Here is a 144,179-nt window from a genome sequence, read left to right as displayed (position 1 = left end):
CACCAGCATCTTCACAAGGTCCTTTGCTGTTGTTCTGGGATTGATTTGCACTTTTCAACCAAAGTATGTTAATCTCTAGGAGACAGAACGCGTCTCCTTCCTGAGCGGTATGACGGCTGCGTGGTCCCATGGTGTTTATACTTGCATACTATTGTTTGTACAGATGAACGCGGTACCTTCAGGCGTTTGGAAATTGCTCCCAAGGATGAACCAGACTTGTGGAGGTCTACAATTTTTATTCTGAGGTCTTGGCTGATTTCGTTTGATTTTCCCATGATGTCAAGCAAAGAGGCACTGAGTTTGAAGGTAGGCCTTGAAATACATCCACAGGTACACCTCCAATTGACTCAAATTATGTCAATTAGCCGATCAGAAGCTTCTAAAGCCATGAAATCATTTTCTGGAATTTTCCAAGCTGTTTAAAGGCACAGTCAACTTAGTGTATGTAAACTTCTGACCCACTGGAATTGTGATACAGTGAATTATAAGTGAAATAATCTGTCTGTAAACAATTGTTGGAAAAATTACTTGTGTCATGCACAAAGTATAGTTTGTTAACAAGAAATGTGTGGAGTGGTTGAAAAATGAGTTTTAATGACTCCAACCTAAGTGTATGTAAACTTCCGACTTCAACTGTATATATATATGTATATATATATATATATATATATATATATATATATATATATATATATATATATCTATATTATTTTCTTAAGAGAAATGGTGCAACTTCGAAGTAGCCAAAAAACCCGCAAACAATACATTTTCACCCCAACATCGTTTTCAAAGTAGCACAATTTACTAGGAAAACGGCGGGCTTGGCAACCCTGTTTACAGTCACTATTTCATGGAAATTAGGAAGAAATTATGCATTTCCAAAGTATTTGAACAGGGCTATACATAAGCGTACATAGACATTGTGGTTTGTGCAGAGTCCAATAAAGCCCATAACATGGGTGACATCAGCTAAGTTAGCTTTCTTTATCCTCAGTGACCAGTGTGTGTGTGTGTGTTGCTGTGACCCGGACTGCAGCGAAGAACTCGCTCTCTTCATCGGCTATACAGTGGAAACAGTCAGGCACGTCACTAGTTCTACTCTTTCCTTTTCTGATGACTTGGGGTTTGACATGATCAGTGTAATAATTGATCAACGTGTTCGTTCTAGTGGTGATCCATCAGTGAAACTATACATGGCTATGCTCAGGTGCATACATATTTCCAGCAAGAGGTTAACCTAGACATCTTCTGCATACAGTCAACTAACTGTGTGTTTAATAGGCCTTGATATACAGTGCCTTCAGAAAGTATTCACACCCCTTTACTTTTTCCACATTTTGCTGTGGTACAAAATGGGATTGAAATTGATTTTTGTCAACGATCTACCCAAAATACTCTAACGTCAAAGTGGAAGAAAAATAACAATGTTTGTAAAAGAATAATAATAATAATGAAAAATAAAACACTAATAGGCCTATATCTTGATTAGATAAGTATTCAACCCCTTGTGTCAATACATGTTAGAATCACATTTGGCAGCGATTACAGCTGTGAGTCTTTCTGGGTATGTCTCTAAGAGCTTTGCACACCTGGATTGTACAATATTTGCACATTATTCTTTTAAAAGTTATTCAAGCTCTGTCAAGTTGGTTGTTGATCATTGCTATACAGCTGTTTTCAAGTCTTGCCATAGATTTTCAAGCTGATGTTAAGTCAAAACTGTAACTAAGCCACTTAGGAACATTCAATGTTGTCTTGGTAAGCAACTCCAGTGTATATTTGCCCTTGTGTTTTAGGTTATTGTCCTGCTGAAAGGTGAATTTGTCTCCCAGTGTCTGTTGGAAAGAAGACTAAACCAGGTTTTCCTCTAGGATTCCGTTTCTTTTATAGAAAAAAAACTCCCTAGTCCTTGTCGATGACAAGCATACACATAACATGATGCAGCTACTACCATGCCTGAAAATATGAAGAGTGGTAATCAGTGTTGTGTTGGATTTGCCCCAAACAGAACACTTTGTATTCAGGACACGAAGTTAAATTCTTTGCCACATTTTTTGCAGTTTTACTTCAGTGCCTTATTGCAAACAGGATGCATGTTTGGGAATATTTTTATTCTGTACAGGCTTTCTTCTTTTCACTCTGTCATTTAGGTTAGTATTGTGGAGTAACTACAATGTTGTTGATCCATCCTCAGTTTTCTCCTATCACAGCCATTCAACTCTGTAACTGTTTTAAAGTCACCATTGGCCTCATGGTGAAATCACTGAGCGGTTTCCTCTCTCTCCGGCAACTGAGTTAGGAAGGACGCCTGTATCTTTGTAGTGACTGAGTGTATTGATACATCATCCAAAGTGTAATTAATAACTTCACCATGCTCAAAGGGATATTCAATGTCTGTTTTTTTTTTTTACCCATCTACCAATAGAAGCCCTTCTTTGCGAAACAATGGAAAACCTCCCTGGTCTTTGTGGTTGAATCTATGCCAGAAATTCAATGCTCAACTGAGGGACCTTACAGATACAGTGCATTCTGAAAGTATTCAGACCCCTTGACTTTTTCCACATTTTGATATGTTACAGCCTTATTCTAAAATGGATTAAAGAAAAAAAATTCCTCATCAATCAACACACAATACCCCATAATGACAAAGTGAAAACAGGTTTTTAGAAATTTTAGCAAATGTATTACAAATAAAAAACAGAAATACCTTATTTACATAAGTATCCAGACCCTTTGCTATGAGACGCGAAATTGACCTCAGGTGCATCCTGTTTCCATTGATCATCCTTGAGATATTTCTACAACTTGATTAGAGTCCACCTGTGGTAAATTCAATTGATTGGACATGATTTGGAAAGGCACACACCTGTCTATATAAGGTCCCACAGTTGACAGTGCATGTCAGAGCAAAAACCAAGCCATGAGGTCGAAGGAATAGTGCGCCGAGACAGGATTGGGGAGGGTACCAAAACATTTCTGCAGCATTGAAGTTCCCCAAGAACACAGTGGCCTCCATCATTCTTAAATGGAAGAAGTTTGGAACCACCAAGACTCTTCCTAGAGCTGGCCGCCCGGCCAAACTGAGCAATCGGGGGAGAAGGGCCTTGGTCAGGGAGGTGACCAAGAACCCAATGGTCACTCTTACGGAGCTCTAGAGTTCCTCTGTGGAGATGGGAGAACCTTCCAGAAGGACAACCATCTCTGCAGCACTCCACCAATCAGGCCTTTATGGTAGAGTGGCCAGACGGAAGCCACTCCTCAGTAAAAGGCACATGACAACCCGCTTGGAGTTTGCCAAAAGGCACCTAAAGGACTCTCAGACCATGAGAAACAAGATTCTCTGGTCTGATGAAACCAAGATTGAACTCTTTGGCCTGAAAGCCAAGTGTCACGTCTGGAGGAAACCTGGCACCATCCCTATGGTGAAGCATGGTGGTGGCAGCATCATGCTGTGGGGATGTTTTTCAGTGGCAGGGACTGGGAGGGTAGTCAGGATCGAGGGAAAGATTAACGGAGCAAAGTACAGAGAGATCCTTGATGAAAACCTGCTCCAGAGCGCTCAGGACCTCAGACAGGGGCGAAGGTTCACCTTCCAACAGGACAACGACCCTAAGCACACAGCCAAAACAACGTAAGAGTGGCTTTGGGACAAGTCTCTGAACGTCCTTGAGTGGCCCAGCCAGAGCCCGGACTTGAACCTGATCAAACATCTCTGGAGAGACCTGAAAATAGCTGTGCAGCGATGCTCCCCTTCCAAACTTGCAGAGCTTGAGAGGATCTGCAGAGAAGAATGGGGGAAACTCCCCAAATACAGGTTTGCCAAGCTTATAGCATCATACCCAAGAAGACTCGAGGCAGTAATCGCTGCCAAAGGTGTTTCAACAAAGTACTGAGTAAAGGGTCTGAATACTTATGTAAATGTGATATTTCAGTTGTTTTTTATTTTATATAAATTTGCAATAATGTCTAAAAACCTGTTTTTGATTTGTCATTATGGGGTATTGTGTGTAGATTGATGAGGGAAAAAAACAATTTAATCAATTTTAGAATAAGGCTGTAACGTAACAAAATGTGGAAAAAGTCAAGGGGTCTGAATACTTTCTGAAGGCACTGTAATATATATGACCTGATTCTCATGCTCCCTCCACTCGAGTTATTTAACCTCTTCTTTGGTTTACTAGCAGTTTAAGAGTGTAAGTTGACTAATAGCTGACATAAGTACTGATGTAGCCTACACACCTGTTGATATCACTCAAAGAATGTAAAAGTGTGACTCTTGGATTTCAAAACAGCTTAGAACATCATAGATCTATCAGTCTATGATAAGTTGACTGTTTTTTAGGCCTATGTGTTTTATATCTATGTTGAAGATGAGGCAGGGCTGTCCCTTGCCACATCGGAGTGTGGTCGCAGAATTTGGGGTGAGCTGTTGTCATTTCTCAAGGGATATGTTCTGTGTTGGACTGTGATGTTATGCCTTCATGGACTCCTGGTATGTCTGCAGCCTAACACAAGGTCATTGTGTTCTGGAACTGTTGTTTGTATAAAATAACTGTGGTGTAAACAATATGATTGTATTATCACCTCCCACTATACAAGGGACATGTAATCATTTATTCTTTGAGTTCTTCCCTGTGAAATCAGAGGTGGATCTCCCCTGCAGCTGCTTGTATTAAATATATTTCTATTATACAATTAAATAGTCTCTGCCTTAATCATTGGATCTAACTTTCCACAAGATTTGGTGCCGTGACCCGGATGAGAGCGACCTGAATTTTTTATCAGTTTCGCTCGGCTTAGACACAGACATCTCTCTGGCCACAACTTAAAAAGGTAACATACCTTATTCAAAAATCTCTGTGAGGGACTGTCCTTTTTCCAGCCGAGCCTTAATGGTGAAAGATCTCTTGTCCTCCTCATCCACAACATTTTGGGGTTCAATTTGGCAGAGCTATTTTCCTATAGTAATGAATCTGTCCAGTTAACATTGATCAATGGGCGCACAGTGGTGTTTCCAGTAGTGGGAATCGGTTTGCCCACATGTAGGGATCGGTTTACCTACAATCACGTGATAGCAGGAATCGGGTAGCCTGCCAGTAGGAATCGGATAGCCTACAACTAGATAATTATTATAATATATATAGTCAGTTTGCACACATGAGAGGGTTAAGGAAGTGAATTGAAAGATTGAGCATGTTTATTGAAGTTGGTAAAAGTAAGTGAGAAGGTTGAAGGTAATTACAGAAATCTGACTGTAATAGTTTGGTCTGTCATGGCCCACTGCTCTGACCTGAACTCTGCAGGTACCAGAGAACTGTTCACCTTCATATACTGTGAGGGAAAAAAAGTATTTGATCCCCTGCTGATTTTGTACGTTTGCCCACTGACAAAGAAATGATCAGTCTATAATTTTAATGGTAGGTTTATTTGAACAGTGAGAGACAGAATAACAACAAATAAATCCAGAAAAACGCATGTCAAAAATGTTATAAATTGATTTGCATTTTAATGAGGGAAATCATTATTTGACCCCTCTGCAAAACATGACTTAGTATTTGGTGGCAAAACCCTTGTTGGCAATCACAGAGGTCAGACGTTTCTTGTAGTTGGCCATCAGGTTTGCACACATCTCAGGAGGGATTTTGTCCCACTCCTCTTTGCAGATCTTCTCCAAGTCATTAAGGTTTCGAGGCTGATGTTTGGCAACTCGAACCTTCAGCTCCCTCCACAGATTTTCTATGGGATTAAGGTCTGGAGACTGGCTAGGCCACTCCAGGACCTTAATGTGCTTCTTCTTGAGCCACTCCTTTGTTGCCTTGGCCGTGTGTTTTGGGTCACTGTCATGCTGGAATACCCATCCACGACCCATTTTCAATGCCCTGGCTGAGGGAAGGAGGTTCTCACCCGGTATATGGCCCTGTCCATCGTCCCTTTGATGCGGTGAAGTTGTCCTGTCCCCTTAGCAGAAAAACACCCCCAAAGCATAATGTTTCCACCTCCATGTTTGACGGTGGGGATGGTGTTCTTGGGGTAATAGGCAGCATTCCTCCTCCTCCAAACACAGCGAGTTGAGTTGATACCAAAGAGCTCGATTTTGGTCTCATCTGACCACAACACTTTCACCCAGTTCTCCTCTGAATCATGTTCATTGGCAAACTTCAGACGGGCATGTATATGTGCTTTCTTGAGCAGGGGGACCTTGCGGGCGCTGCAGGATTTCAGTCCTTCACGGCGTAGTGTGTTACCAATTGTTTTCTTGGTGACTATGGTCCCAGCTGCCTTGAGATCATTGACAAGATCCTCCCGTGTAGTTCTGGGCTGATTCCTCACCATTCTCATGATCATTGCAACTCCACGAGGTGAGATCTTGCATGGAGCCCCAGGCCGAAGGAGATTGACAGCTCTTTTGTGTTTCTTCCATTTGTGAATAATCGCACCAACTGTTGTCACCTTCTCACCAAGCTGCTTGGCGATGGTCTTGTAGCCCATTCCAGCCTTGTGTAGGTCTACAATCTTGTCCCTGACATCCTTGGAGAGCTCTTTGGTCTTGGCGATGGTGGAGAGTTTGGAATCTGATTGATTGATTGCTTCTGTGGACAGGTGTCTTTTATACAGGTACAAACTGAGATTAGGAGCACACCCTTTAAGAGTGTGCTCCTAATCTCAGCTCGTTACCTGTATAAAAGACACCTGGGAGCCAGAAATCGTTCTCATTGAGAGGGGGTCAAATACTTATTTCCCTCATTAAAATGCAAATCAATTTATAACATTTTTGACATGCGTTTTTCTGGATTTTTTTGTTGTTATTCTGTCTCTCACTGTTCAAATAAACCTACCATTAAAATTATAGACTGATAATTTCTTTGTCAGTGGGCAAACGCACAAAATCAGCAGGGGATCAAATACTTTTTTCCCTCACTGTACATCCACACTGTCAGTATTGGTCCTGTCCCATTTAGGCCCCTAGCCCTCTGTTTTTCACAGATTTGAAGGGACTGTGGATAGGGGTAAGCAGTAATGTGATGGCGCAACGTATAATTCCAATACATGGAGCTTTTCACATTGCTTTCAACTATTTAGTCATTTGTGATTGGTGGAAAACAAAAGAGCTAGGGACCAACATGGAACCAGACCAGGGCTGAATGTTCTCAGTGTTTGAACATGCACAGCTACACTGGCCTCCGCCTCCTATCTGTGAGTTGGTCTCAAAATGTATGTCTCTTAAAGTAACTGTCCAATGAAGATCTCCATTTTAAAAGCTTGTGTTCTGTCAACTCATATCCAACATGTTGTTGGCTCGTCCTTTATTTGTAGTTGTGGTCAGGCATATATTAGAGAAAAAACACTTTAAAACCTCAAACTTGTTTTTGAAACAGGCCAATTCCTTTTGATTTCACAGAAGAAGAGTGAAGCTGCAGGGGTTGAGGCTGTGGAGGTGACCACCACTGTCCTGCATTCTTTGGAAGTGACTCAGACCCAGCTGAACCTCACTGGTGACCTGAGCCTAGACCCTCTTCTGTGGGCCCCTGACTCAGCAGTGTGTGTCAACGTGGTGCTCCAGGTGAGGCTAACAATTACTTTCTTGACTTAAAGGGATAGGCATGTTAGACCTAATTTTCCACTTACTTTTTGTGTTGAAGCATCATTCAGACAGTTGTTTGGTCAGAGTTCCATTCCTGAGATTTCTTTGGCTGGCTTAGTTGCTTGCATGAGCCAGATAGTGGTAGTGGCCAGCCTCACCAAATAAACGTGCTTCAAAACGTCCCCACAAGAAACTCTACAGCCGTCTCACGTCTCTGTGAGCTATACACACATGTCAATATCAAAACACTTGGCTAAATGTGTATAACTCGAACTGTGTTTTCTTCCTGTTTTGCCCTTGTCTTGGAACTCATTTCTACGTCACTACTACATCCGCTCACTGCTGGTCTCGCTTAGCCACACCTCCAAATTCCACGGAGCCTGGTTCTCGAAGCTAGCTCAGTGCAGACACGGCTTTCAAGCGCTACACCGCCCAAAACCATTCAATCAAATTCAAAACAAGCCTGAAGAGGATGCATACTTTGCAGAACCATATTTACAGTGCATTCGGAAAGTATTCAGACCCCTTCCCTTTTTCCACATTTTGTTACATTACAGCCTTATTCTAAAATTGATCAAATATATTTTTTTCTCTACACACAATACCCCATAATGATAAAGCGAAAACAAGGTTTTAGAATTTTTTTGCAAGTTTATAAAAAAAAAAAAACTTATTTACATAAGTATTCAGACCCTTTGCGATGAGACTCGAAATTGAGCCCAGGTGCATCCTGTTTCCATTGATCATCCTTGATGTTTCTACAACTTAATTGGAGTCCACCTGTGGTCAATTCAATTGATTGGACATGATTTGGAAAGTCACACACCTGTATATATAAGGTCCCACAGTTGACAGTGCATGTCAGAGCAAAAACCAAGCCATGAGGTCGAAGGAATTGTCCGTAGAGCTCCGAGACAGGATTGTGTCGAGGCACAGATCTGGAGAAGGGTACCAAAAACTGTCTGCAGCATTGAAGGTCCCCAAGAACACAATAGCCTCCATTATTCTTAAATGGAAGAAGTTTGGAACCACCAAGACTCTTCCTAGAGCTGGCCACCTGGCCAAACTGAGCAATCGGGGGAGAAGGGCCTTGGTCAGGGAGGTGACCAAGAACCCGATGGTCACTCTGACAGAGCTCTAAATCAAATCAAATCAAATTGTATTTGTCACATGCGCTGAATACAGCAGGTGTAGACCTTACAGTGAAATGCTTACTTACAAGCCCTTAACCAACAATGCAGTTTTAAGAGAAATAAGGCTTAAGTAAAAAATAATTAGGTAAAAAATAAAAAACACAAAATAAAAAGAAATAACAAATAATTAAAGAGCAGCAGTAAAATAACAGTAGCGAGACTATATACAGGGGGTACCAATACTGAGTCAATGTGCGGGGGCACAGGTTAGTCGAGGTAATTGAGGTAATAAATGATGTACATGTAGGTAGAGTTAAAGTGACTATGCATAGATGATAAACAGAGAGTGGCAGCGCGTAAAAGAGGGGGTGGGTGGGGGTGGGGGTCAATGCAAATAGTCCGGGTAGCCATTTGATTAACTGTTCAGGAGTCTTATGGCTTGGCGGTAAAAGCTGTTAAGAAACCTTTTGGACCTAGACTTGGCGCTCTGGTACCGCTTGCCATACGGTAGCAGAGAGAACAGTCTATGACTAGGGTGGCTGGAGTCTTTGACAGTTTTTAGGGCCTTCCTCTGACACCGCCTGGTATAGAGGTCATGGATGGCAGGAAGCTTGGCCCCAGTGATGGGGCCGTACACACTACCCTCTGTAGTGCCTTGCGGTCAAAGGCAGAGCATTTGCCATACCAGGCAGTGATGCAACCAGTCAGGATGCTCTCGATGATGCAGCTGTATAACTTTTTGAGGATCTGAAAACCCATGCCAAATATTTTCAGTCTCCTGAGGGGGAATAGGCTTTGTCGTGCCCTCTTCACGACTGTCTTGGTGTGTTTGGACCATGATAGTTTGTTGGTGATGTGGACACCAAGGAACTTGAAGCTCTTAACCTGCTCCACTATAGCCCCGTCGATTAGAGGGAAAAAATGTAATATGATCTTTCCAGGATAACTTTTCATCAATTAGAACTCTGAGGAATCTAGTGGATGTGACTTGTTCCATTTAATTTCCATAAATTGAGATTCTGGCACTTTTATTTTCTTTTTTCTTTTTTACAGTATTTCTTATTCTTACTAGTGAATAGAATGAAGTTGGATTTTTTAACATTTAAAGATAATTTGTTTATTTGGAACCATTCACAAAATGTGTCCATGCCTGAGTTGGATTCATTAATTAGTGAATAAATATTATTGTGTGATAAAAGCAAATTGGTATCATCAGCAAAGAGAATGGGAAGTACGGTAGAAGATATAGATTAGGAATAACAAATGTCCAATTATCAAACCCTGTGGCACGCCACAGGATATCTTGCCCCTGGTAGATGCACATCCATTTGCATAAACAAATTGTTCTCTATCATAAACATAACTACATAACCAATTATATGTATAATCATGAAAACCGTAATAATGCAATTTAGAAAGTAATATTTCATGATCAACTGTGTCAAATGCTTTGGATAAACCTAAAAGGATGCCAAGAGCGTATTCATTATTGTTCAGGGCTGTAAAGATTTTATCCACAAGTTGCAAAAGATCCATATCTGTGGAGTAGTTTTTATGAAAACCATATTGGTGCTCATATAGAATACAGTGTTGATTTACATGTTTCAACATTCTCTTATACACCAATTTGTCTATGATTTTAGAACAACATGGTAGTACAGATACTGGGTGATAATTTGTAGAAGATCTTGGATTCCCAGATTTATAGAGGGGGATAACTTTGGCAATTTTCAAATCTTTAGCAACAATACCAGTTTGCATAGATTTGGTGAAGATATACATTAGAGGCTCAGTAATCGAGGAAGACACTGATTTCACCAAAGAGGCACCAATCTCATCATGACCTGCTCCTGATATTTTTAAGTTACCAATTACCTCCATCACCTCCATTCCATCAGGAGTATCAAACTGAAGCATGGAAGGGAAATGTCCCTTAGTGTAATCCAAGGGATTTCCATCAGTTTTCTATATTTTCTTTGACAGAGAGGAACCCACATTCACAAAAAAGTTATTATATTCTCATGAAGTAACATCAGGATCACTGTAGGTCTTATTTCCAACAATAAATTGAGATGGGACAGTTGTAGGTGCCTTTTTCTTATTCAACAGTTGATTGATGGTTTTCCATGTTGATTTTATATTATTTAAGGCTTCTTGGAATTTAATAGTAAAATATATTTTGGGGGATATCTGAGGTAGGTGAGTAAATTTGTTCTTATACTTTTTGTAATTTGCAGAATTCAGGGGAGAGGGATTTGTGAGGAGCGTTTTATACAAAACTGAGGATTTTTTTTAGACTGGTTGTAAAACAAGGTTTCCAGAACCCTTCTGCTGCTCTGTTATATGATTTAACTAAGGGAAAGCAGTGGTGAAATACAGAATTGAAAGATGTGAGAAAAGTCTGGTAAGCAGACTCCACATCAGCCTGATTATAAACATTTCCCCATGAAATATCATCAATCAACATCTTAAAGCATTCACAATTACTTTTGTTAAATATTCTATTAATCATTCCCATCTGTTCATTTCCAACTGCCAAAGAGAAGTGGAAAATTGGAAAGTGGTCAGAAATGTCAGTATAAAGTATACCTGTATTAGCCACATTATTCAAATAATTTGTAAACATATTATCAATAAGGGTCGCAGATGAACTGGTCACTCTTGTGGGCTTATTGATGAGGGGATACAGATAGCTGTAGTATAAAGTATTCAAAAAGTCAGATGTGAGTGAGTTGTTCTCACTTTTAAATAAGTTGATGTTGTAATCACCCAATAGAAAACAAATGTTATCTTCATTATTAATCAAATCCAAGGTTGATGTAAGGATATCAATGAAACTATCAATGTCAGAATGCATCCAATTACCACTTTTTTACCACCAAGAAATGAACAGGAGGGAATTTCTATGAAAAGAGATTCAACATCAATGTTATCAGATGTAAGTGCAAGGTCCTCTCTTACAAAGAATTGAAAACGTTTATGAACACAAATGGATACTCCTCCACCCACTCTAGATGTTCTACAGTGGGGAACAGCATTATAAGGAGACATGTCATAAAGCATGGCTGACTATTTACTCAATTTAGTTTCTGAAAGGGCAACAATGGAACATTCATGACTGAGAGAAGACAGAAAATGAACAAGGTGGTCGTGATTTTTAGGAAGACTGCGAACGTTCAAATGAAAAGGTAGAAAATAAGCTTGTCTTGGAATTAGATAAACTACTATACAGGTTGTTAAATTGCTTAACATTATAGTAATCACAAGTGATAGACTCATCTCTGGTAAACTACAGGAAATGTGAATCTGGATCAACACAATCATTATATTTATTGTTCGCTTCATTCAAATCTAATGGGTTAACGACCATATTATTAGGGTTGATATCCTGACCAACTAAGAGAGATACACAGTCGGAATCACCCAGAGAGTGGAACGGAAACATAGAAGTGCATGCCTCACATCTCCAATACAACCATACATTTGTGTTAGTTTTATCAATAGGGGTGCACTTCCTATGGAATGCACGTTGATTAGGTTATTATTGTGGAGTAACTACAATGTTGTTGATCCATCCTCAGTTTTCCTCTAATACAGCCATTAAACTCTGTAACTTTTTTAAAGTCACCATTGGCCTCATGGTGAAATCCCTGAGTGGTTTCCTTCCTCTCCGGCAACTGAGTTAGGAAGGACGCTGGTATCTTTCGAGTGACTGGGTGTATTTGATACACCATCCAAAGTGTAATAAATAACTTCACTATGCTCATAGAGATATTCAATGTTGGCTTTTTTTTTTACCCATCTACCAATAATTGCCCTTCTTTGTGAGGCATTGGAAAACCTCCCTTGTCTTTGTGGTTGAATCTGTGCTTGAAATTCACTGCTCGACTGGGGCCGCTTACAGATAATTTTATGTGCGGGGTACAGAGATGAGGTAGTCATTCAAAAATCATGTTAAATACTATTATTGCACTCAGAATGAGTCCATGCAACTTATGTGACGTGTTAAGCACATTTTTACTCCCAAACGTATTTAGGCTTGCCATAACAAAGGGGTTGAATACTTATTGATTCATGACATTTCAGCTTTTCATTTTTTATTAATTTGTAAAAATTTCAATTTAATCCATTTTAAATTCTGTAACACAGCAAAATGTGGAAAAATTAAATGGATGTGAATACTTTCTGAAGACACTGTAGATGTTCCCGTTATCCCATATACAGTGGTTAAATTGTACTTTCTTTGTTTAGAAAGCATAATGGTGACTTGAAAAAGCTTAGGGATTGCCTTGTTTTCAATGGGATACTGAGACAACAACAAGTACATTAAACATACACCAACGATAACACAAAATAGTAGATTAACCCTATCAGTCCCGAGACCCCAGCAAAAATGGGTTTATCTGCATGCCCAGTCCTTATATTTAGCCTCACAAGGAAGTGTTTTACCATTTTATTTTCAGGACATCCAGGGCTACAAGTAGAACACGCAACAATTTGACATAAACAGTTGCATCCATGAGTTTTATTGCTTGGATTTGACATGCCCAATGTAATATTGATCGTACAACATTGTTTGTATAGTGCTCTTTATAGAAACATTTGTCACTAAGTGCTTAAAAACAACCATTAGCAAACACAACAATCTAACTTTATCAGCTTGTATTTGTATAAGATGTTTTACTAGTGCTTAACAGCAACCACAGCCCACATCGTGACAGCACTGCTAAGTGTCTGACTTACTGACTGTAGGTCGCTCTGGATAAGAGTGTTTGCTAAATGACCAAAATGTAATGTAAATGTACATGGAGTCCACTTCCCCAAAGTCATTATCTACCCTGTAATGGAACAATAAACATTCCTTAGAGATTGTTAGATTCCCTCCAATCAACAGTAACTGCATTTGTGTCTTAAACATATTGCCAAGTGATGGCACAATAGAGTTCATCTTCCAGACCTCTGGTCAGTGCCATGACACCTTTATGTAACACCCTGTTTTATTGCTATTTTTCCTTTTCCTCAAGCGTTACTCTCTGGAGGCAGCCGTGTCATGTCCATCACCAGCTCCGTGACCTTCTTACCTGTGTCTGCAGCCGGCCGGCTGGGCTTCAAGACCTCGCCCACTATCGACGCCAGGCTGCCTTATGACTTCTTCTTCCCTTTTGTGTAAACGACCGACAGACGGAAGAGAGGGCAGGCACAGTGCATTCGGAAAGTATTCAGACCCCTTCCCTTTTTCCACATTTTGTTACGTTACAGCCTTATTCGAAAATGGATTATATAAATCAAAATCCTCATAAATCTACACACAAAGTGAAAACAGGTTTTTAGAAATGTTTGCAAATGTATTAAAAATAAAAAACGGAAATACCTTATTTACATAATTATTCAGACCCTTTGCTATGAGACTCGAAATTGAGCTCAGATGCATCCAGTTTCCATTGATCATCCTTGAGATGTTTCTACAACTTGATTGGAGTCCACCTGTGGTAAATTAAATTGATTGGACATGATTTGGAAAGGCACACACCTGTCTATATAAGGTACCACAGTTGACAGTGAATGTCAGAGCAAAAACCAAGCCATGAGGTCGAAGGAATTGTCCGTAGAGCTCAGAGACAGGATTGTGTCGAGGCACAGATCTGGGGAAGGGTACCAAAAAATGTCTGCAGCATTGAAGGTCCCCAAGAACACAGTAGCCTCCATTATTCTTAAATGGAAGAAGTTTGGAACCACCAAGACTCGTCCTAGAGCTGGCTGCCCAGCCAAACTGAGCAATCGGGGGAGAAGGGCCTTGACAGAGCTCCAGAGTTCCTCTGTGGAGATGGGAGAACCTTCCAGAAGGACAACCATCTCTGCAGCACTCCACCAATCAGGCCTTTATGGTAGAGTGGCCAGACGGAAGCCACTCCTCAGTAAAAGGCACATGACAGCCCGCTTGGAGTTTGCTAAAAGGCACCTAAAGGACTCTCAGACCATGAGAAACAAGATTATCTGGTCTGATGAAACCAAGATTGAACTCTTTGGCCTGAATACCAAGCGTCACGTCTGGAGGAAGCCTGGCACCATCCCTACGGTGAAGCATGGTGGTAGCAGCATCATGCTGTGGGGATGTTTTTCAGCGGCAGGGACTGGGAGACTAGTCAGGATCGAGGGAAAGATGAATGGAGCAAAGTACAGAGCGATCCTTGATGAAAACCTGCACCAGAGCTCTCAGGACTTCAGACTAGGGCGAAGGTTCACCTTCCAACAGGACATTGACCCTAAGCACACAGCCAAGACAATGCAGGAGTGGCTTCGGGACAAGTCTCTGAATGTCCTTGAGTAGCCCAGCCAGAGCCCGATCTTGAACCCGATCGAACATCTCTGGAGACCTGAAAATAGCTGTTTAGCGACGCTCCCCATCCAACCTGACAGAGCTTGAGAGGATCTGCAGAGAAGAATGGGAGAAACTCCCCAAATACAGTTGGGCCAAGCTTGTAGCGTCAAAACAAAACTGATATTGCACTGACAGTTGGTTCTCTGGTTGTACTCAAATACTGTTAGCAGGGTCTTATTTACAACATGTTAGCTGACAATTCATTGCTTATTTGAATACAGGCACAGCACATAAATTCATACATTTATATAAAAATATCAAATTAGATTTGTTTATTACAAAGCAGGATACTGGCATATGATATGAATCCTACTAATCAATTAAATATGCAGATAATGGTTGGAAGGTTGACCTAACATTGGCTCATGATGTGGAATCTATCTAGCCTGAGCGCTAGTGTGTTTGTGCTTTCATACCAACTTCTTTTCACTCATTGTCATGCCAAAGGTTTGGCTTGACAATGACAACAATTGAGTTGGCAAGAGTACAAACGGATCTAGGACCAGGCTAGTATCTATCAGTGTAAGCTCCTGTCATGGTGGAATTACTCACACAAATGGTGTATGGATGGTGAACACTTTTTAGAATATACCCTTACTTGTTTATTGAACAATTCCAATGACACTATAAGAGGATAATGAAAACGGCATCATGTTCCTCTTCCTGAATCAGAACTCAATGGCATGCTGTCGGAGGAGAGCTCGTAGTTTATTGTTCTCTTGTTCCTAAAAGGGGGGGGGGGGATTGAAGGGTGGATTAAAACAGGGTTTGTTGACTGATGCTCTTGATAAGATGTATAATATAAATGCCTTAACTTGTCTTGGGCTGCCCAACTCACCATCTTGCCATTGTGCTCTTGTAGGTCGTTAACTTGCTGGACCAGATGATCGTTGCTCTCCTTCAGCTTGTGAACTTTTTGATCGGCCCGTGTCTTCACAGACACCAGGATTCCTGGGTGGTGGAAGAAAACATGCCATGTTGGACACAAACGCATTTTGTGACATTGGTGACCTAGCTAGCTACTGTATGTGACAAAGGTTGTGTTCATTACATTTACATTTTACATTTTAGTCATTTAGCAGACGCTCTTATCTAGAGCGACTTAGTGCATACATGTTTTTTTTTTTTTTTTTCATACTGGCCCCCCGAGGGAATCAAACCCACAACCCTGGCGTTGCAAACGCCGTGCTCTACCAACTGAGCTACACGGGACCATTAGGGCAAGCTTTAAAATGTTTCACAATGGAAAACTTAAAATCTGTGTTTGTTATTGGACATGTCCAGGGAGTGCCTAATGAACACTACCACAGTGGGGAATCTCTCACCGTTGACTATCCTGGCCACCCTCCAGAGCCTGAGGAGGATCAGGAGGCCCATGCCGTCAAAGGCATCTTCACTGGCGATATACACAATGTCCAGGATGAAGGACACAATCACCACCAGCCCGTCAAACACCTCAAACTTGTGATGGAAGAACTCCAGCCGGTAGGCAAAGAGCTTTCCAGCCAGCTCCACCATAAAGAAGGTGAGAAGAGCCAGACTCAGGTAGTGGAAGACCTGGTGAAGAGGGAAAGGACAGAGGACAGAGTTGTTGTAAGAAGGTTTGGGTCACGCATTTCTTGATCTGTGTGCCAAATGGCAACCTATTCCCTATATAGTGCACTATAGGGCTCAGTTAAAAAGTAGTGGACTAAGGAATAGGGTGCCATTTGGGACGCATATAAAGTGTGATCTCGACAGACTAGACTTGGCCATATCTCACCTGAGGGGCAATGTGCCCATGCGCCAACTTGATTATTGATAGGTCGATCAGTAGCTCGCCCAGCACAAAGATGGCATCCAGGATGACCAGGCACACCACAGCTATCTAAACCAGAGGCAAACACTCAACATCAGAGAAGACCAACACCATAGCAATCCAAACCAGAGCGAAACACCCAACATCAGTAAAGACCAACCTTCTGACAACAAAGTACAACACAAAATACAACAAGAGAATGGGAGTTAATTTACTGTCACATTTGCAGCCTAGACTGAGAAACACACATATTCCCCATCCACAGTTGACATTTGATTTGAGCAAAGGTAACACTGACTAACTGTGTTGGATAGATAGTATGAGCATTGCCTACTCCACTCATTCCATACCTGGAATCTGTCGGAGCTGTAGAGTCTCTTCAGGGAGTCTCTGAAGGTGAGTTCCCTGTGGGGCAGCTGTCCTGTGGCTGGTCCCAGCTCCTCTCTAGCCTCATGCAGCCCCTCATCGTGCCAATGGGCTGTGTGGTCATCACCCACCGTGGTGAAATGCCTCAGGTACTTGGACATGGTTCTGTAGGGGGGTGGGGTGGCCCACCACGAAGAGACTGGGGTTTTCCTGGTTAGAAATGAACTGAAATGTTAAATGCTAAAGCTATGAAATGTCACAAGTTTGTCTGAAGTACAATAACTCAATAGCCCTAGTGTTTATCTAAGGTTTTCAACTCATTTCCTAACATTGACATTGTTAGTTTAACCAATTTACTAGCATTAACGAGGTTCATATCTTCCCCAGCACATGTTGATTAGGCATTGGAATACATATTGTAACCATCATATTTTCATATCCACAAAGAATAGACAGCCTATTGCAACTGATGACACAACTGCTCAAACATTCAATCATTGTACTGTACAATACGAGTACACTTCTCCTTTTAAACATTGCAAAAGCATGCAAGATGTTAACAAACCAAACCCTTTGACTCAAGATGCAAGTGAACTGTGTGGCCAACCTATGTTGAATTTCCTAAGAAAATCTAGACCAATAGATTTTATTATTACAATAGATAATTGTTTTATTTATTTTGTAGTCAATAAGCTTGAATACATTTTGTGATAATGGTCAACAAATGGTTTTAACAATGTAACGAGTGTAAAATAGTAGGCTAGTAATAAGCATATGCCAACAATTCTATAGCCTGGTCCAAGATCTGTTTGCGTTATGTCAACTCCTTGTCATGCCAGAGCTCTATACTACGAATCAAATCAAATTGTATTTGTCACATGCGCTGAATACAACTGGTGTAGACTTTACCGTGAAATGCTTGCTTACAAGCTTTTCCCAACGATGCAGTTTACAAATAATAATAAAAAATTGTAACACAAGAGGAATAAAATAAAATACACAAGAATGGAGCTATGTACAGGGAGTACCAGTACCAGGTCAAGGTGTAGGGGTACGAGGTATTTGAGGTAGATATGTATATGAAGGCAGGGTAAAGTGACTAGGCATCATGATAGATAAGAGTCAAATAAAGAACAGAGTAGCAGCAGCAAATGTGTAAAATGTGTGTGTGTGTGTATGTTTGTGTTGTGTCGGTATGTGTGTGTGTGCGTATGTAGTGTATGTGAATGTGTGTGGGTTTTGTGTGAGAGTGTCAATGTGTGTGAGTGAGTGTGGATATAGTGTGTATACACTGAGTGTACAAAACATTAAGGACACTTGCTCTTTCCTTGACAGACTGACCAGGTGAAAGCTATGATCCCTTATTGATGTCACCTGTTAAATCCACTTCAAATCAGTGTAGATGAAGGGGAAGAGACAGGTTAAAGAAGGACTTTTAAGCCTTGAGACAATGATTGTGTGTGTGCATCATTCAGAGGATGAATGGGCAAGACAAAAGATGTAAGTGCCTTTGAATGGGGTATAGTAGTAGGTGCCATGCGCACCGGTTTGTGTCAAGAACTGCAACGCTGCTGGGTTTTTCACGCTCATCCGTTTCCCATGTGTATCAAGAATTGTCCACCAACCAAAGGACATCCAGCCAACTTGACACAACTGTGGGAATCATTGGAGTCAACATGGGCCAGCATCCCTGTGGAACGCTTTAGACACCAACTCAATTTACATTTTTGTCATTTAGCAGACGCTCTTATCCAGAGAGACTTACAGTTAGTGCATTCATCTTAAGATAGCTAGGTGGGACAACCACATATCACAGGCATAGAAAGAAAAATGTTCCTCTAATGTAGCTATCAGTAGAGTCAGAGCTATACTGAACAAAAATAAACGCAACATGCAACAATTTTACTGAGTTACAGTTCTTATAAGGACATCAGTCAATTGAAATAAATTCATTAGGCCCTAAATGACTAAAATGTAAATGTAATCTATGGATTTCACATGACTGGGCAGGGGCACAGCCATGGTTGGGCCTGGGAGGGCATAGGCCCACCCACTGGGGTGCCAGGCCTAGTCAATCAGAATGAGTTTTTCCCCACAAAAGGGCTTTATTACAGACAGAAATACTCCTCAGTTTCGTCAGCTGTCTGGGTGGCTGGTCTCAGGCGATCCCGCAGGTGAAAAAGCCGGATGTGGAGGTCTTGGGCTGGCGTGGTTACATGTGGTCTGCGGTTGTGAGGCCGGTTGGACGTACTGCCAAATTCTCTAAAACGACGTTGGAGGCAGCTTTTGGTAGAGAACTGAACATACAATTATCTAGGCAGCAGCTCTGGTAGACATTTCTGCAGTCAGCATGCCAATTGTATGCTCTCTCAAGACTTGAGACATCTGTGGCATTGTGTTGTGTGACAAAACTGCACATTTTAGAGTGGCCTTTTATTGTCCCCAGCACAAGGTGCACCTGTGTAATGATCATGCTGTTTAATCAGCATTTTGATATGCCACACCTGTCAGGTGGATGGATTATTTTGGCAAAGGAGAAATGCTCACTAACAAGGATGAAAAACCAATTTGTGCACAACATTTGAGAGAAATAAGCTTTTTGTGCGTATGGAAAATGTCTGGGATCTTTTATTTCAGCTCATGAAACATGGGACCAATACTTTACATGTTACGTTTATATTTTTGTTCAGCATAGGAAGGGGGGAGTGCAAGTGCTGGTTCAGGTTTTATGTTGTATTTTATTAGGAAGGTGTTCCTAATGTTTTGTACACTCAGTGTATCATTTAGTGAGTGTGCATAGGGTCTTACAAGAAAGGGTCAGTGCAGACCGTTAATCAATGGTTACCCGGACTATTTAGCAGTCATATGGCTTGGGGGTAGAAGCGGTCTCTGAGCCTGTTGGATCGAAAGCCGATGCTGCGGTACTGTTTTCCGGACAGTAGCACGGTGAACAGTCTATGGCTTAGGTGGCCGGAGTCTTTTTCGGGCCTTCTCTGACACTGCCTGATAAAGAGGTCCTGGGATGGCAGGGAGCTCGGCCGCAGTGATGTACCCCACCAAGGGTTTCTTCACAGCCCCCAAGTCCAGAACAGACTCCGGGAAACACACAGTACTATACAGCGCCATGACTACATTGAACGCCATTCAACATCAAGTAACTCATGCAGTTTTTTTTTTTTACAGATTAAACTACACCTTATGGAACAACGTGGACTGTTAAGAGACACATAGGCACATACTCACACACGCACTCTACACACATAAATATAAATATTGTTTTATGGTGGTATTGTACATTTTGTGCTGTGGATATGTAGTGGTGGGGTGATGTGATGTACTGCTTTATTTTGTTTTTTGTTTGTTTATTTTGTGATGTGCCTTAATGTGACTGGACCCCATGAAGAGGAGCTGCTGCCTTGGCAGCCAGCCTGGTCTTATAGACTAGACATAACATAGTAAATGTAACTCCGGGACACTCAAATCAGTATGATATGTTATGTTTGGTTACATAAGACAGATGGTTACTTAAGGCAAAAACAAAGTATGGCGGCTGGTCGGAGTGGATGGGTGGGCATATAACGTGAATGTCTAGCAAACAAAATGTTGCGAGTTCGAATCTCATCACGGACAACTTTATCATTTTTTGCTAATTAGCAACTTTTCAACTACTTACTACTTTTTAGCTACTTTGCAACTACTTAGCATGTTAGGTAACCCTTCCCCTAACCCTAACCCTTTTAGCTTCCCCTAACTCCTAAACTTAACCCTAACCCCTAGCCTAGCTAACGTTAGCCGCCTAACTAGAATTCGTATCATATCATATGCCGAGAGATGAGTTCGGATTGGTCTGCCATGTAACATGCTTCTGTCTATAATATGAGCTGCTAATTATGTGTGGATAATCCTATCTACCGCAGCTTTTTTGGAAAGATATCATGAAGAACTGAAAAAGTTTTGCTACTGCTCTCAACATTGCTGCCCTGAAGTTAATAGCGCTATCGACAAAGCTCAGTGGGAAAACGTCGTGATGGACTACTTTCTAGAGGATGATCGTGCCATGCTGACTCTCTTTGACTCTGAAAATGAATCAGACAATGAAGAAATCCCTGATTTACGTAAAAACATTTTAATTGTACCAGACATTGTAGAGTCTTCTGATGACAATGGTGGGGAAGAAACGGTGTCGTTGTCACGGAAGAAGTTGACCGAGTTTTGAAATCAGTGCAATGAGATGATTGCCAAATGCGGAGAGAGTCCAAAAAGAGAACACAGAAAGAAAGCTGTTGTATAAAACACCTGTCTCCGGATTACATCTTCAAACTAAGGGCAACCATGGCATCCATGACAGAGGGAGAAGCGTTCATCCATATGTAACCAGTGTGAAATGGCTAGCTAGTTAGCGGTGCGCGCTAGTAGCATTTCAATCGGTGACGTCACTCGCTCTGAGACCTTGAAGTAGTTGTTTCCCTTGCTCTGCAAGGGCCGTGGCTTTTGTGGAGCGACGGGTAACGGTGCTTCTGTGACAGGTTAAAGGACATATTCATAGACTGTTATACACTAAAAAAGTATTAGTAAGTTCATGGTATGTAAGGATCTTAAAATATCTAAGGTTAAAAAGATCATGCATTCAGTACTAGTTCATAGAGATTGATAAAATTCATAATTGTGTTAAAATCCATCAAGTGTACAAAGGGTAAATATTGTAAGAGGAATATGTAAACGTTATATTGACTACTTTATTTTGTGGTGCCTAATTTAAGGGTAAAAGTGTTAATCTGTGATCTACTAAATGCTCTTAATCTATGAGCCTGAGATCGATTGCTCTGGTCTCCACCCAACTTTCTGGGGAAATCATGGTCTTTTTCCTCATTATACTAAAGTTTTCATTGAGGAAACATAACTGCATTGCTCTCATGATTATTTCTCCCCTTTTTCAGGGGCGTAACACTTCGAGGGTGACTGTTGTCGATGTGTGCAGAGGGTCCCTGGTTCAAGCCCAGGTAGGGGCGAGGAGAAGGACGGAAGCAACACTGTTACACATATATACGGGTAAGAGTCTAGCTACGTTTTCATTGCAAGTTAAAGCATACTGTTAGCTAGCTAGCTAACATTAGCTGGCTGGCTCACTAGCTAACGTTACGTGTATGATCTTTGTAGGAGCTCTAGAAAGTGGCCGAGTTCCCGAGTTGGAATTCCGAGTTGGATGACTGTTCAAATAGATTTTCCCAGTCAGTTTTTCTTCTTAGAGTTCCCAGTTGTTTTGAACGCGGCATTAGAGTTGGGATTATGGTTCATTGTTTAGCTAGCTAGTTAGCTACATGTCTAAATAAAAGACACCACTATGAAAGTAACCATTTCACTTGTTCTGTATCCTGTGCATGTGACAAATAAACTTTGATTTGATTTGATAGTATGTTTTCCAGAGACGGTAATGTGAAGAACAACATGACCTGCACCAAAATCAGATTAGGATATAAGCCAAGGACTAGATAAAGTTGATTTTAACTACTACCTTTTGCTACTACTTTCACCACTTTTAGTCTTGAAATCTTTGGTTGTTTACTACACTTTGAATCCTTAAAGAGATGGGTGGGGCTAAGGCTTAAGAGGGTGTGAACGATGCTGAATGGGTGTAGACAAAGAAGAGCTCTCCAGTAGGTGTGCCAAAAACATTGAGGGGCCATTTTCTCAAAAGTGGGGTTACAGGTTTATCAACTTTCAAAGCAGAATTACTTTGTAATTGTTCCTCAACTGCAGTGTATGATATACCATTTTCTAGCTCAGCGTCTCTACTTGTATCCAATGTAAAAAAAAAATATATATATATATATATATATATATATATATATAATTTTGCTACATAGGACCGAATCCAGGTGGTGGGTCACAAATTGTTAATACCTATCACATTACACATTTAGTAATGACAGCATTTTATTTCTAAACTGTAAATTTTTCGCGAGATTGTATTGTAACGACCCTGTATTGTGTTCTGTGTTCATGGGTGTGTTATCGTTCTCATGGGTGCTAGCAGGGGTTAAATATGCCAGGACAGATGGAAAGGTTGGGGGGGTATGATGGGTAATCCCGCGGGGTTTTGGAATGCTTAAATAGGGGTTACGGTCTCATCTCTCTCTCTTCTGTTCGGGACCCTTGATTTGACATGTTATATTTGTGTATGTTCGAGGTTTAGCGGCGTGGGCTGTGGCCTGAACAATAGCCCATTCAGGAATAAACCTTTGTTCTGCCTGTACACCTGGTGCCCGTCTCTCTTTTACTTTATGACCCAGCTGGGTCATTACATTGGTGTCAGAAGTGCTTTCGAACGACGGGATAGATCGAGATTAGGCGAGTTAGCTGTTTCAGTATAGGCCGTGGTTAGCTTTAGCGTGACTCGCATCTACGGTCATGATGATCGGGGCGAGGCGGAAAGTTAAGGAAGAGTCGGACAAAGTGTCCGTTGTGGGCTCGGGTGTACCCGGTCGGGAGGGTCAGGCGATGACGGCTGTAGAAGAGCTGGAGAGCCACATGGCGGAAGTTAAATTGTCAGTCAGCAAGATGGCAGAACGGGCGGGTTTTCCTTCAAACCGCTCGACCAGAACAGACGTCACGGCGACGGAGATATCGACGTCACCGCGTGCGGAAATGGCTGGGCCTCCTTATGTAAACAGAGATGGCAGCGCCCTATTGCCATTAGCCACGGTAGCGGCTAAACTTCCAAAGTTCAATGGACAAGGTAAATGGGAAGTTTTTTTCACTCAATTCGAGTTGTTGGCTAGAGCCGGGAGGTGGTCTGACGAGACGAAAGGGTTACAGCTTGCCCTGAGCCTGGCAGAGGAGGCGTCGGAATGCCTGCTAACGCTAGCCCCGGACGAGAGGGGCGACTATGGTGCGCTAGTGGAGGCATTGGGGGGCCGTTTCGGCAGCGATGCACAGCCCAACATGCTGCGGATTGAACTGAATAACAAAAAGAGACTTCAGGGGGAATCATTAAAGGCGTTGGCAAGTGATATTCTGAGCCTGACCAGGCGGGCTTATGCAACTATGCCGATTGGGGTGCAAGACGAGCTGGCACGGGACAGTTTTATTAGAGCGCTCTCCCCCACCGAACTGGGTAAGCATGTTCAGATGTCGGACCCAGCATCTCTGCGGGCTGCAGTGGAGATAGCCAGGAAGAGGGAGCTGATCTGGGGTGAGGGAGTGAGAGTGGAGGTTGCCAGTCAACCAGAGGTGAGAGCAGCGGCGGCCGGGGTGCCGGGGGTCACCAAACCAGAGTGGGTCGACGAGTTGGGCGGGTTAGTCAAGACCGCTTCGCTTGTCATTGAGAGGGGCTCCAGACAACATTGCAATGTCAGCTCAACTTCCATTGTCTGCTGGGGTTGTGGCCAGCCTGGCCACATTCAGCGGGAGTGTGGCAGATTCTCCAGTCAACAGGGAAACGACAGCGGGTTCTCGCGCAGGGGGCAGCGCGGGCCCACCCCTCCGCCCCCGAACCCACAGTAAGCAGAAGAGGTACCCAGCAGCGCAGGCAAGAGGGTGGGGACCTGCTTCCCCAGGGTGTAGCTGCCACCGTGTTTCCTAGTCCGGTAGTTGTGGTGGGACGTACCACCATTGGGGACTTCTGCAATGTCATCGTCAAGGTAGAGGGGGTGGAATGTTTGGCCCTGGTCGACACGGGCTCTACAGTAACCCTGGTGAGACCAGACATACTACCTGTTGGGGTGCGGGTGGAGCCGACCCTTGTCCAGCTACGGACTGTCACGGGGGAGCTAGCCCCCATGTTAGGGAAGTGTCGGTTGTCTGTGACTGTGGGGGGGAGAACTGTGGGGTGTCCGGTGTGGGTAGCAGCGGTACAGGACCCCTGTATACTGGGAATGGACTTTTTGAAAAACTGTGGGGCTCAGTTGGACTTAGCTTCGGGCACTTTGAGGCTGTCGGGGGGGCCCACAGTGGGAATGTCGCCTTCGGGAGGGCCAGCAGGGGGCAGGGCTGTCCCTCAGTCTTCCTCCAAGCTTGCCGAAACTCCACTGGTCGTCCCGGCTGCTCCCTTGGTCGTTGTACCATCCCAGCAGCTGTCTCCGGCGGCAACGACCTTCACTCCCCATAATGGTGCAAGCACAGGCATCCCAGTAGCCCAAAACACACTGGCTCCTTCACCCCATCAGCCCGACGGGGGGAAGGAGGAAGTTATCGACGCCGTTGAGGCTGTGTGGCTGAAAAACTGTCAAGGTCTGGACGAGAGACAACAGAGACAGTTAAAGCAGCTGCTGTTTGACTTTAAAGATAGCTTCGCTTGGGGGGAAGATGAGGTAGGGCAAACGCACCTGGTTCAGCACGACATCGACACTGGGGAAAACCAACCCATTAAAATTTGGCCCCGTCGCATTCCCCTTGCCAAGAGGGAAGCAGCAGCCACAGCTATTGCTGACATGTTGCGGGCTGATTTCATTGAGCCATCAGATAGCCCATGGTCCGCGCCGGTCGTCATGGTGCCTAAGAAAGGGGGTAAACTTAGGTTTTGTGCGGACTACAGGGGCCTAAATTCTGTCACCACTAAAGACTCTTACCCCATACCGAGGATCGATGAGTCGCTAGACCACGTCAGAGGGTCCTCGTGGTTCTCTTCCCTTGATCTGCGCAGTGGCTACTGGCAGGTGCCCCTCTCGCCTGGGGCACGTGAAAAAACGGCCTTCTCCACGGATAGGGGCCATTGGCAGTTCAAGGTGCTGTGCTTCGGGCTTTGTAATGCTCCTGCCACCTTTGAGAGGCTCATGGACAGAGTGCTGGCGGGGGTTCCGAGAGACGAGTGTGTCGTGTACCTAGACGACATATTGGTACACGGCACGTCGTTTGAGGGGGCACTGGGGGCACTTAGGCGAGTGCTGGAGAGGATCTCGGGGGCGGGCTAAAATTACACCCGGAAAAGTGCCATTTCATGCAAAGGGAGTTGGCGTTCCTGGGTCATCAGCTGGGTGGTGAGGGTATCAGCACGATGCCAGACAAAGTGGAGGCTGTGAGGGGGTGGCCAATTCCAAGGGGAAAAAAAGAGGTTAAGAGCTTCCTGGGTCTGGCATCCTACTATCGTAGGTTTGTGAAAGGGTTTGCGGGGATAGCAGCTCCTTTGAACCACCTTCTCAAGAAGGACACTGTTTTTCAGTGGACCGAAGAGCACCAGCGGGCGTTTGAGGCCCTCAAACGTGCCCTGGTGGAGGCCCCTGTCCTGTCCTCACCAGACCCGAACCGTCCGTTTATCCTGGACACCGACGCAAGCAATGAGGGCTTGGGGGCCGTGCTGGCTCAGCGTGGTTCTGACGGGGAGCACGTAGTAGCTTATTACAGCAGAACTTTTGATAAGGCTGAAAAACGCTACTGCGTGACAAGGAGGGAGCTTTTGGCTGTCGTGGCAGCAGTACGCCATTTCAAGTACTACCTGGGGGGCCTGCCGTTTGTGGTGCGGACGGATCACTCCGCCCTGCAGTGGCTTCTCTCCTTCAAGGAGCCAGAGGGTCAGATCGCCCGCTGGTTGGAGGAGCTGCAACCCTACGACTTCCAGGTGGAGCACAGGGCCGGCCTTCGCCACAGCAATGCAGACGCCTTGTCCCGCCGCCCGTGTGCTGAGGACGGCTGTGGGTACTGCGCCAAACGGGTGGAGCGAGAGAGGGAACTGTGCATGGAGGAGGGAGTCACCGCCACGGTGAGTCAGCTGAGGGTGACAGAGTGCCGGGAGCTTGAGGCTGTGGACGTCGGGGAGTGGAGGCGTCGCCAGGAGGAGGACGCAGAGCTGCGTCCTGTGCTGGGGTGGGTGGAAGAGAGAAGACGACCGCCATGGGGGGAAGTAGCCCCTCTATCACCAGTCACCAAAGGACTCTGGGCTAAATTCTCAGTCCTTAGAGTGGCTGAGGGAGTGCTCCAGAGGGGGTGGAAAAAGCCAGCTACTGGAGAAATGACGTGGCAGGTAGTGGTTCCCAAAAGGCTGCAAGGGAGCGTGTTACAGCAGCTTCACGGGGGAGTAGGCGCAGGGCATTTTGGGGTCTCCAAAACGTTAAAGCGCGTACGTAAAGGCTTCTATTGGGCCAGGCACAGGAGGGATGTGGAGGACTTTTGCAGGCAGTGCGATGAGTGTGCTGCTAAGAAAGGACCTCCAGGTCAGTCACACGCCCTCCTACAACAATTCCCAGTAGGGGAGCCCATGGAGAGACTGGGGGTAGACATAGTTGGACCGTTTCCAACCACAGACAGCGGTAACAGGTGGATTCTAACTGCTATGGACTACTTCACCAAGTGGCCAGAGGCTTACGCTCTCCCAGACCAGGAGGCAGAAACAGTAGCTGATGCATTGGTAGGGGGAATAATCAGTCGGTTTGGGGTGCCACAGTCTATACACAGCGACCAGGGGAGAAACTTTGAGTCACGGGTGTTCTCAGAGTTGTGTAGACGGTTAGGCGCGGAGAAGACGCGCACTACTCCGCTTCACCCCAGAGTGATGGGCTGGTGGAAAGATTTAACAGAACATTAGCACAACAGCTGGCTATCGTTACCTCAAAACACCAGAGAGATTGGGACACCCACTTACCGTTTATTCTTATGGCATGTAGGTCGGCTGTTCAAGAATCGACTGCGTGCTCCCCAGCGCTACTAATGTTAGGTCGTGAGTTGCGCACCCCAGCCGAACTGACGTTTGGCCACCCTCCTGATAACGACAACGGGGTTTTGCCTGGCCCGAACTATGTTCGTCGTCTGCAGAACCGGTTAGAAGCGGCTCACACCTTCGCAAGAGAGCAACTCGAGAACGCAGGGATGCGCCAAAAGCGCCACTATGACTCACGCGCTAGGGGGAGGCACTTTGGAGCGGGAGAACGCGTGTGGCTTCACAACCCCACGCGCAAGAAGGGGCGGTGCCCAAAGCTGGACAGTGCCTGGGTGGGGCCGTGCCTGGTGATAGAGAGAGTGGGGGAGGTGACGTACCGGGTGGAGGTTCCCCCACGGAGCAGGAAGGTGGTGGTCCACCGGGACCGATTGGCACCCTACAGAGGGAGGAAAACGGTAGGGAATGGAAGTGAGGACTCTGATGTGAGCACACGGGGACAGTCTAGCGAGGAGACTCTAGTGCAAGCTGAGCCTGGGACGGGGGCTGCCTCTTCGGAGGGCGCTGGAAATGACATTGGGGCAGATGAGTGTTCTGGGGGTCCACCAGTGAGAGTCAAGGGGAGGCACAAGAGACTGATGCGACCTCCGGGTCGTTTTAAGGATTTAGTTTTGTAACCCTAGGGGCTAGGGTTTAGAAAGGGGGGGGCTATGTAACGACCCTGTATTGTGTTCTGTGTTCATGGGTGTGTTATCGTTCTCATGGGTGCTAGCAGGGGTTAAATATGCCAGGACAGATGGAAAGGTTGGGGGGGTATGATGGGTAATCCCGCAGGGTTTTGGAATGCTTAAATAGGGGTTACGGTCTCATCTCTCTCTCTTCTGTTCGGGACCCTTGATTTGACATGTTATATTTGTGTATGTTCGAGGTTTAGCGGCGTGGGCTGTGGCCTGAACAATAGCCCATTCAGGAATAAACCTGTGTTCTGCCTGTACACCTGGTGCCCGTCTCTCTTTTACTTTATGACCCAGCTGGGTCATTACAGTATTTTGAAATTTGTGAAAGCCAAACCAACCATAGACATACTGTATAATCCATAGATGGCAGTTCTCATTCAAATCAAAACTGGCAGCCATTGCTAGCACATTAGATTAAAGGTTCCAAAACCCTTCTACGGATTATATGTCTATTGCCACAATGCAACAAACTGTTCCACAGATAGAAGAAGGAGCGATAGCAGTGGGAAAAAAAGTGATTGTGCATTGATAAGCACGCCACAGGATGGCATTAACAATAAGTATTAAAATAAAAGACGGCACTTCTAAAAGCCTATTTGCTGCTGAATTTGCAATAACTTTTATTTCATTTTGATTTTGGCACAAATTAAAATGTGGCACTGACTCGTCCCATGTATTGATGTTTCAGCATTGTTGTTGCGTTTATATTTCTGTCCAGTATAGCTCCAACACTGCAGTAATACCTAGCAATACACACAATCCGAAAAGTAAAAAGGAAAGGCTGTTAATCTTTCTCTCGGTCCCAGCTTTAATGACCTGTACGGTCTCTGCCTCCCAGAAGGTAGCGGGGTGGGGTGAACAGGCCGTTGATCAGCGGAGGAGCAATATCTACTGTTGTAGTATGGATGAAGCCTTACCTGGAATGTTAAGCTAACTGAAGCTGGCTAGTATTATAAAAGCCTGAGTAGATCTAGCTTACTTCGTAGTATACCACTCCGGAGTGACAAGGCTTTGACATGATAACACAAACAGATCTGGGACCAGGCTATCAATTCGAGGCCACACGAGAAGTTACACCACTCAGGCCACCGAGGACGGGAGTTGCCACTCACTATTGTAGAACCATACAATTTGTTGGCAACAATGTTTCTGAATGCTGAGCGACACTTGCGGGGCACGTCTGATCCACAGCGCAAACCCAGGCATCTTGAAGACAACTCGTGATTTCCTGCTGGTAAAAAAAACGCCCGCTCTGCACTTTACACTATGTGCAAATGAACTGAATGAACTGCCAAAATAAATCGTTTATCATTCCTGTCATCCTTGAGAACTATTTACTTTAGAGTAGCTTCTCGTCTAAATTATTTTAATGTCCACCGAAGAAATAGCCAGTTCACTAAAATAATACCATCTGAGCAACACCAAATCCTATTGCAGTGTAAAATGACGACCACCTTCAACAAACAAAGTATTGCTTTACCTTAATGTAGCGCTAGTGCTTATTTTAATAGTTTATTGTCCCGTTGAAAAGTTGTTGATGTCCTCCGTTTTTCCCATAAAACCTTTGTCCTCAACTCCGCCTCTGTCTCAGAACCAGCCCATTCCAAGAGGAAGAAGGAGTTCGATTAAACTCCGCGCACGTATAGGCGAAAGTTGACCGCGCTGCCTTCCGGCCGTGAGCCTGGTGTTCTACATCTATGTCGGCTCAAAACAAAAGTTATGTAGCCTAATTAAGCGCGTGTAGGATTCTGTGTTTTCCATGCTAAAGTGATTGCTTTTGATAAACACTTTATCTGCCTTCCCAATGAAAATAAGTTAGAAAATTCTAACATTTATTTTATGGAAAAGAGATGTTGTATGTTTCTGGATGATGCACCATGCTGCCTTTTTGACAAAATGACCGAGCAGGTTTTGAGAAGGGCTCCGGATGACGTGATGGAACATTGTCCAGTTGCATCATTGGGCCTTGGCTTCGAATGCTTCAGCCCAGGATGTTTTCTGATCAAGGCCCGAACCTTTTGATGTTATGCAGTATTTATTAATTCTTTACTGACAAATGTTATTTAGTAGCAGGCTCTGCAAGACACCACTGGTGTGATGCTATGATTGATCAAGATTTCACAATGCAGTGGACTGATCACATCCCTTGACCCCTCCCCCACCCCTACAGCACTGGTCAATGTCATCACTCAGCAAAACGCCTGTCAGTCAGTATGGATATTTGGAACTTCTTCCGAAAGAGTGGCAAAAAAAGCGCCATTGAATGAGGTGGAGAGGGGAGAACAGCCAGAAAGTCAAAGTGCAGCAGCAGCAGAGTTAGCCACAGGTTTGTGCCAATGATGTACACTACCGGTCAAAAGTTTTAGAACACCTACTCATTCAAGGGTTTTATTTATTTTTACTATTTTCTACATTGTAGAATAATAGTGAAGACATCAAAACTATGAAATAACACATATGGAATCATGTAGTAACCAAAAAAGTGTTAAACAAATCAAAATATATTTTATATTTGAGATTCTTCAAAGTAGCCACCCTTTGCCTTGATGACAGCTTTGCACACTCTTGGCATTCTCTCAACCAGCTTCACCTGGAATGCTTTTCCAACAGTCTTGAAGGAGTTCCCACATATGCTGAGCACTTGTTGGCTGCTTTTCCTTCACTCTGCGGTCCGACTTCTCCCAAACCATCTCAATTTAGTTGAGGTCGGGGGATTGTGGAGGCCACGTCATCTGATGCAGCACTCCATCACTCTCCTTCTTGGTAAAATAGCCCTTACATTAGCCTGGAGGTGTGTTGGGTCATTGTCCTGTTGATCTGATTCTAATAATTAGCAGGTTGATAAGATGAATCAGGTTAGTAACACATGGGGTTGGAGCGAAAACCTACAGGAGGGTAGCTCTCCAGGAACAGGGTTGGGCAACCTTGCCATAACACCTCCTCCTCCATGCTTAACGGTGGGAAATACACATGCGGAGATCATCCGTTCACCCACACCGCGTCTCGCAAAGACATCAAATTTCTCAAATTTGGACTCCAGACCAAAGGACAAATTTCCACCGGTCTAATGTCCATTGCTCGTGTTTCTTGGCCCAAGCAAGTCTCTTCTTCTTATTGGTGTCCTTTAGTAGTGGTTTCTTTGCAGCAATTCGACCATGAAGGCCTGATTCACACAGTCTCTTCTGAACAGTTGATGTTGAGATGAGTCTGTTACATGAACTCTTTGAAGCATTTATTTGGGCTGCAATTTCTGAGGCTGGTAACTCTAATGAACTTGTCCTCTGCAGCTGAGGTAACGCTGGATCTTCCATTCCTGTGGCGGTCCTCATGAGAGCCAGTTTCATCATAGCGCTTGATGGTTTTTGCGTCTGCACTTGAAGAAAAGTTATTGAAATGTTCCGTATTGACTGACCTTCATGTCTTAAAGTAATGATGGACTGTCATTTCTCTTTGCTTATTTGAGCTGTTCTTGCCATAAAATGGACTTGGTCTTTTACCAAATAGGGTAATCTTCTGTATTACCCCCCCCCCCCCCCCCCCCACACACACACACACACACACCTTGTCACAACAGCTTTTTCACCTGCGGGATCGTCTGTCTGAGACGAGCCACCCGGACAGCTGATGAAACTGTGGGTTTGTAGAACCGAATAATTTCTGCACAAACTATCAGTAACCGTCTCAGGGAAGCTCATCTGCGTGCTTGTCATCCTCATCAGGGTCTTGACCTGACAGCATTTCGGCATCGTAACTCATTTCAGTGGGCAAATGCTCACCTTCGATGGCCACTGGAACGCTGGAGAAGTGTGCTCTTCACGGATGAATCCCGGTTTCAACTGTACCGGGCAGATGGCAGACATCATGTATGGTGTCATGTGGGCGAGTGGTTTGCTGACGTCAACGTTGTGAATAGAGTGCCCCATGGTGGCGGTGGGGTTATGGGATGGGCAGGCATAAGCTACGGACAACGAACACAATTGCATTTTATCGATGGCAATTTTAATGAGATCCTGAGGCCCATTGTCGTGCCATTCATCCACCGCCATGACCGCATGTTTCAGCATGTTAATGTACGGCTTCATGTTGCAAGGATCTGTAATCAATTCCTGGAAGCTGAAAATGTCCCAGTTCTTCCATGGCCTGCATACTCACCATACCTGTCACCCATTGAGCATGTTTGGGATGCTCTGGATCAACGTGTACGACAGCGTGTTCCAGTTCGCGCCAATATCCAGCAACTTCGCACAGCCATTTGAAGACGGGTGGGACAACATTCCACAGGCCATAATCAACAGCCTGATCAACTCTATGCGAATGAGAAGTGTTGCGCTGCATGAGGTAAATGGTGGTCACACCAGATACTGACTGGTTTTCTGATCCACGCCTCTACCTTTTTTAAAGGTATCTGTGACCAACAGATGCATATCTGTATTCCCAGTCATGTGAAATCCATATATTAGGGCCTAATTAATTTTTCAAAAGACTGATTTCCTTATATATAACTCCTTACAATCTTAGTAAATGTTGCATGTTGCATTTAGAGTTTTGTTCAGTGTATATAAACCCTGGATTGCTAATGCTATGTATTGGCCATTGAAAGGCTTTGAAGCCCCCGGTCGGCCATATTGGCACTCCCCAGTAGGAGCAGTCCATAGGAATGAATGGAATTCTACAGTATTTCAATGAATGTTTCAAGGACAAATTACATGTATTTTTTTGTTGTAGTGGGGACAGTAACATTAGTAAACTCAACAAATTATACTTCAAGGGAAGTTTATATATTGTAAAAAAATATATATATATATTTGTATGTTTAGCTCACATAATATCATTTTAAAGTATGCATTGAGGTGTCTGTAATAGAATAAATGTGTCAAAAACAAATGTATACATTTAATAAATGCATTTCTATACCTTCCAAAATAGGTGCCAAGATGGAGGCACGGGCCTTCAACACAGCGCCCCAAAATTGTCATGTAGTGTGCATATATATAAGTTATTGGTTTGTGCAGGGTTGGTGGTAGCTAACTAGCTAGTCTCTCTCAGCATAAGGATTGGCTAATGCTAATAAACTAGCATTAGCGCTCAGCATCCTTAAGCAGCTATTTGGTGTCAGTCAGAGTTATTTAACAGTATATTTAGTGAATGGGCAAGCTAAGGATGTTGATATAAGTCATGATATTAGGAAAAGTGTTTATTTCCAGCGAGTGTATTTGATGGGTTTCGTTTCTGTGGCTAGCCACTTCGGTAGCTACTGGCTGGCTAGGTAGCTGAGACCGTAGATATGAGAGAACATTTTTCTGACTGAAGCACATATCTTCTGACAGTGACACAGTCCCCCCCTGGGGATTGAAGCTGAACTTTACTACAACATTATATTTCAACCTTAGCAATGTCGATGTGGTAGAACTGACTAAATGAAATGAATCATAGAGGTCTTATAACCTATTCCATTCTACAGGTAAACATGCTTGGGTCATGTCTGTTATTTCCATATAGGCTATGTAACTATTTGTAAAAACGTTCCATTATTAAATTGGTGAAAATATTTCATTGTGCTTTTATTTTTATTACTTTATTTTTTTCACTTGGTTACTTACTTTGTATTGTTGTATTGTCGAGTGGTTAACCTGCAAGTAAGCATTTAATTGCACTGTGTACTCCATGTATATCATGTGTATATAATAAACTTGAACTTAGAAGGTAAGGGGGAGGGCAGCCAGAAAAAGACGGGTTAAGATGGCCAGCTTTTTGGTTAGATTGTAGGTGAACAAAACATTGAAAATACATAGGCCCTTAAATTATGTCTTCACATTAGCTGGTAGAACTGATGATATGAAATGAATCATAGCGGTCTTATAACTTTTTTCCCGCTCATGTCTCTTTATATTCATATAGCCTAGGGGCTATGTAGCTTCTTATCTGTTCTGTTTTGGAGTTGTGTTGCACTGTTATGTGGACACTTGAATTTTTCTTTACGGTTGAGTTGCCCTGGTTGTGTTAGTATACAGTAACTTAAAGCGCAACTGCCCCTAAAAAACAACTTCTCATTTAGAAAGAAGCCTATGTCATTGAAACATTTAATCTACTGTCAAAATTGACTACAAAGTGTACGTAGGATAATTTTGGTCATAAAGTCACTCGTCCAAAACTGAGTTTTGTGAGACTTGTGGTCGTGACTGCATCACAACGTAAATGAAGGTTGGGTTTGTTTCAATCCTGCCCACATGCCCAGAGCTGGCAGCACACAAGTAATCATCAATTTGGAGTGCAGCTGCATGCGGCTCGATTGTAATGCCTGTGGTAAATTTAGGTTGACTTTGCATATCCCTATGGGGCTAGTTAGGGACCATCGGTAAATTGCAAAATGTACATGGGACAATATGTTAAAATTCCAGTAGCTCCAAACTTCAATTACTTAAAAACCTCAAACCAACTATAAATTGTAAAAATTAAGATACAAATATTGAAATCATTTAATGAGGACTAAAAGATGTGCAACATGAAAATATGTCTCATTTACATTGTGTAATTTATTGACAGTCCCTAACTAGCCCCGGACATAGGCTATCCAAATTCAGTCAGGTCGCTCACCAGCCTGCTGAAGCTAATTGGCTAAATCATTTGGCTAACTCTTCTCACATGTGAACAAACACACGAGAAACCCACATCAAACCATACCCAGAAACCAACTCACGTTTGAATTCAATCATGGCCGCTAGCATTTCTTAAATAACCAAATCTAAAATGAGGCCAAATCAGGAAGTGCAGTCGCCCTTTAAAACTAACTAATGACATGTTGCACCTCTACCTTGTTACCTTTCAGATGAGCCAAGGAGGAGGACAGATGAGAACAGCAGACCAGTGGACCACTTAGAACAGCAGCAGCCAGGGTCGAATGGTAGGGTAGAGGATGATTTGGGTGACCCAGACACAGGCCCAAAACAAAATAAGCTACCCCAGTATCCCCTTGACTGTTTTGGATTGCAAAACTAAAGAGACACACCAGACAAGACATAGAGACAGCAACAGAATAATAGGATATGACGGAGAGAGACAGCAGAAGAACAGAACGGGCCATGACAGAAGATGATAGACAAAGGACACAGTAACAAACATGAACCTGAGACGGCAACGGACAAGACAGGAGGGCAGATGGAGATAGAACAGAGGTGGATTGACCACATAGTAGACTGTCACTTCAAGCTTCTCTATAGATTCTAATTAGTTTTATTTGCACAAATTATAAGAGGTGAAATACAGACAGTGAAAAGTAAAACATGGTTTACAAAGAATTTGCCTGGGGCCTGTAGAATTACTATTAAAACAATTGTTTACTTTTACATCCCACAGGAAGGTGAGGCTGGGCCAAGGTGCTGCTCTGCTCTCGCCCTCTCTCTGTGCTGTAGGTAAGGGCAGGTGCTGGAGTGAAAAGCCTACCTTATTCAGGCTAGGGGAGAGAGAGAGAGAGAGAGAGAGAGAGAGAGAGAGAGAGAGAGAGAGAGAGAGAGAGAGAGAGAGAGAGAGAGAGAGAGAGAGAGAGAGAGAGAGAGAGAGAGAGAGAGAGAGAGAGAGAGAGAGAGAGAGAGAGAGAGAGAGAGAGAGAGAGAGAGAGAGAGAGAGAGAGAGAGAGAGAGAGAGAGAGAGAGAGAGAGAGAGAGAGAGAGAGAGAGAGAGAGAGAGAGAGAGAGAGAGAGAGAGAGAGAGAGAGAGAGAGAGAGAGAGATATGTGGAGAGAGAAGAAAGGGAGACAGTGTTTGTGTGAGAAAGAGAAAAGGGGAAGAGGAAAAGGGGGAACTTTCCTGTCAGTCGATGAGCCCTCCCTCTCTAGCTGTGTGTGTTTGTGCGTGTGTGTGTGTGTGCGAGAGAGGAAGAGAGATAGAGAGAGCAAGAGTGAAGGCGGCACTCTCTCAGCAAGGGGAGGGGTGACAAGGGACAGAGGGAGAGAGACAGAGAGTGCTCCAGAGTAGAGAGACCCACAGTATCAGCTATAATTGAGTACTGGCAGTGTCTGCTGTGGAAGGTGGGAAGGTGCAAGTTACCTGAAAAAGCCTTGCCAGATTCTGTGGCATATGCTGCTTTCATAACGAAGTAGGAAGGTGGTAATTACTAGTTGTGAACTCATAAATACCAGTTGGATGCATTCACGTGCTTGGACTTGTTGAGAAACGCAGTTTGGCTAATGGCCAGCGTCATCCATAACTAAAAGTACAGATATCATTCTTTTAAACAAATTATAGTGTTCAAAAACAATATTAATAGTTTGCATTTTATAAATAATATTTTGTTGCTGCATTTAACTGCTGAAAATGCTGTTATTGAGGTCATTTCCTTAGTAGGTGACGTCAGAGGTCAGCATGTGGGAGAAATAGGAGCTCAGGGATGCTTAGTCTCCCGAGTGGCGCAGTGGTCTAAGGCACTGCATCGCAGTGCTAGCTGTGCCACTAGAGATCCTGGTTCGAATCAAGGCTCTGTCGTAGCCGGCCGCGACCGGGAGACCCATGGGGCGGCGCACAATTGGCCCAGCGTCGTCCAGGGTAGGGGAGGGAATGGCCGGCAGGGGATGTAGCTCAGTTGGTAGAGCATGGCGTTTGCAACGCCAGGGTTGTGGGTTCGATAAAATAATGTATGTGCTAACTGTAAGTCGCTCTGGATAAGAGCGTCTGCTAAATGACTAAAATGTAAATAGATGAGTTTCCCACTTGTAATTACCAGTTGGAGGGGCGTTCAAGTTGGTTATGAATGCAGCAATAGACCGTTGCTGCTTATTCTGCACAATGTCGGAAAGTCATTAGAATACATGTACGTTAAAAAGTGAATTGTCCCCCACAATGAAATCGGGGAGGGGACTGTGGATCTGTCTACGTACGTTAGTCACACACGATATCTGTAAGCACTGACCCGACTTTGGTGAATTATGCGTTTTGCCATAGAGATCCGGCATTTACACAATTACACTGATTGGCCAGATGGTGGCGCTATAACACAAGATTGAAAATGAAAACTTTGGAAGGTCACACCCCTCACCCCGTTTGACCTAAAGTCATGAAATTTGGTGCATAGGTCCCTCTCCTCACAAGGAACACATTTGCCTCAGGGACCCATAAGGTCCGCCATTTAGAATTTTTTGTTATAAACACTTAACGCTACTCTTCTGGCACCAAATGACCGATCTGCACAAAACTTGATATGTGGCATCTATGGACAAAGGTCTCCAAATGCAATATTTTTCAGACTAGTACCTAAAACAACATGGCTGCTATTGACCGATAAACATTAATGTGGGTGTGGTCTGGCACAAATCGCTATAAATCAGTCAGGATATTCTTATTGTAACAAAATTTGGTACACAAGTTGCAAACACTGTCATATCGACCACACGGTGGTGCTATAACGGGCACATGTTTATAGCTCTTGATCTGTTTGACTCAGTGATGAAATTTGGCACACTTGCTCAGGGATATGAGTCTAGCTAACCCACGCTATATCTCAGATAGCACTGGCCCGATTTTGACGAAACTTGGGTGAATGATGCGTGTTGGCATAGAGATCCTTCATTTACAAAATTACACTGATTAGCCCAGGGGGGGCACTGCATCATTCGTGGGGGCCAACATGTTTACTGTTGCCTTGTTAGTTACTAATTTAATATTTGGGGTTTTGTAAATGATCTGAGTCAATCACCACCAGTCTGCATGACAAATTAATAATCTATATATTTTTTAAGTGTTGATGATTCTAATAAAACAAATGTGTGCGTTATGTCATGACTCATGTTCCAATACACTCTGAAGACATTAGTGCTTACTCACATCTCAAATCGACAGAAAACTACAAGGTGTACTGTACCTGTTGACTGGATCTGTGTGTGTGTGTGTGTGTGTGTGTGTGTGTGTGTGTGTGTGTGTGTGTGTGTGTGTGTGTGTGTGTGTGTGTGTGTGTGTGTGTGTGTGTGTGTGTGTGTGTGTGTGTGTGTGTGTGTGTGTGTGTGTGTGTGTGTGTGTGTGTGTGTGTGTGTGCGTGCATGCAACATTTCAATGGAATGTCCCATAGTCTACATTAACTTTGTTGGGTGAAAGTGCATCATTTTTATGGTGATAATAAACATGAATGTTTTATTTAGTCTTGGACGTCTCCTAGACACTCGACTCAACTTCCCATGCAAGTTGATGTCTTCTGGTTCCATGTTTCCATCTACTGGTCAGTGTTTTACCCTACAACCATTCTATAGAAGGAGATGTATACTAGCACTTCCAACCAAATATAATTTCTGCTATTGTAGGATGTTGGCACACTAAATAATGTTATTCTAACAATCTCAGATAAGTTTTCATAGCAACTCCGTAAGAGGGCCTGACAAAAACATCCAGTTGGGTCAAACTAAATCAGGGTCAAAGCCTTTATTATTTTCACCCCAGACACATAGGTAAGTCAATGATGGTCACTTCACTTCCGAGTTCGTCGTTTCTTGGTGGCCCTCTGTGACGAGGAGGTGAGACTCGGTGGAGCCCTGGATGGATGGGAGGCCCGGAGTTGGCTTCTTAGGGGGCCTGGGGTCACAGCCACTCTCTTTCAGCTAGTGCCAGCGGCGGCAGGGGGGGCAGGGGGTGGGGGTGTGGGGTTGGGGGCGGGAGTGGGAGTGGGGGTGGGGGTGGGGGCGATGAAGCAGCCTCTCTTGTGCCACTGCATGTCACGCACGCGTCGGACGGACTGGATCTGAGGCGCCGATGCTCCCCAGTCGTTCCAGTGCTTGTAGTCTCCATGCTCAAAGATGTACTGGTGGCCCCTGTAGCCTGGGAACATGTAGCCCACCCACCTAGGGAGGACAGGGGAAGAGGGACATACAGTTATAATGACATTTATGGAACAGAAGTGGTGGAACTTCAGAACCATACTTGCATGAGAGATAACCTTGCAGTAACCTAGCTGTAGACAGATACTGTATGCCTGATCTCAATGATGTGTAAAGGTGTTGAACTTACGCTCCGTTCATAGCCTTGATGCTGGCCACGCGGTCCTGAAAGCCATGGACCCACAGGCTGGGGATGTCGTCGTCCACAATCTCCATCTTCCTCCCGGCGAAGCCTGGGTTCTCGAACAGGTGGAGTTTGTGATCCGCACTGTCCTGGGCAGGAACAAGTCAGAATGGGTGGTGGTTACACTTTGTTTTCATGTCTGCTATTTACTTGGTGTTTACTTTTAAGGAAGGTAGCTATTACTCCAGGGCTGGTAACCCTACTTAGAAAAGTGCAGTTTAAAATAACTAAATAATAATCAAATACTTTTGTTGGCTTGGGAGCACAAATCATTTGGTACAAATAGGTTTCTTATGTAGAATTCTGTTAATTTAGGAAACAGAAAAGGGATTCGCCCTTTAGCTTGACAGGTTAGTCTTATCTCATTGACATGACAGTTGGATGCCTGTCCACTGTGGGTTGCTATGGTCAGTAGGCTACATCCTTATATACTGTACGTAGATTAAGTGTAAAATATTTTGTCTATATTCTCTGTGTATTCTGTTTAGTGTAAGGGGTTGTCAGCACCATTGCACCAGGTCAGATTCCTTGTACATGTAAATATACTCAGTTAATAAAGGTGATTATGATTCTAATTATAGTTAGAGGGATATACTGACCACTCTGAGTGGCCTGAGGGACAGCAGGTAGTTGTTAGTCTGGCTGTTGGTCCAGGTGCTCCAACGAGGATACTCGCCCTTCTCCAGCACAAACTGCTCCCCGCCAAATGCCTGGCGCTCAAATGCCACCCAGCTGAGAACACAAAGGTAATTGCACTTTACCAATTTGTTGTACATAAACACCAGCTGTGAGATAGTAGGGGGGACCGGGGTTGGTTGTCACACTTTTTACTCTTGTGTGTTTTTCTCAGCAGCAGTATATCTTACAAGACTCTTTTCAATATTAGGAGAAAGACCAAGGTCTTGGGTTGAAACGGGACCTTTTTTTAAATCATTATCTTATTACGACATGGAGTTATAAGCCATCAAACACACTCTGTCCACTTGTGACAACAAGCCCCATCACAGGGTTGGTTGTCACACAGTATGTAGTTGGTTGTCACAATGTTTGCTAGTAACTTATTCCTTTTGTAACAGGAAATGAAGCAATATAGCCAACAGTCTTAGAAATAGCCAAGCCTTTCTTTGATCGAACAATATTCCTAACAAAATTCAGCATTTTATGCCTTGAGAATAACATCCCACTGGGCACAGCACGTCATTTCAACATGGAGAATTGGGTAATATTTGGTTGATACGTTGATCAATGTGATTACAACTTTTTTTCACCCACTCAAAAAACAGTTGAAAGTTTGTTGAATTCCCAATGTGTTACCACTATGCTTTCAACCATCTAAAAGCACAACCAAATTCCAATGGGAAATCAATGTCTGATTTTAGGTTTAGTTGTCACCTAAATGTGATATCACTACGCTTTCAACCTTCTAAAACAAAGTTCAAATGGGAAGACAATGTTAGATATTTTATTTATTTATACAACAACTTTATGTGTTATCACTGTGCTTCATCTACTAACACAACCAAATTACCTGGATTGCATTGAGATTATTTAAGTACATGGTGCAAGTGGTCAATGCCGTTTGAGATTCTGCACAGATTATTATAGATTATTGTGAAGATTTCCACAGACCTGCGACATTTCCATGCTATCTTGAACATACACGCGTTCTATAATTACATAAGACATTTATTGTTACAGGAACCTCAGTGTGGCCAGGGATGTGTTATTCATTTTAAAGTAGAATAAATACTGTTACATTAGTTTGTAAAATAGTCTTAACTTTAGGCTTTTTACCGTATTACAAAATAATATTGAATTGTGTTTGGTTGACAATGCAATCAAATATCAACATTTAAAGGAGATTTATCTACTGCTTGGATAGTTCCATCTGAGCCACTGGCTTAATCCTATTATTTAACTTGTATTTTTGGTTGAGGTGGAGACCTGAATCCAACATATCATTTGTTAACTGGTAGGCAAGTTAATAGGCTATTTACTGTATTGCAAAAGTGATCTTGAATTGTGTATGGTTGTCAACACAACCAAATATCAACATTTGAAGGAGATGTATCCTTGGATAGTTCCGTCTGGCTTTAATTCCACTTTGTCTACAAATTCATAATTGATATGGTAGATTCACGTCTCCATTTCAACCAAAAATCTAAGTGAATTAACAGGACTAAATCAAATCAAACTTTAAATGCACTTTAAATGATTTAGTCATATTCTTTCACTTAGATTTTTGGTTGAGATGGAGATGTGAATCCAACATATTGTTTTACTAACTCGTAGATTCCATTTTAAATCAAGCAAAGCTTGAAACCCTAGGCCTATTTGTATTGTCTACTTTTAGTTGTATCCTGGGTTGAATTTAAACAATAGCTGTTGATGACTTCCCAAATGCTATATAGGCCTAAATAGCATCATTGATGATATATGATTGATAAAGTATGGTTACATTTCATTTGCTCTGTTAAATCTACCCTTTGTAATGACTTTGATTGCAACAGTCAATCTATTAAGTGGAGATTTCTCAACAATCATTCTCACAATAGCACACTGGTAACAGACGGTGACAAATCTCAAAGATGAGCATGGCTGGGCCTGTATGGAAAACCAAAAGGGTAGCTGTAGATAGATAAACTCTCCAGTAGGTGGTGCTGCCCAGCCTATTGCTTTTTTCTTTTAGTGGATATTACATTGAAGATCTGGCGTTGTTTCAAAGGTACAAATTCAACATATTTTATACAAGGTTTGTCAATGTTGAAAATTGGTTACCATGATGACATAATCCTGGGGTTGAAATTTCATCCTCAAAACAAAGGTTTACGTTGATGACTTTTTTCAAATCCAATGTATTTTCCACATAGATTCCACGTCACAATACCTTGACAAATTACATTGAAACAACGTTGATTTAACCAGTTTGTGCCCAGTGGGATATTACATTTTGAGTACATTTGTGTGTGTATCCGTGTTTGCACACGCATGTGTGTCTGTGTATGTGTGTGACAGAAAACGGGTGTGTGTGAGAGAGAGGCAACAAAGAGCGCTCTTTATAGCACAAAAGAGCTTGGGATGTATTGTATATTGGCAGTGGCAACTGTGGCATACCGAAGGTTAGCCACCAGGGGTAGAATCGTCGAGGCCTGGTGACAGACAGAGTCTACATCATGCGGCGATGTCTCCCTCTGCTGGACGTGCCAGGTCTCGACGGGCTCTCCGCCAGGACTAATTGGGGCTGATTGAGGTTGGTGAGTAATCAAGGGGCTGATTGCTCACCAGCAGGACGAGTCCCATAAAGCTGCCAGAAGGGCAGCACATGGGAGTGGGGAAGAGAGGTTACTTCCGTATAGTCGTGCGCAGTACCAGAGATAAAGGCGGGAGCGTTGTTTTGTTCCCCACAGGATACAGCAAGACCCCGGAGCCTAGAAGATCCTGGAGGATACCTATTATTTTCTCTTTGTTTAATATTTAAATAAACACCCTTAAAACCGAGCTAATACAATTCTGTCCGTGTCTGATCTGTGTAAACGTCTTGACCAAACCCCCTGGTCTGCCACACAATGTTGATAGTGACAACCAACCACACATTCCATGTGACAACCATCCCCAACCACCCCCCAATGCTAATGAAGATGCTAGTTACCACATGGCTTGGCCTAGGAACTCAGAAATTGGTTTGAAATATTGCGTTCCCTTTCCTCTTTTCAACAAACATAATTGTTAATGGCTACTAACATAATTCAAACATTTACAAAGAACATACCAATATATATTTTTACTTTCAACTGAAAAACACAAATTCCCCTAACCTCAATGTTTTGTCATGCTGACATGAATTGACCAGGTGGATGAGTTCTTTCAAAGAATTCACAGACTTTAACCTTAAAATTACTACACATCAAAATGTATACACAGGTGAATAAGAATGTAATTGAATTGTCTAAAGACTGAAGTTGGATTTATAAATGTTTTAATAAGGGCATTGTTGGAGAGTATTGGAGAGACAGGTAAAGAGGAAGTGGGCAAGAATGAGGCATCATGGAAAATGTAGAAAATCAACATTGGTCACACTTACGGTCCTGATTCCACGATGACAGATCCCACCTTCTCACATCCCTTCTCGATCACATTCTTACACTCTGCAGACAGCTCCACTTTCTTCCCACAGAAGTTCTCAAACTCAAACACCACCACCTACAAGATAAGCCAGGAAGTGGTAAGTAATTACATTAGTATAAAATAGGCTAAACAACAACATTAACATTAGCACAAAGTTATGCAGGTTGCACAGTTGTAATTTAACAATGTGTTATACTATACTGCAGTGTTATTATGCTTTACTTGCTTATGTCATTGTAAATACATATTGGTAGTATCAGTGACACTTCATAAAAAGTTGGACCAAGTGAATCTTAGGCTAGGATATAATAAGATTAAAAGAAGGTCCAACAGATGTCGGGCACCTTGTAGCTCCAGGGTGAATTTTTCCCTATACTCTTAGAAAAGAAGGTGCCCTCCTAGAACCATAATGGGTTCTTCAATTGTCCCCATAGGAGAACCCTCTGAATATAACAATTTTTGGTTCCATGTGGAACCCTTTTACTAATACAAGGTTCTACGTGGAACCCTTTCACCACTAAAAGGTTCTAAGAATAAGCTTTTTCACCACCAAAGGGTTCTATCTGGAACCAAAAAAGGTTCCCATGGGGACAAACGAAGAACCCTTTTTTTCTAAGAGTGTAGGTACAGAACTAAGATCAGCTTTCCCTCCCCAGTCCTAGTGGGGAAAATGCAAAACTGACCCAAGATCAGCATCTAGAGGCAACTTCACCCTACACGCACCTTGTAGGTGGCTCCTGCCCCTCCTTGGCTCTTTCCAGCTGCTAGCTGCTCCGGTGCACCCTGCTGCTCCGACATTTTCCCTCTGCATTCCAAAGAAAAGTTGACAAACCTCCAAACATGTTTGAGAGGCGCTGACTAACGGAATAGTAACTTCATGGTGGAGAAAAAGGCACTGTTTGCCAAAATGTTGGTTTTTACCCATTACATTATTGTGCGACCCTTTACATTCCAAAACATTCCCAAAACACAGTCGCTCAGCACAATGGCAGCATAGCACCCTCCCTCCCTTGAGGTCTGGCCAATGACGATCCAGTCTTGAGCTACACCCTTGAGAGCAGGGGTGCCCAAACCGTAATCTCAGTGGGTTGAAACGTAATCTCAGTAGTGAGCCAGGGGCCAAAAAACCCCAATAGAAAATTGTTCATAAATGCATAAGAACCGGAAGCCTCTGGCGTTGTCCAGTGCCACGTTTGGCTTTTCCTCAAATTCAATGCTTTTCAAGTGTCATCAAATAGTTTTTGCCTGCACAAATACTCCCAACTGAAACATTCACATATTGAAAAAATATATATAATCTTACATATTCTTATTCCACAAATGGACTTTTGCATTTGACACATTGATACATATTCAGTTCCAGGTAAAATAACAGTGCATACAGGGTTATGGAGAGCGATAAATGGGGATAATTGAAAACAGCAAGAGTTGCAGCACAAGACAGACAGACAGACAGAGCGCCAAGGAAAGAGAGGGATCTGTCTGTTTTTACCTGGATGGCTTGTGCTTCAATGCACCACGTACGAGCCACACTCTCTCCGTTTTTCCTTGTTCTTTCTTTTTTCCTTTTCTCTCCCTCTTTCTGTCTCTGTATGAGTGTGGAGGCCTGGCGAGCAGGCACTAGGTGCCGGTGGGGGTATTTATGGTTTATAAATGGCATACTGCAGCAAAAAAACATGGGCGGGTGATGCTGTTGATGCAGCAAGTCTGTCGCTCGCATTGTGTCCATCACATTGCCTCTCAATAGGGTTGTGTGCCCTCGGCCGGGGCATATTGGCACCCGCTGCCACCCGGGCTGACCACGCTCACGCTGCCAACCTGCCAGTGGCCCGATGGTGGGCACACACAGACAGCGAGCCAAGAGGATTGAGAGAGATCAACTCCACTCAGCACTACCAGCCACACCCAACTGCCCATCTGTCTGTCCAGCTTTCCATCCTTCTGCCTGTCCACTGCCCCGCACTTTCTTCTTTCCATTGTTGCTTTCTATTTACTCTCCTTCATCTTCTCCTACCTTCACTCTTCCCTCTGGTATTTTATTACTTATTTTTCATCACTCCTCTTTTACTTTCAGCCCTTTCTGCATCCCTCTATTCACCTCTTTCTGTTTAGCTACTCTTTTAACACGACCCTGTCCTATGCACCAGGTGTTAGTACTATATTAGTAGGATCCCAGTCAAACATCTGTCGTTGCCATGCAAACAACATGCAAATATTCTTACAAGCCTCCCTTGATGCACTGGACATTTTCACAAGCACACTTTCCAGGGGGAATCTGGAGAAGGCCTTCATATTGTTTATTGACAACTGGTGTATGCAACCAACATACTCCTATCACACACTTTTCGGTAACACTTTACTTGACACCTAGTGTCATGACACATTATGATACGGTCATAACCATGTCATAACAGCTGACATAACTTGTCATAACCTGTTATAATATGTTTAGACCTGTTGTGACATATATTGCATTATTTTATGGCTGGTTATGACACCTACATAAGAGTGTCAAAACATTTCATTAGCCTGCGTGTCAACAGTATGTTTATGTTATATATATATATATATATATATATATATATATATATATATATATATATAAACAAACGTATAGACCATATTAAATTATCGTTGTAATTGCGCACACATTGATATCAGACATGCACCTACCCCAATGCTCTGTTGCTGATAACTGGGATGAATGCAGGAGCAGATTTCAGGAAGGAGCAGGACAAGACACCCCCTTTTTGACTAATGACTGATATAAGGGCATGTATGTGATAGGCCTATTTGGCTTATATGATCATGATGGTCATAATGCTTCTTGACAGTTTCATAAAGTTTATTTTCTTAGTCCAAGTAAAGTGACACAGGATGGTCATAATGCGTCTTGACAGTGTCATAAAGTGTATTTTCTTAGTCCAAGTAAAGTGACACAAGATGGTCACAATTCTTCATGACAGAGTCATAACGTTATTTAAAATATGATGAAAAAAAACATGAATGTAAAGAATTAATTACAACAACAACAAAGCATTTAAGAAACAAACTTTAAAACGAAAGAAAACCTCTTGGCAGGGAACATTTTTTTGGAATAAATGTGGGTTTTGCACTCTTATGTAGGTAGGTATCATAACAAGCCAAAAATAACACAATATACTGTATGTCACAACAGGTGTAAATATATATATATTTACACCTGTTGTGACATATATATATGGGTCATGACAGTGTTATGACCATATTGTGACAGGTTATGACAAGTTATGTCAGCTGCTATGACATGGTTATGGCCATATCATAACGTGTTCTGACACTGGGTGTCAAGTAAAGCGTTACCCACTCTTCACACAGTCAATGTAGAAAAGTAGGTGTAGGTGTCAAAAACATTCTATGGTGCCATTCAAAATATGTTTCTTACTGTATATAGGCCTACAGTATTTGCATTTCTGACTGTGTGCATTTTTTGTGTTTTCTATTATTCCAGTGAAGATGAAGATGAAGATGAAGATATGTGTTTGATTCTTTCATATTATGAAGATAATATTAAAGAATCAAACACAAAGATTCCATTGAAAATGTTATGGAAATTTGCACCCTTTCAAAAACCGCTGATATAAAATACTCCTTAACTGACAGAAATACAGATTTATCAGGAGACAGGGTTACTGATCTTAAGGTAAAAAGCAAAGCCTTTACTGATCTGCAGCATTGAGCAATATCAGCTGATCAACACTCAGAAGAAACAAGATCTTATCCTTTGCTGACAGCAATACATTCAGACATATCAGATAAACATGTTTATTATTAATGCAATTACAATAGGCCCTTGCCCAAATATACATGAATCTAAATGTGTAAAATTAGTACTTTTTACTTGATAGACATAATTCTGTCAATGTCAGTCTGCACCTATGGACGGGGAATGGTATAGTACACAATTAATTTATAGGGCACCTGTAAATGTATCACTCTTAATGTGCTTTATGGCACTTTTGCAGGATTTGGGCATCCTGGCAGGCAGAGTATGCACATGTGTATTGGTTTGTTATTGGCTGAGATCAGATGAAGGACCTACTGTACACAGGGGTTGAAACATTGTCTCTTATCAAACCATAACAAGTGTGCAGACAGAGATATTCCTCTCCTTTTCTCGTTTGGACAGAGTAGAGATAATTTCGATGTATCTACCAGATGCTTTTATCAAGAGCAGCTCATCAGAGCAGCAAGTGAGTGCATAACATAACAGAGAAAAGAAACGGACGGGTTAGTTCAAAACAAGAGATCAATTGAGAAAGAAGGAAAGTTCCATGGCTAGGTGCCAAAATATGTACAATTCAAGTATGCATGTGAACATTGTGGCATTGTGGATATCTGTGTGCATGACCTAAACACGTATGGTAATTACGTCAAGCTCCCACACAGAATCTAGCACGCAAATTTGGATGGATGGAAAGATACAGTCTAGAACATACAGTGGCCTGGGATGAGAGGCACTTGTCCAAATGTTGCAAATATTCTGTGTGTGTGTGTGTGTGTGTGTGTGTGTTTGTGTGTTGCAAATAGTCTACATGCTCATAGTTCCTTTGACGAATAGAAAAGTCGAAGAGATGGTCACAACGCAGGGAAGGAAAGTATCCAATGCTTCTCCATTGTCTTGCATAGTTTGTCCATAAAAAAAAGTGAGTTTCTGGAAAGGCACATGATTGGAGGGAGTCCAGCTCACAGCTGTGTTTGTCACAGTGGTGTTTGTCAGCAACAACAGCAGCATCAGTTGGATGATCTCCAAGTCAATGCCCAGCTAGCACATAATGTTCTGAGAACCATATGCTTCTTAGAGCTTGGTGAAAGCATGGTTGTCCTATGGTTATTTTGCATACATCCTTCCCACAACTTTCTGGGAATGGTGCAGGATAGTTGCTTGGCTTTGGAACATTCTCAGCACATTTAAGGAACTTCACAAAAAAACGTTATTTTCTTGGAATTTTGTTACTTTAACAGAACGTTTCCTAAAAGTTCAAACATGGTTACATTTCATTTCAATTTTGTTAATGTTCTAAGAATGTTCTCCAACTGGTTTGACATTGAGAATGTTCTCAAATAGTTCAGAGAACATTAAAAAACAACATTCTTCTGTGGGAATTTTGGTACTTCAGCATAACGTTTCCTACAGGTTCTAGTTAAAGTCATGTTCTCAAACTGTTCAGAGAATGTTAAAAACATTTCCCATAAAAAACACAAAAACTTTAGTAACGTTCAGAGAATGTTCTAAGAATGTTAAAAAACAAACATTCCGTTCTCAGCATCAACAAAACTCTCTCGATCCTCTATCTTGTTAAGTGTGTTGGCTGCGCCCACTAATTGGCCATACCAGATCTAATTAGTGCTTGTTTCCTTTGAAATGGGGTCTATTTGAATAGATGAAAATAAACAGCTTTGTATGAGTAAAAAACAAACATGGCACGCTAGCTCCATTCTAGTGGCACATTGGACTAAATCCATGGATAGAAAACAGAAGATCATAGGTTCAACTCTCACTGACGCCATGCCACAATAAAAAAGAAATGTGTTTGCATGATTAATGCCAAAGTAAATGCATTTCATGTGTCCTATATGTGCTTGGAGTTCAAACTAAGCTATCAGTGTTATTAAAAGTCATATTGAAACACTTTCTCTGAATGTTATTTAATTACCTTTAAATAACCTATCATTTCCGTTCTCAGAACGTTAATAAAACCTCCCAGGAAAGCTTTCAGGGAACCATAGTAAAACGTTCTCAGAATCTCCCTGCAACCTAAAAATGTAAGTTCCCAGAACAGACCACGTTTTCACTTCCGTTCTCAGACCTTTCCGTTTTATCGGTCAAGATACTTATGGCTTCATTCCCAGAACCAATGGGAAACCAAAAACGTACGTTCCTACAAGTTCCAAATGTGCTAGCTGGGTGGTATCTCCTAGAGGTAAACAGGAATAAAAGCTAATTTACATGACACAGATACAGGGCATATTTTAAAGTGATAGTTCACTCCAAAATCAAAGTGTGTCTGACATTGTCAAACTGCAAACTTTTAACAAATTATAGGCTTTATTTGGAGTTAATTAACACTTTAAGGTGTGTATGGAAGGGGATAGTGATCAGGTATGTATTTTGATTGTAATAGCTGGTGTAAATTGGGGTCCATCCACTCAGCTAGTCCTCACTGTTGTATTGACTCAAGCGCTTCTTAGACTTGAGTTCTTGCAGCCATGAAGGAGATGAGTCCCCCCTGAGGGTCACATAAACATAGATCAAAATGTTTGCCTTGTAGCTGACTATTGTAGCAAAATGTTGTAGCTAATAGCTAACGAATGTACCCAGCTAACTATTTCAGTCATTTGCATTGCTAGTTGTTATCTTGATTTTTTTCTTCTCATTCATCACATTTTGTTGATTCATGTTGAATAACATTTTAAAACTACTAAAACAACTGAAAATGCTGAAAATGTGGTTTTATGCTAGTAAGATAAGAGCAGCATGTTGGACTAAACTTACCCTCCATCTTTGTTCCCTACAAGGGGCAGCACCTGTGACGCGCCGGGGAGGAAGGAGGAACAACCGGGAGAGCGGAAGAGCTGAGAGGGGGACGGGGCAAGTGTGTCTGTCGGACCTTCTTTGTCTTCTCCTTTACCTCCTCCCCCTCTTCGCTTCTTTAACTGGGCCTAGGAGAGGCAGTGAAGGTAAGAACGAGTCACGTTCTAAACGTTTTGATAGTAAGGGGTTACCTGCACTAAGACAAATCCTGCAGTAAACAATCACTTATTTATCACCCAAGATGTACTTTTTATGGTGTGGAACTTTGTCATGCAGTATGTCCAGCAGTGCAGGTTTGATTGAATCTAAGATTACGTCCCAAAGGGCACCCTATTCCCTATATAGTGCACTACTTTTGACCAGAACCCTATGGTCCTATGAACCCTAAATAGGAAATAGGTTGCCATTTGGGACGCACCCTTCGCCTCAGTCAGTCTTTCAGGGTGTAACATGCATTGAGAGCATCTACATACTGTACCTTGAGGGCGGACGGGTCCATTCCAGAAAAGAGGGGTATTCTCTGGGGCTGGGAAGGTGGTGAACATACTTCCCTCCCTCTGGGCTGCTCCTCATCAGACTCACAATCTCCCCTTGTCAGAGAGTCCACCTTATCTGCAAAAGGGGTATAACAGATGGTTGGTCTTGTGTGAATTACCTTTAATGAGGGATGGTTGCAATGACCCTTAACCCCTACCTCCTAGCCACTTGTGTATCTAAAAGGATGAGATTGGTGTAAGAAATATATACCTCAAATTCCACTTAGCCTTTCAGAGGGCAAGGTGTAGCTATGATCTCTTCAGGCCTAGCTGCATGGGGGTAGGTCAGTGCTATGGGTTGATTTGGAATTGTCTACTAACCTGAGGAGTCACAGAACCTCCAGTCGTGGTCGCGGTCTTCCTCAAGCGTTGCTGTGGTAGGGTTCTGACGGACAGCACGAGGGGGGCGGGTCCTCCGACTCTTCCTCAGCTCTGCCCTTGCACGCTGAGCACTGGTGTCCAATAGAGGAGGAGAAATCTGTGCACGCACACACCCACACACATGATGTACACCCACACACACAATGTACACCCACACACACGATGTACACCCACGATGTACACCCACACACACGCAGGGGCAAGCAAAGTCAAATATCGTAGCCTACAAATGCGTACGTGCATAGTGAAAAGTACCAGATAGGCCTTCACAAGAGACTTACATCAGGAAAGGCTAATGGCTCCTCTGTTTCTTCTAGTGGATATGTACTGTTAGGCTCATCTGGTGTGACAGGGGAGATCTGTTCCACTGTCGTCTGCGGACTTAGGATGTGGGGAATAAAAAAACAGATCACAACAATTAAAATGTGGGTATAAACACGGAAAACCTTTGTCCACTTAATCTGGTACTGCTCCAATGTGGGTTCACCCAATCAAAGTGTCCCCCCTGCAATATGTTTTATCAACCAGCAGAGGTCAGAAGAAGTATACTACCTTCACTTTCTCTTGCTAGAACAAAATATCTATCTTCTGCGTACAGACCTGGTAGGCTACCTACTTGTAGAATCGCAATGCTCCTCAGTGGCCGACAGCTTGACTTTGAGCCAATCAGAGTGCACAAACCTCCATGTGGGGGAGCCGACAGCAGTGACAACAAAAACGAACGAAAAATATCTTACGCTATCTAGTGAATGACATGCTAACAGTTTAGCTAACATTAGCTAGCTAGCAAAAAAAATGGCTATGGGCTGGCACTGGCAGTATGGGATTATGGAGAGTATATTAAATTGTTATTTGTCATCTTGCTAGCTAGTTATCTAGCTGTGGCCATCTGGCTAGTATCAACAAAGGCTTTCTACAACAATAGCAACATTAGCACAGCTAGCTAGTTAGCTAATGTTGGATACCTAAAAAGCAAAATACACAGGGACTAGCATTGCCAAACTAAGTTTAAGAATGCAACACTACTGCCACCTTCTGGTTTGGAGTATTTTAACCAAGCTGATGGCTTCAAAGTCTGTGTGGTGTGAACACAAAAGTGATTGACTTCTGTGCTAAGAGGTGCTAAGTACTCTAAGCAAGCAAACATTTGACACTCACTGGTGTGTGGGATCCTTAAGATTATTGACATGCACCCATAGTGTAGTTATCAGTATTATAGGGGTATTGTACTGTGGTTCTCCTGTACCCACCTGTTATCCTCAGACAGTCTAGTGTCACAGCCCCCATACTGCTTGTCTGGCTCTCCACCAATCAGAGCCTCTGTGTCATGTCCCTCTCCCAGCCCCACACAGCACTTCAACTGCTCCTGATGAGAGAGAGAGAGAGAGAGAGAATTATCAAAAGTTGAGGTAAGTTTCATGAAGAGGGACACTATGCAGGGAGCAGAACGGATATCGATACTCAGCTGACACTTTTGCCTAGAGGGCCTATATAATGTTAATGTACGGAGCATTCCCCTAAACATGTGGGGCGACTAGGAGAGGGAGATGCAAGAGAACGGTGGTGAAGAGAGCACGCGAAGCCAAGAGCGTTCACTAAAACAGAAAAAGAAAGAGGTCAAACAACCAGCCAAGCATTCATATTTTAATGAGCTGGTCACAGAGGGTACACTGTCCTCAATAAACACCTCACACACGCATACACACACACACACACACACACACACACACACACATAAACAGACACACTGATAGTCACACACAAACACATTCTTTGAACTTCACCTCACTCTACTGTTTGTCAAGGCGCACATGTCAATCTACTGTTGTTTTTATGTTACCCAGCAACAAAACCAACCAGTGGAGGCTGGTGGGAGGAGCTATAGGAGGATGGGCTCATTGTAATGGCTGGAATGGAATTAATGGAACGGAGTCAAACATGTGGTTTCCATATGTTTGATTTGTTTGATACCGTTCCATTCATTCCATTCCAGCCTTTACATTGAGCCCGTCCTCCTATAGCTCCTCCCACCAGCCTCCACTGAAAGCAACCCGGTGTAAATACAGTGGGAGAGGAACAGTTTTTGATTTGGTAAACATCTTTCTTCATAACTCCTTTACTGCCTTGATTGGGTGGGTCAGGCTACACGCACACACACACAGACAGAGAGAGAGAGAGCTCTTTTCTCTGTGTGACTTCATTTGCACAATCGTGCTGCGTCACTCTGGCCTGGCTGGCCTTGTCACTGTGGAGATGAATAAACCTCTATCAGGGGATTTGCCTACAGTACAGCAGGCTATGTCCTCATAGAGGAAGCACAGTGACAGACAGGAGGACTGGGTCTACTTCGGCTCTGTCTCAAATGACACCCTATTCCCTATATAGTGCACTACCTTTGACTGTGTCTTCACAACCCTATCTGATATGTACAGTAGCTGAGTTAAATTGCCGGTGTTGCACTGGCAGCTGTATAGCAGTCCAGAAGGCTGCTAGCCTAGCAGAATCACAAATCTCCACCTGTTTACATAGAAAGCTTACAATGTATAAGGTGGGCATTAATAGGTAATGAAATTAGGAACTTCGTACTACAGTGAGGGAAAAACGTATTTGATCCCCTGCTGATTTTGTACGTTTGCTCACTGACAAAGACATGATCAGTCTATAATTGTAATGATATATTTATTTGAACAGTGAGAGACAGAATAACAACAAAAAATCCAGAAAAACGCATGTCAGAAATTTTATAAATTGATTTTCATTTTAATGAGGGAAATAAGTATTTGACCCCTCTGCAAAATATGACTTAGTACTTGGTGGCAAAACCCTTGTTGGCAATCACAGAGTTCAGACGTTTCTTGTAGTTGGCCACCAGGTTTGCAAACATCTCAGGAGGGATTTTGTCCCACTCCTCTTTGCAGATCTTCTCCAAGTCATTAAGGTTCGAGGCTGACGTTTGGCAACTCGAACCTTCAGCTCCCTCCACAGATTTTCTGTGGGATTAAGGTCTGGAGACTGGCTAGGTCACTCCAGGACCTTAATGTGCTACTTCTTGAGCCACTCCTTTGTTGCCTTGGCCGTGTGTTTTGGGTCATTGTCATACTGGAATACCCATCCACGACCCATTTTCAATGCCCTGGCTGAGGGAAGGAGGTTCTCACCCAAGATATGACGGTACATGGCCCCGTCCATCGTCCCTTTGATGCGGTGAAGTTGTCCTGTCCCCTTAGCAGAAAAACACCCCCAAAGCATAATGTTTCCACCTCCATGTTTGACGGTGGGGATGGTGTTCTTGGGGTCATAGGCAGCATTCCTCCTCCTCCAAACACAGCGAGTTGAGTTGATGCCAAAGAGCTCGATTTTGGTTTCATCTGACCACAACACTTTCACCCAGTTCTCCTCTGAATCATTCAGATGTTCATTGGCAAACTTCAGACGGGCCTGTATATGTGCTTTCTTGAGCAGGGGGACCTTGTGGGCGCTGCAGGATTTCAGTCCTTCACGGCGTGGTGTGTTACCAATTGTTTTCTTGGTGACTATGGTCCCAGCTGCCTTGAGATCATTGACAAGATCCTCCCGTGTAGTTCTGGGCTAATTCCTCACCGTTCTCATGATCATTGCAACTCCACGAGGTGAGATCTTGCATGGAGCCCCAGGCCGAGGGAGATTGACAGTTATTTTGTGTTTCTTCCATTTGCGAATAATCGCACAAACTGTTGTCACCTTCTCACCAAGCTGCTTGGCGATGGTCTTGTAGCCCATTCCAGCCTTGTGTAGGTCTACAATCTTGTCCCTGACATCCTTGGAGAGCTCTTTGGTCTTGGCCATGGTGGAGAGTTTGGAATCTGATTGATTGATTGCTTCTGTGGACAGGTGTCTTTTATACAGGTAACAAACTGAGATTAGGAGCACTCCCTTTAAGAGTGTGCTCCTAATCTCAGCCCGTTACCTGTATAAAAGACACATGGGAGCCAGAAATCTTTCTGATTGAGAGGGGGTCAAATACTTATTTCCCTCATTAAAATGCAAATCAATGTATACAATTTTAGACTTGTTTTTCTGGATTTTTTTGTTGTTATTCTGTCTCTCACTGTTCAAATAAACCTACCATTAAAATTATAGACTGATCATTTCTTTGTCAATGGGCAAACGTACAAAATCAGCAGGGGCTCAATACTTTTTTCCCTCACTGTATATGCTATAGTGAGTAGACCTAACAATGTGGTATGAAAATGGATTCTAAAAAAAGCCACTTTTTACATTAAGGGCAAGTCATCCACGTGTACAGTGATAATATTATAACTATTGTATATCGATTGCAGTAAGTCATTCAAAATAAGGAGTCATTCTCCTACAAAATAAGGAGTCATTCTATAATAATAATAATAATATAATACATTTAGCAGACGCTCCTATTCAAAGCGACTTAAAGTAGTATATGCAAATATTATCGTATGGGAGGCCCCAGTGGGAATAATGTTAACATCTTGGGGAGAGATGTTATGACACAGCCAAACTATTTTAGCGGTGATCAAAACAGCATGAGTGTATTGGGTGGGCGTGGGGGTGGGGCGAGGGGGTGGGGGTGGGGTGAGGGCGTGGGGCGAGGGCGTGGGGCGAGGGGGTGGGGCGAGGGTTACAAGTCAAGACAGAGCAGGATTCCTGCTAGTGCTCTGCAGTCACACCTCATTTGAACATCTGTGCTTTACAGTATAGTATTGGGGGGCTTAAAGCCATCCAGACTGAAAAACAACCTAATGCTAGCTAGCATGACCTCTAAAACATGCAGCGATAAATTACATAGACACAGACACACCAAAATACCCATGCACGTATTGGCATTGAATTTTTTTTGTATCAGGCCTGATAAAAATATACACAAGCAGACACACTCGCTTCTCAGACAGAACACAGAATTTAAAAAATGCACTCACGTCAATTCAGAATCTCACACACTAGTGGTTATGGGAGGTCATTATTGCTGCATCCTGAAACGTTCTACCTTTTGTGCAGGTCTACAGTACAAACCCCACCATCATCTCTATTAGAAAGATAGAAGCAATGAAATACAGGCGTGTGGTTCTGCTAAATGTGTTCTGCAGTGAAAGAGGAATAAAAAGACTATACAGGGACACGTAAACATGGGCCTTGCTGAGGAGTGTAGCTTAAAGCAGTGTTGGGGAGTAGAGAACTACATGTAGATCAACTATACTGAACAAAAATATAAACGCAACATGTAAAGTGTTGGTCCCATGTTTCATGAGCTGAAATAAAAGATCCCCGAAATTTTCCATAGGCACAAAAAGCTTATTTCTCTAAAATGTTGTGCACAAATTTGTTTACAACCCTGTTAGAGAGCATTTCTCCTTTGCCAACATAATCCATCCACCTGACAGGTGTGGTATATCAAGAAGCTGATTAAACAGCATGATCATTACACAGGTGCACCTTGTGCTGGGGATAATAAAAGGCCACTCTAAAATGTACAGTTTTGTCACACAACACAATGTCACAGATGTCTCAAGTTTTGAGGGAGCGTGCAACTGGCATGCTGACTGCAGGAAGGTCCACCAGAGCTGTTGCCAGAGAATTGAATGTTAATTTCTCTACCATAAGCCGCCTCCAATATCGTTTTACAGAATTTGGCAGTACGTCCAACCGGCCTCACAACCGCAGACCACGTGTAACCACACCAGCCCAGGACCTCCATATCTGGCTTCTTCACCTGCGGGATCGTCTGAGACCAGCCACCCGTACAGCTGATGAAACTGAGGAGTATTTCTGTCTGTAATAAAGCCCTTTTGTGGCTGGGCCTTGCTCCACACTGGGTGGGCCAGTCTCCCAAGTGGGTGGGCCTATGCCCTCCCACACCCACCCATGGCTGCGCCCCTGCCCAGTCATGTGAAATCCATAGATTAGGGCCTAATTAATTGATTTCAATTGACTGATTTCCTTATATGAACTGTAACTCTGTAAAATCGTAGAAATTGTTGCATGTTGCGTTTATATTTTTGTTCAGTATAGTAATTTAACTACATTTTGCAGTGTTTTGGTGGTAGTTAAACTAAATTCAAATATTGGTAGTGTTTTCAGTAGTTAATTTGTTTTTTGCCATGTAGCTGTGTAGTTAACTACTGGAAATACACACAACTTTTTTTGCACAAAGAAAATAAAATATGGGTGAAGTAGGCAAGAATTTCCTTTCTTTTGTGGCATCAGACCTTTGAGTTTAATAGGCTAAATTACACATTCTGTTAACATCTGACTCCAGAGTAAACAGTTCTTGCAATTTGTAGTCTATGACATTTCAGATTTAGATATGATAATCATGAAGTAGTTTGGATGTAGTGAACTACTTTTTCAAAGTAACTTTAGTTAAGTAAACTATATTTTTCTTAAGGGTAGGTTTAGTGTAGCTTAACTTTTTCCAGTGTGAAGTAATTGGTTGCTTCAGAGTAGCTTCCCCAACACTGGCTAAAAGTGAGGTTAGCATGAGCAGACACATGAGTAAATTCATAGCAGGGAACAAACACACACACACAGCCGTGCTTCCATGGACCTTATCTATATCCCTCAGGCCTTGTGTCCCCATGTTCACACCCCTGACAGAGGGAAATGCTAACCGTATGCACACTGATAAACAGCACACACACCAGCATATGCCATAGGCCTACACAAGCTTCTGAAGGGTGAGAAGAAGGATAGGAATAAGCAACAATAGGTAGAAAGGTGTTGGAGGGATAGAGGTGGAGAAAGAAGTGTAATTAGTGGCCCTACGGACTATGGAGGGAAATAACCTGTTTGGCTAAGTATCACTTGTATGTCCATGTTCATTCTAAAAAGGGTTTGGTTAAAGAGCAGATAATGACATTGTTCAGACAGGTTCTCTTACAGCGCTGGTGTCTGCTGCCCGTCTACGTAGCGTCATCCGCTGGCGACTCCGGACAGAGAACAACCTCAGGGATTTCCGGCTCCGGGAGGCAAAGCTACGCAGAGGGGACACAGCCCTCTCGAACCTCCTGCCCCCGCCCCCACCTTCTCCCTCATCCTCCTCTTCTTCTTTCACCACCACCACCTCTTCCTCATCTCCCCAGACTAAGTCCAGTGCCCCCTGTAGGGAGCGACGCACGCTGCCCACCCAGCCAGAGACATGGACCTGGGCGGAGGACAGTTTACCACCCAGGTACTGCATGGCTATTGGCTACCACCGTGATGATGCTGACAGGTCACCGTGCTGACCGGGTCACCATGGAAACCAGTGAAACATGGTATCCAACCGTCAATACTTAAAAAATAATTGGATTAAGGTTTGAGGTGTTGAGATAACCCTCTCCCCTGGCAGTGTTTTACTTCCTGGTGCCAAAGGTCAAAGATGGCGGTAGTAGAAAATGTCCACCTCACGGAAAGTCCACAGGAACCAGTACAGGTTGAGTTCATCAAAGTCCGACTTAGTGTGCTGCTGGGGCAGGATCCATCTTATCTCCCCATGTCCTCCTGTATACGCCTCACTCCCACTTCCTGAAACTGTTCTTCTTTAGCCCTGTCAATCATTTGAACTGGCCAACCGTGTGCTCAGAATACAACAAAACCCTCCTCTGACACCACAGGGCTCCCCACAATGGATCTGAGCACACACAGTGACAATTAGACTCTGACAAACACTAAGAAACAGCCTGAAAGTGAAAACGTACTAAGTTATCAATCTATTACTCCTGTTGCAGCTGATAGACTATTTTCCTTATTGTATGTATTGTTCTTGTTCAATGCCCAGCCAGCCTTAAAAATGGACTACATATATCTACTCTACATCTACGTAGAACTACTTTAGCTCTCACTTATGTTCTTTGTCTATTAAGTATTTTTCTCTCTCTCTCTTGCTCTGACACGTTACCTTGTTCACACACACACACACCAAACCTGTCCGTCTCTCCCGCAGTTAAAACCCCCTGAACTCCCAGGTTCTCTCAGACCCTTCCTCCCATTTCTTTTCGGAAAATGGGAACAAATGGGAAAATCCGACGGGAATCTTGACTACTTCGGCTATCCATCCATGCACAGCCAGGTGAGATGAGCTTAACTCTCGACTTTGATCTCCACAGAGCTGAGTGAATGTTCCCAACGTTCCCAGAGAACAACAAACAAAGCTGGGTTCTGTGTTAAGAAGTAAGGTGGAAAATCCCACAGGAAGGTGAGGCTGGGCCAAGGTGCTGCTCTGCTCTCGCCTCCCTCTCGCCCTCTCTCTGTGCTGTAGGTAAGGGCAGGTGCCAGAGTGAAAAGCCTACCTTATTCAGGCTAGGGGAGGGAGAGAGAGAGACGAGAGAGAGACGAGAGAGAGAGAGAGAGAGAGAGAGAGAGAGAGAGAGAGAGAGAGAGAGAGAGAGAGAGAGAGTTATGTGGAGAGAGAAGAAAGGGAGACAGTGTTTGTGTATGTGTGAGAAAGAGGGAAGAGGAAAAGGGGGAACTTTCCTGTCAGTCGATGAGCCCTCCCTCTCTAACTGTGTGTGTTTGTGCGTGTGTGTGTGTGTGCGAGAGAGGTAGAGAGATAGAGAGAGCAAGAGTGAAGGCGGCACTCTCTCAGCAAGGGGAGGGGTGACAAGGGACAGAGGGAGAGAGACAGAGAGCAAGAGCTAGCTTGTGGTACCATGTATGGTATTTATGAATTGCTGTCTTGAGAGAAGTGGGGTTGTTGAGCAGTGTTGATGGATGTAGGGTGGGAGGAGGATTCTAATCTATTATTAAGTTATGCAAGCATGCCTTCCACTACTACATACTGCCCATCTATCTGTCAGTCAGTCAGTGAATCAGTCAGTCTGAACGGGCCTCTCATGGTTGGCTGCTCATCCTGTGTTTGGATAGCAAACACTCAGACTCTTTGACACTTTGCTCTCTCAGCCCACATGAAAAAATATTACAGTTTACTATAGAATACTACAGTACTTACTATAGAATTCTATAGTAAACTGTAGTATACTGTAGAATACTATACTACACACTGTAGTATCCCTCGATCATGTGTAGTACTATAGCGAGTTGCAGTATACTATAGTTAATACTACAGTATTATCCGCAAAAAAAAACAGTAATGTCCACAAAAACACTACAGTCCGCAGTAACACATTACACTACAGTATTTAATGTGCATATACCCTGCTCATTCCCCTCCCCCATATCACAATTTGTGCCACCCATAATTGAGAAACCTACATGCCAAGTATAGACCATATATTGTATCCGTTCAGACCCCAGTCCTACCTAGGTTATGGAAAATGTGCTCTTAGTATTTCTCCAGTAGGTTTCCTGAAGGACAAAGCCCACACTTCTATGTCAAAGATAATTTTTAAAAAATACTATAGTAAATACTACAGTATAATCTGCAAAAATCACAACAGTAAATACTACAGTATAGTACAGTCTACAAAAACACTACAGTAAATACTACAGTATTATACAATCTGCAAAAACACTACATGAATTATTATCGTGTATAAACTACAGTTCCTCTACTACAGTATTTATGATATAGTTAACTGTAAATACTACAGTAAAGTCCGCAAAACACTACAGTGAATATTGTAGTACTGTATGTATGCTATAGTATTTTTTTCATGTGGGAGACCAGAAACAGACTTCCTCTAGCTCTAGTCTATCTCTAGTCTAGTCTACTCTAGCTCTAGTCTAGGTCTAGTCTAGGTCTATCGCTTCCTCTAGCTCTAGTCTAGCCCTAGTCTAGCTCTATCTCTAGTCAAGCTTTATCTCTATCTCGTCTATCTCTATCTCTAGCTCTTCCTCTAGCTCTAGTCTAGCCCTATCTCTAGTTTAGCTCTATCTCTAGCTATATCTCTAGCTCTTCTACTAGCTCTAGTCTAGCCCTATCTATAGTCTATCTCTAGTCAAGCTCTATCTCTAGTCTATCTCTAGCTCTTCCTCTATATCTTCCTCTAGCTCTAGTCTAGCTCTATCTCTAGTTTAGCTCTATCTCTAGCTCTAGTCTATCTCTATCTCTAGTTTAGCTCTATCTCTATATCTTCCTCTAGCTCTAGTCTAGCTCTATCTCTAGCTCTTCCACTAGCTCTAGTCTAGCCCTATTCTAGCTCTATCTCTAGTCTATCTCTAGTCAAGCTCTATCTCTAGTCTATCTCTAGCTCTTCCTCTATATCTTCCTCTAGCTCTAGTCTAGCTCTATCTCTAGTTTAGCTCTATCTCTAGCTCTTCCTCTAGCTCTAGTCTAGCTCTATCTCTAGTTTAGCTCTATCTCTATATCTTCCTCTAGCTCTAGTCTAGCTCTATCTCTAGCTCTTCCTCTAGCTCTAGTCTAGCCCTAGTCTAGCTCTATCTCTAGTTTAGCTCTATCTCTAGCTCTTCCTCTAGCTCTAGTCTAGCTCTATCTCTAGTTTAGCTCTATCTCTAGCTCTTCCTCTAGCTCTAGTCTAGCTCTACCTCTAGCTCTTCCTCTAGCTCTAGTCTAGCCCTAGTCTAGCTCTATCTCTAGCTCTTCCTCTATCTCTAGTCTAGCTCTTCCTCTAGCTCTTCCTCTAGCTCTAGTCTAGCTCTACCTCTAGCTCTTCCTCTAGCTCTAGTCTAGCCCTAGTCTAGCTCTATCTCTAGCTCTTCCTCTATCTCTAGTCTAGCTCTTCCTCTAGCTCTAGTCTAGCTATTCCTCTAGCTCTAGTCTAGCTCTTCCTCTAGTCCAGCTCTATCTCTTACTGGTGAAACCTGACTCACCTACATCCCTAAAGTTATATAGATCATATTAAATATAAAATATTATTTTATCTTCACTGAAGCATTTTTCATTTAGTTTTATATATTAATTACAGCTAATAGCGATTCAGCATTGATAAGGGATTTTCTGTAACTAGTAACGCACTTGCTGTCCTCTTTTGACAAGGTTCATTATGTGCTTTTCAAATCTGCATATGACTGGACTCAATGAAAGGTGACTTCAACTTTTGTTCCAGTAAATGTAGTTTGGTTATTTAGCACCACTTAGTGGACTAAATGGTAACCCACTCATTCAAAGGAAAGTGAAATTAGCTAAATATAAGGATAACATAGACTTGGATAGACTTCTCACATGCCACAAAGCCTATTTCAGCATAGGCAGCGCCATTGAGGGCTTTAAATTGAGAATGCCCTAAATAGCGTTACCTTCCACTGTCACAGAAACCATTATGGTAAAAATGCAAAGCAGAGCCCACGATCCAACTCAATGAATGATAAGTCTGTTTTTCACTCTAAAATTCTCTCTGCACTTTCATGTAAACACGAGAGTGTACTACAATAGAATGAGGAAGTAAGGAAGAAAAAAACGCCCCACAACAACCGAGGAAACAGTTTGAATCACTGTTGAAGGGGAAATACTTAGAACATGACTCATTGAAAATAATAGTTCTGCATTAGTCAGCCTACTAAAAATACAACATAGAAGCAGAACAGCATGTTTGCTACACATAAATGCTGAGGTAATGTCAATACAAAGCAACAGGAGCAGTCTCCATATGTTTGTTCAAAACATTGCATAGCTCTAGAATTGTCTTCATAAACATCTCTCACTCAAACCCTTAATTCAAATTCAAAATGTTTGGTGTTTGCATAATCAAAATACTAACTAGATCATGTGGCTAGTTGATATCTCTCAATCCTGGAATGTGGAATGTCTTAACCTTTTTAGAGGTGACTCTTCCTAGCGGGTAGAACCATTCTTTGTGTTGTGCTTGTATATCAATAGAGATTACCTTCATATTTAACCATGTTACCTGCCCTGAATTCTCTAGTTCTCTTTTACACTGAGAGAAAGTGTGACTGTTTTCAATGTAGCTGTTAGTTCTTCTATGAGAAAAAAGATCACTCACCCATAGAAGCCTCAGGCACGACAGACACATTACTCCTCTCTTCATCCTTCACCAGTTTATCACTCTTAGGTCGGTATTTCCTTCCTGTATCTCTCAGTTTCCTTTTTCATATCTAGTCGCTAGTGAAAGTCTACAAACCCCTTGCACAGTCTTCACATTTTGCTGCCTTAAAAATACATCTAAAAAGGGATTAAGTTAGATTTATCAAAGTTTTTCCTTATCAATCTACACAACATAGTTCACATTTTCAAAGTGGAAAAAGATGTGTAGAACATATTCTAAATGACTAAGAAATGCAGTGGCGATTTTAGCATGTAAATCTTGGTGGGCCAACAACAACAAAAAATGTGTGATGCATGCCAGCAAAGCCACTACACAACACAACACTAAACAATACATTAATTGCACTATAATGGTGACAAACGGTACCCACAAACTGTTGGGCCTACATAAAGCTGTCCCAACATTTTACCACTGCTACACCTGGCTATCAGCGGAGCCTTGTCTGGCAGCGAAATAGTTAATTCAGCCTCATTTACTGCCTTTTTTTAAAACATAGCTGATATGACGGATTTGCTTAAACAAATGTGGTTTCTAATGACAATTGAGATGTACAAACTATGGCATAAGGGGACGACAGGCGTATAAGAGGCATTCATGAGCAATTTCGATTAAGACATTCATGAGCAAGCTAGGACATACGTAGTCAATATAACTATTTGTTTAACACTTTTGAAATGTACAGCGACAGAATTCAGAACATGGGCCGTTCTTACAGTGTTCTCCCTGTACACCAAGTCAGAACCGTAGGATAAATAAAGAGGGCATATAAGCAGACAATGAAAACGCTTACAATATTCGATGATTACATTTCTCAAAAACAGGTAATAGGCTACATGTGCACCACCAAGTCTGAACAGTAGGCGAAATTAAGTGGGGTAAATAGACCAAATTATTAGAGTGAGGCACATGGGCTACTAACAGCTTACTACACAACATACACTTATGTGTATTACTTTCTTAGCTACAGTATGCATATCTCCCTGGCATATTACATAATTTATGCAGCAGCATACAATACATTTTTGGACTCCACTTGTTGTGCTGTGCTCACTTCAACAGGAAGGTGGCGCAGCGGTCCTTCTTGGGCAAATTTTGTCATCAAAGTCTGGCATTCTCTGGATTTATGGGGCTTTCACGACAACTGGGAACTCGAAAAAAAAACAAGGTCGAATCTTGATGACGTCATTGATCTTCAGGTCGTATCTCTAGAAAGAGGCCCGAGTTCCCGATTTACAATTCCGAGTTGGATGACCGCTCAAAACGTATTTCCCAGTCGGAGCTCGTTTTTTACCAACTTCCCAGTTGTCTTGAACTCGCTGAAGTCAAGTTTTCGCAGTTCCGAGTTAACAGTTGTTTTGAGCGTGGCGCAAATCATGCTTCTTTGACAGCATGGCCAATGTTGAACGTTTATCATTTTAAACTTGGAAAAGAGACCCTTAATCCCAGATTTGGACACGTTTGATCTATTTTATCTTCATAATTTCTCTTCATATGACAAGGATTAAAAAGGATTTCCCAGTAGATTGTCAACTTGATTAATGATGATGACTGCAGGCTAAGATTTTGAAAGTATGACGTTATCATGATCAGTCCAATCAAAGCTACTGTAGATATTACGTGATTTGACGTCATTTTATCTGTGGCCAGAGGTCTACCCTTAGACTTTGCGGTGACTACTGTCCCCATGAGTGACAGAACACTGAGCTAAACATGGAGCAACTAGAGAACATTACCAACACCTACGTTCCGTATTTTCCGCTGGCTGCGCCACCACCACAGAAAGCACTAAGCTAGGCTGAAACACCTGCATTTTGGAGCTGCCTTAGTCAAGAAAGCAAAAAAGAGACCATGTTTGTATGCGGCTTTATTAACTCAATGATAAAAAAATAATTTAAAAAAGTACATTGTTTGCAAACTGGTATGTGACGTATTAATGCCAAAATAACATGCAAAATAAGTAAACCCCCCAAAAGAAAAAGAAAATGTGGGGCTCAAAACAGGTGGGCTCTGCCCCACCTGCCCTGAATGATGGGTCGCCACTGAATAAATGCAAAATCAGGATGTATTGATTGTGTATGTCTTCATACCCCAGAGTTATTATTATTATTATTATTATTATTATTATTATTATTATATTTTAGGGGGTAGATCAGCTGGCAAAAGTCGGGAGCGGTTGTCGGGAGAGGTTGTGTTTTCTCTAGCAGGAGGTAAGCTTGGCTTCTTATATGGTGTTGAGTAAAGCTTAAACCATGTATTTAGATTGTAGGTAGGTATTGTAGTTAGGTATTATAGGTAGTTTACTCAGGTAGTTATTGTAGGTTATTGTAGGTAATTATTGTAGGTAAGTATTGTATTCGGCGGACCCCGGCGAAGCACGAGGCTAGCCTACCCACTACTTGGACCAACAAAGCTAGCTAGCTAGCTAGCGGGTAGCTACTGGTAACTTTTAGCAACTGTGGTTAGTTGTTTCCAATGTTATTTCACGCTTAAGAGTACCTGTGATTGAGCCAGCTAGCTGCCACCATTCAGCTGTTTTTCTAACCTCATTATCCGAGGCATTAACGTTAGGTGGTTGGTAGCTGCTGTACTTAATTACAGCTACTGATTGCAGTCTGCCAGTTTGGCTTTATACATAGCTTGGGCTTTGTCGAGTAAGGCTTAAACTATGTATTTAGATTGTAGTTAGGTATTATAGGTAGGCATCGTGGGCTGTATATTATTAAGTAGTATAGGTAGGCATCGTGGGCTGTTGTGGGTAGTTGTTGTGTAGTTATTGTAGGTTACTTTTGTAGTCGGCGGTGCCGGGTGTAGCACGAAGCTAACTAGCTAACTCACCTCCTGGATTAGCTGGCGAGTAGCTATTAGCAACGGTAGCAACTAAAAACAATATCCTTTTAGCCAGCTACATTCGTTCGCAGCGACGCCGTTTTTTTCAAACAAAGTCAACACAGCAGCCATTGCTAGCTAGCCAACACTACCAGCTGGCTGTACTGTAGTAGCTAAATACAATATCTTTGTGCTAGCTAGCCAACGTTTAATCATTGCTGCGTTATGAAAGAACTAGACACGGACACGAATTATCTGTTTAGTGTGTTCACACACTATTGGTAGTTTGTTGTAACCAAGTATTGGTGCTAAACTGTGTGTTATTGGATGCTAGCATGCTAGTTAGCTATGGCGTCATAGTTAGCTAGCTGAATAAAGTAAGTTGAGTCTATTCATTGAAACATTGAACCGCTGTAGTTTACAACAATTCTAATTTCTAAAGTGGAAGTTGGGAGAGTTTTATTCGGGTGGTTCAGTGAAACAATTATAGTTTCTGAGGTGGAAGTTGGGAGAGTTATATTTTTTTGGTGAGGGAGGCCTGCTCTCTCCTTTCCCAGATGTTTAGTTCATTTCATTCCGATCTCCTCTGCATTATTGTAGCCATCTGCTGCAGCCTGTCAACTATGCCTCTGCCTATCCCTGTTCTCTCCTCTCCGCACAGGCTACACAAACGCCTCACACCGCGTGGCTGCTGCCTCTCTAACCTGGTGGTCCCTGCACGCACCACACACCTGGAGTTCCAGGTCTCAGGCAGCCTCTGGAACTGCCGTTCTGCCGCCAACAAGGCTGACTTCATCCCAGCCTATGCTACCCTCCAGTCCCTCGACTTCCTGGCGCTGACGGAAACATGGATTACCACTGAAAACACTGCTACTCCTACTGCTCTCTCCTCGTCTGACCATGTGTTCTCGCATACCCCGAGAGCATCTGGTCAGAGGGGTGGTGGCACAGGAATCCTCATCTCTCCCAAGTGGTCATTCTCAATTTTTCCCCTAACCCATCTGTCTATCTCCTCATTTGAATTCCACGCTGTCACAGTCACTAGCCCATTTAAGCTTAATATCCTTGTCATCTATCGCCCTCCAGGTTCCCTTGGAGAGTTCATCAATGAGCTTGACGCCTTGATAAGTTCCTTTCCTGAGGATGGCTCACCCTTCACAGTTTTGGGGGATTTCAACCTCCCTACGTCTACATTTGACTCATTTCTCTCTGCCTCCTTCTTTCCACTCCTCTCCTCTTTTGACCTCACCCTCTCACCGTCCCCCCCTACTCACAAGGCAGGCAATACGCTTGACTTCATCTTTACTAGATGTTGCTCTTCTACTAATCTCACTGCAACTCCCCTCCATGTCTCCGACCACTACTTTGTATCCTTTTCTCTCTCGCTCTCCTCCAACACTACTCACTCTGCCCCTACACAGATGGTAACGCGCCGCCGCAACCTTCGCTCTCTCTCTCCCACTACTCTCTCCTCTTCCATCCTATCATCTCTTCCCTCTGCTCAATCCTTCTCCCTCCAATCTCCTGACTCTGCCTCCTCAACCCTCCTCTCCTCCCTTTCTGCATCCTTTGACTCCCTGTGTCCCCTATCCTCCCGGCCGGCTCGGTCCTCCCCTCCAGCTCCGTGGCTTGATGACTCATTGCGAGCTCACAGAACAGAGCTCCGGGCAGCGGAGCGGAAATGGAAGAAAACTAAACTCCCTGCCGACCTGGCATCTTTTCACTCCCTCCTCTCTACATTTTCTTCATCTGTTTCTGCTGCTAAGGCCACTTTCTACCACTCTAAATTCCAAGCATCTGCCTCTAACCCTAGGAAGCTCTTTGCCACATTCTCCTCACTGCTGAATCCTCCCCCCCACCCCCCCACCCCCCCCTCCTCCCTCTCTGTGGATGACTTCGTCAACCACTTTGAAAAGAAGGTTGACGACATCCGATCCTCGTTTGTTAAGTCTAATGACACTGCTGGTCCTGCTCACACTGCCCTACCCTATGCTTTGACTTCTTTCTCCCCTCTCTCTCCAGATAAAATCTTGCGACTAGTGACTGCAGGCCGCCCAACAACCTGCCCGCTTGACCCCATCCCCTCCTCTCTTCTCCAGACCATCTCCGGTGACCTTCTCCCCTACCTCACCTCGCTGATCAACTCATCCTTGACTGCTGGCCATGTCCCTTCCGTCTTCAAGAGAGCGAGAGTTGCACCCCTTCTCAAAAAACCAACACTCGATCCCACTGATGTCAACAACTACAGACCAGTATCCCTTCTTTCTTTTCTTTCCAAAACTATTGAGCGTGCCGTCTTTAGCCAACTCTCTTGCTATCTCTCTCAGAATGACCTTCTTGATCCAAACCAGTCAGGTTTCAGGACTGGTCATTCAACTGAGACTGCTCTTCTCTGTGTCACGGAGGCTCTCCGCACTGCTAAAGCTAACTCTCTCTCCTCTGCTCTTGTCCTTCTAGACCTGTCTGCTGCCTTTGATACTGTGAACCATCAGATCCTCCTCTCCACCCTCTCCGAGCTGGGCATCTCCGGCGCGGCTCACTCCTGGATTGCGTCCTACCTGACCGGTCGCTCCTACCAAGTGGCGTGGCGAGAAGCTGTCTCCGCACCACGTGCTCTCACCACTGGTGTCCCCCAGGGCTCAGTTCTAGGCCCTCTCCTTTTCTCCCTATACACCAAGTCACTTGGCTCTGTCATATCCTCACATGGCTTCTCCTATCATTGCTACGCTGACGATACACAACTAATCTTCTCCTTTCCCCCTTCTGATAACCAGGTGGCGAATCGCATCTCTGCATGTCTGGCCGACATATCAGTATGGATGACGGATCACCACCTCAAGCTGAACCCTGGCAAGACGGAGCTGCTCTTCCTCCCGGGGAAGGACTGCCCGTTCCATGATCTCGCCATCACGGTTGACAACTCCGTTGTGTCCTCCTCCCAGAGTGCGAAGAGCCTTGGCGTGACCCTGGACAACACCCTGTCGTTCTCCGCTAACATCAAGGCGGTGACCCGATCCTGCAGGTTCATGCTCTACAACATTCGGAGAGTACGACCCTGCCTTACACAGGAAGCGGCACAGGTCCTAATCCAGGCACTTGTCATCTCCCGTCTGGATTACTGCAACTCGCTGTTGGCTGGGCTCCCTGCCTGTGCCATTAAACCCCTACAACTCATCCAGAATGCCGCAGCCCGTCTGGTGTTCAACCTTCCCAAGTTCTCTCACGTCACCCCCCTCCTCCGCACACTCCACTGGCTTCCAGTCGAAGCTCGCATCCGTTACAAGACCATGGTGCTTGCCTATGGAGCAGTGAGGGGAACGGCACCTCCGTACCTTCAGGCTCTGATCAGTCCCTACACCCAAACGAGGGCATTGCGTTCATCCACCTCTGGCCTGCTGGCTCCCCTTCCTCTGCGGAAGCATAGTTCCCGCTCAGCCCAGTCAAAACTGTTCGCTGCTCTGGCACCGCAATGGTGGAACAAGCTCCCTCACGACGCCAGGACAGCGGAGTCACTCACCACCTTCCGGAGACATTTGAAACCCCACCTCTTTAAGGAATACAGTGGGGAAAAAAAGTATTTAGTCAGCCACCAATTGTGCAAGTTCTCCCACTTAAAAAAAATGAGAGAGGCCTGTAATTTTCATCATAGGTACACGTCAACTATGACAGACAAATTGAGAAAAAAAATCCAGAAAATCACATTGTAGGATTTTTTATGAATTTATTTGCAAATTATGGTGGAAAATAAGTATTTGGTCACCTACAAACAAGCAAGATTTCTGGCTCTCACAGACCTGTAACTTCTTCTTTAAGAGGCTCCTCTGTCCTCCACTCGTTACCTGTATTAATGGCACATGTTTGAACTTGTTATCAGTATAAAAGACACCTGTCCACAACCTCAAACAGTCACACTCCAAACTCCACTATGGCCAAGACCAAAGAGTTGTCAAAGGACACCAGAAACAAAATTGTAGACCTGCACCAGGCTGGGAAGACTGAATCTGCAATAGGTAAGCAGCTTGGTTTGAAGAAATCAACTGTGGGAGCAATTATTAGGAAATGGAAGACATGCAAGACCACTGATAATCTCCCTCGATCTGGGGCTCCACGCAAGATCTCACCCTGTGGGGTCAAAATGATCACAAGAACGGTGAGCAAAACTCCCAGAACCACACGGGGGGACCTAGTGAATGACCTGCAGAGAGCTGGGACCAAAGTAACAAAGCCTACCATCAGTAACACACTATGCCGCCAGGGACTCAAATCCTGCAGTGAGAGACGTGTCCCCCTGCTTAAGCCAGTACATGTCCAGGCCCGTCTGAAGTTTGCTAGAGTGCATTTGGATGATCCAGAAGAGGATTGGGAGAATGTCATATGGTCAGATGAAACCAAAATAGAACTTTTTGGTAAGGAGGACAAAGAATGCTGAGTTGCATCCAAAGAACACCATACCTACTGTGAAGCATGGGGGTGGAAACATCATGCTTTGGGGCTGTTTTTCTGCAAAGGGACCAGGACGACTGATCCGTGTAAAGGAAAGAATGAATGGGGCCATGTATCGTGAGATTTTGAGTGAAAACCTTCCATCAGCAAGGGCATTGAAGATGAAACGTGGCTGGGTCTTTCAGCATGACAATGATCCCAAACACACCGCCCGGGCAACGAAGGAGTGGCTTCGTAAGAAGCATTTCAAGGTCCTGGAGTGGCCTAGCCAGTCTCCAGATCTCAACCCCATAGAAAATCTTTGGAGGGAGTTGAAAGTCTGTGTTGCCCAGCGACAGCCCCAAAACATCACTGCTCTAGAGGAGATCTGCATGGAGGAATGGGCCAAAATACCAGCAACAGTGTGTGAAAACCTTGTGAAGACTTACAGAAAATGTTTGACCTGTGTCATTGCCAACAAAGGGTATATAACAAAGTATTGAGAAACTTTTGTTATTGACCAAATACTTATTTTCCACCATAATTTGCAAATAAATTTATTAAAAATCCTACAATGTGATTTTCTGGATTTTTTTCTCTCAATTTGTCTGTCATAGTTGACGTGTACCTATGATGAAAATTACAGGCCTCTCTCATCTTTTTAAGCGGGAGAACTTGCACAATTGGTGGCTGACTAAATACTTTTTTTCCCCACTGTACCTGGGATAGGATGAAGTAATCCTTCTACCCCCAGCTGTAATGGCTGCCAAAGGTGCTTCCACCAAGGATTAACTCTGGGGTTGCAAAGACATAAGCAATCAAGACATCTTTGATGTTTTATTTGTAATTCATTTGGAAAAGGTTTTATAACTTTCTTTCACTTTGAAATGTGCAGTAGGTTGTGTAGATCTGTAGGGGACAAAATCTAATTGAAACCCTTTTTAGATGTAATTTTAAGGCAGCAAAATGTAAAGACTACAAGGGGTGCGTACACTTTCATTAGGCACTGAGTGTACAAAACATTATGAACAACTGCTTTTTCCATGACTTTACTCTACTGTACAGTAAAGAAAAGTACAATACAGTTTAGTTCAGTAGAGTACATCCGGACGTTGAATTGACTTAATTTACAGATTTTGAAAATATGTATTTCTCGGTCATTGATTCTATGGACAAATTTCAACTGCACATACATTCTCAATTAAGTAAGCGTTACATCACAATAATATAGGAAAGAGGAGCCAGATGAAGATTGCAACAGAATAATTATAATATCTCTCATCTGTCACATGCGTTTATGTTCACTTTTTCAAGCACTTTAAAAACAGGCAACGATGATGTTCATTGCAGTCAAACATATAGAATAAACCACCAGACCACTTCAACTACAATAACATTCTCAGTAACGGTTACAGATTTTCTTTTCTTGCTATGACTGTGATATGTTGTTGTTTATCGACCTTAGTTGAATGCACTGTCATTCACTCTGGATAAGAGCATCTGCTGAATTACCCAAATATAAATGCTTTAAAAAAAACACGCATGCTGGGTATTATTCAAATGAGCTCTTCCCCTAAACAAGTACAAATTTGGTCGGTGTGGACCAGATCCAAATCTGAACGAATCATAGACGTCTAAGCTATGTTTCACAAGTTTGAACATCCCATTACAGTACGGCAGTTTAGTACAGTAGAGTACAGTATAGTTTATTTCAGTACAGTAGAGCACAGCAGAGTACAGTAGAGTTTAATTCAGTAGAGTACAGTAGAGTACAGAACAGTTTAATTCAGTATTGTATAGTATATTACAATCTAGTACACAGTTAAGAAAAGTATAGTACAGTTTAGTTCAGTATATACCATATTAGAGTAAAGTAGGGTACAATACAGTACACTATACTTCTCTTTACTTTATTGTACTTTACTGTGCTCTACTGTATTGTACTTTAATGTACTGTACTGTACTATACTCTATTTTTCTTTACTGTGTACTGTACTGTAATGTAGTGTACTCTACTGAATTAAACTCTACTGTACTGTACTCTGTTGTGCTCTACTGTAATGTACTGTGCTGTCCAAACTTGTGAAACATAGATGTCTATGATTGGTTCAGATTTGGTCCGGACCAAAGACCAATTAGTGGAAAAAATATCAGAATTGAGCTGCCTGTGTAAAGGCAGCCTTGTAGACTTCTATGTTTGGGCCAATCAACACAGGTCCGGACCAAATCTGAACCAATTATAGACGTATATGTTTGAACCGGACCAAGAATCAACACGTTGAAATCATGGCCGGTCCGGACTGCACCAAAAGAACACCCCAAAAAAAGACTGCCAAAAGATGTCGCCATCAGTAAATGCTTAGTTGGAAGTGTAGGCCTATACTAGTTCACATCAGTACTCCCACAAATCTAAAAGCAGGATCAGTGGAATTCTGGGCTAGTAGAAGGAGATTCCACCATACTGCTTCGACTACCAGTCATGATGTTTCACGGTCATGGCTGCCATCCCATTTCTGACACCAACGTAGGGACCGACAAACCCAGGTCGTGGCGTGAAAGGCAAATACCCTACATAGACATCTATATTTGGGCCAAATCAAGGCCAGTCCGGACAGGACCAAATCTGAACCAATCATAGATGTCTATGTTTAGTCTGGACCGGACCAAGAATCAACGTCCAAAAAAAGAAGTTTAAAATCAGTTACGGGTCAACATGTAAATATTGCTCGCAGCGTTGATCAAAGCTCAGATTGCTTATATTCTTGATCTGACGGAGTTCTAATCGTGCCTCTTTGCAAACGAGTGGAATCATAAACAGTGGTTTGTTCTTTATGTTCGCCTGCGTCCCCCGGATATGCCTCCCGGATTTGCCTTTTTAGCAGCACATTCACCACTTTCTCAAACGGCTAACTCCGCCCTCTCGTGGCACAAGCCGAGGGCCTGAGACATGAAACAAACTACTTCAGCTCGGAGTCGGCTCAAGTAGGCAACTAGAGACGCTGCTGACAGGATTGTGTATGCGAGATGCCAGACAAAAGGCAATTTAAAACTGTCCTGTAACTCCTGTCGTGTCTACAGACATCCCACAAACGAACAAAAAACGACTCTCTGAAAATGACTGCACAACTGGTAAATAGTCGCTTATAGATAGTCATTCAGGTGGCTAGCTGCCGGCAGAAACTTATATTGCAGTAACGTTGAAGGGCTCTGGCTAGTATTACTTAGCCAGCTAGAAGGATGAAGTAAGAAGCTAATGTTAAAAGGAGCCTACCTCAGCAGGAGCAAAAAAATAGGCTACTAAGTTCTCATAATAACATTGCTTTACAGAGAGTAGGCTACTGAGGTGAGGCTGAGGCAGGCTGCAATACATGCAGGAGGAGTTTAGTACAGTCATTCCCAAACTTGGGGTCTGGTCCCCATGTGGGGTCCCCTGAGAAAATATGTACTAACCTTATCAAAAAAGTTAAGAACAAAAGAAATGGTATGTTTCAATATGAACATCTCCACATGACTTATCTTCCTTATATGCCTAGTCCTACACTGGAGTTTATTTGCTGAACAAAAATATAAACGCAACATGCAACAATTTCAAAGATTTTACTGAGTTGCAGTTCATATTAGGAAATTGGTCAATTGAAATAAAATCATTAGGCCCTAATCTATGGATTTCACATGACTGGGAATACAGATATGCTTTGGTTGGAGCGTGGATCAGAAAACCAGTCAGTGTCTGGTGTGACCACAATTTGCCTCATGCAGCGCGACACACCTCATTTGCATAGAATTGATCAGGCTGTTGATTGTGGCCTGTGGAATGTTGTCCCACTCCTCTTCAATGGCTGTGCGAAGTTGCTGGATATTGGCAGGAACTGGAACACGCTGTCATACACATGATCCAGAGCATCCCAAACATGCTCAATGGGTGACGTCTGGTGAGTATGCAGAACATGGAAGAACTGGGACATTTTCAGCTTCCAGGAATTGTGTACATAACCTTGCGACATTGGGCCGTGTATTATCATGCTGAAACATGAAGTGATGGCGGCGGATGAATGGCACGACAATAGGCCTCAGGATCTCGTCACGGTATCTCTGTGCATTCAAATTTCCATCGATAAAATGCAATTGTGTTCGTTGTCCGTAGCTTATGCCTGCCCATACCATAACCCCACCGCCACCATGGGGCACTCTGTTCACAAGGTTGACATCAGCAAACCGCTCGCCCACACAACACTATACACGTGGTCTGCGGTTGTGAGGCCGGTTGGACGTACTGCCAAATTCTCTAAAACGACGTTTGAGGCGGCTTATGGTAGAGAAATTAACATTCAATTCTCTGGCAACAGCTCTGGTGGACATTCCTGCAGTCAGCATGCCAATTGCACGCTCCCTCAAAACTTGAGGAATCTGTGGCATTGTGTTGTGTGACAAAACGGCACATTTTAGAGTGGCCTTTCATTGTCCCCAGCATAACGTGCACCTGTGTAATGATCGTGCTGTTTAATCAGCGTTTTGATATGCCACACCTGTCAGGTGGATGGATTATCTTGGCAAAGGATAAAATGCTCACTAACAGGGATGTAAACAAATTTGTGCACAACATTTGAGAGAAATAAGGTTTTTGGAAAATGTCTGGGATCTTTTATTTCAGCTCATGAAACATGGGACAAACACTTTACATGTTGTGTTTATATTGTTGTTCAGTATATACAGTATATACACACACTACATGGCCAAAAGTATGTGGACAGAGCGATTTACAGTTAGTGAGACATCTTCGATTTTTTATTTCTAATTAATTTGGAAAAGGTTTTAGAACTTTCTTTCACTTTGAAAATGTGTAGTAGGTTGTGTAGATCTGTAGGGGTAAAAAAATCTAATTTACATTTTAGTCATTTAGCAGACGCTCTTATCCAGAGCGACTTACAGTTAGTGAGTGCATACATTATTTTTATTTTTTTCATACTGGCCCCCCGTGGGAATCAAACCCACAACCCTGGTGTTGCAAACGCCATGCCCTACCAACTGAGCTACATCCCTGCCAGCCATTCCCTCCCCTGCCCTGGACGACGCTGTTGTGCGCCGCCCCATGGGTCTCCCGGTCGCGGCCGGCTACGACAGAGCCTGGATAATTTAAACCCATTTTTTCAAAGTTCTTGACATTTTCCGGATTGACTGACCTTCATGTCTTAAAGTAATGATGGACTGTCATTTCTCTTTGCTTATTTGAGCTCTTCTTGCCATAATATGGACTTGGTCTTTTACCAGATAGGGCTATCTTCTGTATACCACCCTTACCTTGTCACAACACAACTGATTGGCTCAAACGCATTAAGAAGGAAAGAAATTCCACAAATTAACTTTTAACAAGGCACACCTGTTAATTGAAATGCATTCCAGTTGACTACCTCATGAAGCTGGTTGAGAGGGATACCAAGAGTGTGCAAAGCTGTCATCAAGGCAAAGGGTGGCTACTTTGAAGAATCTAAAATCTAAAATATATTTTGATTTGTTTAGAATGTCTACAATGTAGAAAATAGTAAAAATAAAGAAAAACCCTTAAATGAGTAGGTGTGTCCAAACTTTTGACTGGTACTGTATGCTTAAGGCATTTGCATATTGTAATTGATTATTGCCATTAACAGCTGATTAATTATGTATGTTCATTGCTGTTATTGCCCATTATTATTTGCACCTTTCTGTGTCTCCTTTTAGATCAACCATTCTCCATACAAAGTCAACCAAGTCTCAAGTCAAAAGTCTCATGTCAACAACTCTCAATCATTCCCTTCAATGTATCATCTCCATTACCTGAATCTATAGACTCTTAAACTGAACTGCATCTCTGCCTCTGCCTGCTCTTTAACTGGAGTCCCACAGTAGATGGGCATCACCATAACCCCTCACCTAAACCTCAATCTGTTACAATCTTGTAACTGAAGAATAGCGTGACAGGCTAGGAACTAAAGTTTTGGTCTGTGTTTCCCTGGGTACCCCTAATAGGGGAGACATGCAGGAAATGTATAAAATCACCTCTTGGTCATGAGAATGTTGTACCTGGAAGGTACTTTGTGTGTATAGGCTGTACCTCGGCGTTGCTGTTGGTTTATTTCTGTGAACCATTTTGTGACCATACTGTCTAGAAGAAATGTTTGGGTAGTGGTTGATTGTTCTGAATGGTATGTGTTGAGTTTAACCATCAGTGAGTTTATTCACGTCTGACAATATTCTAGAGGTTCATTATGTAAAGCCACTGCAATAATGTCCTTTTGTTTTCAGTTGGTTTGTTTGGAGAGGCTTTGCTGGTTTGAGGTCCAGACAGTTTATTGGCAGCGCCCTGCAAAAAGGGGACTGTCTTTAAGTAAAGTCATTTGTATTTCAAAAATATTTATTGTTTATATAAATGCAGTTAACTGTTTATATTCTAGTTGGCGAGTGTTACTACAATGTCCTAAAGTCATGTCTGCAAAAATACTACAGTCATGTACTCAAAAACACTACAGTAAATACTACAGTAAAGTCTGCAAAAACACTAGTGACTACTATAGTATACTACAGACATGTCCGTAAAAACACTACACTATACTAGTCATGTCCGCAAAAACACTACAATCATGTCCGCAAAAACAACAGTATACTACAGTCATGTCCGCAAAAATACTACAGTAAAATCTGCAAAAACACTACAGTGAATACTACAGTAAAGTCTGCAAAAACACTACAGTGAATACTATATTATATAAATATAATAGTACTACAGTATTTAGACCATAGTATACTATAGTATTTTTTTCATGTGGGCTGCCTTGAGATCTCATAATAGCTTGTACTGCATAATTAAATAAAGAGCTTGTTGTTTCTGCTTGTCCATAGTGTCAGCCCTAGCTATGGAAACACAATTTCCCTAGTATAACACCAGGTTTTAAGCCCATGGTAAGTCTGTCCATACTAGTGTTGCAAAGGAAAAAGGCCATGAAATACCTTTTTTGTGGAGATAATTTTCAAATTCTCTCCCTCCCCCTCTCACCGTCCCCTTGCTTACCTCCTCTGTGTCCACGTTTTCTTCCGCATCCACCTTCTCGTCCTCCTTCTCCATCCCTTTATCTGGGGTGGGGACTCCCCACTCTATGTCCCCCTCGGCTTGGTGAGGTTTGACGCGGAGTGGCTCCTGGGCGTTAACAACGGTTCTCTGGAGGTCGGTGTCTGAGGGGCCCGGTGACCTTCCAGGGGAAGGTGTCTCAACCTGGGCACGGTCAGCAAGGAGCCTGGCCTGAGACCCCCACCTCCCGAGCTTGACAGAGAAATTATCATAGACCACCTCAATAAGAGGCTTCTCCTCTTTGATAGAAAAGTTGTAGACCACATTGATGTGAGGCTGCTCCTCATCCTTCGGTATGGGTTCTATGATGGGGATGGTAGGGGAACGAGAAGGAGGCTCTGGCTTGGGAGGTTGGTCAGGTTCAAGAGTGATCAACTGTACTGGGGACTCTTCTTTCTCGCTCTCTTCCTCTCTTTGTCTTTCTCTTGCCCGCCCTTCTTCTCTCTGTCTCTCATCTTCCTTCATCCTTTCCTCCTCTCTCTTTCTTTCCCTTTCTCTCTCCTCTTCTATGAGTTTGTCCATTTCCTTCTCTCTCAATCTCCCCTCTTCCACTCTAATCCTCTCCCTCTCTTCTTCCTCTCTCTGTCTAACCCTTTCCCGCTTCACTTCTATCTGTCTTTCTGTCTCCCTCTCCTCTTCTTTCCTCCTCTCCCTCTCTTCCTCCTTTCTCAGTATCTCCTTTTCCCTCTCAAGTTGAATTTGTCTATCTCTCTCCCTCTCCTCTTCCTTCCTCTTTCTCTCCCTCTCTTCCTCCTCTCTTTGACGCTGTCTATCCCTTTCCCTCTCTATTTCTCTTTGCCTTTCTCTCCCCTCTTCTTTCGTCTTTCTCTCTTTTTCCTCTCTCTGTCTCTCCCTTTCCTTTTCTTTCTCCCTCTCCTTCACTGCCTGTCTCTCTTCTAGCTCCAGCTGTTTCACTTTTTCCTCCTCTTGCACCTTGGTCTCCATATCTTTCTCTATTTGATCAATCACTAGCTCCTGTTTCTTCCCTCCATCTTTCATCCGAAGAAGTCTCCCTACTGGTTTGTAGAGTGCCACCTGGGCCCTCTTCTCCTCTCCCTCCTCCTCTTCTCCCTCCTCTTCCTCATCCTCTATCTCCTCCCTATTAACCTTTATCCCAGAATGTCCTGAGCGACATAGGGTATAAGCCTTGTCCTCTTGGGGAGCTAGCTGAACGCTTTCGCTCGTCGCCAACGACCCCCCAGTAACACCCAATGCAGGGTAAACTCTGATAGGGATTGGTTGAGGGGCAACATCCACCCTCTGATTGGATGCCTGAACAGGAGGTGTGTCTAATGCCCAGTCTTTAATTCGCTGTTTCACACCCCCAGAACCGTCTGCTTGTTTAATTGGACCAGGTACTTCCTCCCTCTTGGTCAGAGCCTCTGGCCTCGAGGAGTAGTCCAGCAGCAAACTGATCCTCCGTTGTATGCAGCTCACTTTCTCTTCTCCTTCCTCCTTTACCCCTTCTCCATCCCTCTCTTCCTTCAGCGTTGCTGAGTGCTTGAGTCTGCACTCCGGGTCAAACGGTGTCCCTGGTGAATCTGGTATCTTCTCTTCCTCCTTGGTTCTGAGGACAGACACTTTGAGGACTGCAGTCTCTCTCTTGGTCGCCTGTTCCTGGTTCTGTTTGTTGTCTTTGGCTGGTGGCTGTGAGGGGAGCGAGCGGCCGGCCAACTCAACCCTGGAGGTGAGCTCCATGGACAGCCTCTTCCTGCCTCCTCCCCAGTGGGCTGCCTGATCCTCCCCAGCTTGGTGCCTGACGACCGCAGAGGTGGGCTCGCTCACGATGTCTTCAGACTGGGGTTGAAGGGGAGCTGAGGTAACCGATGGTGATGGTACAGCCTCAGTTCCAGTAGCGGAGTGGCCTGTATCAGAGTCTCCATGTTCATCCAGTTCAGATTCACTGACTTGATTTGCCTCTGAGGTTCCAGTTGGGTCAGATATGGTACTAGCCAGTGGCTCAGATGTTGGGGCAGTAAGGGAGCTGGATGTGGAAAGAGCAGCTTGGTTTTGTTTAGTGGTGTGGGTTGAGTCAGTGTGGGGTGTTATGGCTGAAGGAGCTTTGAGAGCATTAGTCGGTTCAGGTATCATGGTGCTCTCTGCATCGAGTTTCACAGCGCTGCTTGAGTCAGACACAGGGGCACTGATAGGCTGATTAGGCCCTGGTTTGCTGGAGGTCGTGGGTGTAGTGGGTGTGGTCTGAGACGGCTGTGGAGTCGTTGTGAGTGTCTTTGGGGCTAGGATGGAGCGTAAGGTGGTGTTCCTCTGCAGTGAGAAGGGTTTGGGAGTCAGGCGAGGTTTGGGGCCGGGCGCAGGCTTGACGCCAGCCCCTCCTGCTTGGCCCACCTCACCAGAGGCCATTTCCACACGAGCTGCCATGCCCTCACTTCGTTCTTGAGAAGAGAGAAACCAAAGAGGGGAAGAGAGGAGTGGAGAATGGGTGGAAAAGGAGAATGGTGGGGAGAAAGGGAGAGGTGAGCAGGGGAGGAGAAGGGACAGAAAGGGAGGGGGAGGAAGAAGTGAGAAGAGAGACGAGAAGAAGAAGAAAGGCTATTTTAGGCTATTGGTGCTACATGAAGCCAGTTAGAAAACAAATAATATCCTTTACTTCACATTTAGCTGTCACTCTCTGACAAATACTTTCACCATAACGTATCACTTTCACATATTCTGGTGATACTCTGGGTTAAAAGCCAGTCGGTTTGGTTCTCTAAGCCCAAGCTAAAAGAGGCTGGTTGGATTAGATTTTTACAGAGGAAAAATACCTACCTCTAAAACTAAACAAAGTGAGACATACTACAAGCTACCTCTTACAGTGGGGGAAAAAAGTATTTAGTCAGCCACCAATTGTGCAAGTTCTCCCACTTAAAAAGATGAGAGAGGCCTGTAACTTTCATCATAGGTACACGTCAAATATGACAGACAAAATGAGGAAAAAAAATCCAGAAAATCACATTGTAGGATTTGTAATGAATTTATTTGCAAATTATGGTGGAAAATAAGTATTTGGTCACCTACAAACAAGCAAGATTTCTGGCTCTCACAGACCTGTAACTTCTTCTTTAAGAGGCTCCTCTGTCCTCCACTCGTTACCTGTATTAATGGCACCTGTTTGAACTTGTTATCAGTATAAAAGACACCTATCCACAACCTCAAACAGTCACACTCCAAACTCCACTATGGCCAAGACCAAAGAGCTGTCAAAGGACACCAGAAACAAAATTGTAGACCTGCACCAGGCTGGGAAGACTGAATCTGCAATAGGTAAGCAGCTTGGTTTGAAGAAATCAACTGTGGGAGCAATTATTAGGAAATGGAAGACATACAAGACCACTGATAATCTCCCTCGATCTGGGGCTCCACGCAAGATCTCACCCCGTGGGGTCAAAATGATCACAAGAACGGTGAGCAAAAATCCCAGAACCACACGGGGGGACCTAGTGAATGACCTGCAGAGAGCTGGGACCAAAGTAACAAAGCCTACCATCAGTAACACACTACGCCGCCAGGGACTCAAATCCTGCAGTGCCAGACGTGTCCCCCTGCTTAAGCCAGTACATGTCCAGGCCCGTCTGAAGTTTGCTAGAGTTCATTTGGATGATCCAGAAGAGGATTGGGAGAACGTAATATGGTCAGATGAAACCAAAATAGAACTTTTTGGTAAAAACTCAACTCGTCGTGTTTGGAGGACAAAGAATGCTGAGTTGCATCCAAAGAACACCATACCTACTGTGAAGCATGGGGGTGGAAACATCATGCTTTGGGGCTGTTTTTCTGCAAAGGGACCAGGACGACTGATCCGTGTAAAGGAAAGAATGAATGGGGCCATGTATCGTGAGATTTTGAGTGAAAACCTGGCTGGGTCTTTCAGCATGACAATGATTCCAAACACACCGCCCGGGCAACAAAGGAGCGACAGCCCCAAAACATCACTGCTCTAGAGGAGATCTGCATGGAGGAATGGGCCAAAATACCAGCAACAGTGTGTGAAAACCTTGTGAAGACTTACAGAAAACGTTTGACCTGTGTCATTGCCAACAAAGGGTATATAACAAAGTATTGAGTAACTTTTGTTATTGACCAAATACTTATTTTCCACCATAATTTGCAAATAAATTCATTAAACATCCTACAATGTGATTTTCTGGAAAAAAAATTCTCATTTTGTCTGTCATAGTTGACGTGTACCTATGATGAAAATTACAGGCCTCTCATCTTTTTAAGTGGGAGAACTTGCACAATTGGTGGCTGACTAAATACTTTTTTTCCCCACTGTATACCGTAACTGTGCAGTGTTATTGTTATGTCAGCAAAATAAATGTCTGTTGTTTGCATTTTGTTTGACATCCAATTCTACATTATGTATAACAATTCACTTATTTTAGCGAGGGATTTGCAACCAAATGCAAACCTTTAGCACTATAGTCACTTAAAGATGATAAATCGTAAACTTATCATCACTTAAAATATGGGGATTGTCTACAAAAAGTGCTGTTGCTTACACTCAAATAAACAGTGACATCCCACTGGGCAAAAACTGGTTGAATCATTGTTGTTTCCACGTCATTTCAACAACAAAAATAATCAATGTAATGACATTGAATCAACATTGAAAACTGATTGGATTTGCTAAAAGTCATTAATGTAAGGGAATTTAGTATTTTTTTCACCCAACTTTTAACCTAAATACAATGTCATGTTAATTTTGTTGTTGTTGATTTCACGTTGAATTCACGTTAGTTGACAACTCAACCAAATGTAAATAAAAAATAGACGTTGAACTGACGTCTGTGCCCAGTGGGATACTGCTCCTTGGCCTGATATTCATGATCTAGGGCTCTATTCAGTCTGTACGCTAAAGCGTTATAGATTGCGCGCTATACATTTTAATAATTTAATTTCTGAATGAGCTGACATATGCAGCGTTTACCGTGAATGTAGTCTCCGCTAACGTGTGAACATTGCCTTTAAATTTAAATCACACCGTAATGCTGAACTTCCATGATAGGGATTGAATAGAGCCCTTAATCTCAAATCCAAAAAGCTTTTTATCTCTGATTGAAACTAGGATAGCTGATTGCGCAAAATCTCTATACTATAAATTTGTTTGAGTTGTTTGAAGGAAGCTGTTCTTATTTCTAACCATACTTAGATTGACACTAGAGTCAAGCCAGGTTGTTTGGTTGATTTGTGAGGGATGTCATCGAAATTTGAATGGAACAAAACACAAATGTGTCCCAGTTGCATGTTGCACATCCTGTCTGGTTTTTCCTGTCAGCTGTCAGAGTGTAGTATAAACCAGTCCAACCACACACCACTGCTCCATATATGAAGCACTTTAAAATCATGTGAGGAGCCCCAAGGTCTGACTGCGAGGCATAGTGAGGAGCCCCAAGGTCTGACTGCGAGGCATAGTGAGGAGCCCCAAGGTCTGACTGCGAGGCATAGTGAGGAGCCCCAAGGTCTGACTGCGAGGCATAGTGAGGAGCCCCAAGGTCTGACTGCGAGGCATAGTGAGGAGCCCCAAGGTCTGACTGCGAGGCATAGTGAGGAGCCCCAAGGTCTGACTGCGAGGCATAGGTGTGCGTCCCAAATGGCACTCTAGTTCCCTATAAAGTGCACTACTTTTGAGCCCTCTGGGACTACCCCTTTCTAGCCCTGTCATAATAGTAGTGGCACTTAGGGCTCTCATCAATCAACTGGGTTTCCACTTTTAAGGACAGGTTTTGATTGAATAGGACTCTGTCACATAGTTAGATACGATCTATTGGTACATGTTTGCAACATAATCACTTTCTGACAAATACCTAGCAGCCAATTCTGTTATTTGCATTATCTATGATCTATTCCACCCCATGCAATAGATCCCAAAATATGCCTGTGTTAAATGTTGTTTATGCTTCTTGTATTTGCAATTCTAAAACACCTGCAACTCAGCTTCCACTAGTCTCAAATCGTTTTATGTGTGTTTGCAGTCAGTCCACAAAAGAAAATACAAAAATACACTTTACCTTCCGAGTCTATCCTTTGCAGACTGATGTTGAAGACGTATTATTTTATACAGCAACGTGCTAAAAGTTTTGGAAAATAATGGTTGGTTGTAAGAAAAACAAGCGAATCAAACCCCTTGTATGACTCTGTAACCTTCAGTTGGTGTTAATACGTGACCAATAAATGCAGCACACAATGACCTGACTTGAACTCATGTAGTCTAATCTCTCCTTCACCGCAGGTAGAGAGCGGATAAATACAGGCATATCAAAACCATAAAGGCGCTATAATAAAAACCATATTATAAAAGTCCTGGAATGACCTCCTGCTATGTTATGACTCCTGGTAGTGAAACAGTTCAATAGCCCTTTTCCTTGTTGCATATCCCTAGCCTATAGTGACAAATTAAAAGCTTTTTATTATCATATACTTCGAGTCTACCTGTTTTGATAATGATTATGAGTCTTTCACTTTGAAAACAATTCAACCAAAAGGACCATTCTAGCCCGCTTAACGATAACGCAGCTGTTACTTATAGCTGTGACCAACTGACAAGTCAGGTGTTTCATATGAATAGACTTGAGACTTTACGTGTTATCTTCAGGATCTCCAGATTACAATATGTGTGGAACAGAGGCTGTTTGACAAATTTGTCTCTCTCCAAAGTCATTCAACACAGATCCCACACAATAATAATATTGTGCCACAGCGAACGATGGTCCGCGAGTCCCTAGAGTGGCAGTCCGGACAGTCAAGCCTTGTGCACACCAACTGTGCCAAACTGTTTGTGTTTCTTCTTCTTCTTCTTCTTCTTCTTCTTCTTCTTCTTCTTCTTCTTCTTCTTCTTCTTCTTCTTCTTCTTCTTCTTCTTCTTCAGTGATGTTTCAGGGCAGACTTCACTGGAAACAATGTATTGCCACCCACTACTGGATGTGAAAAAAAAAAAAGGAGAAATCCAAAACGGAAAACGGAAATAAACTAAAACATTTAATCCACTCAAACATCCGAAAACAAAATTAAAAACTTCGCCCTAAACACACTCAGAGCCCTACTCAGATATGGTTGACCTGAGATGACAGAACCGCTGTGCCAGTCAATACACCATGCAGCTCCTCACCCATTACATCCTGCATTCCCAAGAAGCGTTCAGCTGCAGATACGATGATATTTATCTTTGAGTTCTTATCTGCTCCTGCAGTGCAGTTTATCACCATAGCAATAAATGCCTAAAAATCTACTTTCTTCACGACAAGGGTATCTGGATCCTGCACCTTGCGAACAGCACCCACAGCGCTGGACTGCGGTTACTCCAAGGCAACAGAACCACTAGAACATTCTTTACCTTTTCTTGCTGTCTCGGCATAGGAGACATGCTGAACAGCTCTTATCTTAGCAATCACGGCCTCCTTCCCCCTTACAGGACATTCAGGGAACTCTTGTGCATGCTTCCCACCACAATTGCAACATTCAACATCAACATCTTCCGGAGCAAAATAATCACTCAAGTCATACTCTTTGCAAACACTTTAATAATAATAATAATAATATGCCATTTAGCAGACGCTTTTATCCAAAGCGACTTACAGTCATGTGTGCATACATTTTTACGTATGCCCAAATGCTTTGCAGTTGGAACACTGCTGTAACCTGGGGACAAATGCCCTCACAGGGTAACTCACATATCCCATCTTGATGTGTGGAGCGACTCCTCATCAAAAAACAGTAACACAGACGTAGTCTCTTTCTTCTTTCAATTGAACATACGCGTCAATCGTCATGCCCCAACTACTCCAGGAATGTTCATCTTGATCTTCTCAGAGACTCCAGAATCATGCCCTTGATTGGTGCCCTGCTCCGAAAATCGAAGGCAGTCACCTCTTTCTCCTTGATTCTGGTGAGGCGAACGTGCTCTCCTTTTGTTCTCCCGACACACAAAAATTCTACAAAATTCCACTTCTGGTCACCCTCACAGATTCCACAGTACCCAACACTTTCTTCACCATCTTGGCAACATCAAATGAATATCCCAAGTGCATCTTCTTATCCTCAAACCCCACTCCTACTACAAACTGTGAAGTAGTTGTGCCATGAGCAGTAGGATTACTAGACAGCGTTTTAAACATTATTTTAGCTCTCTTTATCCATTCTTTAGCAACTGTAGTCCATCCAGTATTCTCATCACCTTCATTCTCACTCTCATCTTTGCTAACTCTGTACCCGTTTTCGTCATTCTCGCTAGCTCTCCTTTAGACGTTCTGGTGGAAGTCCATTCATTTCAGTGAAAGGCAATCCACACTGTTTGTGACTCTGCCGTTCTGCCTGACTAGGTTGTGATGCCTGCAGTGTGTGACATGCATTGGATTTTTCCAATTTGTGCATTGCATTGCTTTGCCTTGTGGTAACAGAAACAGGGTATCGGAAACAGAAGTAGATAAACCACCAAACCACCTAACGCCATATGTCCACCAGATGCACATGTGTTTTTCCATATGTTGTTTTTGCTGGATGTCTAACCCACATTTTCCCATACTTGCACATGTGCCTTACAAGGCTGGAAAACGGTTAACAGCATGGAGAAGATCATTTTCACCCTGTTCGACCTAAATGAATAATTAGAACATATTAAAGTTATACTCCTATCGACCTACTGGTTTCATAGGCTGGCAGAGCACAGGGGCGCATTTCAACAATTAATCTTGTTTGTTTCTGTTCTTCTGTCACATTCATCTCTAGCAACATCAATAAATTGAACTGGTTGTTCCCATATAGAGTAGTGATTTCAAATCACTAGCTTGTCCTGCATGATGGCATACAAAATTATGCACAGAACAGTTCTATATGCATATCCGCGGGAAGCAGGGTTGAGGCGAAAAATATATATATAAAAATAATAATAATATCATATATATATATACAGTGAGGGAAAAAAGTATTTGATCCCCTGCTGATTTTGTACATTTGCCCACTGACAAAGACATGATCAGTCTATAATTTTAATGGTAGGTTTATTTGAACAGTGAGAGACAGAATAACAACAAAAAAATCCAGAAAAACGCATGTCAAAAATGTTATAAATTGATTTGCATTTTAATGATGGTAAATAAGTATTTAGACCCCTCTGCAAAACATGACTTAGTACTTGGTGGCAAATCACAGAGGTCAGACATTTCTTGTAGTTGGCCACCAGGTTTGCACACATCTCAGGAGGGATTTTGTCCCACTCCTCTTTGCAGATCTTCTCCAAGTCATTAAGGTTTCGAGGCTGACGTTTGGCAACTCGAACCTTCAGCTCCCTCCACAGATTTTCAATGAGATTAAGGTCTGGAGACTGGCTAGGCCACTCCAGGACCTTAATGTGCTTCTTCTTGAGCCACTCCTTTGTTGCCTTGGCCGTGTGTTTTGGGTCATTGTCATGCTGGAATACCCATCCACGACCCATTTTCAATGCCCTGGCTGAGGGAAGGAGGTTCTCACCCAAGATTTGACGGTACATATATACACTACCGGTCAAAAGTTTTAGAACACCTACTCATTCAAGGGTTTTTCTTTTTTTTTAAACTATTTTCTACATTGTAGAATAATAGTGAAGACATCAAAACTATGAAATAACATATATGGAATGTAGTAACCAAAAAAGTGTTAAACAAATCAAAATATATTTTATATTTGAGATTCTTCAAATAGCCACCCTTTGCCTTGATGACAGCTTTGCACATTCTTGGCATTCTCTCAACCAGCTTCATGAGGTAGTCACCTGGAATGCATTTCAATCAACAGGTGTCCCTTCTTAAAAGTTAATTTGTGGAATTTCTTTCCTTCTTAATGCGTTTGAGCCAATCAGTTGTGTTGTGACAAGGTAGGGGTGGTATACAGAAGATAGCCCTATTTGGTAAAAGACCAATCCATATTATGGCAAGAACAGCTCAAATAAGCAAAGAGAAACAACAGTCCATCATTACTTTAAGACATGAAGGTCAGTCAATCCGGAAAAGTTCAAGAACTTTGAAAGTTTCTTCAAGTGCAGTCACAAAAACAATGAAGCGCTATGATGAAACTGGCTCTCATGAGGACCGCCACAGGAATGGAAGACCCAGAGTTACCTCTGCTGCAGAGAATAAATTCATTAGAGTTACCAGCCTCAGAAATTGCAGCCCAAATAAATGCTTCACAGAGTTCAAGTAACAGACACATCTCAACTGTTCAGAGGAGACTGTGTGAATCAGGCCTTCATGGTCGAATTGCTGCAAAGAAACCACTACTAGAGGACACCAATAAGAAGAAGAGACTTGCTTGGGCCAAGAAACACGAGCAAAGGACATTAGACCTGTGGAAATGTGTCCTTTGGTCTGGAGTCCAAATTTGAGATTTTTGGTTCCAACCGCCGTGTCTTTGTGAGACGCGGTGTGGGTGAACGGATGATCTCTGTATGTGTATTTCCCCCCGTAAAGCATGGAGGAGGAGGTGTTATGGTGTGGGGGTGCTTTGCTGGTGATGCTGTCTGTAAAACCCTTGAATGAGAAGGTGTTCTAAAACTTTTGACCGGTAGTGTATATACAGTACAAGTCAAAAGTTTGGACACACCTACTCATTCAAGGGTTTTTCTTTATTTGTACTATTTTCTACATTGTAGAATAATAGTGAAGACATCAAAACTATGAAATAACACATATGGAATCATGTAGTAACCAAAAAAGTGTTAAACAAATCAAAATATATTTTATGTTTGAGATTCTTCAAATAGCCACCTTTTGCCTTGATGACAGCTTTGCACACTCTTTTGACTGGTAGTGTATATATATATATATATATTATAAATTATTTATTGAATCAGTGAACTGGGCATTTTTTACTCCCGTATGAGAGAAGAAACACATTCCTTGGCTCTAAAGTTTCTGAAATGGCTCTTTATTACTCCAGGAAATTAGTCCTCTGTGTCTACTAGGGAAAGGGTTAATTTCACAGTTCAAGACACTCAAATCCCGCTGAGTGTTGATGGTGAATTTGATTTACTTCCTCTGCCTCTGGCCATAATGTGCTATTAAGTAGACTAGTAGTTGTGGTTTTGAAAGTTTAATTAGTAGGCTTATGCCTAGGCTAAAATAAAACTTAGGCATGTAGGCTAATAGCCTACAACCTTCGATTTTCAGCTAGGGTAAAACAGTACAGCATCCTAAAACTCATAAAAGGCAAGCTGCATGGTCAATCTGGCATCTGCATTGGCGGTGCAGCATTTATGTTGATATGGCCTCTGCAGAAGTCAGGGCATTCAAGCCTCATGTCCAACAAATGCATTAACTCTTTGTGTTCCAACAGAAGTCATTCATTGTCAATGGAGCAGTCCGCAACGCTGGGTTGGGAATGCCACACTAGGCTGCGGTGCGTTCTGTGTACTGCATGCGTTCAATATTTTTAACTCCTGCATTGCTTTACCTTGCTGTGGTACAAACAGAAGTTCATAAACAGTCAAGCCAGTTAGCTAGCTATCTAACTATAAAGCTAACCACTTTGCTAAGACATTACCAGCGCCTAGCTTCCACTTTCCAACTAATTATTTCACATTCAACTGACCAGGTAATCCAATCATATTGGCAATGTGTCTCCATGCAACATTTTTAGCATGTAGGAATCATCACTTTGGTCAAACATGGCAGGGAACCCAGAGACAGCGAAAATGACCTTCTCCATTTACATTTCAGTCATTTAGCAGACGCTCTTATCCAGAGCGATTTACAGTTAGTGAGTGTATACATTTTCATACTGGCCCCCGTGGGAATCGAACCCACAACCCTGGCATTGCAAACACCATGCTCTACCAACTGAGCTACAGAGGGTGCTGCCAAATATGGAAAATGTGGACTAGACATCTGGCAAAAACAACATACAGCAAAACTATGAGCATTTGGTGGACATATGGCATCGTACTTTTTGGCTTCATGGAGAGCATCATACTTTTTGCGCTTCCTGGAGCAGCGCGGCGCTGTTGAGCAGAGCTGTTGTGATGGAAGTTGTCAATGAAGTGAGTTTATGTTTATACAGGACCTCCTGCCCCACCTACCGTCAATCAATCATGTCAATGCGGAGCTATACTGAGCTATAAGGATCCCTCTGCATTGTTACACAATTCGGGAGGCACATGGGTGATGCGTACTGAATTTGTCCCCTGCATGCCTCTGGAGGCTCCGCAATTGCGTCACCCCCTCCACATTTCGGATCAAGCATAAATTCGTTTTGAGGCTCTTCCTGAATCAATGCTGGTACTGCAGGACATCATACAGATGTAACTTTTAAATATTGAGGGATTGTGAATCAGTGGGGGTTAAAAACAACAACTGTAGGCGCCATGGTTCAATGCCTTTGCCCACCGCATGCGTAAATCAATTTTGGCGCAATCGCTGCAAAATACCTTTGCGCAAAAAAGTCAGAGTGCGCGTTTAAGCAAGCAGGTGTAGCCTATGCCAGGTGTGGTGCACATCCTGACACCTAGTGTTATTCCTTTGAAAGTCCCCCTCTCACCTGCACTTGCGCTCTGATCAGTTGTCATGGCAACTGTACAGCATGTGCGTACAAAAACAAGCGCTTGACCCATCAACAAGAAGCGGAGGTTTGTCAGTCGACAACTACGACGCCATCTTATTACTTTGAGGTAGAGAGAGAGAGAGAGAGAGAGAGAGAGAGAGAGACAGACAGACAGACAAGGTTGTCATCATAGCTGGGAATTATGAGCGGAGCTAAAGCCCGCATCGACCCGCCTGTTGCTGCTGAGAATGTCTCGAGCACCGGGCACAGTTCCGCGGCTGTTGCACGGGAGCGCAAGCCAAGTGGAGGGGTTCTGAAGAGACTCAAGTCTCGGCGAAGCCAGGTTGATAGTAGGCCCGTCACAGAAGATGATCTTCGGACACAAGTTGGCCACATCACCCCTGAAGAGGTCCTAGGATTGCGGGTTGCTACACGGGGTAGGCTATATATTTTCTGAACGATGCATTTACACACAGTGGCATTTACATACAGTGTGACGTTGAGTAGAATTGGCACGCGAATGTCTGTCTATTTACCTGCATAGTCGCTATGATAGATGGATAGATCAGAAGATAGATAATTGTATTGCCCTCTAGATCTTGTAAAACAGCCACTGACTACCCATAATCTGTCTGTCCATCCCAGGGTACCTGTGTAAACCAGAGGACAACATCTTCAACATAGATTTCATCCGCTTTAAAATCAGAGACCTGGAGACAGGGACTGTGTTGTTTGAAATCGCCAAACCACCTCATACAGGTACAGTCCATATTCCCTCTCAGTTTGTGTGTGTGTCTGACCAATATGATCCTGTGTTTGTGTTTGTTGTATCTACTGGAATTCATCACCGTGCCATTGGTGTAAAAATAAATGGTGTGTGTTGTGTCTTTGACCTCAGAGGAAGATGAGGAGAATGGAGAGGGAGACATGAGTGCCGGACGTTTCGTACGCTACCAGTTCACAGCTGCATTCCTACGACTGAGGACAGTGGGAGCCACGTGTGTTAATTCTCTCTTTCTCTCTCTCTCTCTCTCTCTCGCTCACACACACACACACACACACACACACACACACACACACACACACACACACACACACAGAACAGAACAGACAGCATGTTTTTCTATCCACACGTTTACTCACATACAGTACCTACTGCATGTTTACCCCCCCTCTGTCGGTCTGTCTGTCTGCCTGTCTCTCTCTCTCTGTCTGTGTGTCAGAGTGGAGTTTACAGTTGGCACCCGGCCTCTGAACAGCTTCAGGATGATTGAGAGGCACTACTTCAGGGATCACCTCCTGAAGAGCTTTGACTTTGACTTCGGCTTCTGTATCCCAAACAGCCGCAACACCTGCGAACACATCTACGAGTTCCCTCAGCTGTCCGAGAGCTTGGGTGAGTTTTACATCCCACCCAGTAGTCAATGACCCCGGTTGAAGCACTTTGTTACTGATGTTTTTGTGAAAAGTGCTACATAAATAAAATGTAGGAGTAAATAAGTAAAATGTGTACATTACATTTATGTGGAAATGCAATCATTTACTGAAGGAAATGCACATCACCTTTTGAATACATTTTCCAGACTTTGTATTTAGCAGTAGTATATGGATTGGAATAACGTGAAATACAGAATAATAAATGTTCCCTTCCAGTTCGTCAGATGGTGGAGCATCCCTACGAGACGAGATCGGACAGCTACTACTTCGTTGACAACAGACTGGTCATGCACAACAAGGCAGACTACGCTTATAACGGGGGCAGGCATTGAGTGTGTGTGTGTGTGTGTGTGTGTGTGTTGTGTGCCCAAGCCTATACTCACCCAACAGACTCTCCCCTGAATGTTGATTACTAAGTTAAAAAGCATTTATTGTCATGGCATAGCTGTATAGTATGGAACAGTTTAAAAACAGCAGGACAGAGCCGCGTAGAGGCAGTATTCTGCCTATAGTGCTTCATCTCTGTACCACCAAAAGCAGGCAGGTTGAACCACAATGATGTGTCTCAACTAACCAAATGGCTGATTTTAGTGTGTAGTTGGACAGTTGATGTACTGTGCACTCCTTGGCTTTTAGGGGAAAGCATATTCCCCACTTTTGTGAACCTCTAGTTTCCCACCAAATTCAGCTTTTTAGAGTCATACCCTTAAAGGACCTAACAATGACCACAGACACGCAGGAAGGCAGGCAGACAAACAATCTTTCTCTCTCTTTCTCTCCCTCTCTTTCTATTTCTCTCTCACAGTCGTAACCTGCTGTGCTCAGGCCCACACTACACTCTGGATATATTATTAAGACGTGAATGGGGAAGACACCCACACACTCACTGTCAAACACACATGCCAGCTCACTCACATACTCCCAGGGAGACCCCCTGCAGCACATCACCTGCATTTACTTGTATTAAAATAAGGAAATTATTAGACGAACAGAATCAGAACCAGGAACAAAAGTGATCTATACTGTTCCGGAACAGAACCATTATTTTAAAAGCATGGGAACCGGTTAATAAAGTTCTTCTTTGTTCCGGGCATTTTTTTCCATTCCCACAAAAATTGCAACAAAGCGCCTATGCAAAGCCCTCACTCTGTCACTCAGAAACGTATTCCAGTGTCTGCCTGCCAGCTGGAAATCTTTGCCAGTTTGCATGCATGTTTAGGCTACCTGCCCCTCCCCCACCGACGCATAGGTTACTGTAGCCTACTGACAACGTTATAAGCGTGATTCAGAAATTAGGGAGAGAGATTTTTTATTAGAGAAGAATGGATTAACTTTTTCAATGCTAGTTAAGGATACTATAGTTATACCGTTTCACATTGGATTTATTAACTACAAAAAGATAAGAAGTGTTTTTAATTCCAGTACTGTTCTGCACACACAAGCTTGTTAGCTAACGTTAGTTCTCGTCCAACAGTAAACCAACTCTCAGAAGTTCAAAGACATTGAAAGTTCCCCTCCATAGGTATAATTATACCTCCTCCGTAGGTATAATTCTGTGGGCCTAATTCAGATAATGCATGTCATGACAAGATGCCCAGCGCTTCAAGCCAGGCCTCCTCTTCCACCCTCTCTTCCCACCAGCAAAATTTCAGTCGCATCTCGTGCCCTGCACTTGTCCATAGTGACTGGCTGTACAGTGTGTTTGTCTTTCATTATGATTAAACAATGCTGTTACGGCAAAATACTATTTGCTCTTAACGACTTTCCTATGAAGATTAAATAGCTTACCCGCTCCATAGCAAGCTGCTCTATCCACACTAATTGGTGAAGTAATTTGATGTCGAAATAAATGTAAAAAAATCAATATTTTAGAGGTTTAAAAAGAACAGAAAGGAATGATAGAAACCGGTACTTTTGGGTGGTTGGAACCGGTTCAGACCTTATTTTGCTGGTCGGAATAGTGGAACAGACACAAAAAAAGTATGATTCTGTTCAGAATGAAACGATTGGAAAATAATTTTGGTTCCAACCCCTGCTTCACAAACAAGGTGATCAGAAAGTGGACTCGTACGATTACATTCAAATCAAGAAAAAATCTAAAGCAGTGACAAACACAGGTTGTAAAATAACTAGAACTTACATTTTTATGTACACAAATCTGTCCTTTATTTTTTGTGTCTTTGGTTGTTTTGAAAGGCACTTATATATAGCTTTTATTTATATAAACTGAAAAGATAGCTCTGGTCAGAAATGTTTTTCACAGTCAATAATTAGATATGCAGTCATATAGGATACAGTGTATTACTCAACTCTTGATTGTATTAATATGTCAGGTGGATACTTTTACCATGTTTTATCATGTTTTAAAGTAGAAAGTTGTAGTGTTTTCGATTGTTTCCTCTAGAAACACCAAAAGCACATGAGGCATAAAAATATGTGAAATATGTGGAAATTTAAAGGAATTGGTGATTCATCTTTGTTAGATAGAAATCAAATAGTGTATCCTTGTGTATTTTGTTAACTACTGGTGTCCAGGATAAAGTGTGTAATTGTATGAAATAAATATACAAAATATACTGTATGTGCGTTTTCAAATTCGTTTGATCAGGTGCAGCAGTGTTTCAGCAATGTTATTCGTTCATTCAACCTATAAGATGTGTGTTACCAGAATGAGAGTAAGCGCCCTTTTCTAGGGAGAGAACAGTGTAACGGCTGGTGTTGGCCACGAGGGGGAGCCATGGAACAAGAAAGAAACAAGGGAGACGGTCTGTTTTTATGAATGGAAACATACTGTACTACATGAACAATAACTAAATCACAGATGCTGTTAAAGGCATAATCTGTTGAAAGGTAATTTAAATGAATGATACATAACCATTGATAACCATTGAACTGTCTTAAATCAAATCTAATTGTATTTGTCACATGCGCTGAATACAACAGGTGTAGACCTTACCGTGAAAAGCTAACTATCGAAAACCAAAAAAGTAATTAAGAAACATTTGCTAAATAAACTAAAGGAAAAATAGTAACACAATAAAATAACAATATAAAGGCTATATACAAGGTGTACCGTACCGAGCCAATATTCAGAGGTACGGGTTAGTTGAGGTAAAACAGTGGGGAAAAAAAGTATTTAGTCAGCCACCAATTGTGCAAGTTCTCCCACTTAAAAAGATGAGAGAGGCCTGTAATTTTCATCATAGGTACACGTCAACTATGACAGACAAATTGAGAAAAAAAATCCAGAAAATCACATTGTAGGATTTTTAATGAATTTATTTGCAAAATATGGTGGAAAATAAGTATTTGGTCACCTACAAACAAGCAAGATTTCTGGCTCTCACAGACCTGTAACTTATTCTTTAAGAGGCTCCTCTGTCCTCCACTTGTTACCTGTATTAATGGCACCTGTTTGACCTTGTTATCAGTATAAAAGACACCTGTCCACAACCTCAAACAGTCACACTCCAAACTCCACTATGGCCAAGACCAAAGAGCTGTCAAAGGACACCAGAAACAAAATTGTAGACCTGCACCAGGCTGGGAAGACTGAATCTGCAATAGGTAAGCAGCTTGGTTTGAAGAAATCAACTGTGGGAGCAATTATTAGGAAATGGAAGACATACAAGACCACTGATAATCTCCCTCGATCTGGGGCTCCACGCAAGATCTCACCCCGTGGGGTCAAAATGATCACAAGAACGGTGAGCAAAAATCCCAGAACCACACGGGGGGACCTAGTGAATGACCTGCAGAGACCTGGGACCAAAGTAACAAAGCCTACCATCAGTAACACACTACGCCGCCAGGGACTCAAATCCTGCAGTGCCAGATGTGTCCCCCTGCTTAAGCCAGTACATGTCCAGGCCCGTCTGAAGTTTGCTAGAGTGCATTTGGATGATCCAGAAGAGGATTGGGAGAATGTCATATGGTCAGATGAAACCAAAATAGAACTTTTTGGTAAAAACTCAACTCGTCGTGTTTGGAGGACAAAGAATGCTGAGTTGCATCCAAAGAACACCATACCTACTGTGAAGCAGTGAAAACCTCCTTCCATCAGCAAGGGCATTGAAGATGAAACGTGGCTGGGTCTTTCAGCATGACAATGATCCCAAACACACCGCCTGGGCAGCGAAGGAGTGGCTTCGTAAGAAGCATTTCAAGGTCCTGGAGTGGCCTAGCCAGTCTCCAGATCTCAACCCCATAGAAAATCTTTGGAGGGATTTGAAAGTCCGTGTTGCCCAGCGACAGCCCCAAAACATCACTGCTCTAGAGGAGATCTGCATGGAGGAATGGGCCTAAATACCAGCAACAGTGTGTGGAAACCTTGTGAAGACTTACAGAAAACGTTTGACCTGTGTCATTGCCAACAAAGGGTATATAACAAAGTATTGAGAAACTTTTGTTACTGACCAAATACTTATTTTCCACCATAATTTGCAAATAAATTCATTAAAAATCCTACAATGTGATTTTCTGGATTTTCTTTTCTCATTTTGTCTGTCATAGTTGACATGTACCTATGATGAAAATTACAGGCCTCTCTCATCTTTTTAAGTGGGAGAACTTGCACAATTGGTGGCTGACTAAATACTTTTTTTCCCCACTGTATGTACATGTAGGTAGGGGTAAAGTGACTATGCGTAAATAATAAACAGAGTAGCAGCAGCATATGTGAAGAGTGTGAAGGAATGTGTGTGTGTGTGTGTGTTGGAGTGTCAGTGTAGTATGTGTGAGTGTGTGGTTAAAGTCCAGTGAGTGTACATCAAGCCTGTGCAAGAGAGTCAGTGCAAAAAATAAGAATAAAATAAGGGGGTCAATGCAAATAGTCCGGGTGGCCATTTGATTAACTGTTCAGCTGTCTTATGGCTTGGGGGTAGAAGCTGTTAAGAAGCCTTTTGGTCCCAGACTTGGCGCTCCGGGACTGCTTGCAGTAGCAGAGGCTGGAGTCTTTGACAATGTTTAGGGCCTTCTTCCGACACTGCCTGGTATAGAGGTCCTGGATGGCAGGAAGCTCGGCTCCAGTGATGTACTGGGCCGTACACACTACCCTCTGTAGCGCCTTGCGGTCGGATGCCGAGCAATTGCCATACCAAGCGGTGATGCAACCAATCAGGATGCTCTCGATGGTGCAGCTGTAAAACCTTTTAAGGATTTGAGGTCCCATGCCAAATCTTTTCAGCCTCCTGAGGAATAGGCGTTGTCGTGCCCTCTTCACGACTGTGTTGGTGTGTTTTGACCATGATAGGTCCTTAGTTATGTGGATACCAAGGGACTTGAAGCTCTCAACCCACTCCACTACAGCCCCGTCGATGTGAATGGGGGCGTGCTCGGCCCTCCTTTTCCTCTAGTACACAATCAGCTCCTTTGTCTCGCTCACGTTGAGGGAGAGGTTGTTGTCCTGGCACCACACTGCCAGGTCTCTGACCTCCTCTGTGATCAGGCCTACCACCGCCGTGTCATCAGCAAACTTAATGATGGTGTTGGAGACGTGCGTGGCCACGCAGTCGTAGCCACGCACGTACAGGGAGTACAGGAGAGGACTAATCACGCCCCCGTGTTGAGGGTCAGCCTGGCGTATGTGTTGTTGCCTACCCTCAGCATCTGGGGGGCAGCCCGTCTGGAAGTCCAAGATCCAGTTGCGAAGGGAGGTGTTCAGTCCCAGGGTCCTTAGCTTAGTGATGAGCTTGGAGGGCACTATGGTGTCAAACACTGAGCTGTAGTCAATGAACAGCATTCTCATGTAGGTGTTCCTTTTGTCCAGGTGGGAAAGGGCAGTGTGGAGTGCAATAGAGATTGCGTCATCTGTGGATCTGTTGGGGCATTATGCGAATTGGAGTGTTTCCAGGTTTTCTGGGATGATGGTATTGTGAGCCATGACCGCGCATTTCAAAGCATTTCATGGCTACATATGTACAGTGAGGGAAAAAAGTATTTGATCCCCTGCTGAATTTGTACGTTTGCACACTATAATTTTTATGGTAGGTTTATTTGAACAGTGAGAGACAGAACAACAACAACAAAATCCAGAAAAATGCATGTCAAAAATGTTATAAATTGATTTGCATTTTAATGAGGGAAATAAGTATTTGACCCCTCTGCAAAACATGACTTAGTACTTGGTGGCAAAACCCTTGTTGGCAATCACAGAGGTCAGACGTTTCTTGTAGTTGGCCACCAGGTTTGCACACATCTCAGGAGGGATTTTGTCCCACTCCTCTTTGCAGATCTTCACCAAGTCATTAAGGTTTCGAGGCTGACGTTTGGCAACTCGAACCTTCAGCTCCCTCCACATATTTTCTATGGGATTAAGGTCTGGAGACTGGCTAGGCCACTCCAGGACCTTTTAATGTGCTTCTTCTTGAGCCACTCCTTTGTTGCCTTGGCCGTATGTTTTGGGTCATTGTCATGCTGGAATACCCATCCACGACCCATTTTCAATGCCCTGGCTGAGGGAAGGAGGTTCTCACCCAAGATTTGACGATACATGGCCCGTCCATCGTCCCTTGTGTGATGTGATGAAGTTGTCCTGTCCCCTTAGCAGAAAAATACCCCCAAAGCATAATGTTTCCACCTCCATGTTTGACGGTGGGGATGGTGTTCTTGGGGTCATAGGCAGCATTCCTCCTCCTCCAAACACGGCGAGTTGACTTGATGGCAAAGAGCTCGATTTTGGTCTCATCTGACCACAACACTTTCACCCAGTTCTCCTCTGAATCATTCATTGGAAAACTTCAGACGGGCCTGTATAAGTGCTTTCTTGAGCAGGGGGACCTTGCGGGCGCTGCAGGATTTCAGTCCTTCATGGCATAGTGTGTTACCAATTGTTTTCTTGGTGACTATGGTCCCAGTTGCCTTGAGATCATTGACAAGATCCCCCCTCTCACCAAGCTGCTTGGCGATGGTCTTGTAGCCCATTCCTGCCTTGTTTAGGTCTACAATCTTGTCCCTGACATCCTTGGAGAGCTCTTTGGTCTTGGCCATGGTGGAGAGTTTGGAATCTGATTGATTGATTGCTTCTGTGGACAGGTGTCTTTTATACAGGTAACAAGCTGAGATTAGGAGCACTCCCTTTAAGAGTGTGCTCCTAATCTCAGCTCGTTACCTGTATAACAGACACCTGGGAGCCAGAAATCTTTCTGATTGAGAGGGGGTCAAATACATATTTCCCTCATTAAAATGCAAATCAATTTATAACATTTTTGACATGCGTTTTTCTGGATCTTTTTGTTGTTATTCTGTCTCTCTCTGTTCAAATAAACCTACCATTAAAATTATCGACTGATCATGTCTTTGTCAGTGGGCAAACATACAAAATCAGCAGGGGATCAAATACTTTTTTCCCTCACTGTAACTGCTACTGGGCGGTAGTCATATAGGCAGGTTACCTTGGCGTTCTTGGGCACAGGGACTATGGTGGTCTGCTTGAAACATGTAGGTATTACAGACTGGGTCAGGGAGAGGTTGAAAATGTCAGTGAAGACACTTGCCAGCTGGTCAGCGCATGCTCTGAGTACGCGTCTTGGTAATCCGTCTGGCCCTTTGGCCTTGTGAATGTTAACCTGTTTAAAAGTCTTACTCACATCGGCTACGGAGAGTGTGATCACACAGTCGTCCGGAACAGCTGGTGATTAGGAGCCCATAAAACGGCAGCCATTCCAGTGCCATTCTATCATAACCCTATCATAACCCTATCATAACCCAAAATGTATGGTTGTACACATTTTATTTAGATGTAGCTTATTATTATAATAAGATGGCAAATACAGATTGTGTTGTAGATCCGATACAGGGGAATTTCTTAAAGTGACACATTTTGGAATACAAAACGGAGTATCCTATTCTGTGATTTTGTGGAACAATTACCCCCAGCTATGTTAGTCCTGTGGGACTAAACAAAACCTCCCTCTTTCTCCCTCTTTATTTTCTTATCTGTATGTACGGCTCTACATCTCCCCCTTTCCCCATTTCCCTCTCTCTTTCTTTGTATCTCTTTCCACCTCTCTCTAACTCATGTCCAAATCTCTTTCGTGCTCTTCCCCAATCTCCTAGCCATCTCTCCACACCTCTTTGCTCCTCCCTCCCTCCTCCTCTCTCTCTCTCTCGCTCTGTTTTTCCTTTCTTTCTTCCTCTCTCACCTGGTAACCAGACCTCTGGAGAGGAGTGTTGAGTTTCCACTTTCCCAGAGAAGAAGCCTCACAAAATCCCCACACTGGAGCTCTCCCTAGTCTCCCTACCTCCATTTTACATTTACATTTTAGTCATTTAGCAGACGCTCTTATCCAGAGCGACTCACCACCCTCACTCATCTCTCTCTCTTCTGCATCTCTCTCTTTCACTCTCTCCCCTGTCACTCTCTGCTAAATGGTTTTAATTTCATTTTAGTATGTTTATGTGAATTGTCACACGTTCATTCTGTCTGTTTGATAAGTTATCAAACTTCATGTTGCACTTCCGGTTCGGACCACAAGATGGCCCCTACATCTGAACTGCCCCTGTTAATGCTGAAACGTGATCAAAGATATTATTATTGAATTTTACCAAATGAGTGACCAAAACCTAAACTGCAGAAGAGTTTCTGCAAACGTCAGCGATATTATCAGACAGTTTCTGTTCCTGTTGATTTTGTCATCTGATATTTCCTTACTGGTGAGGTCACACAAAAGGCTTTGCCTGAGGGCCACTTGGCCACGTTACCATGGTGAAAGGTGAGAGGGGGTTAGATGTAAATATACAAGCTCATGCTACATGTTGGAATACACAACATGTACAGCATTTGTTACCTCTCTCTCTCTCTGTCTCATACTGTACACACACACACACAATCAATCAAACAGCAAAGCAGGACACGGTCAAACTGTAGGCTTCTGAATCAGATAGCTCAATCTGCCCCTTCCCCATAAATCAATAACCATGGGCTTCTATGCAGGGTTTGTTTATTATGGTTCCTGATAGGCATCCACCATTGCTTTCACCCCTATTCCTTCTGGTTGGGATCAGTGCAGATAAAGGAGAGGAGACAAGGAGAGGAAGCCACTGTTGATTATTGAGATACACCCCCATGTCTTTGCTTTGGCAGGGGAGTAGACGAGGGGACAGTCGTATCCTATAAATAGAAGGGAGGAATGGCGTTGATAGGCCCTGTGGATGGAAGTGGGGGGGAGTGGAAAAAGGATTAAAAGAGATACAGGACCGTATTCCGACTTCACTTGTGTGTGTGTGTGTGTGTGTGTGTGTGTGTGTGTGTGTGTGTGTGTGTGTGTGTGTGTGTGTGTGTGTGTTTGGCAGAGGTGATTTGTAGATGAGTAGTGTGGATTTCACCACTGGGCAAAGTCTTTCCTCTGAAGGTCCCTATGGGAGGAGTTTCTGATCTGACCGATTATTAACATTGTTTGGTGGTTGATCTGTCACTTGTCCATTGGTCAAGACCAATACTCCACAATATTTTAATTTTGAGACTGCATTGACCATGTGACCAATGACCAAAGACATTGTCGTAATGTCAAGTACATAATGATGGGCTAACGTTTAAGCAACATTGTATATGGCTACAACATGGTTACTATGTCTAGAAAACTGACAATTCCTGCCCTAGTACAATGGTTAACCAAAGTTAAATGGTCTGATGTATAATGTTTGCTTAGCCTGAAAATGCCGGTGCTTTAGAGGTAGATGCGTGCCCAGGCCTGAAAGTTATCATGAACCACACAACCCTCACACAACTAAGGATTTGTCGAATCCTTTTTCAACAAGCAAACACCATCTACCAACATTGTCTACTTTTCCAAAGATAGCTGATAGCAAGCGTATTGCTCAAGTGCAAAAGGCTCAAAGGACATCTAATAGTGCAAATGAGGTTGGTCAATGTATAGAAATGACAGCATCAGTTCATTGTGAGTTGGTTGGGAGAGAGTATAATGCAATAAGTAAGACAACGATGGATATAGTTTCCCTAATGGTGCCTTGTTTCCCATAGCCATTGTTTTTGTGGTATGTAGTCAACGTAAATGTTAGGGCTGTGCTGCATTGTAACTGAAAGCCTCTGTTGTGTCTGTTGTGTGGTTGTGTGGGAGTGTGTGTGTGTGTGTGTTTGTGTGTGTCACTCCCAGTCTCTTATTTTGAAAGAATGGGCAACTAAAATAACCACCTAGTTGTAAAATAATGTGTGAACAACCCCTTTCTTTCCCTCCCCATATCAATCCAGTTTATAAATAGTGTACTTCTGAAATTCAACCTTTACCAACTGTTGAAGCTATCTGAAGCCTTCCGCTTAATTTCACCCTTCCTCTGTCTTTCTCTCCTCCCTTTGTCTCGTTCCCTCGCCACACCTTCCCCTGGGAATGGAGTGATAGCAGGAGAACAGAGGTGGAGCTCTTTGCGCTAGCAGCACAGGTGTGCTTGTTTTTTTCACTCCTTCTCCTAAAGCCTTCTCCAGTTCCTCCTCTTGCCACCTGCCAGGTGAAAAATACCCTGAGCAAAGTGAATGGCTTCTTTCCTATTGGTGTCTTATTGGTCTATTGCAGCATTTCCCAAACTCAGTCCTTGGGACCCCAAGGGGTGCACATTTAGTGTTTTGCCCTAACACTACACAGCTGATTCAAATTATCAAAGCTTGATGATTAGGTTATTATTTGAAACAGCTGTGTAGTGCTAAGGCTAAAACCAAAACGTGCAGCCCAAGGGTCCCGAAGACCAAGTTTGGGTAACACTGGTCTATTGGCTTCCTCCCCGATACCCAAAACAGGCAGAGACTTCCTGACGTGCCGTGAACGTACAACGCAGTAGCATTGGCCAAGTGATTTGTGAGGGAAATCGCTCACTCAGCAAACATTTCCATTTCCCTGCTTCTGTTTATTTAAATGGCAAAAGGTGCAAAATCCTGAGAAAGGCTTGCACAGAATATCAGGGCCCGGTTTCCCAAAAGCCTCTTCAAGGCTAAGTTCATTGTTAGAACCTTCGTAAGAGCATCGTTAAATCTCTGAGCTTTTTCCCAAATCCATCGTTATTAATGATGCACTTGAAAACGCTCGTAAAATAACGCCTGCCTCAGACCACAGCTAAGTGCGTCGTTCGATCCTTTTTTTCCCTCCCGCGTCACTTTATACACAGAAGTTCCCTGCTAAACATAGAATCACATGGTTTATCTGTCTCTATATGACTGCCGATAACTTCAGAACACAGTTGACTACAAATACAAAGTTGCCAACGTCTTTGCAATAGATACAAACATGAAATGAAAACCGAGATGACTGCATTAAAATATAAACAGTAGGCTATAGGCCTATTTCAATCACATTTCATGTTCTATCAATTGAGTTCTATGTTTCTACTTGTAGGTTACTGTCTGTAATTTCTCTCAATATATTTCATGATGTAGTGCATTTTATTGCGTAAGCATTATACTATAATAAGCAACCTCAATATTTGCAGCCATAGGTGGTAATATCTCTCGAGAAGCTGATCCGTTGTCAGTATTGTGAAATAATTATAATGTTAAGGAACGATTTGAATGGAGAAAGCTGATCCGAGAGCAGCGCTCCCTTTCTTTCGATCCTATCATGTAAGAAATACGCTCCAACAACGCACTTAGCGACCGTTCTGTCTGCGTGGTGTTTTGGGAAATGCATGTTACCTTTGTAGGAAAGATACATCATAAGCCTAAGTTCTATCGCTATCGGGAAACCGGGCCCAGATCTTTGTAACACCTGGAGAGGAGCCTCTTCAACCTCAGGAAGCTGAAGACATTTTCTCTTGGCCCCTAAGACCCTCACGAACTTCTGCAGATGCACCATTGAGAGCATCCTGTCGGGTTGTATCACCACCTTTTACACAATTGCACCGTCCGCAACCGCAGGGCTCTCCAGAGGGTGGTGCGGTTGGGCCGCATCACCGGGGGCACACTGCCTGCCCTCCAGGACATCTACAGCACCCGGTGTCACAGGAAGGCCAAGAAGATCATCAAGGGTCTCAGCCACCCCGCTACCATCTAGAAGGCGGAGACAGTACAGGTGCATCGAAGCTGGGACCGAGAGACTGAGGTTGTGTCTGAACTTCACACTTACATGCGACTTCTGCTATCAGAATATGAAGATCGCACTGAAAACACGGGTCTAGACGCACAAAAGTCGCTTTGGGGTCTGATTGTGTTCAGATCTGGCTGACCACTTCAGGAGGTGGTCAGGGATGAATTGTGTGCAGATTTATCCTGTCAGGCTACCGAAAGCGCATACAGTGGTCGATGTAAGCAGCACTCCTCCCACAAGTCTCCAGAAAACGTGTGTTTTGGGACAGAGAAGCACCTTTTCATTATAACGTTCATTATATACGTTCCTAGCGTGTGAGGAAATTGTTTGCTGGACTCATAAATGCTAGCCAGCTAGCTAATATTTAGAAAAATAATGTATTTATGCTAACCCGTTTGCAATCCCTTTAGCGTTGTTTGCTAGTGTGCTGGCTAGCTACATAGGTTAGCTGGCTAGTTAGCTACAGTAGTTAGCTACTGCCATCAGTTGTTGTCACCTTTTGCAGAATGCATACTGGCATTTGAATATAGTGCATGAAAAGGGAATCCGGACACACGATAGACACATTTAAATGTAGGTGTAGATGCATGACGCGTTCGGAATTCCATGATCAGAACTCTATGATCTGAATATTAAAGCTGCATGAACTGTCAAGTCCAGACACGGCCTGAAAAACAGCTTCTATCTCCAGGCCATCAGACTGTTAAATAGTCACCACTAGCCGGCCCCCGCCCAGTACCCTGCCCTGAACTTTAGTCACTGTTACTAGCCGGCTACCACCCGGTACTCAACCCATGCACCTTAGAGACTGCTGCCATAGTGCATTCGGAAAGTATTCAGACCCCTTCCTCTTTTCCACATTTTGTTACATTACAGCCTTATTCAAAAATTGATTCAATAAAATTTTTCCCTCATCAATCTACGCACAATAACGCATAATGACAAAGTGAAAACAGGTTTTTAGACATTTTTGCAAATTTATTAAAAATAAAAAACAGAAATACCTTATTTACATAAGTATTCAGACCCTTTGCTATGAGACTCGAAATTGAGCTCAGGTGCATCCTGTTTCCATTGATCATTCTTGAGATGTTTCTACAACTTGATTGGAGTCCACCTGTGGTAAATTCAATTGATTGGACATGATTTGGAGAGGCACACACCTGTCTATATATGGTCCCACAGTTGACAGTGCATGTCAGAGCAAAAACCAAGCCATGAGGTTGAAGGAATTGTCCGTAGAGCTCCGAGACAGGATTGTGTCGAGGCACAGATCTGGGGAAGGGTACCAAAAAATGTCTGCAGCATTGAAGTTCCCCAAAAACACAGTGGCCTCCATCATTCTTAAATGGAAGAAGTTTGGAACCACCAAGACTCTTTCTAGAGCTGGCCACCAGGCCAAACTGAGCAATCGGGGGAGAAGGGCCTTGGTCAGGGAGGTGACCAAGAACCCGGTGGTCACTCTGACAGAGCTCCAGAGTTCCTCTTTGGAGATGGGAGAACCTTCCAGAAGGACAACCATCTCTGCAGCACTCCACCAATCAGGCCTTTATGGTAGAGTGGCCAGACAGAAGCCACTCCTCAGTAAAAGGCACATGACAGCCCGCTTGGAGTTTGACAAAAGGCACCTAAAGGACTCTCAGACCATGAGAAACAAGATTCTCTGGTCTGATGAAACCAAGATTGAACTCTTTGGCCTGAAAGCAAAGCGTCACGTCTGGAGAAAACCAGGCACCGCTCATCACCTGGCCAATACCATCCCTACAATGAAGCATGGTGGTGGCAGCATCATGCTATGGGGATGTTTTTCAGTGACAGGGACTGGGAGACTAGTCAGGATCGAGGGAAAGATGAACGGAGCAAAGTACAGAGAGATCCTTGATGAAAACCTGCTCCAGAGCGCACAGGACCTCAGACTGGGGCGAAGGTTCACCTTCCAACAGGACAACGACCCTAAGTACACAGCCAAGACAACAAAGGAGTGGCTTTGGGACAAGTCTCTGAATGTCCTGGAGTGGCCCAGCCAGAGCCCGGACTTGAACCCAATCGAAGATCTCTGGAGAAACCTGAAAATAGCTGTGCAGCAACGCTCCCCATCCAACCTGACAGAGCTTGAGAGGATCTGCAGAGTAGAATGGGAGAAACTTCCCAAATATAGATGTGCCAAGTTTGTAGCGTCATACCCAAGAAGACTTGAGGATGTAATCGCTGACAAAGGTGCTTCAACAAAGTACTGAGTAAATGGTCTGAATACTTATGTAGAAGTGATTTTCCCGTTTTTTGTATTGTATACTTTTGCAAAAAATTCAAATAATCAGTTTTTGCTTTGTCATTATGGGGTATTGTGTGTAGATTGATGAGGGGGGGAAATGATTTAGTAAATTTTTGAATAAGGCTGTAACGTAACAAAATGTGGAAAAAGTGAAGCGGTCTGAATATTCTCAGAATGCACAGTATATATTTATATTCCGGACTCTGTTGCTCGTCCTGATATTAATTTTTTCCTTTCTTTTTATTTTGTATGTATTGTTGTGTATTGTTTTGTATTACTGCACTGTTGGAGCTAGGAACACAAGCATTTCGCTGCACCTGTGATAACATCTGTAAAATATGTACGCAACCAATAAAATGTTATTTGATTTGAGAAGTTTGGAACATCTCAGTTCAACCACATCAATATTGTAGCGATCTTATCTCAACATCTAACGACCTCGTCAAGAGGTTAAGGTGTTGGCTTGACAGTCGCTGGACCCGGGTTTGAGTCCTGGTCAGGGATACCCCCCGAATTCTCTGTAATATGATAAAATGATCTTGTCATCTGTTCTGGCCTGCGCAGCATTTGTATCGAGGACGCACCCAAAGCCATAGAACTTATAAAACCTATAGCCTAGCCACTACCACTCCCAGTGATTTTTTTCAGATGGCCAGAAGTTGCCACTGCAGCACCCCCAAAATCCCTTGAGGCTCTCTCTGAGCAGGTCCCAGGACCTAAAGGGTCAAAGGTCAAGGTAGAACAATAGGCTTCCCACGCTGGGTCAGTTGTGGTCAAGGAAACAAAGAGAAAGAAAAGGCAGATTGGACAAACTATCCCAGAGAGAGAGAGAGAGAGAGAGAGAGAGAGAGAGAGAGAGAGAGAGAGAGAGAGAGAGAGAGAGAGAGAGAGAGAGAGAGAGAGAGAGAGAGAGAGAGAGAGAGAGGAGACAACAACAACAACACAATTAGACCCAACCAAATCATGAGAAAACAAAAAGAGAATTACTTGACACATTGGAAAGAATTAACGAAAAAACTGAGCAAACTAGAATGCTATTGGGCTCTAAACAGAGAGTACACAGTGGCAGAATACCTGACCACTGTGAATGACCCAAACTTAAGGAAAGCTTTGACTATGTACAGACTCAGTGAGCATAGCCTTGCTATTGAGAAAGGCCGTCGTAGGCAGACCTGGCTCTCAAGAGATGACAGGCTATGTGCACACTGCCCACAAAATGAGGTGGAAACTAAGCTGCACTTCCTAACCTCCTGCCAAATGTATGACCATATTAGAGACACATATTTCCCTCAGATTACAGAGATCCACAAAGAATTCAAAAACAAACCCAATTTTGATAAACTCCCTTATTTACTGGGTGAAAAACCACAGTGTGCCATCACAGCAGCAAGATTTGTGACCTGTTGCCACAAGAAAAGGGCAACCAGTGAAGAACAAACACCCATGTAAATACAACCCATATTTAGGCTTATTTATTTTCCCATTTGTACTTTAACTATTTTCATATTGTTACAACACTGTATATATACATAATATGACATTTGAAATGTCTTTATTCTTTTGGAACTTGTGAGTGTAATGTTTACTGTTAATATTTATTGTTTATTTCACTTTTGTTTACTATCGACTTCACTAGCTTTGGCAATGTTAACATACATTTCCCATGCCAATAAAGCCCTTAAATTGAAATTGAAATTGAATTGAGAGAGAGAGAGAGAGAGAGAGAGAGAGAGAGAGAGAGAGAGAGAGAGAGAGAGAGATCGTAGCTTCTTCAATCAAAGCTGAAGCCATTTTGGTTTGGTGAGGTTAACAAACCAGAGTACATAGAAACGTCCAAATTACTGAATCACACATATCACTAAAGTAACTGATTCAACTGTTCCAAGTCTCTAAGGCCAAAAACTCATTTTCCCCCCTCCCCCTCTCGCTCCCTCTCGCTCTCTCTTTTTATTCATCCCCATTGATCATGCATGCAGAAATTTAGCAGGCCCATGGCTCCAGTCAGTCAGAATAGGAAGGGCACTAGCTAGGCTCTGTCCTACATACTGTTCTCTCGACATGGTCCACCACTCCCCCCGCCAGCCCCACTCCCCTGCCCGCCACTCAGTCCCTCTCGCAACCATTTGACACACATACGCCCCACAGCACATCTCGTGAGGCTGCACACAAACATCCACCACTCATTATTGTGTGTGTGTGTGTGTATTCAGTGCAGTTTGACACATTGAGGGTATTGTAAACACACAAGTTTGTGTGTGGAAAAGGAGAGAGTCTGGACTAGAGTGTTTAGTTGTTGGAGCCCCCCCCCCTTTCTCTCTGTCCTTTTTCTCTCTCTTGCGCTCTCTCTCTCTCTCTCTCTCTCTCTCTTGCCCATTTAGTGTTGTGACGCATTAGATGTTGCCTATTTCAAAGGCAAAAGGTAGCTTGCCATGACTTGTCTCTGTAATGCACATATTGTAGGCTACAGCTCAATGTCCACTTTCAAATCCATTTCACAGTGACTAGCTGGACATACTGTGGCACAACTTATTTCATGTTTTTAGCTACCCCGCCTCCCTTACGTTCTACAATTTATATAGATGCCATCTGTAAACTGCACCTGAGTATTACTGCTCAGTAACTAGCAGTAAACAAACTGCAGTTTTGACCTGTAAACTTTTACAGTTCAGGGTAGTACATGCTTATTGTGCACCTCACTGTACTATAGAAGCAGTTCAACCAATGCGCTTTAAGCCCTCAGGTGACCATCTTGGCCCAGCCAAGAGGGTAGCCTACTTAGGGGAAAAGCTGGTAATCTGCCACTTAGTTGGTTAAGGCAGTCACATGGGCATGCAGTGTGGGGCATGGACAGGACTAGGGCTGGGGGATATAAGGACTAAGCATGCACCTGCACAGTGCACTACTTTCTACAAGAGCCCTACGTGCCCTGGTAAAAAATAGTACACTATATAGGGAATGGGGTACTTTTTGGGATGTATCCAGGGAGACTTAAAAGACCAGCCATTTGCAGAGAGAGGGGGGGGGGGGGAGCGAGACGGAGGGAGGGAGAGAGAGAGGTAGAGAGAGAGAGAGAGAGAAATTAACTATTTGCACATCTATACAACACTGTATATAGACATAATATGACACTTGAAATGTCTTTATTATTTTGGAACTTTTGTGAGTGTAATGTTAACTGTTAATTTTTTATTGTTTATTTCACTTTTGTTTATTCTCTAGTTCACTTGCTTTGGCAATGTAAACATATGTTTCCCATGCCAATAAACCCCTTAAATTGAAATTGAATTGAGAGGGAGAGAGAGAGAGCCACAGCAACCTGCTGCTTGGGCGACTGAGAGCAGGCATGTACAGTTCAAACAGTTCAAAATGAGCAGAGGCAGAGTACTGTGTAGCTTACATACCAGGCCTCTGGCACCCCGCAAGCACAGAGGTTCCTAAAGTGAATGCCTACTATAGGCTTTAGCTCAGCAGGGTAACACAGTCTTGTGGTGTGCAAGAGTCCCGGGTTGAAGGGTTCGAACCCAGTCGGTACCATTGGTGCCATGACCTAGATGGGTCTCTGCAAGGAGGAGGAGGAGGTCTAAGGGGAGTGTACTGAGCTGAGCCAATCCAAGATGTACTGCGCTGGCCAATTGAGCTACAACTCAATTGTAGCTCAATTGGTAGAGCATGGCGCTTGTAACGCCAGGGTAGTGGGTTCGATCCCCGGGACCACCCATACGTAAAAATGTATGCGCACATGACTGTAAGTCGCTTTGGATAAAAGCGTCTGCTAAATGGCATATTATTATTATAAATTGCTGTAACTGATGTGAAAATTTTTTTGGGGTGCCAGCAGTGTAAACGCGATAGTGTAAAAAGGATGTGTCTGTGTCTGTAAGGTGTTGTCATGAATCCCTAGGGATTTCCCCATATCAAATCCATAGAATTGTCATGATGCCACTCCATCCTCTCTCCCATGCATCAGAATATGCCTTCCATGTTGCACTGTAGCCGATTCATCCTACTCTCCGAATTAGGCCTTGAATGTACTTTATAATTACTTAACAGCTGGAGACCTTATTTTACTAGGCCTATGCTGTCTACTAATAATTTATTCACATAGAATAGACTTCCACAAAACGTCCACTATGCACATCATTGTCCTACAGCGGAGAAACGCTACAAGACTGCGCCACTCTTCCTACAAGGCTGCTTAGTGAGGGGCGGTAGTACGGGAAAAGCGACGGAGAGGCGGGGCCTGCTTTTTTGTGTGCGTGTATGTGTATGTGTGTGTGTGTGTGTCAGTGTGCGTGCGTGCATGTGTGCGTGCGTGCGCGCGCCGCGCTCGCTCGCTCGCCCCTCCTCCAGACAAACCACCCCCCTCATCCACCCGCGACTGAGTCTGCAACTCTCACTGCCTTTCCTCAACTCACAGTCGGGAACAGATGAACGGAATGGATACAGAAGGGAGCCAAAGCAGCCTGTCCTCCGTGGACAACTCCCCCCACGATCCCTGGTAAAGGTCCCACACCGTCTCACCTGCGTCTTGGCCTTGCTTGCTTCCATATGTGAGATAACCGTGGAGTTTGGTTTGTGTGGAGCCCACCGGAGCGCGGAGACAAAAGACAAGCATGCTTGTTCTGATGTGCTCTAGCGCTCTACCTCTCCAATATGGTCCGCTCAACCGTGTATTACTGCCGCTCAACCGCGCAGGATCTATCTCTTGTTTATTTCTCCTATTTTCTTTGAGTGAGGAGATGGCTACGATTCTAACAACTTTTCCTTTCCATTTGGAGAGAACTGGCTGGTTACAGTATCTTCTCGTAGGGATTATAACGGCCCGACTTGACCACTCGTGCCTTCACAACATGGCCGATTTTCTCTTTACTTTATTTATGTTATTTTGTAGGCCTATATATATATCAATTTGGTTTTAATCTCTGAAGACTCTTTTACGGGAATATGTTGTTCTACACCACTTACTCTCGCCTCTATCTCTCCCATTCAGCAAAATGTTCATCGGGGGTCTCAGTTGGCAGACAACACAAGGTGAGCTGTCCCGCGAGCGACTTTTCAAAGTCCCTGGATGCAAATAAAATGCCTAGATAGATGTATAGTGTAATTATTACTCGTTTATATACTATGTATACAGTCAATATTACCATTGTTTAGTATGTGAAGCTCCCGGAAGTTTGTTAAAAAAGACAGTTGATAGTTTAGGCTATATGCTGCCGAAATCAAAGCTTTCATTCAACGAGGATCAGTAGGCCTAGGCTACGCATGATTTAGACTGTAGGCTGAAACAGAGAGGCGAGACAATATGCGATTAACGTTCTAAATGAGTATAAAATCATTTAGCTTTATTTTGAAATTATTGTATATTATTTGTGGGGTCTGTTACCCTATGCAACAACTTTTTTTATTTTGATATTTGATTGAAGCAGGCGACTTGCCTCTGTCTCGTCGTTGAGAACTTCGTTGCTTCTGCATTTCTCGGGGTGTTTTGTGTGTGTGATATCGCATTGTTGCGCTTGTTACAGCGTTATTGACGCCATTCATTCAATAGAATACAGTTAGTCTAAAACTCAGTGTTTGTAAACTGTGTTGCCTATAGGTTGATGTAAAAGTATAGCCTATATTCATCTTATTTTTATACCCTAAGTTATCACTAAAGTAAACTTAACATTGTCGTATCATCATATTATAGCCATGGACGATCAACCTAGGCAGAGTTGAATCTACCCTTATCCTATTTTCAATGAATGACGTCGCGACAGACAAACAACAACGTGGTCTTGCTCATTTGCGTTGTCTGTTGTCATTTATCTAAATGAATTATTATAGCCTACATTAAAAGGACATTTCGTCTTTGGAAAACTGTTTAACCATATTTTCACTTTTTTATAGAGGGATTGAATGAATACTTCTGTAAATTCGGCGAGGTGAAGGAGTGTATGGTGATGCGAGATCCAGTTACGAAGAGATCGAGGTAAGGAGGCGTGCGCACCTCACCATCCTATCCTAGGCGCGCGCTCATGGGTTTATTTTCTTTTAAAATAACATGATTTTGCGGCCAGTGGTTGTGTTTTGTTGTGTCAAACTGTTATTATAATTCAATGCATTGCGTTTTTCTTTCCAGGGGATTCGGGTTTGTAACATACATAGACCAGGCTGGTGTGGATAAAGTTTTGGCGCAAAACAGACATGAGCTGGATTCTAAAACAGTAAGTTTACGCTTGCAACTAAATGCACAAGCAACATTATTGTATATGGGGAAATTGTTCACATGCAATATATAATAGGCCTAAATAATTTTGTTGTGGCATACATCTATAGCATTGTCTATATTTGATATGGATGCAGTTGTTCTTGGTAAGTATTTTTTCTTCTGCCATGTTATGGCATAATGTTATACACCATGTGATGTATGAAAGGGTAGGCCCTGGTAGGAACATTTAGGAGAGTCTATGGGCGACTCCCTCTCCTCCCCTCCCACCAAATCCTGGTTTACGGTGCGTGACATGAAAGCGTTCTTTCTTGCTGTTCATCGCCATGATTACCTGGGGACCGAGACGGGGAGGAAGAGGCCTGAGCTCTCTCTCTCACCCCAAAAAGAAAGAAGTTAGGGCTGTGAAACGTGTTAAAGAAGTTGAGTTGTGCATTTTAAAAACCATTAAATTAAGTTTTAAGGGGGTCATCAAAAGTAAAGAACTGTTTAGATTAAGTTAATTCAACAAAAACATTTAACCTGAACATTGTTGTCAACTAGTCCTTGAGTTCAGTCCCAGCCTGGAATAACTTAATATAATTATTTAAAAAATAAAAACTCCTTAGAATTGGAATGTTGACTTGAATGGGAATGTCATTCTAATTCAATGCATAACACTGTAGTCTCTGAAGCACACTGGTGATGCCACATAGAGTAACATAATCGTTGATGAAGCTTACAGCATACAGCTTTGTCAGCCATGGATGTGTGGGTGTGTCTCCATCCCCCAACCCCCTCAATACACACTCTCATATGTGCGCACACGCTACTGTTATACACACACACACTGTCTAGCCCTAAAGGGACAACATTTGACAGTGAAAGGTGAGAGCGAGTGGGGGAGGATGTAACATGGAAGGCTAGTTTGGTTACTCGAAGCAGGTCTGTTGCCGTGGGTGAAATCAGTCATAGGGGATATTATGGTGACTCCACAGCCTTGTGGGACTTATGTCTCCATAACAACTCTCTCCTAGCATTTGAAGATGAATGCAGCATGTACTGCCACCAACATTGCAAAGTCAACCCATGGACAATAGCCACAATGGCGATAACTTTCAAAACGGCAGTGGTTGTAGTACATTGTTTTACAGGTCCTTGATTTTATATAGCATTGGACATTCGTTTTTCAGTTACAATTAATCTCTTAAACCCCTAGTAGGATGTTTAAGAAAGGAGCAAATGCACTGATGTTATAGCTACAATCTGGATTCTAGAGTAATTACAGTAAAATTATTTTTTCAGTGAACACATTGTCATAACATAGAAATATGTTTGTGAAGACATTGAGGTTGATTCATACAACTAAATCACTACTCCAAATGTATCACCTGTTCAAGACAGATACACATACTATTAAGTTAAATATCCTATAAATAGATCGCACCATTTATATTTTCTTGTATACTTGACCAAGGTGGCAATGTGTTTTTGTGTAACCCCGTTGGTATTTTACACTTCAGAACTGGTTTGAAATCAGTAGCATGGCAATGTATTTGTGGATCCTAGTTACAGTAGATCTTGTATTGTCAGAAGTGTTTGTGTGTGTGTTTCTGAGTCTGATTCTTGAATATCTTATGAGGTAGGTGAGCTTTGAAGACCTGGTCTCCACTATGTCGATGTGTGTGTACGCGTGCATGTGTAAAGGTGTGATGGTCAATAAGTGTGTTAACGTGTCTGAATGACGCAGCGCATAATGTTTGAGAATGAGTGGGGCGTCTGATGCTAATGCTAATCCGTGGGAGGGAGGAGGCCAAGCCTCTGGAATCACAGCATGGGACATCCTGAAACAAGGTTTTTGTGGCCATGTTGAGGGTTGAATTGTCTACTAGACAGGGACATCGTTTTTGATAAATTTCATTATTTTTTGATAGATAACAATGTTTTGCTGCAGCTCACAGTGTTGTGTTTGGTGTGCTGAAATGGTCCGGTGTGCTGCTTTAAAAAAAAAAGTCTTGGAAAAGCATAGCATATAGTAAGTCAATGGATATATTGTGGCACTGTGTAATTGGAAGAAAAAGGGACTCCATTTCATTGTTACCAAATCCCTTTCTCTCACTTTTTTCTCTTTAATATTTTTCAATTTCTCAATGACTCTCACCTGCTCTCTCACAGACTATTCACGTCTTTCAGTCTGTCCCCTTCTTGTACGGTCTCTTTTTCTTTAACTTTTACCTCTCCAACAGTCTCCAACAAACCGTTTCTCCCTCTCTCTCCCTTGTCCATGGCTATTGTTTGACCAGTATGAGATGAGAAGGAGAGTGAAATTCCTTTCTGGAATGAATTTCATGCTCACCCCATGGAGGGTGAGAAAGAAACGGAGAGAGAGAGAGAAAGGACAAGGTAAATGAGAGGGGTTTGGAAGTAGGAATGGGGCCAAGTGTAAGCACTCTGAAAAGCAGTGACAAAACGCTTGACACAGTAAAAGCAAAGAGCTGGGGACAAACAGAAGAGTGGTGCTTAATTTTAGCCAACTACACGATTATGAAAGTCTATGTTACTGTTTGTAATGTGGATGGAACATATAGCACTGTCAATCTTATATAGGGCCAAGATGTGTGCGGATAAAACATATTTGATTAAATCATGCAGGGATGCTCTCAGAAGCCAACATCTAGACAACTTTCATGTTGTTATTGACAATGCCAGTATTGACCAATGTAATAGGTTTTTATGAGTGAGGCAGATTGGTGATGTTGTTTGAGCATGAAGACAGAGTTCTACTTGTTTGGCTGCTTCAGAGGCCTCCGCCACAGGGCAGCAGTGTGATGTAGTGCATAGAAAAGTGGACCTGAGTGTTGTTGCTTCGTCTGGACTAGGACAATCCAGGGTCGTGCTCATTAGGGCACGCAACGGAAAATGTTTCAAAATATTTTGCAGTGGAAAATTAGTATTTCTTATTGGAATAGTCCAGGTAGTCCCTCCATGTTTCAGTCAGTTTTCTTCCATTTGGTTCCTAATGAACACGGCCCTGGTTCCATTTTGACTATTCAAAACAAATCTAGTCTATTACTAATAGACTTTATCGCATCAAATCAGCGTCACTGGTACAAAGTGAGTTTGGATTGCATGGATTTCCTATCCACGTATTCACATTCCAAGCCTACACAAATTATTGTGAATTAATATAAACAATTGTTCTAGCCCCACAATACATAGCCAATTCTACCAATCAGTTGATTGGGTATGTTAGTGTTGCTGCATTGAATATACATCATGAAGAGTGTGAGAAAGAACTTTGGTTACACTTTATTATTTTGTTTGAAGGTCTGGTCATAAACTGCTCATGAACGTTATTACATGTACATAGTTAACCATTGCATTAGATTAATACATAATGATGTTGGTTATGCTTGAGGCAGATTACTGACCCTTGTAATAAAGCTTTATACATACATGTATTTACTTATTTTTATACATACATGAATAGGCAGTTTACAGTTTGTGGTCCTCTGTAGCTCAGCTGGTAGAGCACGGCGCTTGTAACGCCAGGGTAGTGGGTTCGATCCCCGGGACCACCCATACACAAAAATGTATGCACGCATGACTGTAAGTCGCTTTGGATAAAAGCGTCTGCTAAATGGCTTATTATTATTATTTATTATTACTGATGGTTAGCAATTATAGAACAGTTTAGTGATACCACAGGCCTGGTTAACAGTGAGAGGCCTGGTTAAAGTTAGCTAGCAGCAATGCTAAACGGCTCACAGATAATATAGTTATATTTTTCTTTCACAAGGGGAAAACTCATTACCAGACTCAGAGCAAGAATAGAGATTTAGCACGTCATCAAAACCCACACTTTGCAACGATTCAAATCTGATGATTGAATTTGACTGTGTTTCTGTTCACGGACTGAATATTGGTTGATTGGACTCCGTATGGGGTGGGAACCAGGTTAGCATTAGCAGTTAGCACTGTCCCAGGTCATGGCTCAATGGAGATTAGCTCTCTGGTGCTGACAGGGTCAGAGGAGACGAAAGGGGGATGGAGGAGAAGATGGAAGGGAAAAGCGAGAGAGGCCGAACCCTGGTCTGTACAAGTGTAGGATCTTAATTTGAGCCAGTTTGCTACAGCAGGAAAATAAGCCTTTTTAAACCTCAAATAAACTACAAGTTTTACATTTCCTGCATTGCAGCAGGAAGGTTCTCCTGCAACAGGGTGATCAAATTAAGAAACTACATCTGTAATTAGTATGGATCTCAGAGGCACCTAATTGGATTGAAGGAAACAAACTGGATTGCGCTTCTGAAGTATAGCCTCATCCCAGAGTGTGTACCTGCCCTCCTGAAGGATGTGATTAGTCGCACACACATGAACGTACGCACACATTGGTTGTCCTAGCCAGGTCTTGGGGTAGGGTAGGGGGCCTCATTAGTGGACTTCATTAACTAATTACTCTGCAGTTGTTCAGCTGTGCAGATTGACCCTGATGGCCCAGACCCAAATCAAATCGCCGTCCACAAAGTGACATGCTAGCCTAGCTACCTTCCAAACTTCTTAGTATGGTTGTTTCTAAACAGATGTATTTTATAAAGTGTTGAATTAGGATAGGATAGCACACTTTCGTTAACTATTTGTGTGGCCGTGTGTTTTCCTTGCAAAACAATTTTTTATTGAGAGAATGTGTTAGTAGAAGCAGTGCTTTGGTGGAGCCTGTTGTGCGTGTGTGTGTTTTATGTGTTTAACCGCACGATCAGGGTGTGTGAGTGGGGGGTGGTTGGCGGAGACCCTGTTCCTCTGCGGGTCCATCTGTTTTGTCCCCTTTTGTCCTGTTAATTAATGAAATCAGAGGGGCTGCCCGCTGGGCCAGGACTCCCTGCTCACAAATGGGCGGGCCCACTTTCTCATGTGGAGTTTTTGTTTTAAAATGAATAGCCACTCTCTCTCTCCTCTCTCACTCTGTCTTTCCCTGTCTCCCTCGATCTAGGCCTAGCTCCCTCTCTCTTTCATTCTTTTTCGCCCTCTCCTTCACTTACTCAAACTCCTCTCTTTGGTTTAGTTATGTCTTTACTATTTCTTTATTTCGTTCTTTTCTTCCTTTCTTGCTCATTCAATCTCTTCCCCCTTCCCTATCCTTAAAATCCCCACATACACACGATGAAAATACATTTTAAAAAAACGAAAGAAACCAAAAATGTAGCCTAACAGAAGTGCTCTGAGAGTATAATGTGAATGTTGTAAGATTAAAACATTTTAGGCTCTGCTTTCCGACATGTGTTGGCAACCATGTGCTAATGATGATTTGTAATGCCTTCACTTTGCTTGTTTGTTTCAGTTTTAAACATGTCTGGATGGGTTTGGCAGTTTGAGGTGAATATCGGATGTAGTCTAGTCTTGTCTTAACATAAACAACTAAACCAATAGGCTCTGGCTTGATGGGATCCTTCTCTGCTCTCTAAAACCCATCAGGGTTGTATGTCACAAAGCAGGATGAACAAGTCAGCCGGCTAACATTTATAAACACTCCATTATAGCGTTATTAATATCAGTTATTATAAAGAAAGAAAGTTGAATATGGGTTATTAAAAGTCAGTTATACCATTGCCATTTTGAGTCATTCTTCGCGATCAAGGACATGCAGAGTTGTTTCTGAATATTTATGAACGTTAGCTGGCTCTTTGCTCCTGGTTTGTGGAATACACCCATTTGGGCTGAACTAAAAGAGTAGCATGCTGAGTCTTCTATAGAGGCCATAGTGTGGGCCTACATTCACTGTAATATCTATACCTGTGCTCTTCTTTATTTGAGTACTGTCTGTTCTAGGTGCTGTAGATATGTACCCCGTCATTACTTTATAATGTGATGATACTAAACAGCATGGCATGATGTAGCTTATAGCACTCTACTGTAGTAGTCAAACTTTGTCCAAAATAGACTTAGTTAGGGGTGTTGGTCCTTTGCTTTTTGTTGCGATTTTCTATCTTTGTGACAAACATGCTTTGTTTTACTGATTTCTGAGCACTACATGAGCATGCTTGATAGGAATATTTTGAAAATAAAATGCAACTAAACTATTGGGATGATCAGGCTCTTGTTTGACTCAAGAAGTGTCATTATAGACATATGTATTGAGTGACAAGGATGAGATGATCAGTTGAATTCATGGTTTCGTCCCAGCATTTGGAGTAAACAAGAAACAGAATTATAAAAGGTGGCGGGTGCTCAACAATCGAGCTGTTGTACCACGCCTGCCAACGGTAGCCATGCTCTGTAGTCTCCTTCCTTCGTCAACTCTGAAGCCAGCTGTGGACGACAGTCCTCCCCTCCTCTCCGTCCTACACCGTGGGGTGAGGGGGAGTCTCCTCCGTCTCACTCAAACAGCAGCCATTGCTGCTCCTCAGCTAGTCACCATAATATATAATAAATAATATGTCATTTAGCAGACGCTTTTATCCAAAGCGACTTACAGTACAGTGAGTACATAGATTTTAGTATACAGTATGTAACCCCAGCAAGAATCGCACCCACAACCCTGGCGTTGCTTGAGCCATGCTCATACCAACTGAGCCTCCAAGACCGCGGACCCTGATTTGACTAGAAAGACACGTGAGAAACCTGAGCCTTTATGCAAATCCTCCACGGCTTACAATGCCGTGCACAGAAGCTGTTTTCTCCGGTCAGAATTACAGCGCCTGTGAATATCAGTGTCGACATGAGTCTATTAATTGATATCCTGTATGAATTTAAAGTTTTGTTGTGTTGCAATTATACAGTGGTATGCTAGCCTGGTCCCAGATCTGTTTGTGCTGTCTTTCCAACTCATATAGCCTGACCATAGGAGTTGGCAAGACAGAACAAACAGATCTGGGACCAGGCTAGTGGTATGTAGTTTGCCACTGCATTGGAGAAAGTAAATGACTCCAGTGTATCACAGGTTTGGGGGCTGTCATAGAAATGGAATGTAATACCTCTCAAATACTGTAAAAGTTTGTGGTCCGTTGTCTTGAACTGTGAGTCACCATTACTAGTGAGTGGTAGTATTGTCTCCAAATGTTTTTGTCCACCAGTTTTTAACTCACTCTCTCTCTCTGTCTCCCCCCCCCCCCCTCCAGATTGATCCCAAGGTGGCATTTCCTCGTCGAGCCCAACCCAAGGTGAGTTCTCATCCTTAATCCTGGAGGCCAAGGTGACGTCACAGCCGTCATGTCCCATCAGGGGAGGCCCGCCTGCCGCACCAGATTTAGGGCAACAGGGGCAGGAATCCCCCTCACCCCACCCTCAGCCGACTTCTATACAACCCAAATACATAAGAAATGGGGTGCTCTGCCAGCCTAAAGACACAGGCACAACACATACACACACAGTCTTAATAATAAGTCTTCCTGCAGAGTCACATTTTGTTTTTGCATTCAAATAAATTGTCTTATTACTGTACTATGCGGTTCCGAGTGGCTGGCAACCCCCTCCCTAGATATTTGTACTGCTTAACACTACTCTCTTAAATCCTGTGAATACCCTTAGATCTTTATTACCTGAAACATCTAGCCTTTTCAATGTATTGTGTGTTAATGATAGTGTGTCCTCCTCCTCTGTGTTGTTAGTTGGTGACCAGGACAAAGAAGATCTTTGTGGGTGGCCTCTCAGTGAACACAACCATCGAAGACGTCAAGCAGTACTTTGACCAGTTTGGAAAGGTAAATGATGCACTGTGTTAAGACACGTTTGTTGACATGCTGTTGCTGCGAATTACATTACATGTACTCTATATCTCGAATCAGGAGTTGTTCTCCATTTTGCCAAGATCAACTTCAGACAAAGCTTCTCTAAGTGCCCTCTCTTTTTTCATTCAATGTCCCCTTTCACTATATCTCTGGTTTTCTCAGCCTATTTGTCTTCCTGTTTCTCTCTCTTTTGTCTTTCTTTTTCTCTCATTCCACATGTGGGTTAGAGACACGGTAAGCGTGGCTAATTTCAGAAAAGAGTTGAAAGGGATGAAGGAGAAGAGGGAGAGGGAGGGAACACAAGAGCATTAGTTCTAATCGATATTAGCATTTCTGTCTTCCATTTTGCTCCCATTGCTGTTGTTTGAGTTGCTTCGTCTGTTCCATTTTTCTTCAAGCCAGTTAAGCCTATTTGAATGAAATGCAGTGAAAGACAAACGCATGCTGGGATGACAGAGGAATGTCTTAAAAGAGAGAAAGAGGGAAGGGGTAGAAAGAGGGGTGAAAAGAGTGAAGAGGCACCTCATGGAGACAGAGAGGTGTACTCGGAAGGGAAGTGTTTTCAAACTGCAGGAGAGAAGAGGAATGCATGAGAATGAGAAGAACCAACTCGTAGAACTGCGAAGGGGGGAAATGTGATGGCTGAAGAAAAGGTGATGTAACGGAATGAAGATCTGAACCCCATAAAAAGTTTACAAACTGTCTGGAATCAATGGGAAGAGGAAGATAGGAGGGTGAGAACGAGTGAAGAAGTTTGACCTAGAGAGAGGTGTAGTTAGGGAGGGAGGACAGTGGCGAAGTGGAGGAGGAGGGGGGGTCTCTAATTCTGAACTAATCTAATGCAACAGCTGCTCTTGCAACAAGACCCCCCCCAACCCGCACACACACAACCAACCTCAGTTCGTTGACCCCCCCATCCCAAAACACACTCTTTCCCTCTCAGCCTGTTGCCTTGGTGACCTGCTTTTAGCCATTGTCCCTTGGTAATTTAGCAATCTATGTAAAATAAAAAGGCTTATACACATAAACACACACGCACATACTGGTCGGGCATCACACATGTCTAACATTCACCGACTTAAAACAGTGTGTCCTGACTGTCTTGAGCAGCAGTGGACAGAGAACGTTCTAGAAAGACAGAATCACCATCCCCTTAAAGGGGCTTGATGATGTCCCTTTGAGGGGCGGAGAGAGGAAGAAACTATTGGGTGTAAGAGAAGGAGAGAAAAGGGGTAGAGGAAGAGAGGAAAGGGGTAGAGGAGGAGAGGAAATAGTTCTGATGGAGGCTTGGATCTTGTGAAGTATCAACCCCCACATAGGAGATGCTTGGGCCAAATGATATCATTGCAGATTCCCACATTGCGCTTCCAGCATTTGATTTGCACAGCAGCGTGTCTTGGAGAGAGCTTGTCACTTGATTTAGAAATGGGCAGTCTCGTGAAATCATCCAGCACACACACAGAACTGACCATTTCTTACCATTTTGTTCTGTGCACTTCAAAATCAGATGAGCATTTTGTGAGCATTTGGGCTTAAATGGGCATCAATGTCATTCTAGTGCAAAATGAAAGCCCTTTCTTCTTTGATGTGATTGACCAACCGGATGTAACCGTACACGGGTTCCTCAAACGAGCTGATACCACCGCTCACTGGCGGCCATGTTTGTCTGGGAAGCAGGTCGGAATCTCACAGAGACAAGTCTCGTTTTACGCCCCCGCCGTGCCCGGCCTGAGGTCCGCTGTGCTCCCCAGCACTCTATCCCGGCGTTCCCACTATCCTTTTTCCAGCCCTGCCCTCCAAAACAGTACTGGGAAACCATCGGATAACACTCTGCCTTAAAGTACAGTGTAAAAACACAGCAGTGGTTCTTCACTTCGAAGAGTCAACAAACTATATGGACGAAAGAGGGATGGGAGTAAAATGGACGAAAGAGGGATGGGGAGGGAGGGGTGGATAGGACAGAAAGGAAAAAGTTGGGCTCCAGTCAGCCATGTGAGTTGGCGATTAGAGGGCTTCACTGGACACTTTGTTTGCCGGCCTGTTTGGAGAGATGGGTGGAGAGAGGGATGAGAGAGAGAGAGGTAAAGAGAGCAAAGGAAGAGTAAAACAGAGGTGAGAGAGGAAGACGGTTGAGGTGATTTAGACACTGACTGTGTTTGGGTGTTTGAACTGAGGGATTGAAGCCCACATGTTCATTGCAAATAGGTAACGGTTTGTACTGTCTCATAGCCTACCTAGCAGCAAAACAGTCTTCTTCAGTGGATGTTTACAAAGGGCTGCAAAATATTCTTGGTTTGTCCAGTTTCTTTGAAATTGGCGGTGAGAGAACATTCCCATTTACAGAACATTCTCTGTGGAAAAAGTTGTCTTTCTGTACATTTCTAGCAGCTCTCTGAAACCATTCCCAGAAAATTATGTGACTGAAAATGTTCTCAGAATGTTCCTGAAAAGCTCCTTGTCAATGTTACGAAATGAGAATGTTATGTGACATGTTGTAAAGGGCATCCTTTTGTACTGGGCAGTGAGTGTGATCCGTGCTGAGGTAAATACAAGGCGCTATAGTTCAGCCAGATAGTATTACACTTCTCTGGAACAGTGGACAACAGGTTGTTTCCCTATTGATTTTGTCCAGGAGGCTAACTGTCCTCTCAGACACAAAGCTAGCATGTAGCAATATCCTTGTGACTCAGTAACAGTAGGTCTAACACTTCCCACTGGGCACACACTGGTTGAATCAACGTTGTTTCTACATCATTTCAATTAAATTAACGTTGAACCAACTTGGAATAGACGCTGAATTGACGTCTGTGCCCAGTAGGTTTTGTTTGGTCAATAAAGCTTACCCACAGCTACAAACTTCAAGATGTTAGCTAGCAAGTAAATTAGTATAAATCACAGTTAGCTATCCTCACTGTATACGGCTAAAGGTGGCTGTTTTGTGTTCACACCTTCATGTGTTAGCCTAATACTAATGAATGGTTATCGTCTAGAATAGATAGTGCTAATGCTAACAGGAGGCTACTTGCCTACTTGACCATGTAACACAACGCTTATGATAACATGTCTCTGGTGCTGCAGCTGTCCACTTACTCTCCCTGTCTGGACTTTGCTGCGTCATTGGGTTTGGAGGACCGGAAGGGTGAAGAGAGAGAGAGGGGGGAGGAGGGAGATAAAAAATGAATGAAGGACAGAGGGTAGACGGACGGGGGGGGGGGGGGCTGTGTGTTTTTGTGTGAGAAAGAGAGAGAGAGAGAGAGAGAGAGAGAGAGAGAGAGAGGTCATAGCTCAGTTGGACTAACGGGTCTCCAACCCTGACCTTTTCGATATTCCATGCACACACGCAGTGAAACACATGCAGAAACACACACTCACACACAATATTTCTCACACATCCTCACAGCTTGTGTAAACTTTGTTTTTTAGATTATTCAAATAAACTAAATATATTAGCAGTGGTGGAAAAAGTACCCAATTGTCATACTTGAATAAAAGTAAAGATACCTTAATAGAAAATTACTCAATGAAAAGTGAAAGTCATCCAGTAAAATCCTACTTGAGTAAAAGTCTAAAAGTATTTGGTTTTAAATATAAAAATAATCAAAAATAAATGTAAATGCTAAAATAAACTAGGTATCATAATTTCAAATTCCTTATATTAAGCAAACCAGACGGCACCATTTTATTTATTTATTTTATTTATGGATAGCCAGGGGCACGCTCCAACACTCACACTGTTTAGTGAGTCTGCCAAATCAGAGGCAGTAGGGATGACCGGGGATGTTCTCTTGATAAGTGTGTGAATTAGACCATTTTCCTGTCCTGCTAAGCATTCAAAATGTAACGAGTACTTTTGGGTGTCAGGGAAAATATAAATAGTAGTACAGATACCCCAAAAAAACTACTTAAGTAGTACTTTCACGTATTTTTACTTTAGTACTTTAGTTATATGTGCTGCTTTCATCAAGACACCATCAGATGATCTCAAAGGTTAGAAATCAAACTGGGGTCTAGAGCTTTCCTCCACTCATATTTCACCCCGTGTTGTGTTTCATTATGCTAATAGGTAATGAAAATAGCAATGCAGTCATGCTGTGTGTGTGTCTTAGCGATGGTAATACTGATAATGTCTCTCACTGGCAAAACATGGTGTAGTTTCACAGTTCCTCTGTTAGAGGAGAGTTTGTGCTAACTTTCTTACCAGCAAAGGAGAGTAAAGAGGGGAGGGAGGGGGTCAGCATGAATAGGGCTGCAGGGAGAAGAGTAGGAGAAAAAGAAGAAAAGCGGAGGGAAAGGAAGAATGAAAGGGGTGCGTGTTGACAAAGCCCCCACTTCTCTTTGTTCTCTCTCTCTCTCCCTGCCTCTCCTTCTGTCTGTCTTTCTGTCCATCCAACCCTCACTCTCTCTCTCTCTCCCCCAACTCTTTTCACTCTCAACCCACACTTTCATATGCACCAATCCCCCTCCCATCCTTATTCTGTCCTGAACTATCTCTCGCCTCCTCTCTTTGCGTCTCCACGCAAAATTCATTTTCTCTCCCTCTAGTAAGCCCTTTTTCAACTTTGTCCCCCTCTCTTAATTCCCCCTTTTGCCCTCTCTCTCGCTCTCTCTTTCTCTCTCACACACAATTCTTTCTCTCTGTAGTTCTATTCATAGTGAGAGTGGTGAGAGCAGGGTAAATTCTCCTAATTGAAATTATTTACAGGGTCTCCATGGGGATAGTCAACTTTGTGGAGCGGAGAACAAAGAGCTAGAGAACAGGACACAGAGTTTGTGAAAAGCTTACCCCCCTACCAAATATACACTGAGTGCACAAAACATTAGGAACACCTGCTTTTTCCATGACATAGACTGACCAGGTGAATCCAGATGAAAGTTATGATCCCTTATTGATGTCACTTGTTAAAACCACTTAAATCAGTATAGATGAAGGGGAGGAGACAGGTTAAAAAAATGATTTTTAAGCCTTGAGACATGAATTGTGTGTGTGCCATTCAGAGGGTGAATGGGCAAGACAAAATATTTAAGTGCCTTTGAACAGGGTATGGTAGTAGGTGCCAGGCGCACCAGTTTGAGTGTGTCAAGAACTGTAATGCTGCTGGGTTTTTCACTCAACTGTTTCCCATGTGTATCAAGAATGGTCCACCACCCAAAGGACATCCAGCCAACTTGACAAAATTGTGGGAAGCATTGGAGTCAAAAATAATAATAATGGGCCAGCATCACTGTAGAATGCTTTCAACACCTTGTAGAGTCCATGCCCCGACGAATTGAGGCTATTCTGAGGACGAAAGGGGGTGCAACTCAATATTAGGAAGGTGTTCCTAATGTTTTGTACACTCAGTATATATATATATATTTGCATAGAGAGAGCGAGAGAGGGAGAGAGAGAGAGAGAGAGAGAGAGAGAGACAGAGAGTAAATATTCCCTCCTAGAACTTGGGGAGTGAGACTGTTTAACTTCACATAGAAAGAAGGACTGCCTCTTCTTTCTCCCCTTTTCTCTTCGTCTCTCCCACGCTCTTTTTCCTCTCCCCTGTACCCCCTTCTTTCTCTCCTCCTCCTTTGTCACCTGTCACCTCCCTCGTTCCCTTCCTCTTTCTCCATCTGTTAGCCCCCTCTCCTCTCTTGCTCCGAAGTACAGGGCCTGAAGGAGGGACAATGAAGCCCCATGCTGTGTGTGTGTGTGTGTGTGTGTGTGTGTGTGTGTGTGTGTGTGTGTGTGTGTGTGTGTGTGTGTGTGTGTGTGTTTGTCCAAGCTCATCTCTCTCTGTGTCTCTCTCTCTCATAGGTTGATGACGCCATGCTCATGTTCGACAAAACCACCAACAGACACAGAGGTATTGCCACGAAACACCAGCTGACACACACACACACACACACACACACAATTCATTGTGATAATCTTCTCTCAGATCAATTGGCAGACCATACTAGCTGGTTTGTTGGTGCAAAAGTAAACCTCTTGCATTGTGAAAGTATTGAAGAGCCTGATCCTTGGTTCAGCCATGCATGGAATGGCAGCATAGCACACATTGATTTGTAGTGTAGATAATGTTATGCGGAAACAAATAACACACACATTAACACACATTATCAGACTCTCACACATTGTGTAGATAAACACACACTCATGCTGATACACATGCAATGTGTATTTTAATGTGCGGGAGCTGTACTGGGCTGAGCTGGTTAGGCATCCACCATAGTTGCTGGAACCATGCTGGAAAGGACAATGTGAAAACAAGGTATCTGAGCCATTGGAGTACAGTTCAGGTCGGCCCTATAGTGTGAATCAGTCAGGGAGGAACAAGTAAAGGAAGGCGAGAAGGGTTCATTGGTCAGCTCGTTTAATCGGGGCTCAGGCTAAAACCTTAGCTAATACTCCACCCCATCCCCCTTCACCATGGCGACAGATTGACAGTTAGGGCACGCAAACCTGTCTAAATCCCCTCACAGCCTCTTGAGGTGTGGGGGAGGGAAGGGAGAAGGGACAGGTAATAGAGTAGGGAGAGAAAGGGGGAGAGACCAGGTGAGTCTCAATACTTTGATGGAGTCTCTGCTACCTTTATGTTCTGTCATCTGAAAGGGATTGAATAGATGAAAGCAAATAAAACGTTATAATATGCTCTGAGGGAGAGAGGGATGGGGGAAAGAAGTATACAGTATATGAGGATAGGAAAGAGGACAAAGGGAGCATTAAACATGGGCTGTGTCCCAATCATTATTTTTTTTCCTCGCCTCCTTCCCTCATCTCCTTTTCTTCCTTGGTGACCCCTAACCTGGAATAACTGGACATGTGAAGTCATGATTGCAGTCAGTTTGATAGAAAATGGAAACAAATGGCCATAGTGGGAAGGTAAAGCAGTCTGTGTTCCTGTGTCCCTCAGGTTTCGGCTTTGTGACCTTCGAGAATGAAGACATGGTGGAGAAAGTGTGTGAGATCCACTTCCACGAAATCAACAACAAAATGGTATGTATGCAGGCAATGTGTGTATATATATGTGTGAATGTGTGTGTCAGTGTTGATAGTGAGGAGTGTGTGTGTCTATATGCAGAATATCTAAAATAATTTGCATTCCTCTCCAGGTGGAGTGCAAGAAAGCCCAGCCCAAGGAAGTGATGTCACCTACGGGTACGGCTCGAGGTCGTGCCAGGGTGATGCCCTACGGCATGGACGCCTTCATGCTGGGGATCGGCATGCTGGGTAAGAACAATAACACTGTCATTTAGCTGCCGCTAAACACTCTGGAACCGTATTCATACAGCTTCTCAGAGTAAGGGTGCTGATCTAGGATCAGTTTTGCCTTTTTAACAATGAATACGATCTACAGTATATAACAGGGGAGACCTGATCTTAGATCAGCACTCCCACTCAAAGATGCTTTATGAATTTGTGCCCAGTACTGGAGAGCAGGGCTAAAGAGATGAGAGGTAGAGGGGGATGTGTTTCAGTGGGACTCAAGGAGGCTATGGCCCACAGTGAAGTCATAGTATCTTGCTCCACCTACAGGTCAATTATGGCAACAGCATGGTACTGAGTTCTAGTGCTAGTTGCTACATGCTACATGAGGTCTAATATGAATGCAATAGCATCAGCTCCTTCAACTGTGTTCAGCCATATCCTGATAGGTATTTATTTGTCTCTCTTCACAGGCTACCCAGGTTTCCAAGCAGCTACGTACGCTAGCCGCGGCTACCCTGGGATCACGCCTGGATACACCTACCAGTTCCCTGGTATATGAGCATCGCTCTCTCTGTCACGCTTATTGATGTAGAGTATGAGTTACAGACGACTTGAGTCTGTTGTTCATCCAAAGAACTGTCTAGGTCTGACAACAGAAACAATGCATTGGCCTAATGTCAGATACATACTGATGTTAGTTTTACGTTAAGTGCCAAACACATAGACATACCTACACTTTTTACTCCATGTATAAACACATATGGCAGAGTCTGGCTGCTTGTAGATTTGTCCTCCTCCTCTCCCCAGTCCTTTTCTCCACTTCCCTTCCCCTCTCATGTGAAAAGTAATCTCTGCTGCACTTTTATCTCTCTTCCATGTCCACTCTTCCCTCACTGCTCCTCCTTTCTCTCCTTTTCCCCTACCACCCTTCTCCCCTGTAGTCTCTCATACCCATTATAATTGATTGCTTGTGTGTGTGTGCCTATGTGCTTGCATGTGTGTGTGCACATGTTCATGTAAGTGTATGTGTATGTGTGTGAGTCGATTGGCACATAGATGGTGTTTGTATTAAAAAAGCACTCTCTTGACATTTCTGTTCTAGAATTCCATTTAGAGAGGACCACCCTTCTGACATCATCCCACCCCTCTGAGCTCACAGGTCAGTCACTCCTCTAAGATCTACAAGTAGCTCTCGATCTCTGTCTTTATAAGGCAACATCGCCAACCTGTGGTGGAATGGTGCAATGGCCCTCTTTTTCCAATCGGGAAGGGTTCAATCCTAACTTTGATATAACACTTTTTATTGATGAATCATGGAATTGACCCCAACAATGTTACACTTGGATATTTTGGGCACGGTTTCACCATCTTTAAAACTGTAAACTACCGGCCTCCCGAGTGGCGCAGCGGTCTAAGGCACTGCATCGCAGTGCTAGAGGTGTCACTACAGACCCGGGTTTGATCCCGGTCTGTATCACAACCGGCCATGATCGGGAGTCCCATAGGGTGGCGCACAATTGTCCCAGCGTCGTCCGGGTTAGGGGAGGGTTTGGCCGGGGGGGCTTTACTTGGCTCATCGTGCTCTAGCGACTCCTTGTGGCGGGCCGGGCGCCTGCAGGCTGACCTCGGTCGTCATGTGAACAGTGTTTCCTCCGACACATTGGTGTGGCTAGCGGGTGGGTGTTAAGAAGCGCGGTTAGGCGGGTCATGTTTCGGAGGATGCATGACTCGACCTTCACCGCCCGTTGGGGAGTTGCAGTGATGAGACAAGATCGAAATTGGGGAGTAAAATAAAATTGTAAACTACCTGGCAATGAATAGTCTGGCCAACTTAATTCAAACACTGTTTTGTAAGGTGACGTATAGGTAAAAGAAGACATCTGAAATTGTCCCTCTCTCCTCTGTCCCTCAGCCATTCCACTGTCAGCCTATGGACCAATGGCAGCAGCAGCAGCTGCTATGAGAGGTAGATAATTATCCTTCATCATTCTGTCTGTTGTCTATGTGTATGTGACTGACTGATTGACTGGCTCTGTCTCTCTCTCTCGCTCGCTCTCAGGTTCCACCCAGTCGCGTAACGCAGGCTACCTAGGCACCAGCAGCCCTGGGCCAATGGCTGACCTGTATGCGGCAGCCAGTCAGGACTCAGCACTCAGCAGCTATCTCAGCGCAGCCAGTCCTGGCCCCAACTCAGGATTCGGCCACAGTCTTGGGGTACGTCACTATCATGTTTCACAACGGAAATTTGACTAGTTCCCTGCTTTAGTCTGTTGTCTTCCTTTTGGTGCCTAATGAATATGACCCAGGGTTGGAATATCGTGAAGAGGGATCTATAAGAGTCAGCTAAAGGAGCCCGATATGTGGCATGTATCTGGAAGTATAAATTGGATAATGACAAATCAATAAAATGTTGGCAATTTTGTAAACCATATCCTTTCTTCATTTCAAACTATCTACCAGCTGCTCTGTCTCTAATAGTCAGTGTGTCTCTCTTCGTTCTCAGGGTCCTCTTATCGCTACTGCCTTCACCAACGGTTACCACTGAGCAGATTTAGCAAATCACCGGGCACGGGAGGAGGTCCCTTCTGCTGATGAGCCAATCAAACTGCTGTGTGCCTACCCATGGCACAATCCGATTGGCGGCCACAGGTCAAACCCCCCCACCCCCTGGCTCCTCCTGACTCCACCCACCGACTGAAGATCTTTTTTTTCTTTTTTTCTTCTGTATCCTGTTTTCCTGTACTAATATCACTCCCTCTTCTCAATCCCTTGTTTCTCCTATCCTTTACCTTCACATAGGTTTATTTCATTAGATTACAATGCTGTTTCTTTTTTTAAATATTGCTCTGGCTGAAAAAATAAGTGAGAAAATAATGTTTGTCGGTTACGCTCAAGGCAAACACAGATTCTGTCAGATTTGTTTTGCTTTATATTTGAGTTTTTTTTATTTAATCGCAATGTTTTGATGTATTGTCTGTTCCGTTGACCTCCCTTTAATGTGTTACTGAGGTGAGATGGAGGAGAAGAGAGGAGTAGAGAGAGATGAACTGGTGTGTGGGATGGGGTCTCCTTGTCAAAAGGGGTACCTAACCCATGTAAACTGAGGAAGAACAAAGAAATTATGTAATTTCCATTTTTAACAAACGTGTCACAGGAAACATGAAAAGAAAACTAAAATGTATATTTTGATAGTTTTTAAAACAAAACATTTGTAATATTGTTATTAATATTGAACGCGACGATAATAATGATAATCGGTAAGGTATTTTATTCCGTAATTGGTTTTGAAAGGAATGTTTTATTTTCTTCCTGTAAAATATTGTATATAGAGTTTGAGAGGAGGGTGGTGTTGGGGAGGAGGGAGGGTGGTGTAGGGGAGGAGGGAGGGGATGTTGAACTTTGATCGGCAGGCGGGGTTACTATTAATCGTTCGGCGCCATTTTAACTGGAAGTCTGCTTGACTACTACAACAAACGTGTTGTACAGTGGCAGGTAATTTTCTATTTGAAAGTGGCTATCCCCTCGGCATCTGTTTGGTGTTTAGGCCAACAATATGCATTAGCAGGGTTGAAGACTAGATGATATTTGTAAATAAGACGGAATGATAAGACCCTTTTCATTAGAAATTGGTAACAACAAGAGAACACGCTGGAATTCTCACACAGTTGAGTCCTTTCCCTTTCCTTTCATTTAGTTTCTTACTGTAAACATGGATTAACTGTAGTGTGTGCATTCCAAATCTGCATGAGTTATGCCAGTAACTGATTTCTATTGAATTGGACCCCTTAAAGGCACAGTCTTACCAAGTGACATAACCATAGAAGTATAATTACTTGAATGGGGATTCCTGTTCTAGTCATTTTATTTCTATGGACATGACATCCACGTATCCCTGACAGAGATAAGGAAAAACTGAAGTGAGGCCCTGAAGGTTTTTAATTGGCTATGGTGAGGGTGCATGGTCGGGGTTAAGGGGGATTGGGTGGGCTTTAATACAACTTTTTGGGGGGGAAAGTATATATATTTTTGCTCTATTTTCCTTCATTATGTTTTATTTTGTTTCTTGTTTCTTTCTTGCTGTTCTATGTACGGTCATATGGACCGTAGAAACAAATGAAGGACATATTTAACAAAGCAATTGACTCTTAAAAAACGGTTACATCATGGTTGTATTTGTCATCTGATGACCTTAGAAGGTGATTGTGTCATTATGTGTGAACGTGTATTTGTTTGTGTGTGATGTGTGCGCGCACAATAGTGAGGTGAAGTATGGAACTAGCTAGATTCTAAAAAATCTTTTGACTGCCATTTTGGTACTGAAATGTTTGGCTGGTTCCATTTTGGTCTAACACCACGTATCCTATGTGTCCTTTCAGATCTAGGGACTAGGGGCTAGGTAAACCGAAATGGAACGCAGCCTCTGTCCCAATCCGTACATAAAAGAGGTATACACAGACCAGTAGCTGGAATGGAGGAGGAGACATAGTGGAATTGTCCCCTCTCTTTTCACAGAGCTATTTCAATTTCAAATAAAAATTAAAAATGATGTTCCACAAAGTCTTCCACTAAACATGAACAAGAATCTCCCATTTTATACTGGCTAGTACTGCCCTTCTCGGACTGGCTGGGGCACAACACAAAACTACTGCTGGACACGAACACTGTAACTTTTTAACTTACAAAAAGCAATAAGTTATTTTTTATCTTAGGAATAATAATACTGCTATTAATGGCAATATGAGTATAGCATTTACTTTTTTTCAGAACAAAAGGAAATTCTATTTTTCTCTTGACCGATTTCGTTCCCGGTGTACAATAATGATTCAGTGATTTTTAAGATGCTGGTGTTTTTTGTTTGTTTATGTTGATGCTTTCTTCAGGGTCGGAAAAGGGGCAAGGTCTTGGTTGTTAAAGCTCCAACTCCAAGGTCTTGGTTGTTAAAGCTCCAACTCCAATGTCTTGACCAACACTGTAACTAAACTTTTATTTGGACTGTTCCCCACCTGCTCATATTGTATTTCTTTTTTTTTCTCCTCTGGAAATGTCCATTTTAAAATTCCTAATAAATTATTTTAAAGCATTCCACTGAGATTGTGGTTCTGTTTTATTTTTTTAACTCTTAGCCTACAATTTCTGAGGCCCAGCGGAAATCTAATTAATATAATACAAAAAAATATATATATATAGTTTCCTGATCTTTCTTATATCTCTCAGATATAGGACAGACACTTCAGAACAAACTTCCTTTTTATTTTTGGGGGGACTATCTGTTGTTCCATGTAGTGAATCTGTTATTCAATGAGTTTCTACTGGCTGATAGCAGTAATGCCAAATTCTATGTTTCATCCAATAATTTGTGTATATATTTTATGAGTACCTTAAGGGGATTTAAAATTCAAAATCAAATAGCTAAATGGTCCTTGGTATGACCATCTTAAAACAATTCCATATGTTAGCTTAGAACCCCCCCTCCCCCGGCTTAGACTCTAGAGGGTTAAGAGATTGAGACTAAGTTGTATGGAAGCAGATTCATGCCAAAACAAAATGTGGGGGAAGCATCAACACATATATTTTGGAAGGACTCCAGCACTGTTCCTGACCTTGGCAGGACAAAGCACATATTAATACATAACCTTTATTTTACTAGGTACAGTACATTTTGTCCCGCTTCATGCCTACTGAACACCACCCAGGTGTGCTCAAGGTGGGCTCAAACAGAAGCAGTAGGGTTGGCTAGTCACCCTTGTCTTATTGATGAATTGACTGCAGTGTGAGTAAATGTTGTTTGTGAGTGTGGGAAATACAATGTTGTACACTTACCAAACTAATTTGGGAATGCTCAAGGTCCCAGTGGTAAACAGGGACCCCCACCCCCAACACACACACTTGACTCAGTGTTGGCCAGGACTGGCTGCCAGTGTGTGTGTGTGAAGGGAGGAGATTAATGTTAGCCACAGCAAATGAGGTCAGATCCTGGTCTCTCTCTTCTCCCTCCTTTCTCTTTTCTGGGGAGTGGGGTGTGAGGGGGGTAGTAATGTTGCCCACCCTAAAGAAAATGAGGTCAGCTCTTTATGCGGGGGTACAGTTCTCGACGCCCCCATTCCACACCTGCCTCCCTTCTTCAGACCCCTCAATCAGTTCCGGACAGTTCCGGGAAGCTTGCTCAACTCTACTCCTTCACTGGCTATTCCATCCTTTCTTTGTCCAAGTCAGATTTCCTCCCCTTTTTTCCTCTTTTGTGGGATTTTTCCTGTGCGGTGTACCATTCCTACAGTTTGCTGAATTTCTGTCATTTGGCCATTTTTATTTTGGCCTGAGATTTCTTTATCTCCCTCTATTTTAACTTTCCCTTTTTCTCCAGCGGTTTTGTGGCTCGTCTCTCTTTTCTTCTCGTTGGCTGTGTTTTCGCTCTCTGCTGCCGTCTGTTGCCCACACCATGGCCCGTCCTCTGGCTCTGGAGCCGATAAGAGGGCATTTGGGTGTTAAGAGTTCCCTAAATGGGAGCGCAGACTTTGACAGACTTAGTTTTGTGGGGGAACAGCATCCTCCACCTCCCCTCCACAGTTACCTGTGGCTAACAATCCTCACCTGCTTCTGCCCCGCGTACCCAGTCAACATTGTAGCCCTGGTCTTTTCAGTGTTGGTAAGTAGGGGACATCACAGGCATATGGGAAACGGTTTACTCACTGACTAATATATGTCTTAAAGCTAATATAAATGTATTGAATAATGAATGAGAAATATATTGAAAATAGTGTGAAAAGTACATCAGGTCAATTTCTATGTAAGAAAAAGCCAATGTAGAGTGTGATATGTTGCAAGATGAATACATTGTAAACATATTGTATTGCATTTCACAATTTTTGCAATTATAAAATAATCCTAATTTCATATTCTGTTGATGTAGTATTAAAGGGACAGTTCGCTTTTTTGAAGTTTAACTTATTTTCAACATCCCTAGGATGTTGTTTCCTCCAAACCCTTTAAAAATTCATTAGCTAGTTATTTAGCAATGTCCAGAATAATCTGGCTAGCATTATTGGACAATGTAGCAATGCTAGTAGAAACTGATTGTGTCCGTTAGCGGTTATTCAAAAGCATGAGGAATGCGGAGGAGAGCGGAAGGCAGCTCTGCTCTAGCTTTTGACTGCATTTCTAAAGGAAACAATCTGATTCCATGTTTTTTTTTCTGGGATTCCAGCAACAAGCAGTAAAAAAAAATATCTGGTGCACCAGCTTTGAATGCTTGCCAGGACAACAGTTCTCCTATGCAATTCTCACATGTTCTTAAGCTACATGTCAGGTCATAAGATACGGTGTTGAGAGCTGGCTGATCACACTAGGATCTCTGGCCCAACTTTCTCACGATGTGTGTGTGTTTTTGTGGGACCGAGAAAGTGAAGTGGTGTTGGTAATATGGTAAAGAGTCTACCGGTAATCCCGTATTTATTTGATCATCTGCGTGTGGCCGTGCGTGTATGTGCACGGTGTGTCGGTCTGTCTGTGTATGTGTCTGTGTTTGAGGAAGAACCAAACATGTCTAATGAGAGGAACATATGTGTGTGTGGTAGGGCAGTGCCCTCTGACATGCTCGATGTGCCCTCCTAACATGCTCCCCTCCCCTCTCAAAACACCACGTCACTGACACACTTTCCCATCCAAAGGGTTTGGACTCCCTTACTTTCTCTTCCACCTTTCTATTCTCTCTCTCAAACACACAATCACACAATGTTATGCAGACCTGGGTTCATATAGTATTTCTTCTAAACAGCCCTTGGTTGAGCTTGTCTGGTGCAATGTATTCAATGGAATAGTCAAAAGTGCAAATCCCCACCCATCTGATACTCCAGCCAGGCTCAATCAAACACTCAAAATATTATAAAGAAAACGGATACTATTTGAACCCATGTGTGGTTATGTGTACCATTCCTCATTCACATTTGAGGATCACATGTAAATATTACACATTTATTTTACTCCAACTGATTTTCCAATTACAGGTCTACTTCAGTATGAGGTAGGTATGAGCCATGATCATATTTCTCTTTAAATTGTCATGGTAAGCAACACATTTTAGAGACAATCCACGACTGCTGGTGAAGTTGAACGCTCCCTTAGTGAAGTGTTTTCCCTCTTGTCCCCATGCAGTCCAGGAAAAGTTATGAGTTGCAAGACTATGATGGCTCGCGCCGACTGGGTCAGAAAGCTCTCCAAGTGGCCATCGCCTCCATCGTCATCGGCCTCCTCTTCGTCGCCATATTCATCATCGTTCACTTCACCACGGTAATGCAGCAGCCATTCCCCACAATGTAACCAATGGAATTTCCCATAAAGTGCTAACGCCGCTCATCTGGCACTCCAGGCAGGCTCAGTCAAAAGCTCAAAGTATTACAAAAAATAACTACAAGATTTGAACAGACATAAAGTACATGCAAATATTTAACAGAGACAAACACTCAAACATGCATTCAACAATATATAAATATAATTTGCATACTGTAGGTCTATGTGTATTTCTCATCTGTGTGTCTATCTTTCTCTCTATTCTAGTATAAATTTTAGAAGAGTTGCGTGGTATGCCTGGAGGAAGCAAAACAAAGGAAATGTCGCGCTCAAAGACATGGACTATGGACACCTCTCAGAATGGACTATGACAAGGGTTTTGGGGCGCCAGATTTGGCAGTAATCTCCACCCTCAAGTACGGGACTCCACCCCAGTTGTGGTGTCCATCTTTTCCCTCCGTCACACGTCCTCCACACCCAGCCTTCCTACTCTTCCATCTGGGAGAAGAACTTAAGAAGCAAGACTCTGCTTTTGAAAGACTATATGGAACACTGGCCTCTGTATCCCATGATACCCAAAGCACAAACCAAACACACGCACGCAATTTTGTATTGCTATCCTTGTGGGGACCAAAGAATTGATTCCCATCCAAAATCCGATTTTCCCTAACCCCTAACCCCTAAATCTAATCCTAACCTTAACCTAACCCTAAGCCTAACCTTAACTCCAAACCCCTAACCCTAAAACTATACCTAACCCTAACTCCTAACCCTAAACCTTAATTGTAATGCTAACCCTAATTGTAACCCTAACGCTAAACCTAAACCCTAAGCATACAATAGCGTTTTTCCTCGTGGGGACCGGCAAATTGTCCCCACTTGTCAGAATTTTCATTGTTTTGCTATCCTTGTGAGGACTTCCGGTACCCACAAGGATAGTTAAACAAACACACACACACACACACACACATACATTAGAAGAGGCAGAAACACCTGCCCATTCCTGTGTGTGTTGATTGATAAGGCTGTGGGAGTGAATAATGACTTTTTGCTGCGGTAACATGCTGACAATTACAGTATTTATGGTGCTTTCAAGACAACTGGGAACTCTGGAAAAACGAGGTCAAATCATGATGTCAGGGATCTTCAGGTCGGAAAGTCAGAGTTCTAGAAGGATGCCCATGTTTCCGAATTGAAATTCAGAGTTGGATGAACATTCAAAACTATTTTCCCAGTCGAGCTCTTTTTTTTCCAGTTGTCTTGAACGCACTGAACTGAAGTTGGAAGTCGAAGATTTCCGAGTACCCAGTTGTTTTGAACGTGGCATTATTGTGCCACTTGGGATGTTTGATGTGTCAATCATGTAACTATCGAGTGTTTCCTGTCATATATGTATTTAGCTTTTTTCCTTGATATTACATCTGCCAAATATGTACAGTGCATTCGGAAAGTATTCGGACCCCTTCCCATTATCCACATTTTGTTATGTTACAGCCTTATTATAAAATTGATTAAATAAAAATATGTCCTTATCAATCTACACACAACAGCCCATTATGACAAAGCGAAAACAGGTTTTTATAAATTTTTGCAAATTTATTAAAAACAAAAAACAGAAATACCTTATTTACATAAGTATTCAGACCCTTTGCTATGAGACTTGAAATTGAGCTCAGGTGCATCCTGTTTCCATGGATCACCCTTGAGATGTTTCTACAACTTGATTGGAGTCCACCTGTGGTCAATTCAATTGGAGATGATTTGGAAAGGCACACAGCTGTCTATATAAGGTCCCACAGTTGACAGTGCATGTCAGAGCAAAAACCAAGCCATGAGGTCGAAGGAATTGTCTGTAGAGGTCCGAGACAGGATTGTGTCGAGGCACAGATCTGGGGAAAGGTACCAAAAAATGTCTGCAGCATTGAAGGTCCCCAAGAACACCAAGTCTCTTCCTAGAGCTGACCGCCCGACCAAACTGAGCAGTCAGGGGAGAAGGGCCTTGGTCAGGGAGGTGACCAAGAACCTGATGGTCACTCTGACAGAGCTCCAGAGTTCCTCTGTGGAGATGGGAGAACCTTCCAGAAGGACAACCATCTCTGCAGCACTCCACCAATCAGGCCTTTATGGTAGAGTGGCCAGACAGAAGCCACTCCTCAGTAAAAGGCACATGACAGCCTGCTTGGACTTTGCCAAAAGGCACCTAATGGACTCTCAGACCATGAGAAACATTTTGTTTCTCTGGTCTGATGGAACCAAGATTTAACTCTTTGGCCTGAATGCCAAGCATCACGTCTGGAGGAAACCTGGCACCATCCCTACGGTGAAGCATGGTGGTGGCAGCATCATGCTGTGGGGATGTTTTTTAGCGGCAGGGACTGGGAGACTAGTCAGGATCGAGGGAAAGATGAACGGAGCAAAGTACAGAGAGATCCTTGATGAAAACCTGTTCCAGAGCGCTCAGGACCTCAGACTGGGGCAAAGGTTCACCTTCCAACAGGACAACGACCCTAAGCACACAGCCAAGACAACGCAGGAGGGGCTTCGGGACAAGTCTTGGAATGTCCTTGAGTGGCCCAGCCAGAACCCAATCCAACATCTCTGGAGAGACCTGAAAATAGCTGTGCAGCGACGCTCCCCATCCAACCTGACAGAGCTTGAGAGGATCTGCAGAAAATAATGGGAGAAACTCCCCAAAATACAGGTGTGCCAAGCTTGTAGTGTCATACCCAAGAAGACTTGAGGCTGTGATCACTGCCAAAGGTGCTTCAACAAAGTACTGAGTAAAGGGTCTGAATAATTATGTAAATGTTATATTTCCATTTTTTATTTTTAATAAAATCTATAAACCTGTTTTTGCTTTGTCATTATGGAGTATTGTGTGTAAATTGATGAGGGGAAAAAACTATTTAATCAATTTTAGAATATGGCTGTAACGTAACAAAATGTGGAAAAGTCAAGGGGTCTGAATACTTTCAGAATGCACTGTATGTGTAGGAGTGTTTCTTCTTAAGTAAAAAAAAACAGAATGACAATACAGGAATAAACACTTTATACCGACAGAATGTAATATATTTGAATAGCGAAATAATAAAGATGAATTAGTAACAAATGTCTTTAAAAAATGCCTAAGAGTTGGGTTTATGTTCGTGTTTGCCATGACAGGGCATAGCAAGATGAAGGGTTTAGGGGTTGTTCTGGGAGGATTTTAGTTTTGTCATAGATAGCTCAGGTTGAACGCAGATGGTCTTAATTACTGCCCACAACCTGCTCTGGCCCTCGTTCACCCATCTCCCATTCCCCCTGGCTCTCCCCTTGTCCCCTGCAATCTGCCGAGTCGGAAGGATCCTGTAGTTCAATATGTAACAGTATCACCCATCGCTGGCTAAATATAGGGACAGATGTCCCCCTGTGTGCTGGTGTTGGGCAGCATGACACGCTAGCCTGCTGTGTTCTGCCAAACGTAGCTCACATAGACAAGAGCTGACTCAGCTACTGCCTGTTGAGTCCCACTGTCACACCGGCGCGTTTTGGACTTCTAACCCCTTTTAAACATTGTGTGTTTGAGCTACAGTCTTGTAGTTGTACCATTGGATTTGTCTATTCTTCTGTCTCCGATGATACCAACCATTACTATGTGTGATTAACGGGGGCTGAGTTAGAGCAGTGTTTGTGAGACAAGCGCAGAAGGGGTCCGGGGCGGGGTCCGGGGCGGGGTCCGGGGCGGTTCTTCTCACAAAAACGTCTGTAGAGTCCGAATGATGAGCTACAAACTCTTATGACCCATCTATGAAAAGCTGAGACTCACGTTTTGCTCTATGGTGCTCACAATCTACACAAGAGTCGTTAGAAGGTAAGGGGTTCTTCTACATAGAAGATCATAGGAAATCCCAGGACATAATGTCTATAATACTGTAATAAGCTCACATAGTTGCTGTAACAAACTCCAAACTCCACACAGTTGTCACTGACTAGTTGGACATTCATTTCCCACTGAGTAAACAATTTCTGTACTTACGGCATTCTTATAAATTACTTTTTTGATCAGGTTTTTGCTTGGCAGACCTTATTTGTTTATTAACATTTGTCAATACAACTCATGAATGCAACTGTTTATGTCAAATTTGTATTCTACTTATAGCCCTGGTTGTCCTGAAAAGAAAATGGTAAAGTACTTCAATGTGAGGCTACATTTCAGCTTGTTTTGCTGTGGGAAGCCTGGTTACTATGGAGTTCAGTTATGGGCCTCTGCTAGTAACAGGGGAACAGTATGTCAATGGGATATCAGCCAATGGCATTGCAATGACAAGTGTCTGCCTTGTAAAGGATGACAATGCCTATAACAGCCTAGTGAAAGTTGATGGCCTGTGCAAACTCTTTTCTGTTGGCCAATGAGTTTTTAATGCATGAAATAATCACAGAAGTCAATCTCAATATGATTTCAAAACTGATGTAGGCTTCTGTTTCCACACAACCAAGTTTCACTGTTGTAACTTGAGAGTTTGTTTCACTGGACACTTCTCAATATCTCGCTTCCCACGCAATGCAGCGTTATAACCCAGTGGTGATGATGATGAGGGAAAGAGGATAGTCCTGAGAACGTGTTAAGACAAGTGGGGCACACAGGCAGTCAGTGGCTTAAGCCTGAGAGCCATAAGGGAGACGGCCAATGATGGTCTGTGGCCGGGTAGTTTGACAGAACCTTTGGTAATAAGATGAGCTGGAATACACTGCCCAGGCACATTCCCTGCTTGACCTAAAATGGCATGTCATCAGTGCATATCCTTCTCCTACCTTTAGAGACTGGCAGATGAGTAATAAGATGTGGACTTTGGGTAGTGGGTCACAGAAATCCCCGGTATTCTGTGAATGTTCAAGATGCCACTGCTAAGACCTCACACACCAACTGATCTGGAGGGCAGATATAGGAAAGCTGGGGTGGGATCAAGCTACCCAGAAAATAAGACACACTGATATGTTTTATGGTAGTGTGGTTTCAAATTAGAGCCTGGTGAGGGAAAGTATGATAATATGTTTTGCTTTATGAAAAGAAAACATTGTGTTTTTACAAAACTAAGGGGTATCTCTCTGTTCTACATTTCTTGTCTATTTTATCAAACAAAATGTTTTCCAAGAAGTGTTTTGCTACAAGTTATTGGTGCTTTTGGACAACATAATTGTGCCAACAAAGGGTTCAAACAAATTGTTTGCATGTACCTACTGTATGTATGTCACGAGATGGATTGGTAGATAAGTGGATAAGTGGGTGGCGGGGCTGGTGTGATTAGACGCACCTGCAGCGAGTTAGCTAATCAGTAGCTGGGGATTGGCTGTAATTTCCTTTAAAAACCCTGTGTTTTGTGGCGTTAGGGGCTTGGAGTTGAGCGGGAAATGTCTCTCCGTGGGGATCGGTCCCCTATGCAAGGGTCCATGTCTTGGGTGTGCACTGGACCAGTGTCTTCGGGACGAGAAGTCTTACTGGCGAATTCGAGGGAGGAAGTGCCCGGCTGCGCTGACGACGAACTGAGGCTGTGGAGCTGAGTGGTGATCCGAGAGCAGAGGACCGGGAGGCATTTGTACAACGCACATCTAGGAGCATTAGCTCCACCAAATAAGGGACTTGATTCTTCCTGTTTTCCCCTTACACTACTCTTGCTCTCTCTGGGCCGTTTTGCCACGCCACTGAAACCCACTATTGTCTGCAGGTTTCCGTGGCGTCGCCAAGCAGAGTCTCAGACCCGGCGCGTTGCAGGACAGGGAGCCGCCATACAGAGACATTTATTTTATTTTGTGGGGATATGATTCTTGTCCGGCTATAGAAATCGATAATCTATCCCCACCCTTTCTGTATGTTGTCTGTCTTTCCCCCTCCTTATTTTGTCCCATAGCAATAAAGAGTCTGTTAGAGGGGTTGGCAGAGTAGAGCAGGGCCAAGGGTGGGTCCCATATTGTGTGCAGCACCAGAGGGAGATTGTAGTGCTTTTCACCATATTGTTTGCAGTGCCTTCCCTTTAGAATAACTATCTTGTTACAGTGCCATATCAGAATAATTCAGTGTGCAGTGGAGTGAGATTTGTAGTGCTTTTTACCATATTGTTGCAGTGCCATATCAGAATAATTCAGTGTGTCACTTTTGCATTCCCGCTATTTACATGAGGGAGTCAGAGGGAGGGTAACCTACCTGAGGGGAGGCTATATTGTGTCGACACAGTCCGCGAAATCATGCAGTCTGCTGTGGGAGATGGGGAAACTGGGTCCGACCCATGTTAACTCGTGAATTTAAAATAAAACTTACCTTGAGCATACTTACCTGTCCTGGTCTTCTGTGTTGGGGTTATGGGCTGGAGAACATTACATCCTGTGTTGGGTGGAGTAAAAAGTGGTTGACGCTAAACTGTGACACCTCTTTAAGTGGCGTTAAGTCGGCAGGATTTCTCCAAGCACACTTCTCTTGCACAGGGTGCTATGGCTCAGCTAGGGGATGGAGCACAGGGGGCAGAAGGCTCTAGTCCTTCAGTGGCAAGCCCACTACCTCAGTATACTCCTTAGCAATGCCTTGGTTCATGTGTTCACCCTGGGTTCCCATATTTTCTGCTGAGAGTAGTGTAGTTAGCTTTGGGGAGTGTCGAGCACAAATGGAAGCAATATTGAGGGCGCAAGGAATTGCAGAACAGCAGCAGATTGATTTCATCATGGGGGCTCTAGATGCTTGTGTAAAGAGAAACCATGTTTAGTCAAGCCCAGAGGAACTCACCTGCTTCTTTGTGGGCTGCATTACAGGACCGGTTTGGCAGCCTAACCCCTACACCCACTCTCCAGTCCCGCTTCTTTGACTGTAACTAGATGGGAGATGAGCCTATGGGCGACTACCTCCTGTGCACACGGGAGCTGTTTAGCCGACAGCTCCAATCAGAACCGGACAGCTCTGCCAAGGATGAATCAACGCTTAGAAACTAATTAGTTACAGGTCTAAAGGAGGGCCCTCTGAAACAGTCGCTCCAAAAGTATGCGTGGTGACAGCAAGGGATGACATTCACTCAGGTTAGTCAGAAGGCTGAGTCGCTGGCCAGAGAAATGGAGGGAAAGGACATTCCAGTGGGACCGGTAGGGCAGAGCCATCTGTTTGGGGTGTGGACAGCCTGGCCACAAATGCTTCTGCTCCACCCAGAGAGATGAACAGGCCCTTTTAAACAGGAATCCCCCAGCCACTGTAGGGCGAGCGGTCGGGGCTGCAGGCACCAGGCAGGAGGAAAGCCCTGAAAAGTCAGCTGATGTGGGAAACTGCCCTCTTGTAGAAGTGGAGGTAAGCAAAATAAAAAAAGACCTTGTATGTTGGATACGGGGTCCCAAGTAACGGTGTTCAGTCAGTTTTTTTCAGAAGTGGTTTGGCTGTCTCCCCATGCAGGATTCTTCAGACCTCCGCTGGCTCACGTTGAAGGCAGACAATGGCCTACATATCCCCTTTGTCGGCTATGCGGTCGTGGATTTTGTAGTTGGAGGAGTGCAAGTTCCAGCTAAGGGGGTTGTGATTGTCAAGGATGACTGACCAAGACATCCTTGGGATGACCGTTATGGCCTAATGCTGGAAGGTGCTGTTCCAAGGAGTCTCACAGGGTGTCACTGGGTTCAACGCCACTTTAAGGGTAACTGCCAGGAAGGAGTGGCAGAATGCTTTCGCTGTCTGCAGTTGAGTCATGCAGACCAATGAGCCTGAGGGGGGACCAGGTACTGCACGCCTGTCCAAGAGGGACCCCGATGGGATCCCAGCTAGCAGTGAGAAGTTGCTGTGGGCCGGAGTTGTTGGAGGGAGCTCGTCCAAAGACTATTATGCCCTGGTGGAGGATCCTGGTGATGGAGTTGAGTGGCAAGTTGCTCACCCAGTGGTGAGAATGCAAGGAGGAAGGCTACACTTGTGACTGCTGAACTTAAACCCTTACCCCCTTGTAACCCTCTTGGAGCCTTCTCAGATCTGTGGGGAGCCAGACCTGGTGCTACACACCCAAACACCAGGTGAAGTTGAGGTGGCTGTGCAGACAGTTCAGCTACAGCCTGATGGCCAACCCCCTGTAAATCTTCAACCGGTAGAGAGACTGGAGCCAACACAGCAACAAAGGCTCCATGCACTCCTAGCCCATTGGTCAAGTGTGTTCTCTGCCCATGAGGATTTTGGTAAGTCTGATGCTGTCCTACATCACATTCCCACAGGTACTGACGGGGGGTCGGGGGACACTGTGGCCCCATCCGATGATACCCCCGGACAGGGCCAACCAGGCAGGATATAACCCCACCCACTTTGCGAAAGCACAGCCCCCACACCACTAGAGGGATATCAACAGGCCACCAACTTACTACCCTGAGACAAGGCTGCGTATAGCCCACGAAGGTCTCCTCCACCACATGCACCCAAGGGGACGCAAAACCAGACAGGAAGATCACGTCTGACTCAACCCACTCAAGTGACGTACCCCTCCTAGGCAGGGAAGAGCACTAGTAAGCCAGTGACTCAGCCCCCGTAATAGGGTCAGAGGCAGAGAATTACAGTGGAGAGAGGGGAGCCGGCCAGGCAGAGACCGCAAGGGCGGTTCGTCACTCCAGTGACTTGCCGTTCACCTTCGCACCCCCGGGCCAGACTACACTCAATCATAGGACCTACTGAAGAGATGAGTCTTCAGTAGAGACTTAAAGTTCGAGACAGAGTCTGCGTCTCTCACATGGATAGGCAAACCATTCCATAAAAATGAAGCTCTTTCGGAGAAAGCCTCCAGCTGTTTGCTTAGAAATTCTAGGGACAATAAGGAGGCCTGCGTCTTGTGACCGTGGCGTACATGTAGGTATGTACGGCAGGACCATATCGTAGAGATAGGTAGGAGCAAGCCCATGTAATGCTTTGTAGGTTAGCAGTAAAACCTTGAAATCAGGCCTAGCCTTAACAGGAAGCCAGCACTGGAGTAATATGATCAAATTTTTTGGTTCTAGTCAAGATTCTAGCAGCTGTGTTTAGCACTAACTGAAGTTTATTTAGTGCTTTATCTGGGTAGCTGGATAGTAGAGCATTGCAGTAGTCTAATCTAG

The 144,179-nt window shown here is 43.4% G+C and overlaps 6 protein-coding genes across 7 annotated transcripts; 3 read left to right on the top strand and 3 right to left on the bottom strand.

Moving 5' to 3' along the window:
* Positions 1-15,351: 15,351 nt before the first annotated feature.
* On the bottom strand, positions 15,352-30,155 carry LOC311138048 (voltage-gated hydrogen channel 1-like). 2 transcript variants are annotated; one of them, XM_084172696.1, is made up of 6 exons: positions 30,061-30,155; positions 17,243-17,468; positions 16,857-16,961; positions 16,420-16,651; positions 15,933-16,045; positions 15,352-15,819 (listed from the first exon to the last, which is right to left on the bottom strand). In XM_084172696.1, exons 2-6 carry the CDS (start codon positions 17,417-17,419, stop codon positions 15,763-15,765), a joined length of 684 nt encoding a protein of 227 aa, XP_084028822.1. In that variant the 5' UTR covers positions 17,420-17,468; positions 30,061-30,155; the 3' UTR covers positions 15,352-15,762. The 2 variants fall into 2 exon arrangements, with proteins under 2 accessions (XP_084028822.1, XP_084028823.1); XM_084172697.1 differs by having other exon boundaries at positions 17,243-17,483; positions 30,061-30,149.
* An 8,801-nt stretch (positions 30,156-38,956) lies between these two features.
* Positions 38,957-44,720, bottom strand: LOC311137877 (beta-crystallin B3-like). The gene is made up of 5 exons (XM_084172484.1): positions 44,465-44,720; positions 43,698-43,816; positions 40,216-40,348; positions 39,563-39,705; positions 38,957-39,396 (listed from the first exon to the last, which is right to left on the bottom strand). Exons 1-5 carry the CDS (start codon positions 44,537-44,539, stop codon positions 39,153-39,155), a joined length of 714 nt encoding a protein of 237 aa, XP_084028610.1. The 5' UTR covers positions 44,540-44,720; the 3' UTR covers positions 38,957-39,152.
* A 2,149-nt stretch (positions 44,721-46,869) lies between these two features.
* LOC311138189 (uncharacterized protein) lies at positions 46,870-83,618 on the bottom strand. The gene is made up of 8 exons (XM_084172858.1): positions 83,503-83,618; positions 77,435-79,884; positions 52,483-52,598; positions 51,514-51,613; positions 51,173-51,329; positions 50,794-50,927; positions 50,277-50,443; positions 46,870-50,010 (listed from the first exon to the last, which is right to left on the bottom strand). The coding sequence occupies exons 2-8, from the start codon at positions 79,868-79,870 to the stop codon at positions 49,935-49,937; spliced, it is 3,186 nt and encodes a 1,061-aa protein (XP_084028984.1). The 5' UTR covers positions 79,871-79,884; positions 83,503-83,618; the 3' UTR covers positions 46,870-49,934.
* A 6,582-nt stretch (positions 83,619-90,200) lies between these two features.
* Positions 90,201-91,767, top strand: LOC311138172 (protein unc-119 homolog B-like; the record flags this gene model as incomplete). Its single annotated transcript, XM_084172842.1, has 5 exons — positions 90,201-90,435; positions 90,644-90,757; positions 90,897-90,996; positions 91,222-91,394; positions 91,652-91,767. 5 exons carry the CDS (start codon positions 90,201-90,203, stop codon positions 91,765-91,767), a joined length of 738 nt encoding a protein of 245 aa, XP_084028968.1.
* An 18,370-nt stretch (positions 91,768-110,137) lies between these two features.
* Positions 110,138-131,910, top strand: LOC311138992 (RNA-binding protein Musashi homolog 1-like). The gene is made up of 14 exons (XM_084173813.1): positions 110,138-110,231; positions 110,724-110,764; positions 111,623-111,704; positions 111,855-111,939; positions 119,036-119,077; positions 119,525-119,617; positions 125,433-125,481; positions 126,532-126,614; positions 126,731-126,848; positions 127,298-127,378; positions 127,930-127,986; positions 128,740-128,793; positions 128,887-129,041; positions 129,331-131,910. Exons 1-14 carry the CDS (start codon positions 110,161-110,163, stop codon positions 129,370-129,372), a joined length of 1,053 nt encoding a protein of 350 aa, XP_084029939.1. The 5' UTR covers positions 110,138-110,160; the 3' UTR covers positions 129,373-131,910.
* Positions 131,911-133,263: 1,353 nt separating this feature from the next.
* On the top strand, positions 133,264-135,389 carry LOC311138827 (transmembrane protein 233; the record flags this gene model as incomplete). Its single annotated transcript, XM_084173635.1, has 3 exons — positions 133,264-133,470; positions 134,976-135,110; positions 135,378-135,389. The coding sequence occupies 3 exons, from the start codon at positions 133,264-133,266 to the stop codon at positions 135,387-135,389; spliced, it is 354 nt and encodes a 117-aa protein (XP_084029761.1).
* Positions 135,390-144,179: the final 8,790 nt, after the last annotated feature.

The sequence above is a fragment of the Coregonus lavaretus genome, assembly GCF_964263955.1.
Source record: "Coregonus lavaretus genome assembly, chromosome: 12".
Taxonomy (NCBI): Eukaryota; Metazoa; Chordata; class Actinopteri; order Salmoniformes; family Salmonidae; genus Coregonus; species Coregonus lavaretus.
The sequence above is the reverse complement of the archived record's forward strand: the minus strand, read 5'-3'. Positions and strand labels throughout refer to the sequence as shown.

Bases quoted from the DNA above. Each gene is read 5' to 3' on its own strand.
- LOC311137877 (XM_084172484.1), bottom strand. From the start codon at position 44,539: ATGTCGGAGCAGCAGGGTGCACCGGAGCAGCTAGCAGCTGGAAAGAGC. The intron at 43,817-44,464 runs GTGCGTGTAGGG...CTTATCTTGTAG, and splicing joins GGGCAGGAGCCACCTACAAG to GTGGTGGTGTTTGAGTTTGA. The intron at 40,349-43,697 runs GTAAGTGTGACC...TTGTGTTCTCAG, and splicing joins GTCATCGTGGAATCAGGACC to CTGGGTGGCATTTGAGCGCC.
- LOC311138992 (XM_084173813.1), top strand. From the start codon at position 110,161: ATGAACGGAATGGATACAGAAGGGAGCCAAAGCAGCCTGTCCTCCGTG. The intron at 110,765-111,622 runs GTGAGCTGTCCC...ACTTTTTTATAG, and splicing joins CAGTTGGCAGACAACACAAG to AGGGATTGAATGAATACTTC. The intron at 127,379-127,929 runs GTATATGAGCAT...TTTCTGTTCTAG, and splicing joins ATACACCTACCAGTTCCCTG to AATTCCATTTAGAGAGGACC.
- LOC311138189 (XM_084172858.1), bottom strand. From the start codon at position 79,870: ATGGCAGCTCGTGTGGAAATGGCCTCTGGTGAGGTGGGCCAAGCAGGA. The intron at 51,614-52,482 runs GTGGGTACAGGA...CCACATCCTAAG, and splicing joins AGACTGTCTGAGGATAACAG to TCCGCAGACGACAGTGGAAC. The intron at 50,444-50,793 runs GTACAGTATGTA...TGCCTCTCCTAG, and splicing joins TGGACCCGTCCGCCCTCAAG to GCCCAGTTAAAGAAGCGAAG.
- LOC311138048 (XM_084172696.1), bottom strand. From the start codon at position 17,419: ATGTCCAAGTACCTGAGGCATTTCACCACGGTGGGTGATGACCACACA. The intron at 16,962-17,242 runs GTATGGAATGAG...CCTCTGGTTTAG, and splicing joins ACAGCTCCGACAGATTCCAG to ATAGCTGTGGTGTGCCTGGT. The intron at 16,652-16,856 runs GTGAGATATGGC...CCTCTTCACCAG, and splicing joins ATGGGCACATTGCCCCTCAG to GTCTTCCACTACCTGAGTCT.